This window comes from Sciurus vulgaris (genome assembly GCF_902686455.1).
Source record: "Sciurus vulgaris genome assembly, chromosome: 10".
Lineage (NCBI taxonomy): Eukaryota > Metazoa > Chordata > Mammalia > Rodentia > Sciuridae > Sciurus > Sciurus vulgaris.
Window position 1 is genome coordinate 128,083,167 of NC_136470.1, and position 137,175 is coordinate 128,220,341.

The 137,175-nt window shown below is 37.6% G+C and overlaps 1 protein-coding gene across 6 annotated transcripts; it reads left to right on the forward strand.

Moving 5' to 3' along the window:
* Positions 1–10,854: 10,854 nt before the first annotated feature.
* Positions 10,855–120,682, forward strand: RASA2 (RAS p21 protein activator 2; the record flags this gene model as incomplete). Of its 6 annotated transcripts, none has more annotated exons than XM_079100375.1 (24): positions 10,855–11,018; positions 31,140–31,257; positions 36,045–36,148; positions 45,885–45,979; positions 56,532–56,608; positions 67,075–67,158; positions 68,838–68,910; positions 72,267–72,343; positions 73,284–73,385; positions 80,464–80,620; positions 80,920–81,068; positions 81,703–81,817; positions 82,332–82,406; positions 83,277–83,400; positions 85,668–85,774; positions 90,175–90,258; positions 90,688–90,765; positions 94,079–94,152; positions 94,680–94,789; positions 108,691–108,773; positions 109,407–109,615; positions 110,956–111,059; positions 111,381–111,570; positions 120,377–120,682. In XM_079100375.1, the coding sequence occupies exons 1-24, from the start codon at positions 10,886–10,888 to the stop codon at positions 120,543–120,545; spliced, it is 2,691 nt and encodes an 896-aa protein (XP_078956501.1). In that variant the 5' UTR covers positions 10,855–10,885. The 6 variants fall into 6 exon arrangements, with proteins under 6 accessions (XP_078956501.1, XP_078956502.1, XP_078956503.1 ...); XM_079100376.1 differs by having other exon boundaries at positions 94,680–94,786; XM_079100377.1 differs by lacking the exon at positions 120,377–120,682 and adding an exon at positions 113,142–116,569.
* Positions 120,683–137,175: the final 16,493 nt, after the last annotated feature.

Genomic DNA, 137,175 nt, shown 5'->3' on the forward strand with positions numbered 1-137,175 from the left:
ACAAATTCCACAATGGAATATTTACACTTTGATGGCCATTGTGATTCAATTATTCAAAATAGGGCACCAGCTTCTCAGAATTTTGTGGCTCTATGTCTTCGTCTTTTCTCTGAAATTCAGTCCTATATTTATGAAATAAATATGAACATCATTAGGACTCGATCAGATTCAACTTGTTTTTAAAACTGTCCTTATGCATGCCATACAAGGTGAGGGGCTCATTTCCTCATTACATCCCTGATCACAATTGCTCTTAGACGGAAGGCAGGAGGTAGCAGCCTAGAAGAGGGCCACCCACAGCCCTGACCTGGGAGGTCCCTTCAGGAGCTCCCCTTCTTTGGGTCCTCAACTGTGAGGACCACGAGACCAGGCTGGGCTGTTCCAGACCTCTGCACCTCTCTGCAGGGACATACCAAGCACCCAAGGCAGGACACAATGCTGCAAGGAGACTGACAGCAGGCTTGGTCCCAGCACCAATGCCACCAAAGGTAACGAGCTTCAGGTGCCTCCGCCTGCCTTTGCTGTCTCTTTCCTCCAGAAACAGCAAATGGCAGGCAGGGCCACATGTGATGACTCAGGACCATTGTCCATCATGTGACTTACAAATGAACCACTTGGACTACAAGAGATGGGTTCATAGTATCAGCACGAAATGGGCAGAAATCCCACTTGGAACAGAGAGGTGCATGCTTTTGGCTTTCGTAACTGACAAATGGTGGCTTAAACAAATAAGCATTTGATTTTTTTCCCCCTCATAACAAAAAAAGCTAGAAGAAGGCAGTCCAAAACTGGGACAGAGGTTCAAATTTTCAAAGGCAGGAAGTCCTGGGTCTTTTTGTCATGATCCCAAGATGGCTGTTGAATTCACAGGCATTTGTCCATGTTCAATGAAGGAAGAAGGCAGGGGCCCCAGGACGAGGGTCTGGTGGCTGGCTCATCTGTCTCTTTTACCAGGAAAAGCTAAAATCTCTTGGAAGCACAATCTGGACTCCCTGTCAAGTCTCACTGAGCCATATAACCCAACCTAGGGGCCACAACCTGGGCGAACCAGCCTTCAGCTTGACTGACCTCTCTAGTGGAGGCACCTAGGGAAGAGGTTGGGGGTATCTGCTGATTTAACCATAATGTAAAAGTTTCCAGCCCGGAGGGTTAGAGTAGCTTAGACTTGATGGAGAAAGCACAAGCCGAGCTGATTTTTCTGAATCGGTGGAGTGCTGCTTTGAAACTAGAAACTACAAGATGACCTCTCTTGCCAGCTCTGCCGACACCTGGAAGCCCCGTGTGTTCTGAAGGGCGATGCTCTTGGCTTGGGCCTTGACCTTCTCACGGCAGACACCATAAGTTCTCTTCTCCCTCTGCACGCATGGACCAAGAGAAGGCCGTTAGAGGACACAGTGAGAAGAGAGCCATCGGCAAGCCAGGAAGACAGACCTCTTCTGAGGCCGAATCGACCAGCACCTTGATGGTGGACCTTCTGGGTTCATGATGTTAACAGGAGTTCACTGGGAGCCATAGGCTGATCTGGCTACTTGGAGATTCGATCATAATAACAAATATGAAAACATCTCACAACTTTGAAATCGATCGTTTTCCCAGTTTCCGTAACAACCCACAAGAAAACTGAAGATGTTTATCTAGGCCATTACCAAACGGCAGCACGCAACCCACGAGCTTCTGCTCTCCTTGGAGATCTCTGCCAAAAATGAGCTGCTTGGGACATAGGAGGCCCAGCCCGGAGTGAGGGCTACAAACCCCAGGCCTTGGTTCTTTCCCCTTCTCCTTCCTCCTCTGGCTTCTGAGACATTGCACCTACCCTTTCAGCAAAGCCCAGCCTCAGCCCAGCTGGCTGTGTGGTTTTCTCTAGTTTCCCTGTGGGGTTTTAAATTCAGAATTCTGGGCTCAGTTTTAGCTGCTTCTCTGAACAGGCCAGCTCGTGCCTCTGCTCATTCATTCACTCATCAGACATTTTGTATGTGCCTTCGAGTCTTCTGTTTTCTAGGGAGGCAAAGGCAAATAAAATGCAGTCTAGTCCGAAAATCACACACATGGGTAAACAAATAGGAACAATAAATGTGTTATGAGTACCACAGTGAATGTATGTATACATATGCACCACACTGGCCCAGATGAAAAGAGGCTAGTTCTATGGGGGGAATTCAGAAGGTGAACCTTGGGTGTTAAACATATTGAAATATGTTCAATTGAATTTCGGCAATATTATTGAAAAACAAGTAGACATGTTGGTGTGGAGGGCAGAATTTGCCTACTCCATGGATACTGATGCCCTTTCTTTCTCACAAGAGACACTGATTTGGTTGAGACTTCTGGTTGCCTCCTGGGTATCTCAGGAAAGAGGGTCCATCCTCAGACCCAAGGGTACTAATGTGGGTTAAACTGAGATAATTATACATTCATAAAGATTGTGCGTGGGACTTAAGGAGATGACAATACCTGCTCAGGTTGAGAGGAAGCAGGGTGGTGGTGACTTCCTAGAAATCTGTCCGGGAAAGGTTTTCCAACCTAAAAGAAAAAGACATTTTAGAAAAAAATACTCCTTCTTGCCATTGGATGTTGAGATTTGTGGTGCTACAGCAGCCATTTTGTGACAATAAGGCAAAAACCAAGAAAATTGCAAGGGGGCTAACCTTATAATTGTCAAGCCCATGAGTTCCCTGGGGAATTCTTTTTCTCCTTCCCACTGAGGACATTTTCAACATTTTAAAAATAGTGGTAAATAAAGATAAAATAAAACTTGTCATGTTAACTATATTGAAGTATAGAACTCAGTGATATTAAGTGCATTTATACTGTTATACAACATCACTGCTGTCCATATCCAAAACTCTTTCCATCTTGCAAAACTGGAATTCTGTACCCATCAAACAATAAGTCCCTGTTTCTCTCTCTCTCTTCAGTTCCTGGCAACCACCATTCTACTCCTGTCTCTATGATTTTGAATCAAACAGTTTTCGTCTTCTTGTAACTGGCTTATTTCACCTAACACAAAGTCCTTGAGACTATTCATGCTGTAGCATGTGTTAGAATTTCCTTCCTGTTTAAGGCTGAATAATATTCCATTGCTCGTCTATACCACACTTTGTTTTTCCATTCACCTGTCTATGGACACTTGGTTATTTCCACCTTTGGGCTACTAGGAATAATGGCTGCTGTGAACATGAGTGCACAAATATCTCTTTAGGACCCCGCTGTCCATGTTTGAGGGGTATCTACCCAGCAATGGACTTGTTGGGTCATATGATGATTCTATTTTTAGTAACAAATACTTTCTTATGAAGAAAATAAAGTGTAATTGTTTAAGCCCTTTTATGACAGTTTTTCTGCTACTTGCAACCTAAAGCCTTCTAACTGATACCGTGAGGGACTGGGGTGGGGATCTTGGACAGAGGGAGCAGCAGCAGCACAAGGTTATCTGCATCAACTCACCTGGCTCAGTTAGGGAACTACAACTGGCTCTGCAAGTTGGCACAGAGTGTGGACCCCCTTCCCACCCCACCACCAACTTAGTTTATGAACACATTGAGATATTGGGTATCGAAGAATCCCTTGGAGAGTCAAAAGAGTCAAGCTGGAAAGCTTTCCATCCAGGAACAATACCCAGGACACACATCTGGCCAACATGCACAGATGCCAACTTGCAATAGGACCCAGCAGCCCTGCCTCTGCCTCCCCTGCCTGACACCTCCAGTAGCAAGGTCTCCTTGCTCGTGGCTCAGCTACCCTAGTGGAAATGGAGTCATGTGTATGCTTCCCCTCTGCAAGGGCATCTTTGATCTTGAGAAGGTTATATTTGATGTCTTGAGCTTCATTCAAATTCAGTAGGAAAGAGCGTGGGGATTGATCGATTGGAAATGTCTGCCACGGGACTCAGAAAGGGTGTTAGTTAGGAGTACGTTATAGACCATCTATGTGTCTCCCCTGAATTCTCGTGTTGAAACTCTAACCTCCAGAGTAGCTGCATTTGAAGATGGGACCGTTATGACAGTAATTAAGTTTACATGAAGTTATAAGGTGGGGACTGACTTCATAGGATTAAGATCTTTATAAGAAGGGACACAAGAATGTTCCTGGTCTCTCTTCTTCCCTCTTCATGCATGGACCAAGAAAAGGCCATTAGAGGAAACAGTGAGAAGGTAGCCATCAGCAAGCCAGGAAGTCAGAACTTACCAGAGACCAAATCAGTCAGCACCTTGATCTTGGGCTTTGAGCCTCCAGAATTGTGACAAATAAATGTCTGTTGTGTGAACCACCCGGCTTGTGGTGTTTGTCACAGCAGCTCTGGCAGACTGATACAGACTTGTGGTCCATGGCTCACGTGATTTCCCTCATTGCCTGGAAACTTCCAGCTTACAAATTTACATGAAAGGTTTTTAAGTTAAAAGTTAATATAATCAGATTTGCATTTTTTGAAAGATAATTCTGGTAACAACGTGGGGATGGGTGAAGAGGGACAGAAAGGAAGTAGAGAGCCTACCAAAGTGAAGTCCCAGGAACTCAAGGGAGAGAGGACCAGAAGCAGAGCTAATCAGTGGCAGTGGGGATGAGGAAGAGGATTCGAATCACATTAAAGGGGAAGAAGCTACAGAATTGGGGACAGAGGAATGACTCCCTAGTTTCTGGCATAAGTAGATGGACAAGTGAAGGTGTAATTTACCCAAGCAGAGTACAAAAGTGTATGTGTTTAGGAAGGAAAAATAAACTCACTTTTACACAATCTGAAAGTATAGACCCACAGATTCCTATTAATTACCCCAGGGAACAAGCGACTTTACAGAGGACAAACCTGGTAGACCCTACCTTCATCAGGGATCAAAGCCAACTTCACTAGCAGTGGCAGAAACGTTCCCCACGTGCTCCCTGGTAAGATTCACGGGGGCAAACTCATGGAGCATCCCTGCTGAAAATACAGGACACAAATTGAGGGACATTCTGCAAAATAACTGGCTGGAATTCATCAGAAGTACATCAAGTTTGGGAAAAATCAAGGAAAAACCGAGGAACTGTTCCAGATTAGAGGAAAGTAAAAAACCACAACCACCGAATGCCAGTCAGACACCAGGATTTTCTTTTTTCCATAAAGATCATCATTGAGAAAGTTGATGAAATTAGAATAAAGCTTACAGATTAATTAACACATTGTATTGATTTCTTTATTTTGATAAGTGTACTGGATTATGTAAGAATCACTTTTAGGAAATGTACACTGAACTTCTTAGGGGTAGAGGGGCCTAAAACCTGCCTCTCCAATGGCTCTGGAAGGCAGAAGGGGTGGGGATGGCAAAACAAATATTGTTAAATGTTGACATTTGGAAGTTGGGTAAAGGGTATCTATCAAAAGAAATTATATCAAAAGAAACCTCTCCATGGTTGTCCCAGGATGCTGGAGAGGGGACTGGGAAGTGACCTGTGGGTCTCCACCCTCCCTTGAACCCTGGTGGTGCTGACTCCAGTGTGTGCAGCCAGGCTACATAACTGGCTCTTGGCCTCAAGAGACCGTGACTGTATCTTCGGAGCATGGAAATTATCTGAGCCATGGCCTGAGGTCTTCTGATCAGGACCTCACTAACTGAAGGGAGCACATCTCTGGGGTTCATGATGAATGAACAGATGGGCCCAAAGAAAGAAACTTCTCGAATACTGAATAGAAAAGGAAGCAAGTGCGTGGGTGCCCGATTTTCTAGTTTTCTTTCCTTTTTCTTTTCTTCATACTGGGGATTATTAAATCCAGGGGGTGCTCTACCACTAAACTACATCCCCAGCCCTTTTTATTTTTTATTTTGAGACAGGGCCTTGCTAAGTTGACCAGGCTAGCCTCGAACTTAAAATCCTCCTGCTTCAACCACGGGGGTCGCTGCTAGTTTTCTTTTAGCAGCCATTTTTTCAGCAGTCTAAAATGTCAGGAAGAGTGGAGTGGACATGCCATGATAGTTCAAAAGGAGGGGGTCTGAGACAGAACGGAAGTCCCACTGGCCTAAGGGCATCAGCTATTCCATGCTCCAATATTTGGGCCTATAATACCCTCCTCCAGGAGCTGAGCATATTTGAAAATGCTTTAAAATAGAAGAGATGGAGAGTTCTGGGTAAAAACTGGTCCACAGTTTTAGAAACATCTGTGCCAGGGCCTTGTATGATCTTGAGGTAAAATGTTAAGTTCTCTGCAAACATCAGATCTCTCACCATTTTCTACCACTCCTACTTTAACAGAAAGAAAAATGCTGATTGGATTTAGAGATTGTGTGCACAATCAATAACTGAATGCATAATGTTTAATGCACAGTACTCAGATGCAATGAATGGGGAAACTTAGTCATTAATCACCCAAGGAGGGCTGGAGTTGTGGCTTCGTGGTAGGTGCTTACTTAGCGTGTGTGAGGCACGGGGTTCAATCTTCAGCACCACATAAAAATAAATAAATTAAATAAAGGTATTGTGCCTACCTACAACTAAAAAAAACATTTAAAAAAAATTACCCAAGGAACTTGCCTCTCCACCAGTCCACTGGAAATAGTTCTGCCCATGTCTGCACAGACTTATGATGAGCTATATTTAAAAATATTAAAAAGTGACACTTTTTAAAATGTTTCCAATGCATCTTATTATTTTCAAATGATCTTCCTGTGGCCAAATAAGTAAACTTTGCAGGATAAGGTGGCACATGTAGAATATCACTGACCAACTCTTAAACAAAAATGAACTTGTTAATTGCAATAATATACCCTAGAACAACTTTCCATTGCTAGTAAATATTTTGCTTTTTACAGAAACCTGTTTAACTATAAAATCACTATTAAGCATCATAGTTCTATAACAATAACCCCTTCATATTAAAACATTTCAATCCAAGACTGGTTACTTTATTTTTTTAAATATTTTTATTAGTTGTTAATGAACCTTCATTTATTTATCTGTACACGGTGCTGAGAATCAAACCCAGTGCCTCACACATGCGAGGCAAGCGCTCTACCACTGAGCCACAACCCCAGTCCAAGGCTGGTTATTTTAAAAGTAAATGTAGATCATTTTTTTAAATGAGTCTAAAGAAAACTTTTAACATAAATACAGGTTGCTAAAACCCCGTGCTGAGGTTATACATGTCAAGGTATTTGAGAGGAATGATCATTTCATTTATTTGCTCACTAAAAAGCAAGGTACTTCTATTTCTCACCAGAGAAAAGATGAGAAGTAACTCAGACTCAGGAGATACCCCTCATCATGCCAAGTTATAAGCTGGTGGGTGACAATTCAGACATGTTGGAACTGACAAGTTCTGGAACTGGCTGCAAGACCATCTTTTTATTAAGAAACAATGTCATTTTCCTCATCATCCATAACAAAGCAAGTTAATTTATGGGTTAAAATGAATGAATGGGTTAAAAATTGGTGAAGAAAGAGGAAAAGACAAAGTAGTGAATGGTTGCTGGTCAGAATGGAGAAGGGTAAAGATAGGAGAGAGGACCTTGAAACGCATTCATAAAAATTTGAGGAAGGAAGTGAAGCGCAAGTTTGCGTATGAGGCAATATCGTTCCAGTTACTAAACACCATGAAGAAACGAGAGCAACTCCAGAGGAATCTAAAACTCGAGACTGGGGCAATAAAAGGGAATGAGATGTAAAAGCAGTCTTCTAATTGTACTGTAAGTTTTATTAGTCCACAAAATTTTACTTCCCAAATATTTTACATTAAGGAAACAATGACTTTACTAAAGATTTCTCCAGAATAGGCCCAGGATCAGGTTAAAAAAAAAATTCATGTCCTGAAGTGTTTATTTAGAAATGGAGGAGTTAAAAGTCAGATGAAGAAGAAATGGAGTTTGGGGGGTTTAAGTGAAATAATATGATAATTCTGAAACCTGCAACAGGAAGATTGCCTGGGAGGAAAAAAAGTAGAGTGTCACTTCATGTAAAATTGTTTTCAGATGTTTAATAACAATTAAGTAATAGAGTTATGTACTTGGGGTTTGGCTAATGAAAAAAAAAAGGGAAATTCGAAGAATGTAGTACAGTTATTGATATTTCAAACAAAGGAACAAACCTTTAAAAACTAGCCTTTAGTGTCAAATTCTGGATTTGGATGTTATCAAGGTTATCCTGCTGGTATGCTAATGAAAAATTAAGTTCTAATCAGAATTTTCAAAACAGGAAAACTTCAGGTCTGCAGAATAGAGGGAGTGAGCTATTTTGATTTCACCAACGCTTCAACATATTAAAGTAGTTAGAATATGGAGAAAGAGTGAGAAAACTGAATGTAGGATAAGAGATAAAAATACGTGCACAGGTTCATATAATGCTGAGTAGAAAGTGATCGAGGCCACACAGAAGTTCAGATGAGATTCACTGTGCAGGGGCTGGGGTTGTGGCTCTGTGGCAGAGCGCTTGCCTAGCATGTCTGGGGCACTGGGTTCAATTCTCAGCTCTGCACTTAATTTTAATAAAATAAAGGTCCATCGACAACTAATTATATGTGTGTGTGTGTGTGTGTGTGTATGAATATATACATATATATATATATATATATTTTTTTTTTTTAAATCCACTGTGCAGTAGAGAAAGTGTAGCAGGATGGGGCAGCCCTGACCCTGAAGGAGGAGGACCACACTTCACAGTCAGGCTGGTGGGAAACATGATTCAGTGTGACTGAGATAAGACTGCATCCAGCCTCAACCCTGAACACTTGGCTAAGGAATGTGAACTTTATTCTTGAGCCAGACTGTAGCATGCACTTACTTGCAGATTGATGAGATGAATGAAGGCACTGGTGTCTTTTTAAGCATGCAAATGACAAGCTCTAATTTTTGCTTTAGGAAGATTATTTTAAGTGCTGTATGGGAGGAATGAGAGGGATGGGAGACCTATTGTAAGAGTTTTAATCAAGAGCATGAAGTGACATTTACTGAGATAATCCCATTAGATGCTTCACACACATGCTTTGGATAAATATTGAATACTAATGACAACCCTTCAAAGAAGAGTCAGTAGAGCATTTTACTGTTAAAGAAACATGGTTCAGAAAGGTTGAGGAACTTGCGCCCAAATGTCACTTGACAAAAATGTAGAATTGGGCTTCATGCCTGAATCTAAAAAGGCATGCCTTAAAAGAAACAAAAATAAAGCTGAAACATCTGATCACTCCTTGAATGAGGATGATTTCAACAAGGGCAATGACAGTGAATGGAAAGGAGGGAGAGAGGAGATTTCGGTATGAAAAGGATGTGGCAATGAAAACAGTATGAGGACAAGGGACAAGAAAGAGTCAAAGTCTCTAGCTCAAATAATAGCACATACCTATAAATGCTGATCTGGAAAGGAAGCTAGGAAAATAAGTTGTTTTTGTTTGTTTAGGTACTGGGATCGAACCCAGGGGCCTGTAACTGCGGAACCACATTCCCAGCCCCCTTTTAATATTTTATTTAGAAATAGGTTCTCGCTGAGTTGCTTAGGGTCTTGTTAAGTTGCTGAGGCTGGCTTTGAACTCCCAATCCTCCTGCCTCAGCCTCCTGAGCCACTGGGATTACAGGTGTGTGCCACTGCCCCTGGCCGTAAATAAGTTTTGAAGTTTGAAATGACAACAAAACACCCACTGAAGAGCCACGATGTTCACTTTCTTTGAGGGGCAAAGAAGGGTCACCCACAGCACAGGCAGGACCAGAAGTGCTGCCCCTCAGTGCCAGCCACATCTCAGCCCAGGCCACTCTCTCAGGCTGTCCAACTTTTGCACAAGCAGTTTCCACCCCTTGGCACACTGCTGCTTCCTCTTGCTTGTCTTCAGTTCACCCTTCCCGGGAAGGGTGCATTCCCAGGAAGGGTCTCCCTGACTCCCCATTTTCCCCATCTTCCTTCTTAACTCGCAGTGCGTCTGCCCTTTGCTGCGTCTCCTACCAGGCTGAACTGCTGGAGTGCGACTCTCTTCCCCTGGACCTTTGTTAGTCTCTAAGGCTATCACTCTGACCCGCAAGAAGTATTTGTTGACAGTGACTGACGGATTCCTGTTGTTGCCCTGGTAAAGAACTACCCTGCCCTGTTAAGTCACAGTTTCTTCCTTCTTAGGGCAGCGCAGCTAACAACCTCAAGACCAGGAAATCATCTTCCTCATCACATACCAGGGTATTATTCATGCAGTTTACTCACTGTAAAGGGTTCCCTTGAGATAAAGCTAACAATTAGTTGAAGATTTACGAATTTCCTAGGACCAACCTCTTTCTGATTCCGACATAAACAAGTGGTAGTAAGTGCTTCAGAATTTCTCTATGGGAGGGTCTTGGGCGTTGCACTCAAGTGGAAATAGGAGTCTGGTCCTTTACGTAAACCGGCTTTTGCAGAGCAGCGTGAGGGTTTGTACATGTGGTGCTTGACCCAGCGAGGGGAGCATGTGGATATTTTGGGGAAGTCTTTACTACACCTCTTGCCTCCTTTTGCATAGGTTAGTTTTGATGCCTACCAAACTGCCAAATTCTATTTTCTTTCAACCGCGAATTACCCCGATTGGGAAGGGCCCGTCTTTTCCCGAGCGGTAGGAGACGTGGAAGTATGTTCGCAAGACGAGTCCAATTCCCAGAGGATTTGGGGATCACAGGAGGGTCAGGTTTTCTCCCTGTGGGGGTTTCGAGGCTACTCAGAGCCACACGACTAAGGTCCACGACTGGTCAGCGCCCAGAGACCAGACGCGGGTTCCAGCCCGCGCCGTCCGGGTCCGAGGGGGCGGGGCGACAAGTGTGAGGTCGGGTGGGGCGGGGCGGGGCGGGGCCCCGGCGGGCGGGGCGGGCCGACCAGGCCGGGGGCCGGGGGCCGGGGGCGGGGCCAGGCGCGCCGCTCGGCTCCGCCTCGCCGGGCTACGCAGGCGGCGGGGCTGCGGCACGGGCCGGGCGGCACCATGGCGGCGGCGGCGCCTGCTGCGGCGGCGGCTTCTTCCGAGACGCCGGCGGCGACTGCGACGGCAGAGCCTGAGGCGGGGGACGAGGACAGTCGCGAGGTCCGAGTGCTGCAGAGCCTGCGGGGCAAGATCTGTAAGCGGGGGTCTGGCTGAGGGGCTTCCCCGGCGGCGGCGGCTGCACGGCTGAGGGGGCAGCGGGCGCGCTGGGGTGGCGGCGCCGAGCCGTGCTGGATGGTGGGCTGAGAGGGGGCCGGGGCCCCGCGAGGCGCGGCGCGCCGGGCCCGGAGGGCGGGTGCGGGCGAGGCTGGAGGGGGTGTGTTGGGGGAGGTGTCGGCTGGACGGGGCGGCGTGGGCTGCGGCCGCCCCTCTGGGGAGGGAGTGGAGAGCGGGCAGTGCTGGGGGAGGTGGCCTGGGCGCGCGGGCGTGAGGGGCTCGGCGGCGCGGCGCGGCCAGGGGCGCGGGCCGGGGGCGTGAGGAGCTTCCGGCCGCCCTCCGACGCAGGCCTCCGGGCGGCGGCGGGCGCCGGGGAGCGGCCCCGAGGTGGGAGCCGAGCCGCAATTATGGGGAGGCGCGGTCGGAGGAGAGGAGGCGGCGTGGAAGTGGGGCTGGCCCGAGGGGAGGGGGCTGCCTGCTCCCCGGGCTCCCGAGCCCGGGAGAGCTTGAAAAAGGCGCCCTGAGCGGGAGCAGAGCGGCCGCCCGGGACCCGGCTGGGTGCCGCGCGGCGTGCTGGCGAGGGAGCGCGCGGGAGGGGCTCGCTGGACACCTGTACTCCGCCCCGCCGCGCGGCCGCGCGGCTTGAATCGAGAGCGGCGTGACTGACAGGGACTCGGGGCAGGATGTAGTGGCTTCCTGTGAGCAGGTCTCAAAACACAGTCATCCAATCCGCACTTAACCCACTTAATTCCTTTCCTTTTCAAGCATTTAATTGTTACTTTTGTGAGCGAGCCATTACTAGTTGGCTACATAGAAATTTTGCTCCGAGGCCTGAGCATTACTCAAAATATGCGAGTTCGAGTTCAGTCATTTGCATATTGGTTTTTTAAAATGCCCTTTTGGTATTAATTGCCATTTTCCTACAGTAGTTTATTTAGACAAAATACCTTTTTTTTTTTTTAATAGAGCTATAGAGCTTACTTTGCTTTTGTTGAAAGTTAAGTTTTCTTTATTCAATATTCTCAGATTGGAAACGCGCTAGTTATGTGGGGTCTTTTGTACGTTGTATGAAGAAAACTGAATTGCATTAAAATTACAGCACTCTTTCGTGGGCAGGCTATAAAATTTTCTTTTTGAGTAATGATGCTATTAATTGATTCTGGAGTCTCTTTTAAGGCTGCTTCCTTTTTCAAGGATTTGGGATTTTGTTTGTTTATTTGGTACTAGGAATGGAATCCTAGGGGCGCTTTACCTTTGAGCTACATCCCCAGCCCTCCTTTTTTTTTTTTTTTTTTTTTTTCCAGTTTTTGTTGTTCATTTGATTATTTGTTTTTATATGAAATCTTATGTGTGGAGGTTGTGCAATCTACACAAGCCCCTTCTTTGCATCAGCTGCCTGAAAGTGGGCGACTGTCCTGGATGGAGAATCTTCACTGAAGAATTAGTTTCACATCTTCCTACTTCCTATGAAATGCCTTTCTATGTCCTCACTTTACTCATTACTTCATCAGACATTCACTTGTGTCCTTTAGTTCTGGGTAGCTTTGTTTCCTTTTATCTTATTGTTCCTGATGTTATTATTGTCATCTTCAAATTTCTACTAGAATGTTGGTTGTATTTTCTGACCTACCAGTGAGGACCCCATTGGACCTATCTCACAGCATTCTTTGGAGGAGCAAATGCGATGCTGATATCAGTCACTTAGCCCAGCACTGGGTTCTTTCATACTCAGTATCATTATTACAGGAACTTCAGAAGGGATGCAGGAAATTTGGAAGAAGGTTTGCAGGCCTGTCTGCCTCCCTGTGTAGTGGCTAAGAGCTGGCTACTTCTGTGTAGAAGTCTCCTGGTCTGTCTGCCTGTCATCAGTCCTCAGGGAGCTGGGCTCCTTGGGGGTCTATGAGTGGAAACTGAGCTCTACACAGTGGCTGCAGGTTTGGGACAGTCCTGAACCCCATGCATTTGGACAGAGGGAGCATAGAAGCTGCAGCCACACCTCCTGAGCATCTCCTGGCTTCCAGGAGGTTTTTTACTTGCTCCCTCTCACACTTGTTCTTCAGGGAGCCATACTTCCCAGGCTCTTTGCCCTCTGGTTACCTCGTAGGTTGGGCCCCTGGGAGGCACTGGCCAGTAGAAGCCAAGGTATTTCCCTTTATCTTTGCTTCATGCAGCATCTTTTTTATTTTTAATGTTTTACTTTAAGCCAAAATCTCACTAAGTTACTTAGGGCCTCTCTAAATTGCTGAAGCTGTCCTCAGACTTGCTGTCCTCCCATCTCAGCATCCTGAGTCTCTGGGATTACAAGCATGCGCCACCACGCTGGGCTGAGGATTTGGGAATTTATTGAATCCCAGAAGCAAACTATTAAATTTTCTCACATTTTAATTCCCTGTTATACTTGTGGAACTCTTAAGAGATTCCAATTCTTAAAAACCAAAAAAATGACACCTGAGATGAAGATGTTTCCTGCGTCTAAGTTTCCAACATTAAAGATACTTTTAGGGAATATAGCCTTTTCAGAATTTAGGCTAAATATTTATTTAATGTATGCATATGCCTAATTTAATTGGGAAAACTAAATGGGCAGAGTTCCCCCCTTGATCTGGTTTTCCTAATTTTTACCACTTTACATTTTAGCATTATTGATATTAGATACTGTCTATTGGAGCCTCCACTGATGCATAACTGCAGGTTGTCCATGAAACAACATATGTGTGTGTGTGTTTGTGTGATGGATTTGAGTTGGGCTGTTTCCAGAAAGACTTGGTAATCTTACTTTCACCTGCTCCATGGCAATGACCATTGAGAATAGTTTTGTAAGAGGCATCACTGTAAGTGAAACTTGGGTCTACAAATAAAAGAAACAAAAAATGTTTGTTTCTATAGTTTAGACCAATGCTGGCAGAAAGACTTGGAAATTGGCCATTCAGTTAACTGGGAGTGATACTGCTTTAACCATAGTCAAAATATTACATCTGTTAGTCAGCTTCTTGCTTTTTGAATTGCTCAGTATAAAGCTCAAGTCATGGAGTGATCATTTCATAGGAAATATGTATTAGTATATTTATATACAGAATTCCTCATCTCACATTTCTTTTCTGTCTTTTTAACTAATGTAATCCGAAATTGGTTTAGCTTCAGAACTTGTGAAGAGGTGCTGTTCTCTGTTTCCCTGAAACTGATGTGTAGCTTTTGTAGGGAGAGGGCTGAAGGGTAGATGAGTCTTTAGGTACTGAAGTTACAGAAGTGGGATGATGGTGGTTCCCATGATGAAGCTATTAAACAGCTTGAGGAAGGGGGCATCTGTGCCTTCTTTCCTCTTCACTACACCGAGAAATCTTGGAAGAAACCTTAATGGTACCTACTGACCTAGACATAATGCTGGTAAATCCTAAACTCTAATTGGGAGTCCCTGATCTGGAGAGTTAGAGATGCATAGGACTGAAAGTGAGCCTGAAAAGAAGTGCTCTTATTCCTGGACTTGGGTGGGTCCCTTCAACTTCAAATCATTTCAGTAAAAAAGAGAGGATGGATTGATTTATACATCTTTAAGGTTCTAGATATAGATAATTGTTCACAACCTTCTTAAGGGACTTTATTCTTAAACTTATTAATTTCCCATATATATTTCACCAGGTGGAATTAGATTGACAGATTGAAAAACCATTTTATTGCTAGTTTCAAATTATCATTTGATGTTAGCAAATCTAACAATTTCACAATTTCCTGAAGTCATTTTAGTGCCCTAGGAAACCTTGACAGTTCTAGGGCTGTCTTGTGAACCTTTGATAAATGAAATTAGGGCTGTATTCCAGATTTCTTCCTTTAATTTTGAACTCTTGTGCAGTGGGTAGCAGGTATGCTAGCATATCTGAAGCACATTGCATGCCTTCTCTCCAGAAAACTCTACACTCAGGTGAAAAAAGGATTTGTGCTTTCTTTGTTATATATCTTAGGGCTTCATACTATTATTTTACGACTTTTTTGGTTGCCTCTTTTTGTTCTTGTGCAATTAAATCAGGTTGTAAAAATGTTACTGAAGGGGCCCACACCATATGGTGCATGGGTTTATCTACTCAAGGGGTACCATATTTGTAAGAGCCAAATGTTAAGATCTGTGTGAATTTTCATTTTTTATTTTATTTAAAAATATTTTTAGTTGTAGATGAACATAATACCTTTATTTGATTTATTCATTATGTGGTGCTGAGGATCAAACCCAGTGCCTCACATGTGATGGGCAAGTGCTCTACTACTAAGCTACAACCCTAGCTCCCGTATGAGTTTTTAGATGTGTGATCATTATATGTCCAAGAACTTATTTGATATGCCTGATGTTTTGAGGCCAAGAATGACTGGGTTGTTGGACAAAGTAGGGAGAATCTGTGGGATATGGTTAAGTACTCACTTAAAGGCCTAGTGAAGTTAGTCACCTGGGTTTGAATTTTCTTTCAATTTCCAACTTTTGTTAGCCTCTGTGTACCTCCGTATTCTCGTGTAAAATGGGCCTAGTAAAATATATATATCTCATAGGACTGCTCTGAGGATTAAATAAGCTTGTCCCCCACCCCATCCTCACCCACCAGGAGTTGGGTCAGCTGTGAACATCTCTTAGAAAGGAGTAGAATAAGAGATTAAAAACTCATCTTTAGTGGGGTGTGGTGATGCACACCTGTAATCCCAGCAGCTGGGGAGGCTGAGGCAGGAGGATCGAGAGTTCAAAGCCAACCTCAGCAAAAGTGAGGCTCTGTCTCTAAAATACAGTACAAAATAGGGTTGGGGGTTTGTCTCAGTGATTGAGTACCCCTGAGTTCATTCCCTGGTACCAAAAAAACAAAAAACTTCATCATTATTTGATGTTCTTGTCTAACATGTACTGGTATTTCCTGGGGTACAAAGTTGATTAAAGACAGTTCTGTATTCTGCTTTACACATTGTTAATATTCTTGTGATTTTAGACAACTCATTTACCTTTGAGCTTGTCTTCCTCATCTTTGCATGGATTGTCTTTCTCTTTTCCTTCTCCCCATAAGTTATGTGAAGGAACTGTTACACATCCTTTAAAAGCCTGCTCTTTGTCATCCTTTCCTTAAAACTCTCTTTGGGGCACACACCACCCCACCCTCCCTTCTCTGGTCAGAGGGTGTTAGACCTTCCTGCTGCTGGGAATCAAATTCCTTTTCTATTTTCTTGTTATAACACATTTCATAGACATCATTTGTATATTTCTCCTGTTATAATGTGAACTCTTCCAGGGTAGAATTCCTTCTTATTCATTCACCCCCGCCCCCCATTTCTCTCTTTCTGTCCTTCCTGTCTAACTAGAAGAGAGTAGGCCTTGCAGTGTTACCCTAGGATAGTTTGCAGTACTGGATATGAAAGTGTTTTGGTCACTATACAGTTGAATAAACTAGAAGCTGTTCCTATTATTTAAAGAAAACTGTATGAATCTGTCAGGAGGTTCATCTCTTTCAAAATCATGGTACTCTCTATGGGTAGATTTTAACTGATGCCAAAGTTGCTTCCTTAGGAAAAGGATTAAATTTTCCTAATTACTCTGATGCTTTATTAGTAGAGTATTTGAATATTGTTACCTGTTCATGAATATTATTACTAATTGGTTTTGGGATCTGGAAGAAACATCTCATAACCATACTTTACCCATTAGGTGTTTTTATTTGGCATGGTAGGTTTGAATTTTTTGATAATAAAGTACAAATCAAAACATTTTATTGACTACCCAATAGAGTTGAGAGGAAGAGATTAAAAGGGGGGTTTATTCATTATAAGAATTCATTAGTATCAAATATTTGAAATGAGAAGATGAGTTATTTAAGATGGAAGATGAATCCATCTTTGACATGAGTGGAAACAGGAGAGAAAAGGGTTCTTTGTAAAAGTTCAGAGAGCAGTCTGCTAATCATTTGCTCTGCGGAAGACAGGAGGTAAGCCTCAATGAGTTCATAGAGTTTTTTTTTTTTTTAAACTAAGAGTTCTTTGAATAGACTCCTTTATTTTCATTTTTTTGTTGGAGCTTAATGGTTATACATAGTAGTTGGGTCTTTGAATAGACTCATAAGTGACTGAAGCTGATGTGGCTAGAATAAAACCATATTGTTTTATCCTTTAATCATAGATGCTAATCCTATTTCCTTTTTAATGTGCTTTATGAAATTATTTAACAATTTTAGATTATGTGTTTTATGTACTGAGAAGTTCTATGCTCTTTGGGTGGAGCTGCTAACAAAGTTTTGTTATGTAGTCATATATTAGTATTAAGTTAAGAAACTTTTTAGATATATTAAGACGTTTTTGACATATCTTGGACTTTAGTCATCAAAAATCCCTAGTTAAGGGGCTGGGGAGATAGCTCAGTCGGTAGATTGCTTGCCTTGTAAGCACAAGGCCCTGGGTTCGATCCCCAGCACCCCCCAAAAAAAACAAAATCCCTAGTTAAAATGGCATATTTTCAGAATCTTTGATTCTGACGGTGCTGTTAATAACAGAATGACCTTAGATTCTTTAACCTTGAGGCACCCCAGCTTATAAAATGAGAGGGTCAAATGTGTTTTTTTAACATCCCTTCTACCACTTTAATTTTTTCTTTGTAGTATGAACCATTTGTTTTAGGACAATACATCAGATGCTTCTATTTTAGTATTTAAATGTGTTTAGTATACCTGTTTTGCATAAAATTTGCTGTTTTAAATATTTAAGGGTTATTAGATACAGTTGTTAGAATCCTAAAATATTTTTTATGACCATTAATTAATTTAGCAGTTCATAATACACATCTGAGTGTCCATTAGGGCACACCAGAATTTGGTTGAAAATAGGTCTAAACTGTAAAGGGATAAAAAATTCCCTTAATGTCTTATCCTAAAGTCTATATTAAGCAGTAGTTGTTTTTATTCATTGTATTCATAGAGAATTATTAAAATTTAGAGTTTATTCTTTCCCTCATTTTACACATGAAGATTCTGAAATTCAGGAATCTAAGTGTCACACAGTTAATGTCTCTTTGGGCACTGGTCCGCTACTTTCAAATTTCTTCCTAGAATGCTACATAGTATTAATGTGGTACATGTGCTCCATTTATTCTGTGAAGATCACCCTACTATCTAGTGGAGTGTACACAGTGGTAATAGATTTCCACTATGCTTTGTATATACTCTCATCTGTTCCTTCTTAAGAACTTTGTGAAGTGGTTAGCATTAGTGATGGAACTTGATTGTGACTTAGGTAGAGATTGAACTTGGGTGTTTACTTACTTATGTCAGAGTTAGATTTTAGCCGTCTTGACTGCCCATCAGTGTCACCTGTGAACTTCAAAAAATTCTGATGCCCAGACTTTACTCCTGATTTACTGAGTGATTTTTGGTGTCTACCTGGATACCTGAAGGTTTAAAAAATTCCTCAGGGTGTGATTTAAGCAGCTAGGATGGTTAACCTCTGTTTTTGCTGGCTGAACAGACTAGTCACAAACTGAATGGTAGCAACCTGTTGTGCATGACCACTTTAAGTTTTGGTGTGGTCACAGGGTTGTTTTGTTTGCTTATATTTTTTTAAAAGATGTATTCATTTGATTAGATAATGTAAACAACTGGTTCAAAAGTTAAACATTATGAAAGGGTATAGGTTGAAAAGCATTCCTTTCATTCCTTCTGAAGAGGTAATGCCCTAGCTATTACCTCTCCAGAAGCAAGCAGTACCGTTTTGTTTTGCATCCTTCCAGAGATTGTTTAAGCACTTACAAACATAAAATGTGTGTGTGTTAATGTCTTCTCTGTCAACAGAAAAACAATAGGAAAATATAACATTGTTCTGCGTCTTCCTTTTTTATGTCATATAGCTTGAAGATTTTTCATATCCACAGATATAGAAAGCTGCATTATTTTTTAAACAAGCACATAGTATTTCTTCATCTGGATATACTATAGTTTATTTAACCAGTTCCTTATAGATTGACATTTGTTTCCAGTCTTTGTGATTATACATATTATTGCAATGATGGACACATCATGTCTATGTGTTTATAGTAGGATAAATTTCTAGATGTTCAATCGACAAATCAAAGGGTATGTGCATTTTTATTTTGGAAAAACAATGCCAAATTGCCTTTTATAGAAGCTATAGCAATTTATGCAATTTATAATGTATAAATAAGTGTATGTTTTGTTTTTTTTTTCAATCCTGGGACTCAAACCCCAGTCCTCTTGCATTACTATGCAGGTGCTTTGCCACTGAGCCATACCCCCAGCCTAGAGTGCCTATTTCTTTACACCCACATATGTATATTTAAAACTTCTTGATCTTTACTAAGATCAAGAAGTGAAAGGTGAAAATGAACATTTAATTTTTTAAGTTTTTAAGATGCACTTTTTATTGAGGTTGATGATCTCTTCATATTTTAAAGAGCTATTTCCCCTTTTGGTGAACTTTTCTGTTTATTCTTTTGTTCTTTTTTCTACTGGGTTATCAGTCTTCTTATTGACTTGTGGGAACACTTTATGCTGTAGGGAAGTTAGCTTCTCTTTTTGTGGAAAGATTTTCAAAAATTATGTTTTGGCTGATGCTTGAATTCTTGAGAAATTTATTATGAGATCTAATTAGGGCAGTCAGTTGTTGATTTTACACATACTGTGTATGTAGGGTCCTGTATTAGAATAGAGATGGAAAAAGAACTGATTGAGGAAAGGTAAGTGCAGACTTAAAAACAAGGGTTAAAACATAATAGGTTATGGACTAAGATTGTGTCTCAGTGGTAGAGCATTTGCCTAGCGCACGTGAGGCACTGGGTTTTGATCCCCAGCACCATGTAAAACTAAATAAACAAAATAAAGGTATGTGTCCATCTGCAACTAAAAATATTTTCTTAAAAAAAACATAATAGGTTATTTGCAGCATATCCTTCATTCATAGAAAACATATGTGTAATACTGATTCCGTGTTAGACACTGTCTTAAAGCACTTTAAGACACTTTATGCATATTAACTAATCCCAAGTGTAACTCTTTACATGCTGTTATTATCCCCATTTTTATAGAGGATGAGGAAACAGAAAGAAAGTAGCTAAGCCAACTTGACCAAGGTCAGACTGTGAGTGATTGGTAGAGCTGTTATTCAAATTAGATAGACTGACCCAGGTCTGTCCTGCTTCTCTTAACCTTAACCGCTACTTATTTATTTAAAAAATATTTTTAGTTGTAGATGGACACAATGTCTTTTATTTTTATGTGGTGCTGAGGACCAAACCCAGTGCCTCTTATGTGAGACAACCACTCTATCACTGAGCTATAACATACCCAGCCCTATTTCTCTATTTGTTCATGTTCAGAGTAATATAATAATAATGTAAAGAATTCGTGCAAAATATGAGAGACCATTAGAAAAATAAAGTATATGAATAGGATTTTCATAGCCAAGGAAATATAAATGTCCAGTAAACATGGAAATACTGGCAAAGTTGAACAAAAAGTGATGAGGAAAATAAATATTTGAAAATATTGTCAATTTATGAAAAATGAAAAATTAGTTGTACAAACTTTGATTTCCTCAGTGGTGAACAAAGGAAATTGGCCTCGCCATAATGCTTTAATTTTCTGTACTGAGTGTATTTATATATTGGTTATGTTACTAAAAATGACTATTAATATAAATGAATTAAATATAGTATTAGTCTTAAGCTATTTGTCTCTCTTAAGCCTATCCTATCTGTAAAAACAAGGATAACCAAATGTTAAGTTTAGGAACATTTTGAGTGTGTGTATAAAGGTCAACTTTTCTGTTTTTTGGGTAACTTTTTATTTTACTTAAAATTAAAAAAAAGTGAATTCCCATCTGTTTTGTCTGTTTGGTCAATTCATATTTAAAAAGCCAACTTTTCAAAAAGTTAATACTTTGTTTCAGAGAAATGTGGTAAAAAGGTCCTGAATAATTTTGATTCTTTAAATGAATATATGTGTGAGTGGTACAGAACCTCTTAGTTTTGGATTTGAACAGTTTTATTTATATAAAATTTCTTCAGTAGGTCAGAGGACGTGAACTACTGTTTATTGAGTATTTACGGTTTCCAGATGCTGTTAGGATACTTGAAAATTGTTTCATTTAATCCATTTTCATAAAGAAGATTGGTATTCATATTTTAGAGAAGCAGAGAGGTTTTTTCCCCTTAGGAGTATTACGTAGCAAAGCCAGATTTTCAGAAGGTCTCTATTACCAAAGCCCATATCCCTTTTTCTGCCAAGTGACCTGTCCAGTAGTATATTGGAAGGAACTGATGAGTACATTTCTTTTGTGAAGAAGTTGATGATTACACCTAAATTGACTGTAGTCTAATTTGAGGGATAATAAAATTAGAATGTTTTAAGTGCAATAAAAATCACTGTTTTGGAGTTCACCAAAAACATTGTTTTTCTGACTCTGCTCATTGGGGGTTTCTCTGTATTTTTGAGCAGTTCTTTTAGAATGCACACTTGTGCATACACACATGGATTGTATGTCTTCACATCTAGGTTTTCTTTTTAGATTTTTTTCTTTTGAAAAGCACTGCATCAGAATAAGTCCCATTTTGTCTCCCTGGATGCCATTACTGGAAATATAACCCTATCCCATATTTGGATTGTCTGTATAGCCCTGAACTCTTATCTTTAGGCCTTTCTTTTACCGTATGGACTCTTCTGGTTGCCTCTGAGCCTGGTTAAGCTGCATGTAATTGAAGGAACCATTGGCCTAGCCTAGGAGAGATTCCCAGCATAAGCACTTCAGAGTTTGGTTTGCCACCTTGAGAAGGGGCCTGTCAAGACCTTAGAGACTAACACACATTCAAAACTGACCACAGTAAACAGGAAGATCCCCCTGCACTTGGTATGTACCTCTATAAGCATGGACACTTCCTGGCAATACCTTATGAAACTTGCCTTTTCGTGCACAGTAGTTTCCTAACTTCTTCTTCTAGACTAAGCTTCAGTCAGAGGTGATTAATATGATAGCAATATAAATAATTCTATGATGGTTATTATGATATATGACTTGTATACAGCAGCTGGTCGCTAATTATGTTTTATAGACTTTCCCACTGAGGAGTTGCAGTTTACATAATGGAATATTTTTTAAGAGTTGTGGTAGAATTTATGCCTTATTTTTGACCTTAATGCTTTGTCAAGAATGATATGTAGTTCAGAGTTTTAAAAATATTTTTTTAAAAATTGACACAATAATTGTACATAATTATGGGATACCATGTGATGTTTTGATACATCTATACATTGTATGATGTTCAAAGCAAAGTAAGAATCTCTATCTCCTTGAACATTTATCTTCGTTTTGTTCTATTTTGTAGTACTGGGGATCCAACCCAGGACCTTTCATATATGCTAGGCAAACACTCTACCACTGAGCTATATATGCAGCGTCATTTATCTTTGTGATGAAATAATTCAAAATCCTTTCTTCTAGTTTTTTTAAAATATACATTATCAGTATCTGTAGTCACCTTATTGTATAATAGGACACCAGAGCTTATTTCTCTTGTCTGTTACTTGGTATAGTTTGGATTTTCTAGCCAAAAAGAGCAATTTTTTGCTCAGCGAGTCTAACTGCTGGGTTCCAGGAGTCTGTGCCTACTCAAGTGCTTGCTCAGTGGTGCTGCCTTATTTTACTATAATGCCATGTTCTTAGGCAGAGTCAGATTTCTGACAGAAATTATTTAATGGTTGGTTCTTTTAAGATACCAATTGTGTGGGATAACAGAATCTTGTATTATATATTTTAGAGATATGTATCATTTACTGAGAGTGAGAAAAATCACCTAATAATTCAGTTATATGACCATGTTAATTTGTGCATTGGAAAAGCAACCTGCTAGTAGATATTCTGACAGTTACCATATGCCTGTTGGTACCATTTCTCATTCTCTTGCTGAATAATATCACAAATGTAGAACTTAGTTGTTTTCAAGACAATAACTAAGACGGGAAATTATCTACAAATCTTTTTTCACTCACCTTCTTTTGGTCTCCATATACCTATAGCAATGTGACATACTCTGAAGGCGGACTCTGAATATGAGACTTGTTGTAAGATCATGTGTGCTAAAGGCAATTCTTTTCCTTTCTCCATTGAGAACTTTTAAAGGTAAATGAACAATAGGGATCTTATCTTGTGTAAGATTTCTTTATCTTACACAAAATATTTATTATAACAGGTATGTAGAAGTTGATTGAATAATAAAGGATCTTGTAGTATGTTGAAAGCATGGTTTTCTGCTGCTTTTCTAGGAATCACTTAATCTCTGTGAACCTCAGCTTCTTTGTCTATAAATTGGGAAAAGTAGTTTCACTAATCTTATAGGGCAATTGTGAAAAGATTGAATGATGTGGTATACTGCCTGGCACATTGTATTCAGTTAATTGTTGACTGGGACATAAGCAGTAGATACTCAGTAAAGAGTATTTTCATACTCTTAATAATTTCTTAATAATTTACTTAATATATACTAAAATATTCATAAATACACCTTTTTGTGCATGTGAGTGGCACTGGGGATTGAACCCATGACACTGTATCACTGAACTACATCCCCAACCATTTTAATTTTTTATTTTAAGAGAGGATAAGTTATCGAGCTTGGCTTTGAACTGGATCCTCCTGCCTCAGCCTCCCCAGTAGCTAAGATTACAGATGTGTGCCACTGTGCCTGGCCAAAATATTTTTTATTTAATTATTTATTTTTTATTGTAAACAAATGGGATACATGTTGTTTCTGTTTGTGTTTGTACATGGAATAACAAAATATTTTATCTTAAAAAATTTTTTTTTTTTTTTTTTTTGGCAATGTTGGAAATCAGACCCAGGGACTTGCACATGCTAGGCAGGCGCTCTGCCACTGAAGTACACCCCAAGCCCTATATGCTGCAGTTCTTGTAGTATTTATCAGATTAAATGACAATAAGTAGCAATATCTAAAAGTGTTAGAAGTCAGTGTCGCCCTGTGCTGTTTTAATTTCAAGTGTTGCCTCTTAAAATTTTAGAGTAATGGGGAAACCTAGAAGATTAACTTATTAAGGATTTGTAAACTCAAATCTACGGAGACCAGGTTTAATGAAGTAAAGCCATCGCGGGATTATTACCATTTAGTGAGATGTGCCTTCTATAGTTTCTGCTCAGAACCATATTACCATAATTTTGATTTATTAAAGAGAAAACAGAAATATGTATTTGTTATTGTTAGTATTCTCAGTTTCTAGATGTTAATCACTTTTTTTTTTTTTTTTTTTTTTTTTTAATACTGGATATGCCAAAGAGAATAAATCTTGGGCTAGCCAACCTCCAGTTTGTGTTCTCCTTTTGGAGATGTGAAGCCTGAGGTATAGAAAGTTCAGATGTTTTTCCTAAAATAGAAATGAATGAATTCTGTAATAAAAAGCCTAATTAAAAAAAAAAAAAAAAACAACACTCTTCCCATGTATCTGGTTGTTGAATTACAGATTATCTTTCATTAGGACCCAATGGTTTGGGTGAAGGGAATTATGTACAGATGTCAGTTTTTTAGGATTTCTAGCCAAGGAAGAGCACTTAGGAGTAACTAAGTGCTTACTTCGTTTTAGGTGTTGTACCAAGTGCTTTACCTCAGTTTATGTTCAAAGGATCCTGAAGCTTCATAGTTGCCACTTTTTAAAACAGGGGATTAAGTCTAAGGATATACATATTGTTAAGTGAACATCTTGTATTAAATCTCAGGAGTTGGATATAGCTCAGTTGGTAGAATGCTTGCCTCGCAAGTACAAGGCTCTGGGTTCAATCCCCAGCACAACAAACAAACAAATGAACAAAAACTCAAGTGTCTGCCAAAATGTATTCATTTAACTTCTTATACTATACCAATACTGCTTATATTTTTAGAATTATTCTGTTGCAAAAATTGATATTAAACTTTAAAAGAAAATTTCTAAGACAATTTGATTATTACCATTAGATAGGATTGTCTTATTTATGTCTAATTAGATTGCACAATAGCATTTCAGTTTTACCCTATACTTGTCAGCACCACAGTCCATATTATATTTTAAGATGTGCATGTGATCGATTCTTTTTTACTATGTGTGGTAATGTTTGTATGTTTTGATATCTTTTTACCTCCTAAAGTTCTAATCATCTGTTAGGGTTGATATTTCTGTTATTAGGATATTATATCTGGAGTCCCTCAGGCCAGTTGATGCCAAATTCTGTGAATTATGTCTGCAGTATCTCTTCCATTTCTCCTACACTGACATTAACTTTTTTGTTTCCTTAGTTAGGCTCTTAACAGACATCAGAATAATTTTTCTGAGGTTATAGTTCTGACCACACAGAAACTTTTTAGTGACTTTTGTTGCCTACTGAATAAAGTTAAAACTCCCTTGCTTGACATTTTAGATTCCCTGTTCATCTCCAGACTTCTTTTATAATCTTATCTCTTTATTCCCCTTTCATCTCCTTTTATGCCTTCGCTGGTTTGTGCTATTTACTTCCTCCCTGAAGGTACCCCTCTTGTTCTCACCTCCAGACCTTGTTCACATTATGTCTTCCACCTGGAATGTTATCTTTTCACTCCTAACTTCTACATTTTGAAAATGTGTTGTCACTTGGAAGAGTTATTATGAAGATTGAATGAAATAGTATATGGAATCCCTATGTGTATGTCTGCTGCTGATGGGTATGCCAAAGTGATGACTAGTAAAGTGGAATTTTCTCCTTCATTAGAAACAAAGGGTTTCTAATAGAAAGCAACTCTAACCAGTTCAAGTAGAAGGAGACTGAGTAAAATGTATGTACCCATAATCCCACATACTCGGGGCTGAGGCAGGAAGATTGTTAGTTTGAGGCCTGTGATACCTTTCTGAAAAATTAAATAAAATAAGATAAAATGAAATAAATAAAATGGGCTGAAATGTAGCACAGTGGTAGAGTGCTTGCCTAGTATGCACAAGTGCCCTGGGTTCAGCCTCCAATACTGCAGGGAGAGAGGGAGGAGTTTAAGTGACTTATAGAATTTTTTAAAAGAACATAAAACAAGACAAAAAACAACCCAGACTCTAGGTGGAAGTTTTAGGAATGACATTAAAAGGCCATATTGCAGCTGAGTCATCATGAAATTTACTACCTCTTTTAGGATCAGAAAGGCTCCTGCACAATTGGGAAGCTATAATTTTTAGCTGCTTTTATCTTAGAACCTTGCCACCTCTGTCATGATTAGGAATGTGCTAGTATTAGGAAACAGCTGTTGGCAAGCAGCCACCTTCATCAGTAAGCTGTTGTCACTGCTGCTGGTTCAAGAGCCAATCCATCCCTACCTGTCACAGCCTGTACTTCAGAATGGATGCCTTATGTCTTCCTTCTTAATACATGTGAAACTTGTGACTGAATTCCTAAGACTTCTACAGATGCTGTTGTAGAACATGGACATCTCTATGACAGTGTTTTCTAGCGGAAGCAGCCTAAGCTCAACCACTTTTCTCTTCTGTTACCCCCATCCCCCCACACACACTAAGTGAATATGATTGGTGGGACTTAAATCACATCCACAATTCTAGCTGCAATAAAGGCTGGGAGATGTAGTTTTTATCTTTCCGTTCTCTGTAATATAGGAAGGTATATACCAAAGGAGATTGAAATGGCTGTTGAACACTAATCCTGTTTATCTACTGCAGTTATTGAACCTGATGCTTCTTAAGGTTAGATTAAGGATAGAGAGAAGCTGAGAAAATTGCAAATAATTCCACCAAAGAATGTTGAGAAATTGTTTGTTAGTATATATTTTTTTATATTGCTACTTTTAAAAAATAATTAAAATTGGTCCTCCACCTCCATCATAAGATAAGTGTTTTGTGCCAAAAGTTTCCTTATATTTAAGGTGTGCTTAGTGGGTAAAAAGCCTGAAAGAGGGAGTAGAAGAAACAATAGGTTACCTAAACTGAGGAAAGGTAAATATTATCAATGTCAAAGAGTGGTCAAATAAAGTGGGAACTGAAAAACAATCATTTGACTTGGTAGCACCTAATATTAGTGTTCTCAAAGGTTCTGGAAAAGAAGTGGGATCAGAAGCTAAATAGCAGGTTTAACGTAGGAGTAAAAGGCAGAGATCAGAGACAGAGAATGTGTTTTTAAGAAGTTTGGGTTTTCAGGGATAATAGATTTTGGGTTTTTTTCTTGTTCTTTTTTTGTTTTGTTTTGTTTTGTTTTGTTTTGTTTTTTGTCCAGTGCACTTGCTTCTATACCAGAATTGGCTAGAGCTAGTAAAGCCCTGTACAAATATCACATGTGAACTAGTACAATCTTTGGAAGTTCTTCTCTTTTGGTTTTTTGTATACTTGCATGGAATGTGTTCTCTTAACATATTAATTTGCTACTCAGAGCTATAATACATACAACATTACTTTTATTAATTTTCTAACCATTTGACCTCACTTTGAATTATTTTGTTTATAAAATGTCAGTTACTTGGGTCTGGGGTTGTGGCTCAGTAGAGTGCTCGCCAAGCACACGTGAGGCCCTGGGTTCGATTCTCAGCACCACATAAAAATGAAATAAAGGTGTTGTGTCCACCTACTACAAAAAAAAAAATTTAAAAAAAAGTTAATTACTCTTGTAGTTTGGAATTATGCTTTAAAATCCTGATAGCTGACTTAACATAGTCAGGATTGATTGGTGATCTGGGCATTGATTAGATGAATTAACTTTCAGCATATTTAATTTGAATTTAACCAGTGGTAGATTAAGCACAGATTATGACAACTGCTTTTACAGGAAGTGATGTTGGATGCATTTTTATATTATATAAAATATTATTCTAAGTAAATATCTGATAATGTCAAGTTCATTGGATTCTGGAGACCAAATAACTCCATTGTGTCCCTTTTAAAAGGGGGAGAAAGTGGCAGATGATATACACATTTATACAGTATTTTTTAAGCTGCATATAAGTGAATGAAATGAGAACATGTTCAGGGGCAGAAATTTAGTGTTCTAAAGTTCCATTGTTTATGGAGCATATTTATTATGATCTAATTTCAAATTCCTTTATAGTATAGGCCCTGTATGGTGGCCTACATGGACTTTTGACTTAAAAAAAATAAAAACCCCATTGGATTAATGCAGTGAGGAGATGTCAAAAGAAGAGAAATTGAGGGCTGGCTGAGGTTGTGACTCAGTGGTAGAGCACTTGCCTAGCACGTGTGAGGCACTGGGTTCGATCCTCAGCACCACTTAAAAATAAATAAAATAAAGATATTGTGTTCATCTACAACTAAAAAAAATTTTTTTTAAAGAGAAACTGAAAGAGAAGATTGAAAACAATGAAAATAGATTTCTTGAGTGTCCTGAGGGAATGATAGGAATGGGTAGAGAACACAGCTGGAAGGATGAGTTTCAGGTAAGAAGAGGAGGAATGGCTAGTCTTTTGAGGATGAGACCAATGGATACTGATTCAGATATGTATATTTTTCCTGGTAGGGAAATGTTTCATTTGTAAGGACTGAGCCTTTTTAGGCAATTTTGGGGTCATTTACAAGGTTAGATTCTTAGGTTCTGACTTGAATATAAATTTATTTATTCTGGATAAGTGGTAATTTAACATTTTTCTAATGTCTCAATAACAAATTTAATAACAGATGTTTACTGATACTTTTCCATTGGTTTTCTAGTTTTAATTTAAAAAATTTGTTCACAGATTTTTTTTTTTTAATAGATGCTTCTTAAGTTTCTAATTGACTTTAAAATATATTGGTCTTAATGACCTTTAGCTTTAAGGTTGATAAGCAAAAGAGATTAGAGTTTATCTAGTTTTCCTAACCTTATCAGGAAAACTGTATATCAGTGATTTTGTGAAATCATGCAACTACTTAGCAGGAGAGTTCAGATAGGAACATTGGTTTCATGATTCTTGGGATTAACGCTTTTTCCTTAAGCCAACTCCCTTACTTAGATTATTATAGTAGTGTATGATTTCAGCTCTTGTGCTTTTTGTTTGTCTTTTTGGTACATGAATATCTCACAAGAACTTTAAAACTAATCATATTATGTTCTTTAATATTCACTTCAACAAATATTTCTCAAGTGTTTGCTGTATGCCAGCCACTATTTTAGATCTTTAGGTTCAACAAATTCTCTGGCCTCAAGAACAGAGGACCTAGAAAATAAACTCATAATTAAAAATTAACAGGTTTAGATAATTATGAATGCTATCAGGGAGACAAAACAGAAATAGAATATAGTAGAAGGATTATCAACTTTAGATAGAATAAACAGGGAAGGTTTCTCTGAAGAAGTAACATTTGAGCTGAGATGTGAATAATAAGGAATTACCAGTGGAGTAGAGCTTTCCAGGCAGAGACCCCCAGGTTGAACAGGCTCAGTATGGCTAATGAGTGGAAAAAAGTGATCCTGGAGAGAGCAAGAGCAGAGCAGGTCAGAACAGACAGTTTTTATGACCATGAAGACGGTGGTAGAAAAGTGGGGTTTTACTCTAAGTGAAATGGTGTGGTATTGGAGCTGGGTGGTGACTGATTTGAATCATATGTTTAAAAGATCACAGACTGGATGAAGTGGCACATGCCTGTAATCCCAGTGGTTCTGGAGGCTGAGGAGGATGATTCCAAGTTTAAAACCAGCCTCAGCAACTCAGTGAGGCCCTAATCTATTTAGTGAGACCCTGTCTCTAAATAAAATATTAAAAAGAGCTGGGCTGTGACTCAATGGTTAAGTGACCTGCCCCTGCGCCCCCCCCCTCCCCCAAATCACAATGCTTAGTGAAGAATGGATTGTAGGAAGGGTAATAGTAGAAGCAGAAGCACTAGTTAGGAATCTGGTGTTGTCCAAATGAAAGATTATAGTGACTTGGATTTAGGATTTATTTTAGAGGTTGACTAGGTTTGCTAATAAACTAGATGTGTGGTGGTAGGGAGGGTAGTGGGAGGATGGTGATTAAGAGCAGGAGATGAGGGGAAGAACATGTTTTAGGGGAGGTAACCTCATGGTTTGCTGAAACTGGCTAAATTTGAGGTACCTACTGGATATCCAAGGAGACAAGTGAACGTTCACACGGAGGTCAGGCAGAACTGGCAGGTATCAGATTAACACCTTCTACTGCAGGAATTCACATACTGAAGGAAGGGAATGTCGTCCAGAACTGAGCCCTGAGGCATTTGCAACATTGAGAGGTGAAAAGTGTGAGCAGAGGACCAGCCATACAGGAGGGAAGTCAGAATGTTGTTTTGTGGAAGCCAAGAGAAGAGGACATTTTAAAGAGGAGAGGCATTTTTTTAAAATATTTTTTTAGTAATAGATGGACACCATATCTTTATTCTATTATTTTTTTTTTTTTGTGGTGTTGAGGATCGAATCCAGTGCCTCACACATCTGGCAAGTGCTCTACCACTGAGCCACAACCCCAGCCCGAGGAGAGCAAATTAAAGAGGAAAGAATGTTTAAGGTTGGATATGATAAGGACAGGGAAATGATCTTTATATTTAGCAGTTTGGAAGGTATTGTTGCCCTTGGCTGAAGCAGTTTCACTGTCATAATGGAATCCAGAGCTGACTGGAGAAGGTCAAAGAATGAATGAAAAGTAAGAAAGTGGAGGAGATATTGACTGGAGATGATGCTTTTGAGAAGTTTTGAGAATGGAGTCTGGAAATGGAATGATAATCAAGATGAATAAGGTAGAGTCATAGAAGATTTTTTTGTTTGTTTGCTTTTTTTAAAAAAATTGAGGAACTCCCATACTTGTTTATATGAGAGTGGGAGCAGTCTGGTAGAAGAGAAGTTTATACTGATTAAAGTCCTTGAGGTAGTGCTGGTGGGATAGCGTGGAGAGCACAAGTAGGGGAATTGCCTTTCACAGAGACAGGGATGCAGTCATGTAATATGACCTCACATGTCCCTTTACTCAGAGCCCCTTCCTTCAGTCTTAGCAGTCTCAATAGACCAAGTTGATCTTTCTCTAATCACTACTTCTTTTTTCCTGTTACACACATCCTTCTGTCAGATTGAATTCATTGTATAGAAGTCTTACCATGAAACAGCTGGTGATGTGTAATGCCAATTTTAATTTTTGTACCAACAGGTGAAGCAAAAAATTTATTGCCATATCTTGGACCCAACAAGATGAGAGATTGCTTCTGTACCATAAATTTGGACCAGGAAGAAGTTTATCGTACCCAGGTTGTTGAAAAATCTTTAAGGTTGGTAGAAAAATTAGAAATTATCATTCAGAAGATACATATTGATTATCAGTGTGTATGTTTTCCAGATTGTAATCATCAAGAAGACTTTCTTCATTTGAAACTTTTATATTTGCATTTGAAACTTTTCTTTTACATTATGAATTTATTTTTAGAGTTACAGAATCTAAGAATTTGAAAGAACCTGAATGTTCATTGAACTGGACTAACTGCCTGTGCTTATCATCTTCTTGACCATGATGACAAATGATCATGTGGCATTTGCTTAGTAATGTTGCAGTGACCAGGGAGTTCATTGCCTCCTAAGTAGCTCATTTGGTCTTTGAACTATTCTGAGTCTTAGAAAGATCTTATGTTTAGTTGGTTAATGATTAGTACAAGAACCAACTATATGCTAATAACTTGCTGGATTCTTTTTATTTATGTATTAATTCATGTGACTTTCATCACCTCAGAATGTATTTTTCTCTTAAATCGTACCTATTTCTATCCCTTGTATTAGTGGGAAGCAAATTTAGTGTGTCTTTCACCTAGGCAGTCTTTCAAGTTTTTGAGAAGAACTACCATATTTTAGTCTGTTCTCTAGGTTAAATTTTGCCCATTTATTTTAATTTATCTCAGAGTACATCATTATTTTGTTTCTCCAAAGAATAAATTAAATTACTTCTTAAAGTTCATATATGTTGCTTAAATTAGTAGTATGTTATCAAGGAATGGACTCTTCAGTAGATTTTTCATCTTTTAAAGTATAATTGCACTTTAAGATTATCATAGTAAATTCTAATTTATAAAATGAGAACATGCCATCTCTGCCCTTAGCACTATTTGTGGACGTGATTCTGGTGCAGAACTGTGCTGGAAAGATACAGTCTTATTCAGGGATAAGAATTAAAAGAAGGGTACAGGGAGTTGTTGAAATAAGCATGTGGTAGGTGAAATATTACATGCCATAAATTATGTGAATTTTATTTCAGATCAGTTGTATTTCAGAGATATCTTTTGATATTTTTTCATACCCTTTTTTCTTTATACTTGCCTTTTTTTCCCTCTGAAGTTTGCCTTTGTATCTTTATTTTCATTTTCTATAATTTTGAATATATACTGAGTTCTTCACAGAGGAGGTACTGTATAAAACTGAAAGTAACTTTAGTAGCCCCAAAAGATTTGCAGTAACATACTTCAAATCTTTAGTTACAAGTCAACTGTCCTTTGTGTTAGAATTTTGGTATTCTTTATATTTGTAAATATAAATTTATAAATATATTTTGTTTTATATTTATAAATAATGAAAATTGAGTCACTGAGACTGAGTAATCTTTCATATGTCATAGAACATTAGAAGCAAAGCTAATACCATTTAAAATTTAATTTGATACTTTAATGTACTTGGATTTCATGTTGCACAGTGATCAATAAGATACAAAAGTAGCTTGTAACTGTCCATAAATTGGATACCCTAGTAGATTCTAATATGTAGCCTTATAAATGAGTAACTAACTAAAATCAACCCACCTTTTTTTTTTTTTTTTATAACCCTTTCTGAATGTTTGTGTAGGGAAAATGAAATCAGTTTTTTTTTTTTTTTAAGATCCTTATTTTTCTAACTGCATAGCAGCTTAATATAATTTCAGGCTAGTAGTGCTTATCTTAGGCAATTAAGAATTTTTTTTTAGTTGTAGAAGGACACAATACCTTTATTTTATTTTATGTGGTGTTGAGGATTGAACTCAGTGCCTCACACTTGCTAGGCAAGCGCTTCACCACTGAGCCACAACCGCACCCCCAGCAATTTTGATGTAGTTAGATAAGATGCTTCTGGGATTCTGGGTATCCTCTAGCGTTTTTCATTGTGGAATAGGGCAAAAGAATTTGTAGTAAAAACCCTTGCTTGCCTTGTTTTCATTTCAGTATCCTAGTGCTTGTGGATATTGTGATAAGCTGTAAAGCTGAAAGTCAGTAGGTACCATTCAGATCTTTTATAGGTTCTGAATAGTATCGTTTTTGTATATAGGTAAAAGTTTGATACTTTTTTTCATATTTTTTTTCCATTATACTTGCCTTTTTTTCTGTGAAGTTTCCTTTTATGTCTTTTAGTTTTTATTATTTAAAATATCTGTTGAGTTCTTCATAGGAAAGGTATGTGAAACTGAAAATACTTTGCAGCCCAAAAGAATTTGTAATAAGAGATAAGCTAAACCTAGTACAAATCCTTTTAAGAAAGAGGTAGTATTTAAATATTAACAGCACGCTACTGGTGCTTCAACCTTGTTGAAAAGTCTTCTTCAAATACATTGATTAGTTAATTAATTATATAAAGATGTGGGCAATCAAATGTGGAGGTTAGGTTGTCGATATTTTCATGCCACAACAATACAGGTAATTTAGTAATTCTCCTATTCTTATTTGACTTTAGAATGTGCTCTAAAATAATATTTGAATGTAGATATGTACTATATAAAGGAAATTCTCTATTTTATAATTCTTTAAAGTAATACAGAGAGAAATATCTACATGTCATCTTTACCTAATAGTTGTTTTTGCTTTGATTTTTACGTTGAGACTAACTAGAAGACTCCAGTTATTTTAACAAACCAACTTTTGAAAGTAGTTTGCAGAAAGGGGAAATACTGGGGAGTTACATTGGCCAAGTTATGTTGTTATACTGTGTGTATGTATGAATGTGTAACAACAAATTGCACCATTATGAACAACTATTTCCATTTAAAATATGGAAAAAATATCGGTTATGTTTGAAGTGAAAATTGTGCAGAATTTAACTGAACTTTATAACAACTAAAAAACTGCATCAGCCATTTTCTGGGCAATGTCAGAATGATTTCTGTAGTAGTATTTTACTTTGCATTTCAGCTTTTTAAATTATGACTTCCTAATATTGCATTTCATGGTGATATTTTTAAACAATAGTTTTGTAATTTAAGCATTCTTGAGAAAGAAGTATTCATAAGAAAAGATATCTACTAGGATTTCAGAGATTTATGTCTTCAAAGAGGCATTTAAATATAACCAAATAACATTCTTAAAATGAACTTATAAAAAATAAACTGTTTAATAAGAGAAAACCCTGCAACTTTGGGGTAGGCAGAGTTTTCTTAGAATGCAAAAAGCACTGATGATAAAAGAAAAGAACTTAGGTTCCATTAAATTAGAGCCTTCTATTCAAAAGTCACTGTCAAAAAAATTAAATGATAAGTCACACCTGGGTGAAAATAGTCTGACAAAGGACTTAATCTGGAATTTATTTAAAAACAAAGCAAAAACTTAATTCAGTAAGAAGACAGTCATTGAAAATAGAAAAAACTTGCACATGTATTTCACAAAAGATCATATACAGATGACCAAGAAGCATGTTAAAAGATATTTAACATAATTATTCATCAAGAAAATGCAGTTTTAAACCATTTCTGTCACTGTAGGTTCTACAACATAATCTGTAGAGAGAGAACTTTGGCTGACAGTGACCAGTATGGCATGGGTGATAGCAGAAGGGTGCAAGAGAAATTTTGGGGGGAGAGAGAAATGTTTATATATTGATTAGGGTAGAGATTACACATGTGTATAAATGTGTAATGTCACATTCACTAGAATGGCTAAAATTAAAGACTGTCAGTTGATCTAAAGCAACTGGAATGCTCATGTGTTGCTAGTGAGGAGAGTAAAATTGTACAATTACCTTGGAAGATAGTTTGACAGTTTCTTACAGTTTACATTCACCTGCCCTTTAACTCAGGAATTTTACTGTGTTACTTATCCAAAAGAATTAAAGGTCTGTGTCTGGAAAATGTTTTATATAAAAATGTTCATAGCAGCTTTATTTTTAATAGCCCAAACTGGAAAGAACTCAAATGACATCACTAGGAGAATGGAGTGTGGAACACAATGGAATATTTCACAGCAGTTAAAGCAAATGAACTACTGTATATTAACAACATTGGAAAAAACCTCACAGACAAACCAAGGGAAAGAAGCAGAATACGACAGTACATACTGTATGAGTCCATTTATATGAAATTCTAGAATAGAGCTGCAGTGATAGAAATCAGATCTCTGGTTGCCTGTGGTAGGTGTGGTAGGGTAACTGCAGAAGGGGATAAGGGAGCTTTCTGGGGAGAATAGCAATATTCTATATTTTGATTGGGTAAGAGTCTACACAAGCTTATAAATATATCAAAGGTCACTAGCCTCGACTATAAATTGGAGTTTATTTTATGTAATTTATCCCTCAATAAAGTTGCTTTAAAAATAGCCTGTTTCAATTTTTAAAATATATTTTTAAAATAACACTTTATATAACATTACTTGCTTTAGTAATATGTATGTTTGTATTTTACATACATATTATTTAGGTGGTATGTATTATTGTGATTAATACAATTTTACATATTTAAATATTTTGAAGACTGCTGGTGGTGTGAGTGACGTGGTCCTCAACTCTCGTGTAAGTCCACTTTAGGTTATCATGCCCCCAGGTAATGACTGTCTTCTGTCCACAGGACTTCTAAAAAGCTCTTTGTTTAGAACTCATCCTGGCAACCAAGATCTCTTGAGTTCAACTTGGTTTGTAAAGGATTTAGTTGAAACTTAGCATTGAGAATTATTTTGAGGTTTTTAAAGGTCTTTTCAATGGAATTTTAGTATGTAATTTTTATTGATTTTATTGAAGACAATATCTTTTGAATATTAATAGTATTGTTAGTGGTAGTAATAAGTTATTTTTTAATTATTTGATATTATTTGAAGGAATATACTTTCTCCCCTTTTCTTTCTAGTCCATTTTTCAGTGAAGAATTTTACTTTGAGATTCCAAGAACTTTCCAGTATTTGTCTTTCTATGTTTATGATAAGAATGTTTTACAACGAGACCTTCGTATAGGTAGGTACTATTCATGATTATTTTTTGTTACAAAATTGGTGTTTATTTATATTCATTCTTCATGTGTAAAGTGTTAAAACTGTAAAATTATACTCAATTTTCTAATCCTGTTGTCTAGACTGTTTACTTCTGAATTTGACTTTTAATTTGTGTGTTTAGTTTATATGACACTTACCAAGAAAGCTTCGCTGGTCCCCTCGTCATGTATCCTGTTTCCAAACTACCCATGGTTGCCCTTGCATAATGCTCTGCTTATTCCTTAGTGTATCATTTAGGGTCTAGATTTTTTTTTTTAAATGTGGTACTTATGAGGGCAGGGATGGTCTTACAGAGTGCCTTACATTTAGTAAATGTTCAAAAAGTACTTGCTGAAAAGTTCAAATAATGTTTTTATTCAAATGATTTTATGCAATCAGTATTGACCATCTTAAAAACATGCCTTTGAGGTTTTTCTAATAGAGTAATAATTAACTTTAAATATATATTTTCTCCCTGGTTGTATTGGTAATCAGTCAATGTATTAAATAATTGACAGAAACTGGCTGCATTGTGCCACTGTCTGTGTGTTAATTATGGGTAGATGTCTAATTTACATGTATTATCCTCTTTCTTCTGAGTGCCCTGAATTTCGTTTTCTCTTGTCTCTTCCTTACTGATTGAAACATGTTCAAGTCTCCTACAGCTTAAAAAATTGTTCATCTGACTTTGTCTTCATAACTGACTTCTAGTGTCTCAGCTTTTGCTATTGAACTCTCTAACAAATGGTCTCTATCCTGTGCTTAGTACTTAATTTTTTTGAAAGCCCTCTCTTGTCTAGCTTCCAGATTTTTCTGACAAACCTTTTTTGAACTTTACCAAAGTTATTTTTAAGCAAATCAAGTCACTTTTAGAAACAATACATTTTTCTTACTTACAAAATTTTTAACATGTTTTTAGTGACTGATAGTGACTGCCCAAGAATAACTACAGATATTAGATTGGCATATTTTTCCCATTCTTTTTTTGTGCATTTATATTATTACATTGTTTATTCAGTTTTTTTTTCTTTTTCACTTAATACATCTAATGATCCTTTCCATGTGTCATATTTTACAAAAATATTTGCTATATAAAATAAATGTATTGTTTTAACCACTCTCTTTGTTGGTGAACGTTTTGTTTCCAAATTTTTGGCTTTTTAAGTGGTGTTACTATAAACAAATATTCTTCAGCATAAATTTTGGCATGTCTTTTTTTTTTCTTAGGGTAAATTCCAGAAACGAAATACTGGGTCAAAGGGTATGAATATTTTAAGATTTCCTCTATATATTTCTATATTTCTACATTGGACTTCAGAAATTTTGTACTAACGTATCTTTCCCCAAGCATGCCTTGGGGCCTAACCATTTTACCACACCCTGGACATTCTTGGATACTATCATTGGGAAAAAATGGTCAATATGATAGATGAAAATAATATTTTATATTTTAACTTGTGATTTTTCTGATTTTCAAGGAATTTGAGGTGTTTCTCAAATATTTATTGACTTTTTATATTTTTCTTCTGTGAATTGATTGTTCTTTTACCCATATTTCTTTTGGTTGGAGTTCTTTAATTCATTCTTAATTATTCTTATTTGTTAGAGAGTTTAGCTTTTGTTAGTTATGTATGTTCCAAATACTTTTTCTTTCTCAAGAATAAAAATTAAAAAAAGAAAGCATTGTCTTAGTTTTTGTCACTTTTGACTTTTGATTCCTTATTCAATTTCATGAGAGCCATGGAAAATATTTTTCATGGTGTTGTATTTTCTTAAATTTAAGTCTTTGTCCACCTGTACTTCTTGACTTACATACACTCTTCTGTTTCTAGCAACCCCTTATTTATGATTCACCCCTAAGGTGCCATCCTCAATTCAATTATATAAATTTTTACTAAGATACTTCTGTGCAGCATACAAAAGATGGGACTTTTAAGAAGAATAAGGCTGAGAGTGCCTGCATGCAATCAGGGACAGACTTTTACTCTAACATTAATATATAGGTTGTGTATCCTATATCTGGAATGCTTGGGACCAGAAGTGTTTCATATTTTGGAGTTTTGCATAGACTTTCCTGGTTGAGTATCTCTAATCTGATAGTCCAAATCTAAAATGCTTCATAATCTGAAACTTTTTGAATGTCATGTTGATGCTCAAAATATTTCAGCTTTTCACACTGTATTATAATAGAGTCTGTGCTGGAAGTATGAACAAAGCATTAGGGAACATAGAGGGAGAATAGGTTGTTTGGTGGAGGATTAAGAGACTACTTGGGTAGGAAAAGAACAGTTACCAAGTGATAGGAATTGGCAGAAGTGGAGGGGGAAGGTGAACCTTATATTTGTGGCGTATCCCGATTGAGTATATAACTTGCATAGGTAGGTGATAGAAAGTAAAGCTGGGAGTGTAAACTGGGGCCAAACTGTGATGGACCCTAAAACATGTTCCACATATCAGATACTAAGGAGATTAGACTTTATCGTGAAGACAATGATTTTGAATTTCTTAAGAATATATGCCACTGTATATGACAGTGTGTATGTGTAGGTATACACACACATATCTATTACACTTTTTGTAATCTTCATTTGTTGAATTTCTAGTTTGGAAGTTGTAGGCAATAGAAATTTGTTGATTTAGAATAAGAGAGATTAGGACCTGGAGAGCAACGAGGAGACTGTTATCAAATGAAATTAAATAGGGCAGTGTTAGTGGAAATGTGAATGAGAGAATGTACTTGAAAGGTTTCACATAAGACTTAAGGACCAAGGGGTTAAAGATGATGTGAGAAAGGGAAGAGTTACAAATAATGTTGTTTCTATGGCTATCATTAACTGAGATAGGGAACACAAGGAGATCATTCAGTTTGGGGAGATGGTAAAACGGAGAGAAGAGATTTTGGTTTTAAACAAGTTAAACTTGTATTATCTGGGGAATTTCTTGTTGGACATGTTAGTTGACAGCTGGAAATACAGATTTGAAGCTTACAGAAAAGAGCTGGAGCTGCAGATATGAGAGCCATCAGCATTAAGTGATACTTGAAGACTGTGCTGGAATGAGTGAAATTACCTAGGAGCATACAAGAAGGGTTTCAAGGATACAGAGGCTTCAGTGAACACTGATAAAGCCTTATCAGAAAAGTAGGAAAGAGAGAGAGAGAGGAGATTGCTACCACAGGAGGCAAGGAGGTCTTTTAAAAATGTCAGCAACCAGAGAGCAAGAGGGGGCAAGGATTGGATAGAGGCTGTTAGTAGTTATTAGTACCCTTGAGGAGAGTATGTAACTTTGACCATCATGGTATCTCTTTAAGAAAGTTTAGTGATTTCTCTTGTCCCTTTACATATAATCTATGTATATATTTTAGGAAAGTCCTTTAGGTGAAGTTTATAATTAGGATTTCTGAAAGTTGACTTTTTTATTTATTTATTTATTTGTTGGTTGGTTTGTTATAGATGGACACAATGTCTTTATTTTTAAATTTATTTTTATGAGGTGGTGAGGATTGAACCCAGTGCTTCACACTTGCAAGGCAAGCACTCTACTACTGAGCTACAACCCCAACCCTAGTATTTATTTTTGAAGTGAAAATCAATCTTAAGTAAAAATTAATTCTTTATTAAGTGGTGTCAAAAATCCATAACTGTGGACCTGAAGATTTTTCTTCTTAAATGTTATTTCTTATTAAAATAGGGAAAGATAAAATATCTACATTTAGTGGGATGTTTATTTTTTCATATAGAAATTAATATTAAAAGTAAACATAGTACATCCCCATTTTGAAAATGGTCTTTGAGGGCTGGGGGTTGTGGCTTAGTGATAGAGTGCTCACTTAGCACGTGTGAGACCCTAGGTTCAACCCTTTGTACCACATAAAAATAAAATAAAGGTATTGTGTCTACCTTTAACACTCTCTCTCTCTCTCTCTCTCTCTCTCTCTCTCTCTCTCTCTATATATATATATATATATATATACATATATATATATATATATATTTTAACATTTTTCTAGTTTAACATACTTTCTGTTATTAGCTCATAAAGTTGTTTTGTTTTTATTTTGAGCTATTAGAAATTATTCTTGTAAAATGTTTTTTTAATTAGGACATTAGAAATAATGCTGAATTACTTTGAGGTATTTTGTTTTTTTTCCTGCAGTGCTGGGGATCAAACTCAGGGTCTCACACATGCAAGGCAAGGCAAGCTCTTACCACTGAGCTCTACCCACAACCTTTAATTACTTTTTTTTTTTTTTTTTTTTTTGCGGTACTGGGGATTGAACCCAGGGCTTTGTGTTTGACCGGCAAGCTTTCTATGAACTGAGCTGTATCCCCAGCCCTCTTAATTACTTTTGAGTACTGTCCTCTTGCAGTCCCCTTCCCTGAAGTAATAATTATCAATACAGGGCATAATTTCTCATATTGGGCATCTTGATTTGCCAGGAATAGCTGGTGCAAAAAATAGATTGTGGATTAATTGAAAACTTGAGGTGTATGATACGTGCTACAAAAGGTAATTGTAAAGTTTAAGTCCTCTTTTACAGTGACATATTTTCCTAATATATAGTAACGTCTTTTCATGAAAGGAGTAAAATGGATAAAAATACTTAAAGAATGTATTTTTATTTCTAATGAGTTATTTTAATATTGAAATTAGAATGTAAAATATTTGCCTCCTAATGTTCTAGTTCTTTTATTTTTAAGGGAATTTTTCAAGGAAATTATTGTTCAAGAAAATTCAAGTAAATTGTGGCTATCTTAGTAGATGTTGGCAGCTTCCCCCACTTCCCCTTGGCTCTGAATTGTAAAAAGAGTATTTCACTAGGATGTAGGAGACCTGAATTCCAATCATAACTCTGTCACTGACTCTGTAACCTTTTAACAAGTCACTTTTGTATGCCTGGTTCATCTATAAAATAAGGCTGGGTTTTAAATAGTTAGGTCTTTTCCAACTCTTTGAATAGTAATTTCTGCTGGCATTTAGCTCTTAAGTCAGATCTACTGTTTAGAATTTGCTTGTGGCAACACTTTGTATCTGTATAGGTACTATGCCAGTCATCTGTTACTACAGACAAATCAGCTGATATTTAATGGCTTAATACAGTAACCATATATACGATCTTCTGGGTTCTTAATTTGGACTTCACTCAGCTGAATAGTTCGGCTGATCTCACTTGGAGTTGCTAATGTAAAGTTATCTGGGAGATGGGTGCTGAATGCTCTGGTGGTCTGATTGTCTGTGCTAGTTATTAGCTGGTTCTTACTCTCCATGTGGTTTCTGGATTCCAAGAGTTCAAGTGCTACTGCACAGGTGCTTATTAAGCCTTTTCTTGCATTATGTTTGCTGATGTTCCATTGGCCAAAGCAAGTCACATAACCAGTCCCAGAGTCAGTGCTGGAGGGGAATACACAATGGCCTACATACCTGAAAGCATGATTTATTGGAAGACACTAACATACCAGTTTACCACAGAGACCAAAATGCATCCACCTAAACCCTGTATACTAAGGCTTCTAAGTGCTGCCTTTGGCTCTGAATTGCTCTTGTTGATTATCTGCAGAATTCATTCAGTCTTTTGGTCTTATATAGGCAGTCCCACTCATCACTACCTTTATCTACTCTTTCAGCCATTTCTCCCAAGTGCCCAAGTAGGAGCAGGATCTGTATCAGTTTGAAATTCTAAGACCATATCATGACTAAAAATGGGCCCCAAGGATAAACTAGTTTTTACTGATGGCAAGAAAATATTGCTTGAAAGTTGTATTGGAAAGCTGAGAATACTTTTTTAATTTAGACACAAAGGTGGTTCCTTCACTTCTTTTTGTTTCTTGTCCGTGTCTATTTAAGAAACTATTGTAGTATCTAGTTTTGTTTGTTTGGTTTTAAGCTCTGTCTGTCAGGACAGTGGGGAAATGAAATAATACCTTTAAATGATTTGTTGGGAAGTTTGTTCCTGGATAATTGTTCTTTTTCTTTCTCTTTTCTTTCCTTTTTTTTTTTTTTTTTTAAGTTGGTAATTTCATGGCTAGTGAAATAATGAGTTGATTTATTAAAAAATAGTAAACCCTAAACGAAAACAACCTTTGGGACCGGTAGAGGCAAGAATAGTTTTTAAGATCATTAGAGCTGAAAGTCATTTCTCATGCAGAGGAGGCAAATCAGATGTAAAGAGTTCAAATAATTAACTCATGGTTACACAGCTAATAAGTAACAGAATTGACACTAGTCTACAGAATTAGTACCTGTACCAGAAGGAACATCAGTAGGTACAGATTGGCTCCAAAATCTGGCTTCATCACTTGTTAGTAGGCATTTCTAAATATTGTTCATCTTTTATTATTTGTAAAGTGGTGATGTTAGGCTCTACCTGTTAAGGAGATTGCTGGCTTTTGAGTTCAGTGCTCTTTCTTCCATATTACACTGCTTTGTCTTTTACAGTTATGCATGCCAGTTTAATGATAAGAACAATAAATCAGAATAGTGATTTTTTTTGTCTTGTGTTTCAGAAACTTAACGTCTTATTTCCCTCCCTACGTCATACTTCCTTCTCATTTACCCTTCTACCTTTTTCTGTCTTTCATTCTTCTGTTCTCCACTCCCCTTCACCTGTTTTATTCTCATGACATGCATTTCTTTTTCAGATGTCATATTGCTTAATAAAATGCTGAACCTGTTGTAGGTTTCCTGCTACCTAATGAGTTAAAATATTTCTCTTTATTTTCGTCTAGAATTTTTATATAATAATTTCTGGCTTCTTGAGATTATGTGCTCTTTCTTCCCTGGTTCTTCAGGCCAACTAGCCTCATGCAACTAAATCTTTATATATTAGAAACTGACATCTTAGGAACTTAAGAATAAGATTTGGCAATAACACTTCAAGTTCTTTTTAGCTTACAAATGGCTTATTTATGCAGCTGGTCAGAGAAGAGTTTCCCTCTCATAGGACAAGAACCATTCAACTCTTCAGTGACAATGAGTATCATGCTATATGAGGTACTGAGTAAGAGGAAGAGGGTATTTGTTTCTGGAGTTTTGGACTTGTGAGGATTCACTTTTGAAACAAAAGAGAATAGAGAATATGTGATAGAGAATGACCTGAGTTGTGAGTCATAAATAGGACAAGTGGATTCCTACAGTTTTTAGAAACATTGTTGGTTAGACAGGTTGAGGGAACGTGGAAATCAAATCATCACTTAAACATATTGTCGGTGTGGCTGTATGTAGAATGAGGGAATGAATTGGCCAAACCTATAAACTTCTGAATAAAATTTGTTTTAGAACCCTCTTTTAAAAGTTGGTACTTGCTTTATATCATATGTACACATAATACATCTACATCAACATTCAAAAATTACATATAAAACTAGACATCAAGGGAATTGTAGATCAGAGGTTCTTATCAGCACTCTACCAGTCAGTTTCTGGATGGTAGGTAAATGCTCTTAAAATTGTATGCCAGAGCTCAGTGGTAGAGCACTTGCTTAGCTTGTGCTAGTCCCTGGGTTTGATTCCCAGCACCAAAAAAAAATTGCCAGATATTATCTGTTCCTTTTTGTGGAGAAAGGACACCAAAGATAACATAACTACAAAGATTCTTAAGAGCAGGGGGAATAGTTTCCAAAAGGTAAGAACTTCAGCTGCAGGATATATAGAGCTATTTCTGTGTATACATGTATTATTTTTTCAAAGTATCAAACTCATGCATTACCTTTAAATTTAATTATCCAATGTGGAATCAGTGATGATTGAAACTAAGATAATCAATCATTTGTGGCATACAATATTGAATACTTTGTCATAATTTTATATCCCAACTTTTCCTGGTATTTTATTAATTTGCTAGAAATTCTATATAACCCATAAATAAAAAGTACCAAAAGTTGTATGATTTAGTTCTTAATATAAATTCATTTAATAGTATAAGGAATATGTGGATGTTTCAGTTTCGTACTTGGCTCTTAATTCAGTAGTAGGAAAATTTTGTTTTTCCATTATTTCTATCTAAACTTTTACCACAGAGAAACAAGGTATATCTTCCTAGTGCCATTTGCTACAATATTTGAATGAATTATAAATGTTGTGTATTCACATAAGGATTTTAATCATCGCTTGAGATTTCTTCCAAAATATTATTTTAAAGTTTGGGGAAATTTATTCTGTTAGGCGCCTTTATTAATTTTAAAATATTACATTTTTTAACTTTCATGTGTTAACAGATATAGTTCATGAATTTTTCAATAGATATATATCCTCTGGGTTGTACTATTCATACAGTTGCCACTATAACAAATCTTAATTGTGTATTTTAATCTTTTTGTTAAAATTACACATAAGTAGGCGGTCTTTATAGCTTGAGTTGCAACTCATAAATGGGAAGATAATCTTATCAAAAACTATAATATGATTAAAAAATTTTAAATAATGGCTTTATTAAGGTGTAATTTACATGCCTTAAAATTTACCCTTTTAAAGTATGTATTACATTTACAACGTGTTTTTCAGTGGTTTAGAAAAGGAATCATATATAGCAGAAGGAAAGGGGGAGAGAAACATGGTAAAATACTAATGTTTAGGGAATCTGGGTAAAGAATATGGAAATTTTTGTACTGTTCTTGCAACTTTTTCTCCCACGTTTGTAATTATTTAAAAATATTGTAAAATGAAAATAAAAGTATACAGTGCAGTGGGTTTTATTATAAAATTGTATAGTCACCACTATTTGCTTTCAGAAGAGTATTTTAAGCATACTTTTCTGTTTATTTTTGTCCTTTTCACTTAATATACAAAAGTTGATGTATCTTGACATCAAAAATTTCTTACCATTATCTTAAAGTTTTCAAATGTTAAACTTATGTCATAAGTGAAAAGATGAAGTATAATTAGGAGACATAAAGTGAAAATCTTTATTTGAAAAAATGAAAGAAAGTGAAAGCTTTTAACTTTGGTTTATGTCCTTCATTAAAGCTTTTGAGTAGACTCTTGGAATAAATTGTTAGTCATATGCAAAACTGTTTCTACTTCTTAAAACTTGAATTGAGGAAGGAAATGCTCTATACCACCATGGCAAATACTTCATTATAATAAGAACATTTCTGTTTCTTCCTCTCATATTACTTTGTTCATTGTGCTGGGTCTTTCCCTGGGAGGTAGAAACTCTTTAGGGAACTGCCTTGGTTTTTGTATGTAGTGAAGCAGTGGAGTCAGTGTATTGTTTTGATAGGATGAATTTTTAATACTAGTATAGTTTTCAGTTAGTAATGTATGATATGGTTTTTCCTTTTTACTTAATTGGTACTTATAACCTATTACTAAATGCAACTATATCTGCTCAAAATTAATCTGAACATATGGTTCATTCATAGTGTTGAATAGGTGGGAAGATTAGTTTTCACTGCCATTTCACATTGCTTTTTATACTGTATATACAATGGGTAAGAGAGTGAATCTGAGTAGCTACTACAAAGTGCAATTGCATGCAAATGCAACTGAGTTTTTGTCCAATCTCCTGATTCAGAATGACCCAGAGAAGGGTCTCACAGGGGACAAGGAGGAGACACTTCTTCATTCTTTAGACATAGGAAGCTTTATAGAAACATACTTTTTTATATCATAGGTGCAAAGAACTTTAAAATATTTTCTATAAAGTATTTTATATGACAGTGCTGATGAGTCTTATTATCATGCAACATGTTTTCTCAAATTGTTTTACTTATTTTTTATAGGAAAAGTAGCCATCAAAAAAGAAGACTTGTGTAATCATAGTGGCAAAGAAACTTGGTTTTCACTGCAGCCCATTGATTCCAATTCAGAGGTTCAGGTAAATATTAAGTCTTAAGTAATGCGAGAGATCATCACATACAGAAAATGAGTGAAAATGAAATGTTTATGCTGGGTTACTTAGCTAGAGTTTGTGATACTTTATTTTAAATTTTAATATCAGATTATGGACCTTTGAGTAATATAGAACTGTAGATAATACAGTGCTAAAAGGAAATGGCTATGGTGTATTTATTAAAAAATAATGTATGTGTGTATGCAAATGTGAGTTCAAGGAGATTACATTAGGGAGCAGATTTTTTTCCTACCTTAGTTCTGCTGTTTGAATAAACAGAAGCAAAGTATTAATTTTTTTAGAGAAGAGAAAAGGCATGTTTTATTAACAGTGACCTTAGAAGTCTGTGATTTATTCATTTTCATCGGATACTCTGCTCACTCTCCAATAAGCTAGACTTGGGAATATGTTACTTATTCAAACCATGCCTGAGCCCACCGTGCAGAGCTTCATTCCCATACCCACCCTTCCTGTTGTTCACCTCTATTTTTATTTGAAAGGGTATCATTACTCCTTTTAATCTCTTCTTTCCTTTTGTCAAAATAAGAGGCCTTTTGCAGATTCTATACGAGTAGAGATTTATCTTTTAACCACATAGCTGAAGTTTCTATTTCCTTCTGGAAAGTTTGAGTTGCTCTGTCTTAAAAATTGTTATTTCTATCTAAAGGGAAACATTTTTTTTGTAACCCTATTTATTTATAAAATATGGTAAGGATTGTGAAACGATTTCCCGAGGGCATAACTGCAAACAGGATTCTTCTCTAAAAGAAGTTATAATTTGTGCTGTGACTCAAACAGAAGTTTAAGACAAAAAAAGTGCCATATGCACACCCACAGATAATTTGCAAATAAAGTGCCTGTTTCTCTATTTCCTCATAACCTCTCAAGCATTCTTTGTGATGAGATTCTCAAAAAACTGAGCTTTGTGTACTAAAACCCTTGCTTAAATACAAAATACAACCAACTCTTCCTGTTTTATCTATTCTACCCCATTTTAATACTCTTCTTTCCATTTGATTATAAGTATCATTAAGATACAATTAGACAGTGTTGTTAATGATACAGGTGAGAAGCAATATGAGGAAGTGGAAAAGGCTTAAGTTAGAAGTCAGAAAATTTAGGTCCTAGTGTTTTTATGTGGTTACTTTAATGACCTTGAATTTCATTTCTATAAAACCGGAAAAGTCATCTTTGACGCATATGATTATTAAGAATTAAGTGGAATATATTTAAGAGTACTTTAAAAACCGTTCATTGCTGTACAAATATAAAACATTTTACCAACAATCTGGTGGCTATCATATGTTAAATAATATGCCTTTACAGAAGGCATACTTGAAAATTTTACATTAAAACACCTGCTTTTCTTTTTATTTTATTTTTAGTATTTGGTACCTGATTTAACACCTTTTCCACAGACCATGAGAAACTTTTGGTATAATATTAATTTTTCTAATAGTGTTAAGAGAAGACTAGAAATAGTTTTGAACATTTTGTCTGAAATGAAATTTGAGGATTATTATAAGATTTAGCTTAATAAGTGTTCTTCTGACCAGTATAAATTTGCTAAAGGATTTAAGGACTCCAGTTCCGAAAAAGTAGAAATCTATATAGTATAACTCTTATTAGAGATTAATACTGAAACAGTTATATATATATATATATAAAACATCTCTGAAACAAGAAAATTGTGGAAGCACCATATACCTATTAGATATCATATTGACATTTTTAAATTTTCTACAGGTTATTTTCATGACTGTGTTGCTAACCTTTGCTGTCTTCTGTCTTAAGTGATAATTAACTAGTAAGAGTTACTCACTATTTAAATAGATTTTAGAAGGAAACGTACCTTAGGAGGTGGGAGGGATGAATAATACTTTTCAAATAAATAAGGTACCATTGGGAATATTATTATGTTCCCCCAAAATGGATCAGGTAGTACTAAGTTAATTTTGTGAGTCTAGAAAAGATAGAAAAGTGGCCCATGATTAGTATAGATCCCAATTATTTAAAAAAGTATTTGTTTACCTTTGTAAATTTTACAAAAAAAATATTGTGAAAAAGTAAGAACAGTTGATGAGGGCAGTAGGAGAAAGCTATGAGACTAAGTTCAGCAAGAATTCTAATTACTTTTATATAATCATGTCAGTATATATTAAACAGTACTAAATAATATATGTTATCTCATTTAATCTTCATAATAGCCTATGAGGTAAGTAATATTACCTCCATTTTACAGACAGGGTAAATGGGATTCACAGAGATTAAATGACTTCCCCACAGTCACAGCACTACTAAATGATGAAGCACTGATTCCAGCAACAATCTAAGACTCCTAACCACAGTGCTTTCTGACCTTTTAATACTCTGTACTGTTAGTCATCAAAAGTCTTTAGCAGATCAGGAAAGTTACTTAGGTAGCATCTAAATATACAGGAATAGAAGCCTACTCAAATTAGCTCAGAAAAGCAGTGTACAGTGGTGCATTCTGGTAATCACAGCTCCTTGGGAGGCTAAGGCAGGAAGATTACAACCTTGAGGCCAGCCGTGGGCAATAGTGAGTCTCTGTTTTAAAATAAAATTTTTAAAAGAGATGGGGATCTAGCTCAGTGGTTGGTTGGTTGGCTTGATTGGCTTAGTCCCCCAGTACTTTAAAAAAAAAAAAAATCAGCTCAAAGAAAAAGAGAAGGGGCATTGGAAAGTTCCTAGGGAGGTTTTTTTTTTTTTTAATATGTAGGTGGGGGTAGGGGGGTGGGGCTGTTGTTCATTTGTTTGTTTTGCCATGGTCTGAATCCAGTTCTTTCTTTTTTTTAACTTGTTCTTTTTAGATATACATGACAATAGAAAGTATTTTGACATATTATACATACATGGAGTATAACTAGCCATTCTTGTGATTGAACATGATGTGGAGTTACCCTGGTCTTGTATTCATATATGAACATAGGAAAGTTAAGTCCCATTCATTCTACTATCTTTCCTATTCCCGTCCACCTCTTTGTTCCCCTTTGTCTAATCCAGTGGAACCTCTGTGCCACCCTGCTTATTGTGTTAGCATCTGCATATTTGAGAGAACATTTGGCCTTCGGTTTTTTTGGAATTGGCTTATTTCACTTAGCATGATAGTATCTAGTTCCATCCATTTACATTCTTCTTTATGGCTGAGTAATATTCCATGTGTGCATATACCACATTTTCTTTATCCATTCATCTGTTGAAGGGCACCTAGGTTGGTTTCATAGCATAGTTATTGTGAATTGAGGTGCTATATAAACATTGATGTAGCTGTCACTATATGCTGATTTTAAGTCCTTTGGGTATATGCTGAGGAGTGAGATAACTGGGTCAAATGGTGGTTCCATTCCAAGTTTTCTGAGGAATCTCCTAGGGAGCTTCTTGAAATGTAATTATAGGAATGTCCCTTTGAGTAAGAGAGGTATCAAGTATTTGCAGAGAAGTTGCATCTTAATTGGAGGTTAGGTTATGACAATAGCAGACCTGAAAAAATTGATATAAATTAAAATTATTTTTGAAAAGAACTTTAATTTCTCATAAAGCATACTAAAGCCATTTGTTTTTTGTTGACCACCACATAAAATAGTTGGCTTATGTGTGGGGCCATGGTGAATGAAAAATGTGTTCTACATTGTTAACTATAGAAATTCACTTAGGGAAGTAATAGACACAGCAGGAGGCATGTGGGAACTGAGACTCATTGATTGATTTCTTCCTACTCATACCCATTGTGCTCATTGAGTACAGGTATTCACTGTTGAAGTAGTGTTTTTTTTCTTTCCCTTTGATTTTGAAGAGTGAATAGTGAGTGTTTTTGCTTTCAAAGGAAAAAACATCATTTAAAGATAAGATTCTATTATATTCTTTTTGTATATCTGATGAGACTGCATCTCTTCCTGGCTTGTCTGTAAATCCACTCTTCTTGGTACCAAAAAAAAAAAATGCCCTGCGAGCCTTTGAGTCCTGTGACCATGCGGCCTCTTAACCCTTGAAGAGAAGTAAGACTTAACAATTCAAAGAATTGGACAGACTCGGGTCACATGTCTGCTGAAGTCTAATTTGATATGGTTGTTGGAAAACCACTGGAGGGCAATACATTCTGGGGCTTTGGGTGGTCGTGCTCCTTTAAGAAAGGGGTTTGGGCCAGGTGTGGTGGCTTACACCTGTATTCCCTATGAATTAGAAGACCGAGGCATATGGATCACTAGATTTAGGTCAGCCACAGCAATTTAGTGAGACCCTGAGCAACTTAGTGAGACCCTGTCTCAAAAAATGAAGGGCTGGAGATGTAGCATCCCTGGGTTCAGATCCCCAGTACCCCCAAAAAAGGGGGTTTGGGTGGAGGAAATGATTGGCATTTCTACCTCAGAAGGGGCAGATGTTTGATTTCCTAGCTTAACCACTCATTGACATTTGTACGCAAAATACTTGCTAACTTATTGTTGCTTGAGGATTATATTTGAAATGAGAACTTCAGTATAAAAGGTTAGTTGTAAAGTACTAGGGAAGTAATATGCATACACATAATTTAACCTTCAAATGAAAATATCCTCATAGTAAAGTAAGGTGGAGTCTTATTACAAAACAGTTGAAAAATTAAGAATTATAACTTCTTACTTTGAATTTGACTCATGCTTTATTACTATAATGTTAATAATTATTTTCCATTTTCTTTTCAAATGAATAGTAATGTTTCTTAAGTGCATTTTTCTGCTTAAACTTTTTTTTTCTTGACTTCATTCTTCTACCTTTTACAGTTTTCTCCTGTGGGTTGAACCATTCTCTTCGTGCCAATCTGTTTTGTCTTCAGATTCCACGGTGATCAGACGGAGAGTACAAATGGCTCTCATCACCCATGACATCATATCACTTACGTCTAGTGGTCATTATTCAGTCTTCTTATTTGATCTTTAGCAGAGTTGATTCTGGGCAACCACTTCCTTAATTTTGAAGCATTCTTTCCCTTTGTTTCTGGTCCTGGTCACCAGTCTACTTCACATGGTATTCTTTTTCCATATCGATTGCCACATAGGTGATGTTAGTGTGCATTGTGTGGTGCTTTCTGTAAATTCTCTTTTGCTTCAGTGATCTATAGCCATGCTCTTAGCTATTAGGACTTGGAACTCACAAAAACTTCTACATATTTTTCCATTCCTTATTTCATGCTTTACATTAGACTGATTAAGCCATATCTTCCATATTGAGAGATCACTGCAGGTCACTGCTCTTATTAAGGGTGTTTGTTTCACACAACTTGTACAAGCAGAATCTAGATGTAATGTCAGTCATATCCTTTCAATGCAATTACTTAAGTTGATAAGTCTTTTCCAACAAGCTTAATTTGAATTTCTGGATCATGCCACAAGTTATTGATTATTTTATTGTTTTTTTACCATAGCCTCTGCTTTATCTGTTTAAACAAGTATTTAAAACAAAATGCAGTGATTATATCTAGTAATTCATATACCAGTTTTTTAAAACATGCTCAGTTAAGACCTAACAAATACAAAAAAAGCATAGTTCATTATTGTAGGTTGTTTTGTTTTAAAATTTTGTTTATAAATTTGTGTATGTAAAATAACAAAGGAATTAACCATCCTGGATCATATTAAATACTTAAGGAGAAAACAAGTCTTACCATAAAGAACTACCACTAATATAAGAAATAAGTAAAACCTTTATTTTGCTTTTTATATTACAGGAATTGTGTTTAAAATGATTTACAGAGGTTATATATATATATATATAATGATTATCCTCTTAACCAGGTGTGGTGGCACTTGCCTGTAATGCCTATAATCCCAGCTACTTGGGAAAGCGAGGCAGGAGAATCACTTGAGACAATGAGTTTTGAAACCAGCCTGGACAACATTGTAAGACCCTGTCTCAAAAAAAAAATTTTTTTTTTCATCAGAAGTCCAGAAGCTTTGATTCTCCTCTCCTATAATTTTTTACATATTTTGGTATAACTGTATTTTGTTTATTTATTTTTTTATGTGGTGCTGAGGATTGAATTCAGTGCCTCACACATGCTAGGCAAGCGCTGTACCACTGAGCCATGATCCCAGCCCCTCATAATGTTTTTTGACCAGTTGAAGCTTAGTTCTTTTATGTGAAAATGTTTGTTGAAATTTATTGATTTGTGACTTTAAAAATGTTTAGACTTGAGATAATTTTAAATTCTTACATTGTACTTTGCCCAAATACCTCTATTCATCTGAGTTTCCCCAAACTGTGTGCAGAGTTTAACATGTATTTTTATATGGTACACAGAATATACATTAAAGTTCAAATGATCATAGGTATTTCTCTGTGAAATTTTTGTAAAATTAATTGAAATAAATTTAGCATGTAAAAATACTAAACCTTCAGATAGTATCAGAGTAATGTGAATTCCCCAAAATGCTCCTTAATACAAAGGAATATAATTTTAAATTGTATACATCAGCCTGACATAATTAATGTTATGAAATTCACATTGAATAATACCTTCTAAGAATTTATTTTAAATTAGAAGTATACAATATAATGTATTTAACCTTCCAACATTTCCTGACACATGTGAAAAGTTTGCTCTCATTGAGCATCCCTTCCCTCAGGAGATTAAATAATAAAAAAGCAATTGAGGACTAAATCACCATTGCATGTTCATCATCAAACATGCTGTGGTACCATGTCACACACAATCTTACTGTTGTTTCTTTGTAGGTAATGTCTCTGTTTTCTGTAGTTGCATTTAGGACTTTCTTTTTTTTTTGTTGCAGGAATTGAACTCAGGGGTACTTAACCACTGAACCACATCCTCAGCCCTTTTTTTGTATTTTATTTAGAGACAGGATCTCACTAAGTTGCTGAGACTGGCTTTGAACTCGCTATCCTCCTGCCTTAACCTCCTGAGCTGTTGGGGTCACAGGTGTGAGTCATTGTGCCCATCTAGGACTTCTGTTAGTCCTTAACTGTCTTATTGTGCTGTGTCTAGTTGTAGTTTTCTTTATATTTATCCTATTGTGTGATCCTAGGAGTTCTTGAAACTATGACTTGAATGCCTTTCATTAGTTTTGGGCAATTCCAGGCAATTATATTTTTATCTACATTTTTTCTAGCCTATTCTTTCTCTGTTGGAATTCCAGTTACATTAATAGTAGACTGTTTTAACTGTGTTTCATATGTCTCTTATGCTTTATTCTTTTCTATGTTTTATTGTGAATTTTTTCTACTGACTGACCCATCTCCATTTCCCAATCATTTTTTCAACTGGTTAATCTAAATATGTCTTCACTTTGTTAATTGGTTCTAAATTTTTCATTTGATTCATTTTATAATTCCCAGTTATCTGCTGAATTGGAACACTTTGCTTTCTATCTTTAAAAAATGTTAAATTAATTTTTTGGAGGTTTTTTTTTTTGGCAACAGGAATTGAACTCAGGGGCACTCAACTACTGAACCACACCCCCAGCCTTATTTTGTATTTTATTTAGAAACAGGTCTCACTGAGTTGCTTAGGGTCTCACTTATGCTGAGGCTGCTTTGAACTTTCATGATCCTCTTGCCTTAGCCTCCCGAGCTGCTGGGATTACAGGCTGTGCCACCACACCCGGCAAAATAATTATTTTAAATTCTCATTTAATCTCTTGTAAATCTGTTGCTTTTGTCATTTTATTTTTCTTTATGGTTCTGGTGTTATCTTCTGGCATGTTTGTTCATTTTTAATGGAATAGTGGAATTTTAAATAGATTGGAAATAATCTGAGGCTTTTCTTCCTAAGAAGATTCGTGATAGCCCACCACAACTGCTCTTTCTATTTCATTGGCCAGAACTGCATCATATGTCTATTCTTAGCCACTGTTCTTGGCCTCAAGGGTAGAGAATATCATATTTTTCTGAACTCAGCTGTCCCCTCAAAAAAATAAAGACTTGATTTGCTGTAATTCAAATCTATAAAATGTTGACAGATACAAGTAAAACTGAAATTTTACATGAAATAGCCAAGAAGACTAAATTTTCTAAAATGTTCATAGATTTTATTTTTCTAACAACTGAAAAGCAGCCTCAAATAATTCGACACCTTTGTTCATTTTTCTTTACTAAAAGCAGCACAGTAGTACACTTGTAGAAGCTTTGAATATCTAGATTGATAGTAAAGCTCTGAAATTCTAAAGCAAAACAAGCTAAGCCAAAATCCAAATTGCTTACTAAAGATAATGTCTGTCAATTTTTGGTGAATATATATGTCTGTGTGTGTGTGTTGAGTTTTTTTTACAAATTAACATTATACACCTTATTCTGTAATTTGCTTCTGTACTAAGTATCATTTACATGTTTCCATATTTATGTGTACAATGAGGTGTTTTGTAGTTTATAAATTATACTTTTCCTTAATTCATAAAGCTTTTTTGTCGTTGTTTTCTTTTTTTGTTTTTTGTTTGTTTGTTTGTTTTGCGTGCTGGGGATTTGAACCTAGGGCCTTAGGCTTGCGAGGCAAGCACTCTACCAACTGAGCTGTATCCCCAACCCCATAAAGCTTTTTAATTTTAATGTTCTACCCTAATAAGTAGGTGGTTTGTATCTGCCTATTCTGTCCCTACTGTTTTCTTGACTAGGTTATACACAATTGTGTCATTACTGACTAATACCAAAGGAATGTTCTGCTTACCAGGCAGTGGGAGTAAGGAACACACTAGGTAGGCTCTGACTCAGTGGAAATAATAGAATTCCATTAAATAGCTCTTTATTTCTACCCTTAACAGTACTGATTTTAATTATGAATAAAATGATCATACTCTTTTTTACTTTCTATTTTAATGGTGTTTATGTAGGTCCTAGACATTTCCTATTAGATGGTTGGGAGTGCTTTGTTAGCATACAGTTTCTATTATAAAATACTACATTTTAAAATAGCAAAACTACTTTCAGATGCAGGTGTTTGTTCAGATGGCTAAGATCCCTTGTTGGCTAAGTAACACACATGCTGGCATTACAGAAAACGTGACTTAAAATTCTAGTTGAATAATAGTATAAGTGATTAATTACATTGTGAACCTTCAAGGTCACTCTCGAATAGTAGAGCTTGTTAATATTAAAGACAGGAATAACAGAAGACCCTGCTTTGTAAATTATATATGATTTCATGAATATTCGTGCCTAGAATTTTAGTGAATGATTTGTTTCATTTGGTTCCAGCTCCACCTAACTGCCAATTTTACTACCGTTTATGCTTATTTTGCTTTAGAGCTTAACTTTCTCATGCAGTCTTTTGTATTAAGACCCATCAGTATTTATTGCTTATCATTTACTCTTCATCTAACCCTGAATTTTATAGCTATTGGACCCCTCAGATTCATTATTGAGAGATGGGTCCCCATAAAATAGGTTGATTCAGGTTAGATGCTTTGAAAGAATGTCTAAAAGGGGTTGTTAAGAAGAGCAGTGATAGATAATAAACTTCCCTGCCTCTGGTGAAATCACAACATCATCAGCCCATGGATAACACTCCCCTGTAATCTCCACTTTTTATCTTGCCAGTTTGTCGTGTCAGCTGAGTGGAGGTAATCTAGCACTGATTCTATTCATAACCAGTGTAGAATTGTTCATCACCATTGAAAGAAAGACAAACCAAGCTCTAGATTACATTGTTCCTAAGCCTTTGATTTTTAAAGAAAGTGACAGTTCATATTCCTTTAAACTTCCTAGACTTTTTTTTTGTTTTGCAATTCAATCTCTTAGTGGCTATTCAAAAAAGTACTCCTTTATTTTACTGTTATCTTTCCATCAGTGTTCTTGGCCATATGTTGTAGTCTTTTGTTTGTTGTCTCCCTAACTAGATATGTACCTTTTTTTTTTTTTTTTTTTTTCCTTCCTTTTGGTTCTGGGAATCAAGCTCAGGACCTTGCACATGGTAGGCAAATATTCTACCACTGAGCTACATCCCCAGCCCTGTAAGCTTCTTGTAAATAGTAAGTGTGTCTTAGACATCTGAAGATTCCTACTTGCTCATACAGTGCCTCCCAAAACATAGTAAGTATCCCATTCTTCTTGATTAGTTGATAAAATTATTAACAAATTGAGTCTTACACTAGTTTTAACTTGTTAGAGTTTTATTGTTTTGGAATTGTAAGTTTGTTTTTTTTTTTTCTTTTAATGATATTGCTTCAGTTCTTATTGCTGGTTTATCTTCTCTGAAAAAAGCAGCCTACATTTTATAATTTCATTTAAAATTTCCTAAAACATAAGTATTATCTTTATTTTTGGTCTATGATAACTGAGATATATAACTTTTTATTGAACAAGACATAAAATTCTTAAATTCGAATACCATGTTTGATACAAACATTTGACTGTTTTTATATCTTTAAGAACTTTACATTGATAGTCATTTAACAAATACTTTTGTCAAAGCTATGTGCTACTGATAAGTCAATGTATAATTAAATATGGGTAACATTTGAAAAAGTACATACTTTTAGTTACTATTTTCTCAGTAAAACAGACTACTCAGTTTGTAATTTTTTTGTCTTTATAGGGTAAAGTTCACCTTGAATTAAAGCTGAATGAACTGATAACAGAGAATGGGACTGTGTGCCAGCAGCTTGTTGTACAGTAAGCATATTTCTTTTACCAAAATCAGCTAGAAATAATTCTCCATTTTGTGTTCTTAAGCTAACTTATTTTAAATATTTTAAAAACTCATTTCAAAGAATGAAACTCTGGGCCAAGGGTGTAGCTACAGTGTTAGAGTGTTTGCCTTGAAACTTTTAGGCCCCAGATTCAATTGCCAGATTTATTTACCACAATAAAAAGAAAAAAGAGCTGGGCATGATGGCGTACTCCTGAAGTATCAGCAGCTTGGGAGGCTGAGATAGGACAATTGTAAGTTCAAAGCCAGCCTCAGCAAAAGTGAGGTTCTAAGCAACTCAGTGAGACCCTATCTCTAGACAAAATACAAACCAGGGCTGGGGATGTGGCTCAGTGGTCAAGTACCTCTGTGTTCAAACCCTGATACCCAAAAATGAAAAAGAAACCCTGATATGTCTTTTTTTTTACTCAGTTGATAATCAGTTTATTTTCCTCATGTCTAATCTGCTCAGGTTAAAGTGAGTCATTAATTCATTCAACCAATTTTTATTTAGTTGGATTAAATGGTATGTAGATACTTTAGAGAATGACAGGATCACAGATAAGGGTAGCTGCCTACCTGGCAGTGCAGACTTGGAAAGGCTTTATAGAAGAGGTCCTCTAGAAACATAACCAAGCAGAGCTTTGAAGACTGTGAGGCTAGAATTTAAGTCTGCTCTGAGATTACTGCATTGATTTCCACATACTTTGGATTTCTTTTTACTCTTTTTACCCTTAGGTCATTTTTTATCACCCAGACTCTTATCTGCTGGCTCTAGTCCCTTGTGCTAGCCCAACCTCCTCCTACTTCCTTCCCCTCCACATCCTCATTCTGGGTTACCAACTGATGACTGATAACCTTCATTCTGGATGCTTTCTCCATCTTTCCTCATTTAATATCTGAATATCTCAAAGGTTCTGAGGCACTTCTACATCCTTCTCTATCTGAGGCCTTGTTTTTCTGGCATACCCACATACCTTAAGGCAAGGCTGCAGAAGAGATAATGTGTTCCTATTGCTGCTCCAGACTGTAACTTAATTGTGAAAATTCCAGCTGCTTTGAGGTGTTTTCTTTATATATTAATGTATGCATATCTAATACTATTTATGATCTTATTTAGTTAATTTTTCCTGAAAAGTTTGAAAAAAGGTTGCATACATAAGTTCCTTTATCTCTTAATGTATCAGTGTGTATTTCCTAAGAATAAGGGTAAATCCTAAGTGATTCCAGTTTAGTTACCAAATTCAGGAAGTTTAAGGTTGTCACAGTATTTTAAACTATAGTAATAGTATAGTATAGTAATAGTTCAAATTTGTTTGCTCTTTTCCCCTGTAGACTGAGAGTATTTGGTGAGAGTCCTAGAATTAGGCCTCCTTCTGCTACTCTCGCTCCTGTTTCTATTTGTTTATGATAGTCATTTGAAATGCAGTCATTTGAGTTGATTTGGTTTGTTTGCATTCCATTTTAGGCTCCTCCACATCTCTGTTAGTTTAATTTTATTTTTCATATGTAGAATATTACCATGATTTCAACATTAGAAATTATACCAAAAAACCTTACTCAGAGATGTAATTCAATCCCACCCAACTCTAGGCAACCACAGTCTGATTTCTATACCTGTAGTTTTTGCCTTTTCCAGAATGTCATACGAAGAGAATCATATGATATGTATCTTTTGTGTCTTGTTTAGTTTCTTTTAGTGAAATGCTTTAAAAAAAAAAAAAAAATGTTTTAGTTGTCAGTGGACCTTTATTTTACTTACTTGTATATGGTGCCGAGAATTGCACCCAATGCATCACACGTGCTAGGCAAGCGCTCTACCACTGAGGAGCAACCCCAGCCCTCAAGAAATGCTTTTTTTAAAAAAAGTTGAGTATCATTAGCCAAACATGGTGGCATATACCTGTAATCCCAGTGACTCAGGAGACTGAGACTGGAGTATTGCAGGTTTGAAGCCAGCCTTGGCAACTTCAAAAAAAAAAGGAAAAAGGGGCTTGGGCTGTAGCTTACTGGTAGAGCACCTCTGGGTTAAATCCCCAGTACTGCAAAAATTTTTGTTGTTGCATAATTTCTTTGTGGCACATTTGTGTATGTTCATAATTAATTTCATCAATTTAATTCCCTAGAGTCTCTTTCCATTCCCATCCTTCTTCCCTCTGCTCCTCTTCCTCTGTTCTGCTGGTTGCCCTTCTATTTTCATGAGATTTTCCCCTCCCACCCCCACAGTAAAGAATAATTTTCACCAGTCTGTCTTCTATTTGGTGGATTTTTCTCAATTGTATTTAATGTAATTATTGAGATGTTAGGCTTAAATCTGCCTTTTTTGTTATTTTCAATATATACATTTTTCCCATGTGTTAATTGAGCATTCTATAGAATTCCACTTTTATTTATAGTTTATTCTCTCTGTTGTATCTCTCTCTCTCTTTTTTTTTTTTGGCAGAGGGTACCGAGGATTAAATTCAGGAGCACTCGACCACTGAGCCACATCCCCAGCCCTAATTTGTATTTTATTTAGAGACAAGAGTCTCATGAATTGCGTAGTGCCTAGATAATGCTGAGGCTAACTTTGAACTCGAGATCCTCCTGCCTCACCCTCCTGAGCCACTGGGATTACAAGTGTGAGCCACCGTGCCCAACTATATATCTCTTTGTGTAGATCTTTTTAGTGGTTGATTTAGGTATTACATTGTACGTGCATAACTTATAGCCTACTGATAATAATATTTTACCAGTTAGGATGATGTATAGAAATTTTATCTTTTTTTAAAGCCTGTTACCTTCCCCCATTTGTAATATATTTTGTCTTAAATATTTCCTCTGTATACACTGAGAAGCACATTAAATAATGCAACGATTTTTGCTCCAGCCATCTAACTTCAGAACTGTTAAGAGGATAAAGTGCCCATATTTTTGCTCTTTTCAGGTTCTTTTTTCCTTTCTGATATTTTGAGAGTCCTTTTATTATTTTTAAGTTTAGGGAATTTTCTCACATTCTTATAGGGTTTGTAGGTTTGCTAGTGACACATTCTCTTATCTCTGGCTGCTTCCAAGATTTTTTTCCCCTTGTTTTTAGTTTTCTATGCATTTTAGTTTTGACTATGATGTATCTGAAAATAGATTTCCTTGGGTTTGACCTGTTTGGGGTTAATTCAACTTCTTGGATATGTATATTTATATCTTTTGCCAAATGTGGAGAATTGTCAGCCATTAGTTCTTCTAGTACTTTATCAGTCCTGTTGTCACCTTTTGGAACTCCAGTGGCACAAATGTTAGATCTTTTTTTATAGTTGCACACACACCCTACCCCTACCCCAGTTTATTTCCCTCTATTGTTCATATTGGGTAATTTCTGTTTTCTGTTTTCAAGATCACTGATTCTTGCCTCTGTTCTCTCATTTTCTGTTGAGTCTATCTATTGAATTTTTAATTTTGGTTACTTTGAAATTCTAAAATTTATACTTGATTCATCTTTATGTCTTCTTTTTGTTGGGTCTGTTATTTTGATGAGACTTTGTATTTTTCATTTGTTTCAAGCAAACATGAATATTCTCACTGAATCAATTCAATTGTTCATTCAGTCTTTTTTAGGGGGGACTGCTTTTGAATTCTTGTCATAATCCAACATCCATGTCATCTTTGTGTTGGCATCCATTGATTGTCCTTCTAATTTAGGTTGATATTTCTCTGGTTCTTGGTATAATGAAAGATTTTTCAATTACTGATAATACCTAACTTACAGTTTTGCCTCAGTGTTGTTTTTTTTTTTTTTTTTTTTTTTTTTTTTTTAGCTAATGATGCTAAAGTGATATGCATTCAGTAGAAACTATACTTTGAATTTTGCTTTTCCTTGGCTAGTGATGATATGCAGTACAGTACCTTCTCATGATGTCAGCCACACAAATACAAGGGTAAACAACCAGTCCTGTATAGCATACTGTGTTGCTAAGTTGTGCTATTCAGTAGGTTAGGTGTATCCAGTATGTTTTCAGCTTAGGATATGTTCAACTTAACAATCTCTGTGTCCTGGAAATTTGGGATATTATGAGACTTTGCATCTTATTTAAATATTGTTATACTAGCTTTCCCTGATCTCAGCTGGTAGGAGAAAGGGAAGGAGTGCCCAAACACTTACTGTCAAATAGAGGTAGAAGTCCAGGTTCCTAACTCAACATACTTTGACATTCCTGGGAGAAGGTTGAGAAGGGTTTCTTGTTACTGCGAACTGGGTGCTCAGGCGCTCTACTAGTCCTTTCTTTAGGTCACACTGGCATGGGGAGGGCTGCCTCATTCCTAGTCCCTGTATGGTCACATTGACACTATGGTAGGAGGGCTTGATACACTCATAAGGTGGTAAAAGTTCTGGCTTCCCACTCAGCTTTTTTTTTTTATGCCATCCTGACACTAAGAGGGAGGAGTACCTCATTTTTGCTGGGAGACCGGAAGCTCAGGCTCCCCAGGTGTTCTCTACTAAAACCAGGAGGAAAGGACCTCACTTGTTACTCTCTGTCAATGGTGAACATAATTCCAGAGACTCAGGAGTCTGAGGCAGTAGGATCCCAAATTTGAAGCCAGTCTTGGCAAACCCTGTCTCAGAATAATAAACAAGAAGGGCCAGGGGCATAGCTCAGTGATAAATCACCCCTGGTTCAGTTGCCAGTACCCCAACAACAGTGATGAGAAGATGAAAGTCTTGTTCTACTCCCCTCCTGAACCTTGGTCTTTGTTAATGGAAGTGGGGTAGAGCCACACTTTGACTCATAATGGGATTTTAGTTGTTGCTTATTCTTGGAATAGGTGTATATTGGTTAAAAAAAGGTTTCTCTCTTGCCCGGCTACCCATTTCTTGATTCTTGGATAGAGAGAGCTGAGTTCTTTTCTTAGGACTTTTTAAAATAATCTGTGCCCACTGGTTTCCAAGTTGCTAACTTCTCTAGCACCTAGTCTGGAATGTATAACGTAAGAAAGAAAGCCCTGCCAATGTATTGCTGTGTCTCCTTAAATCTGAAGGTCTGTAATTGGTTAGCTTTCATCTTCACCTTTCAGAGTTTTTTTTTTTTTTTTCCTTGGTTTTATATATAACATCCAAGGTTTTTAGCTATTCTTAGGGAATAAGGAGACATGCTGTTCTAATACTTTAAACCAGTATATTTCTTTTTGCTCATAGATAGTATTCCATTATATAGAATTTGTTCATCCATTCACCAATTGATAGCTATTTGGAGCTGTTATAAAGAAATGTTCACAGACAAGTCTTTATCTGAGCATTTGTATTCTTTTCAACAGTTTCTTAAGCCTGTACTGTTCATATTCTTCTGACTTGTAGCAGCAAAGCTCCAGTGGTAGCTTTGTGGAATTTATTGTTGATATCTCAACTTTACAGGCATTTAAAAGTTTCTTATAGGCTCTGTTCCTTAATAATGCTGATGGCATGGTTTCATCTGTGGTTTTCATTGTGCTTCTTGTGAACTTTTGGTTTGCAGGGATAGTTTGTGAACAGATTCATATCTTAGTAGTTGTTATTGTCCTATGTAGACCTTAGAAGATCCTTGCTGCATTATTTTTTTTAACCGTATTAAGATTCCCACCCCCCCATTCATTCATTTTCACCCTGTTTTTACCCACTCCTATCTTCACATCCCTCTACTTCTTTTTCCATCATCTGTCACTGTAATTATTTTCTTGCAAATTTCCTAAACTCCTCTCTTCTCTTCATCCCACTTATTTATCTGGAAAATCCCTAATACAAATGCCTCCACTCTGTACCTAGATGTTTCTGGGAAAAATAATAGACTGCTTTCACTTTAAATTAAGCATTACATGGGCACTTATATTTGCCCTGGAGTTTTACTTTGCTTCCCTAGTATATTTGCAAGATTCCGTCTTTAGACTCGAAATTGATTTTACTTTCCTAAATCTAAATATGCAAACCTATATTTGCATCCATTTCATTTACTTTATGTTATAGCATAACAGGTGCCCCTTCTCTTGTTGAGAATGAATTCTTACATATAAGCTTGAGCTACTCAAGGAGTAGCTCCTTCAGTTATGCTTTCTTTCTCCAGTTTTATCAGCTTTACCTTCTCCCCTAGGGGTTCTGATGTCCACTGTCCTAAAAGGCATACCTGCCATACCTGCATACCTCATCTCTCTTACCTCACCCACCTCCAGCTACACTGTCTCCATTTCTCTGCTCTTCTTTGAAGGAAAACTTCTCAAAGAAAAATTACTGAATAGATGTAGGGGTGTGTGTGTGTGAGAGGGAGAGAGAGAGGGAGAGAGAGAGAATACTAGCTGTGTTCACTGAGAAGTCCTAGAAGCAATTTCGTCATTCCATTAGCAATGAGCATATGTAGTACCTACATCTTGGTTTCTAAATACCATTCTCTGTTCTCATCAGTAGATCTTTCTATGATGAAGAAAATGTTTTATGTCTTCATTGTCCAATATAATAGCCACTAGCTATGTACGAATTTTGAAAACTTAAATTATGGTGAATGTGACTAGAGAACTGCATTTAAAAATTTTGTTTAATTTTAATTCATTTAAATAGCCATATGTGGTTAATGACTGTATATTAGATGGTATGACTCCAATAAAAAGAATCTGTACTTACTTTTAGCAGTGGCTAATTTCAGGACTAGAGTAGGGAATATATAAGATAAGGCTGGAATATCTTGTGAAGTGAGAGAGTAAGGAAGTACTCAAATTTAAAAGTTGATCTCAAAGAAGTAGGGAACAGAATAGTGGTTACCAGGGTATGGGGAGGGAGTGATGGAAAGAAGATGGTCAGTGGGTGAGACCAGAATATGGTCAGCAGGTATAGTGGGTTAGGAGGAATAATTTCTATTCTGTAGTATAGTAGGATAACTATGATTGACAGCAGTTAATTGAATGTTTAAGCATAGCTATTAGAGAAGATTTTGAATGTTACTAACACAAAGAAATGATGAGAATCTGACTTGATAGGGATGCCATTTACCCTGATATGATCATTACACATTGTAGACATATATTGAAATGGTACACTGTACCCATACATATATATATATGTGTGTGTGTGTGTGTGTGTGTGTGTTAATTACTGTGTATCAATTAAAATACATTTTGAAAAGTAATTGGATACAGGGACAAGTCATCTGTGGGTATTAATTAAGTAATTATAAGTCTAGTGACAAACAGCATATTTATATGGTCTCAAAGAATCTCCCTGTAAGGTACCTAATAGCTACCACCTGAACCAAGTGATCAAAGGTAATATTACCAATAACTAGATATTCAGCACCTGCTGAAATGATTGAGAGGACACCAGTATACACAGTTCTAACATAATCCTGAGCAAACATTAGACAAACTCAGATTAGAAAACAGGCTACAAAATAACTAGCCAAAACCATAACTAAGGAACTGTCTCAGGATGGAAGAGACTAAGAAGACATGACAACTAAGTAGAATGTGGGATCCCATATTGCCTCCTGGATCAGAGAAGACCTTTGGTAGAATTTAAGTAAAGTCTGTAGATTAGTAATAATATTTTTAGTCAGCAATATATTAATGTTAGTTTCCTGATTTCAGTAACTCCACTATAGTTACACAAAAGGTTAATGTTGGACATTAGGTCTATAGAAACTATTACTTTTACAACTTTTCTGAAAGTTTGAAATTGTTTCCAAACAAAATGTTTAAAAATTGTCTATACCTTTGTGCATTCCATCCAGGTTTGTCTTCTGAGTTCCAAACTTAATATGGTCCACTTGATGTTTCACAACATTGCAAACTTAACTCATTTAAAACTGAATTTTTGATTCTCCTGTCTATACATCTCCTTCCCACAATCTTAGCAAATGTTTGATTTCACTCAGTGTGTTTTCAAGTTAAACTGTCATCTCTAGACCATCAATTTTATATTTTATCTGTGTCTCCATAGAATATATGAAATATAGTTAAAATAATTTTTAAAATGTCATTTTCTGCCAATTCTGTTTGTCATTTCTGGTTCTGTTTCGATTTTTTTTTTTTTAATTTTAGGTCATATTTTCTTGGTTTTTTTGGTATTCCAGGTTGTTTTCTCTTGAACACCAGACATTATGAAATTGCTGTATATTTTTGTATTCCCATAAATATTAGGTATCAGTTAAGTTACTTGGAAACAGTTTGATCCATTTATGATTTGCTTTCAAGCTTTTTTAGACAGATAAGAGCAGCCTGTATGCTAGGGCTTATATTTTTCCCAACCCTGAGGCAGCTCACTTGAGTTACCATGTTTTCTACTGTAGGTGCTGCAACCTCTAGCTAGCCATATGTGGGCTGAGGAATTATTCCCTTTACTCTTTTCAAATGATTCTTTCCCTCTCTTCCTGTAGTTTCCTCACATAAATATGATTATCAACACTCAGCAGAAGACTCAGGGAGAATTTTTGTAGCTTTCTGGAGGTTTTTCTTCCTCTGTACTTCAGTACTCTGCCCTGGAACTCTAGCCACTTTGACCTCCCCAGCTTTTGTCTATTTTTTTGGTTGTTACCATTGGAGGGTAAATCTAGTCCCTGTTACTCCATCTTGGTTGGATGTAGAAGTTAACCTTTGTCTTTCAGTTTTAAAAACATCCAATGAAAAGATTTAGATTAATCGGTATTATAAACAAGTTTGGACTAGCACAGTAATACAAAACTTTATATGTCAATATAAACAACAAAAAATGATAATTCGGGATACTGAGGTCATTTTCAACATTTGGTTTCTGCCTGTCCATGTTTATGATGTATTTAATTTATAGATTAGAACAACAGTGACATCCTAGGTAACTACGAAAATAATACTTTAGGATATAAGTAGCAAATAAAATAACCTGTATTTACTAATATTACTTAAGTTTGGCAGGAAACCCAATTTTTACCTTGTCTTCCTTTTGAAAATTAAGAATACTTGTGATTTTTTTTTTTTTTTAGACTTATGCTTTTCTTTATGGGCATCCATTGGTTTGGTTTGTGTATGTTTGTAAACTCCACTGCATTTTTCTCATTTTTATACCTTATCAAGATTATAGCAAATTACATTTTTATAATTGAGATTTTTCTCATAATTAGTGTAATATGAGATAAATTTGGTAGTGCAGGGAGAATAATAATGATATTATCAGGCACAGTGGTGATGTAGAAGGACTCTAGACTAAGGTAAGAGTGAGTGAAGAAAGTATAAGTTGAGTCTTGGCTAGTTTCTTATAACTTGTAGTACTTCTTTGAGTCTTACTTTCTTCTTTAAAATGACATAATACTTTTCTCAAAGGTAGTTGCGAGAATTAAGTGCATTTTGTGAAAGTGCATAGTAAACTACAAATGCTATATAATAATCAGGTGACATTTTGAAGCTTAGCCTTAGAAGTATAAATTTCAGGTAGTAAGTACAGTGGGAAAATTTGTACCCAAACCTAACATTAATAACTAGAATTATTATCTTGGCCTGTGTTTTCTTTAGTTTCAGAAATTTTTCAATTTGAGTTTTGATGCCCAGTTTAATAGAAATGAGTCACATTATCCTTCCTCTCTTTACTTGACCGTACACCATTTGCTCTTCACCCACATGTGTGATCCATGGGTTATGGAGAGAAATAAGGATATTGATGAATAACTTTAGACAAAGAATACTTTTCAACAACACTTGTGAGTTTCTGTTAGGCCTTAGGAAGTGAAGACTCATAAACATTAAACTAATTAACTCATTAATAATTAGTGAGAAAACTTGAGGAACAAATCATTAAATCAGATTCTGTGTTCTCTGTAAATACCAATGATTGTAATTCATGAAGTGGATTAGATTACCTGGGTTTTCATAGTCTAAAACATTCTCTACAGAATGGTGCAGAAACTGTTACTGAGAATCAGAAAAAAAGGCTACAGAATTATGTGAGGCTTATCCTGTATTTATGAATCAGATTTTAAGTGGAAACCACAATTGTTTCCTTGTATGTCATTCATGCTTTAGCAGAGGATATGATGCCATAGAACTGGCTTGTTTTGTAGCTTCTCATTTAAGGTTGCACTGCTTTCTTTTCTTTTCTGGAAGCCACAGCAGTTTTTGATGTATTATCAAACCACAAAATGTACCTTCTTGGTTATGTAGTAGGAGGAAATGTGTTAATATTGTTTGATAGTACTGATTGTGGCATTCCATTTAGCCTTTTTTTGAAAATACAGCATAAATAAATGTATGCATACATATATTGGGGGTAGCTAGTATCTAGGCAGGCATGTGGAAAACAGTTTTGAACTCTTTGAATATATTAGGTTCTGTTTAAAATAGTATTTTAGATCTGGGAATGTTGCTCAGTGGTTGAGCTCTTGCCTGGCATACACAAAGCCTCATGCAATCCCAGCAGCACACATACAAAAAAAGATAATGTGTTATATTGTTTAACTTGACTCTAATAGGTTTAATCTCTTTCATTCCATTTTAGCATCAAGGCGTGCCATGGGTTGCCTCTCATAAATGGACAAAGCTGTGATCCTTATGCAACAGTTTCTCTAGTGGGGCCTTCTAGGTAATGTGCATTGAATGGTTAGTGGGTTTTTAAGTTTAAAGTTGGCTTTAAGAATTGGAAAATTAATGTTCTTAGAGCAAATGCTAAGTAACTATGACACAAAATAATCCTTTGAAAGAAGAATCTTTGGTGAGTTCATTACACACATGTAAGCAATCAGGTTTCTGTTTTTACAGAAAGATATTGAGTGCCATTTTAAATCTTCCATATGCTTAGTCTATAAGGAAAACCTCAGTCTCATACTATTAAAATGTGCTTTAAAACGTAAACTTGGCCTTCTTCACTCATCAGTATTCCTTCTTTCAAATGACCTAAATTTTACACAGGTAAAATTCTGTCTTAATAAATACCAATCCCACTTGCCTACCATCCACAAAGCCCTAGGTTTGATCCCCAGCACTACAGAAACAAAACAAAAAATGCCAACTCAGAATAATGAGGCAGTTTCCATATTGTTATCTGGAAAGCATCTTGGGATTGCCTTTCCTACTCATGAGATCTGTGTTCTTCAAAGAGAATTCGAAGCTGTAGACAAACTACTGAAGTACTAGAGCATGATGAAGTGTAGGTACCATATCATTGGTTTAACTGATTTGTGATAATTTATGAGAAAAAACTATAGTAGTTTGTGAAGTTTTGTGTTGTATTGCTTCTTCTGGTTCATCTAAGGAACTGACTAGTCTGAAATTTTTCTACAACTTGAGGATTTAGAATCAGGAAATAAAAAGCACAAGATTTCCTCTACACACACACACCCCTTGTCTCCATTCCCGAGAGCTCTAGTTATTCTGATTAAAAAGAAAAAACCTGCTAATAAGTCACTTTGAAAACTGTATTCACATATGTATATAAAGTACCTAATACCATACTGTGCCTGAACCATGGGTGCTTAGAAATGGCATGCTACTATTAGTTTGTTGGTTTTAAAAGCAAATAATCATATAACATTTAGTGCTATCAGAGTGGTTTATTTTTGCACGTTAAAAATGTTCAACTTTGTGGAGCTGGTTTTTTTTTTTTTTTTTTTTTTTTTTTTTGGCTTAATGATCTGTACCTGACATACAAATTGTTTAGTGTAATTGTTTAGTAACATATAATTAGAAACTGTTTAGCATATGAATTTGTTTTTAAAAAAGTCGCTGTTGGTTTTGCTATTGTACCATACAGTGTAAGATTTTCACATTGGGGGAGGCTGGGTACAGCTACAGGACTTGGCTGTACATTTCTTTATAACCTCTGAATACTTATTTCAAAGTAAAAAAAGAAATGTTTCAGTCACTGTTACAGCTGAAGCTCAAGAAATCAAGTGAGTTAAGAATGCTTTTCATGGTCCTCGGGTGTTTTTCAACGTAGGCAAAGGCACTTAAATCTTGTAACCTGCCTTCTCACTATTCTGATTGGCTTATGTAATAGAATGTGTTTTAAAACCTCTGAAGAGAGCTTGGTAGTCAGTCTGGTATAGGCATAGAGAGACTAATACACTCTTGGCATATATGGAATTTTTTGTTTGTTTGTGGGGATACTTGGTGCCCTGCCCCCCCAAGTATATTTAAAACTGCAGTCTTCCCTGAGTCATCTTAACATTTAAACAGAGGCCAGTCTCCCTGGTTGGAAATAGCATGTTTTATAATTGTGTACTATTAAGTTCTACAAGGTAAAACTCTACCACATTGGAACAGGAATGACCAAAAGAAGACAAAAGTAAAGAAGAAAACAAGCAATCCGCAGTTTAATGAAATCTTTTATTTTGAGGTAATTTCTTGTTTTATATAAATGTTAACAGTGAATATTTAAGATTGAGTTCTAGTTGATTTCTTTTCTTAAACTACAGCCATTGTAATTATTTTATCAACTAATGCAACCAAGCATTTCTATCCAGAAAGCAGTAGAACCATGTACTGCACGTAAAAGAGAGAACAGTGAGCTCTGACGGGTCTGGTAGTAGGGAAGGTAGGGCCGTCCCCCTCCCACTCCAGCCATCCTCACCGTCACACCTTCCTCTACGCCCTCCCCATCTGACACATAATGGCCACAAGACTCTTCTACAGCATGCTGTTTGAAAACCACCAGTGAAATAAGTATGGTTATCATTTAGCAGATCTGAGATCTAGTCCCAGTTGATTTTGAATGAGTCACTCAATGTGAGACTCAAGTTAAAAAGCTTTTTGAAAGGGTAATATCATAAGGGAAGATATTAGCAGCCCTACCTAACTCAGGAGTGTTACATGCCCAGAGCATGTAAGAACCCTTTGAGAGTATAGAATACTTTGTGTCTAAAACCTTATTATTGGGACTGGGAGTATTGCTCAGTGATAGAGCACTTACCCAGCATGAGCAAATCCCTGGGTTTGATCTCCAGTACACAGAAGGGAAGGGTGTTATTAAGTTCTTTTTAATCTAATTTCCGCATAGACACATGCTTGTTTATTTTCATGGAGATCTTCAGCTGCCTCAAAATTGTCCCAAACACGGTGCTTTGGAGTTCTTTACTTGAGAGCATCCAGTAAAGAAATCCTTTTTTATATTACTTAAAGACTACAGGAAAAAATATATCAAACTCTGAAAGATTGTGTAATAGTAGAACATGTTGCAGTTGATATTAATTTGTGACAAAGGTTTGCTAAAAGGAGTTGAACTTTGTGCTTTTTCTTCTTTTTTGTATTTTTTTATTCTCCTTCGGAGTGGAAAGAGAGTGCTATGGTATCTCTAGTCATTCCTGATTATTGTACTGTAATAAAAGAGCACAGGCCAAAAAAAAAAAAAAAAAAAAATGAAATAGAAGACTGGGGGTAGAAGGAAGGGAGAAGATGTACCAGTGTGACTTTCCCACTTCCTAAGGACTTGTTACAGTCATTATACATTTATTAATGGTTCTGCATTTGTAGTCTGCATTTATTAATGGTTGTTACATATAAACTGGAGAAAACTGAAAGGGCCAAAAAGGGGCTACTGACTGAAGGCCCTCACCCTCCCCATAAGTCCACATACCTTGAGCCACAGATGGGATGGAATCTACTAGCATTATAGAGCCTTGCAGCAAGCAGAGGGCTTTTTGAAAGTCAAGACCTGACCTGTTTGGTGTACCAGAGGACCTGTTAGGCCTTGAAACATTTATCCAGTGGCCCTTTTGGAGTTGGTTATAAAGATGGAAAAAGTTCAGTCTCTGTCCTCTGGCTAGAGTAGAAGACAGTACACATATACATGCATCTACACAGCAGGCAAATGCAGTAGACACTGTTTACCTGTGGTGGTCAGGAGAGGCTTGAGAGGGCAGGAAAGACTAAATTTTCTTAATGAGGAAAAAGAGCATTTTGAGCACAGAGACAGACAGCTAGAAAGTTATGTCCAAAGAATAGCAAGTAATGATTAAACTGGGTTTGTTTAAGAAAATAATGGCAACCGAGATTAGAATGGTAGAACAGGACCAGCTAATGAAACCCTCCTGTTTCTTGGGTAGGGTGCTTTTATTTTAGCTGTTGAGTATTTTTGAGTCTGAAAATGGTAAGCAGTGTTTTAAAAAGAATTAACCATGATCTGTGAACCAGGTGACTGAGGTGTTTAAAAAAAAAAAAACAAAACAACTAGGGAAGGGTCTGGTTCTAGAGAATAGTGTAAGAGGCAGATAAGAAAGATACTGCAAAGGGCAAGCTGACAGATTGGTTATAGAGGAAAAAGGAAAGAAAAGAGTGAAAGTTGCCCCATGGTTTCAAGTCTGGAAAAATAGGAAGAAGAAAATAGGTGACTTAGTTTGAGACAAAGAAATCTGACATGTAAAATGCTCCAGTGCTCCAGTTCATGACTGAAACATAAGATAAGTGATGGTTGTAGATCAAGATAAATATTTGTTTACAAGGAATCAAAAAAGTTCTGGGAGTAGAGGTGTACAATAAAGGAGAAAAAGTGAAGAGGCTTGGTTCAGCTGCTTATTCAGTATTCAGCTTTGAGCATGTCATTTAATTTTTGTACTTTTGCTTCCTCATTTTCAAGATGAGGATAATAAATCTAGCCCTGCCTGCCTCAGAGCAACGTTCTGATGAATAAAGGAGATAATGCATGTGAAAGCATTTTATAAACTGTAAGCACCATGTAGCATCAGGTTGTTTTTAGGGCAAAGTAAAAGCTAAAACCGTGGAAAGTACCCATGTCCATAGGATCAGAGGGAAAAAACAGCAGAGAAGGTTGCTAGAATAGTGCCCAGGTAACTCAAAGCCAAGGGTGTTCTGGGAGAGGAGCTGTGGTTGTATGCTCACTCGTCAAAGAGAGAGAGGTCAAGGACAGTGATAATAAGAACTGGTCATCAGAATTGGTGGTGCAGAGAAAGATTGTAGGAGGGTGATCTGTGAGGAGGCCAGATAGGAGTTGTGAGTGGGTGCTGAGGAAGCACAGGCTGAAGGATGAATTATAGTTTTCAGATACTTATCTGAGAAAAGAAAGAAAGACCTTAATTTAAGTGGAGAATTTTTCTCCAATATGAGTGAGATGAACAAACTAGTAAAGAAAGTTGCAATTAAAGCAGATTGAATGCTTACTGCATGCTTATTACATACTATATGTGGGTGGAATAATCTTAGAAAAGAGGAGAGTCATCTCATCCCCTTGTTGAGAAGAGGATGAGAAAACTCACCAAGTGAAGACACCTGTGTGGCAGTTTACCTGTTCAGGTGGATGGTAGTTGAGGCAGTTCCTGCCACTGACTTTGATGTTTTTACCAAAAAGGGAGAAAGAAATGTGAGTAAAATTGGTATCTTGAAAAATGTGAGAATGTCTTTAAATAGTTTTAAGCAAGTACAGCTTCATTGAATTAAGACTTTTTTTTACTCTTCAAGCCACTAGGCGACAACCCATGAGCCAGAGCTTAATGTTCCTATGTATTGAGTTGATAGGAACAGCATGGAGGCAAGGATTTTTATTTTCCCCCACTACCTATTGTTACCTTCCTGCTACTTCCATAGCTTACTTTCCATACTTTTAGGTAAAATATTACCTCATTGTTTTCTTCTGTTTGTATCTGTATTTGAATATTTTGGGAATGATCATTTTTAAGTTCATTTAGGAAAAAAATACTTAATTTTTTTTTTTTTTTTTTACTAAACTGTTTTTGTTTACAGGTAACCAGATCCAGTAGTTATACGAAAAAGTCCCAATTCCAGGTAGAAGAGGAGGACATTGAAAAGCTAGAAATTAGGTATGTACCTTGGGGTTTTACATAATTGTTTTGTTTATGTGTGTGCCAAAAGAAAATCCTAAATTTAACTGAAAAGGGAGAACCAACATTACTAGAATTCACCACAGCAAGTTGATTGATGAAACTTAGAGGATGATGCATCTAACTTAAATCATCTTTTCAAAACCTGATTTATTTGCAAACTATCTTGATTTTTGTAAACATAGACTACCTAATTTTCACCTGTTTTATTTTAAATTTTTTCCTTAATTTAATTGTTCCTTAAATATCTGGATCATAGCATAATGGATGGAAAAGCAATTACATCTACACCAATTTAGAAATAATTTTTTTATTCTTCTTAACATATCTGCTGACTATCAGAAATTTCAGTGAGGTAAGAAGATAATTCAACAGGTGCATGCGTTTGCAGTTTGTGATATTTCCTAGGTCTTAAATATCTATGCTGTTTTGGAAAGAGAAGTTTGGCAAATGCATGTGTAGGTGTGGTGTTAACAGTGTGTTTATCTAAAGGGCATATTAATCATGAGTTTGAAGTGATCAGGTAATATATTTTTCTAAATCATCAATCTTTACATATTGGTTATAATTGAAAAAGAAACTGTAGTCTTCTATTGGTTTCTTTTCCTGAATTAAATGAAGTAACTTTGTTATCCTTATTGCTACAGGTTAAAATAAAGTGTAGATTTTCAAACTAAGAATCTTATGTGACTTCTTTTAGACTATTTAGAATTGACACTTTTTGTGTTTTTAAATAAGAACTGCTATACTATTTTGCTTTCTAGTCTGGATAGTGAGGTATATGGCAATGCTAACATCTCTTACTTGTAAGCATGTAAAATTAATGCTATAATACAGATCAGAGTTATTTGAAACTATTTGATGGTGTGCATTTACTTAAACATTACTTGGCAAACATAAAGCCAGTTTTCAATTTCAGGATCGACTTGTGGAATAATGGAAACCTGGTCCAGGATGTTTTCCTGGGTGAGATTAAGGTTCCTGTGAATGTGTTAAGAAACGATACCTCTTATCAAGCCTGGTAAGAAAGACAGATGCTCTAGTGAACTCTGTAACTTAATCCTCTATAAGGTATATATTACAAACAAAAATGCTCACTATAAACATTTTAAATTTGCTGTGGAATAAGCAAAAAGTCATTGACATTAATTGATTTGATTATGAATTCTTGATCGTAGAAATGTAAGTACATCAGTGGTTTTATGATTTGACCTGTGCTTCTTAGATAAAATAACTGAATTTTCCAGAATTACTTCTCTGTTCAATAATGAAATTTTAGAAACTCTGAGAAAGTAGAGAACATAAAACATGACAAGTTGCCTATCTGAGAAGATACTTGCTCACAAGTGAACATCTGCAGCTCAAAAGCTTTATCATCAGTTATTGGAACCGTGGATATTTGAAAGCAAAGGGCTTATTTGGGAGTGTCAGTTGTTCGTGAAAACTAACCAGTGATTTTCCCTCACCACACTATGTTGAAATGCACTGTACCTGATGTTATTTCCTAAATTTCTAGGGTCTTGATGTTGTTGAGCTGATTTAAGTAATACACTTTGCTGGAGTTCTAGGGGCTCAATAATGGCTACAGTATTATTTTACAATTTTGTGACTTATGTGACATTAAATTGATGCTGATTTCCTTTGGCCAAATCAGTATGAAACTATGGTTTTCTCTGTCTCCAGCACTTGAAAAAACATGTGTGTCTTGTCCCTTCCAGTAGGCTGCCAACATCCCTCAGGCTAGACTTGAATTTCAGCTGAATGTAAATGAACATGCCTTTTCTCATTTGCCTTTTAGAGACTACTTTTTTAAAAATGGTGTACTTTTATTCATTTGCAGAGTACACTATTTTAATTCAATACATGATACAATGTATAATGATCAAATTGGAGAGAAATTAGTGTTTCTCGTTAAATATCATTTCTCTGTATTAGAAAACTTGAAACTCTTCACTAATTGTGGCGAAATTTATAATTGTTATAGATAGTAGCTACCCTATTGTGCTTTTTCACATTAAAACTATTCCCCCAACAACTTCATTTTTGTACCCATTATCTACTTTCTCTCTAAACTCCTCCTCCTTCCTGTCCTCTTGTGACATGTGTTCCATTTCTACTGGCGTGTGGTCAACTATTTAACTTCCATAAATGAGGGAGAATGTACAGCATTGGCTTTTTTCATGCCCGTGTTGCATGAACAACAGAATTTCATTCTTTTTCTGATAGAATGTCCATCAATGGATGAATGGATTTTTAAAACGTGGCATATATACCATGGAATATTATTTAACCACTTTATAAGAGCCACTTTTTAGAACTAAGTTTCTTCTGTCTGAAAGAGGTTGACACTGAATGTTTAGATGTTTCTCTTGGTCATGCCTTCCCTGACTAGACTCTGTTGTCTTCTAACACTTGCAGATTGATTTTTAGACTTAAACTTTTTAATTTTTACCTCTACCTAATGAAGATATAAGATTATTGGTCTTAATGGCATTTTATATGATTTCTAAAATGCATCCACAGAGGAAAAATAATTTAACTTAGTCACAGTGAAAAATTGATGAACATTTGGGATTCTTCACCCTCCCTTCGCATTATATCTTTTTCTGCCTTCCATAAAATAGCATACATTTTTAAATGAAAATTTCTGAGTTACATACAATTTTGTTTATGCTAATGTCGATGTAAGGAAATACAAAAATGTGAATGTTGTTTCCTTTTAGGTCAGAAACAAAACTCTTGAATTGTAGAACTGTAGCATCCCCTTGTGGGGTTGATGCTAACTGCATGAAAACTCTAGAAAAGCTTTGTTTACCTTCAGGATTTCAGGCATGCTCTTTGTAATTTCCATATTAGCAAAGGGCTAGAATAACTGTCAGTAGTATACTTCTGTTGTTTAAAAAGTCTCAGTTCACTTTCTTTTTTCAAGTAATTTCTATTAGTATTTGTCTATTTCAGGTTCTCCTAAAATTGATTTTTAATCATTCTAATTTGATTTTATTCTCAAATTTTAACATGATGCCTCAGTCACCCTTCCCTTTCTTGGCTGTTCAGTTCCTTAGTAGTATTGTGTTCTTAATGCTGATATTTTGATCAGATGTTAGGATTATCCTAGTAGTTTTACTATATTGTTGGTTAGGTTAGTTTTTACTTTTCCCTAGGTGGATAATAGAATTGTTTTATTTTTATTTTTTTAATAGGTAATATACTCACTTGGTTCCCAGGTCAAGTAAAAATCTGTCCTTCTCCTTCCCCTCAGCTACTCAGTTTCCCACTTCTGAGGTGACCATTGTTCCAAAGTTTCTGAAAATGTTTTGTTTATATACAAACAAATACATATTTTTCCCTTTCTTTACACACGTAAGTACACACTGTATAAAGCAAGTCACCTTGCTTTTTTTACTTAACCATATAACATCAATATAACAATAGAACATCAGTAAGTCTTTTGTTGACTATTGATGGTGGTTAAGAGTATAGACTCTGGAACCAAATTGCCTTGGTTCAGTTCCACTTCTGCTGTTAACTACTTTTATAACCTTGAACTCAATCTGTTTGCCTTTAATTTCTTTATAAAATGGGTTGATACTTTCTAAAGTTGTTAGGAGGATGAAATGAGTTAACATAAAGTAAGTGGCAAGGACTTTGTTGATGGGTATAAATCATGCTCTCATAGTTATATATTACTGCTTTACTATCATCACCAGTATTCCAAATCAACACATATAGAATTTCTGCTTTTTTTTTACATAATATCCCATTGTTTGGAATGTTATAAATAAAGACAACCTTAGGAATAATCTAGTTCAATTCATTTCATTAGTTATCTCAGTATAAGAGAATTTAATATTTGCATAATTTTTGTGTATAAATTGATATAGTAATTACCCCTAGGTGATCCAAAATATAAGTGGACATTTAAAAAATAGAGGTAAATATCTTTTCATGTTGTAATTTTTGTTTTGAAAATAACGTTCAAATAGTAGATAAAATAAATGATTGGGTTTTTACAAAATAAGCACTTTATACATAATTTAAAGCTAGATTAATGTTTCACTTTAAATTATTTGTCTGGTTTGCCAATTTTGGAACATTTTGTCCTCACTTTTTTTGTCTTGCCTTGTTTTTTGACATATCTTTTTACTACTTGAATTTGGAAGATGCAAAATATCTTCTATCCTTAGTAAAGATCCCCTGATGGTGACTATTATGGAATCAGAAATAACACTCAAATATTAATAGAGCTACCTCTGAACAGTTATTTTCCAGCTTATGGATTATGTACAAATAATTGTAATTTTGGTTTGCTTTCTCAGTTTTAACTTTATGGTTACAATTTTTCAAATGCTGATTTTTTTTTTTGTATTAAGGAACTATCAAACCTGTTAACTTTTGAGAGCATGGAATTGCTTTTATGCCTCTGTAATTGTGATTGGAAAAGATAGCAATGGCATGCTACCTTCAGTTAATAATTTTTCTTTATTTACTCTTTCTCATTCTTTGAAACCAAAATATTTCATTCAGAATCTAAAGAAAATATACTTCAGGGTTTTTTGCTTTTTTTTCCCCTTGTTTGTTCTTTCCTAGATCTAAGGCCTATTAGATATCTCCCGTTTAACAAATCTTGAAGCGTTTTTCTTTAGCTCTAATTAATACATGATTGCATGATTCATAAGGATCCTTCAGGCAATTTACTAAATTGAGCCTTTATAATATTTTCAAATAATAATCACATATAGTTATACAAATAACTATGTCATTCAAATATGAAAGTTATTCATACGTGTTAGTGGGAATAGTTATTATATGTGTAGCATTTACATAGTGTTAACTGTGTGCCTGGCACAATTCTAAGTGCTTTGCTTACTTTTTTGGGGCTATTATAAGGTTTAAGTGAGTAGGGTACTATTAATTAATACCCTTTATTTAACAGAAGAGGAGACTCAGAGATTAAGTGACTTGCCCAAAGTTACATAGCAGGGATTTGAACCAAACTGACTCCAATGTTCATGCTATTAACCAATGGACTATAATAAATTTATTCTTTGGCATATTTTTTAATACATTTAAAACTCAAAATGTTTTGTTTTTTTTTAAGCTATTAGCAAAGATTTGAATCACCCTTATAAAATATAACTTAAAATGTTTCAAGGGATGGGCAAAACAGTGATGTTTTGAAGGTTTTGTTTGGTTTTGTTTTGTTTTGTTTTTTCCAGGTAGACACAGAGGCATTTTTTTTATAGAGATTTCCTATCTGCCAAAAGAAAAACCCAAGAGGGCAAGTATTAAAAGTGGCGGGAGTGAGCCCTTCTGGAATTCCTGAGCATCCTGATATAACTCCCCAAGTAATTGGGAGATAGGGAAATAAATTTGCCCCAAGTAAAATTTCTGTAGAACAAACCAAAGCAAAATTTGTTTTGACTGTGGAGTGTGAAGTGGAATGTGGAGACATTTTTTAAGATGAATAGGTGCAGTCCCAGAGAGGCAGAACCAGTTGTAACTCAGAATGCGGTAATACAAGTGATGTTATTCTACTGTGTATGGAAAACACTAGTTATAAAATAGAATAATAAAAAAAGACTCGAACCAAAGAAGCAGATATGGGCATACAGTAGAGGAGGAAGCTACCCCTACTTGGCCTAGAAGCATCGCTATTTCTTTGGCAAGACTTGTTTAAGAGATTCTTAAGAGTATTTAACTTTCCTTGTTGTGTCTCTGTACTTAACACACCACCTTTTGATAATTTGCTTTTCTAAATAGTTTACCTACAGGTAAAAAAGACATATATATTAGTTAAAATAAGAGATATAGACGAAAACACTATGATACATGGTGATACTTGTTAAAGCCAAGGGGTGAGTGCCTGGGAGGAACTGGGGCAAGTGGGGGGAATGTCCATTATTACTGTTAGCAGTCTTCTCTTTACTTCTGTGAATGAACAGTTCCATAATAAGTTGTATTGGTTGCCAAATAATGCAGGTACCTATGCCACTGGGCTGTTGTATTTCTTTTCATAAATTTATCAATCTTCTTCAAGTATATCAGGCTTTGCAGTCCCATCTTTGCAGTTCATGTTCACTTTTAGATATGCTGATAAAGCTAGGTGCTGGAATTTGCAAGGCTGCAGAGACTTAACCTGGATTGCGGGAAACTGACCAAAGTTATGTTCTTGTCAGGATGTTTGGTGATCAGTCAGCTGGACTTAGAGGTATTTCTGAGTCACCTTTGCTAGCAGGCTTGTTTCCAGTTATTTCATTAGCTGTATCTTTACATCAGTGTTTCTCAAATCAGAAAGCAGAAGTTCTGAAGGTTGATCTTTCAAGATAGGAATTCCTCTGTTGAGGGTAGTGACACACTTTCCATAATTTCTTCTCCCTGTTTTATCTCTTTGTCTTTTATATTTTGCTTGGTTAATCCTCAGGTTCTCTTTTCTGTCTTTGTGATAGCTTTCTCACAACTAATAAACATTCTATGAAGTCCTCCTCACTTCTGTCTTTAAACAAGTCAGTCTAGTGGGGGAAGCTGTAGTTGATAAATTTAAAAATACCAAAACTACTAAGATTCCTTTATAAAAAGCTTTTCAACTAATAAGTGAAAAGGAATGTTAGAAATATAAAATTACAGTGATGATTAATTTTGGTGGTTAATGACTCTAGACAGTGATCATCAATGGCCCCTAAAATCACAAAAGAGAAACAGACATTAGTGCCTCTTGGTGGACTACACAACACTATCAATGAAGCATTCTTCCCCAAACAGCAAGCCTCTATATCTAACTACCAATATATAGGAAATACAGAGAGGACTAAAGAACATCCCAAATGTGGAGAACTCTTCAGATCAGAACAAACTACATGATTCTTGTGAGGAGTAGAGGAATCTATAAATTAAAAGAAACATAAAAATACTATGAACCAGTTATCTCTATGTATCTTATTTGGATTTGAACAAACTGTACAAAACTATTTATGATAAATTTGTAAGAATTTGAATACCAACTGAATAATGATGATTTTTAAAGTAATGCATGAAGCTGTAAGATTCCTGGAAATCATTTTAGAATAATAAAGCAGGACTGAAACGGTACTAAAACAAGATTAATCTTGAACTGGTAACTATTGAAGCCAGGTGATAAATACATGGAGTTCAGTGTACTACTTCCTTTGCTTTTATATGCATTTAAAATTTCCATGACAAAAAGTTGTTTTGTTTTGTTTTTAATTTAGATTTCTGGTTTTGATCCTACGGTTTTTGTCTCTTGACTTGTAAACATTTCTTTCCTGAAGTATTTAGAGCTGTGTATTTTTTTGCATATGTGTATTTTTTGCATTTTATTTACCTGATAAAAACTATGTCAATATGATTTCTGGAAATAAAAACATTTTCAGTATAATTATATTGTTACTCTTTTAATAATATAAAAAGCTATTTATAAACTTTAATCAAACTTTTTATAAAATAAGTCAAAGTTTTTACATACAGAATTTATTTTAAAACTAGGTCACAGGGCTGGGAGTGTAGCTCAGTGGGGAGCACGCAAAGCCATAAGTTCAGTCCCCAGCACCAAAAAATAAAAAGCAAAAACAAGGTCACACTCTATTTTACCTATTTCAACTAAATGCTTCTTCCTTAAATTTAGTTTCTCAAATTTCAAAATTTTATTTTTGACAGATACATTGAATTTTAAGTAAGTTTTACCTTTTCTTCCTAAAACAGCAAGCTAATAAACTCTTATTTAATCCCTTTGAGATCTTAATTTTTTATTATCTTAATTTTTTATTATCTGCTTTTATTTTCTGCATAAAAATCTGCTTAGTTTTCTAGTTCAATATGTAATCAGTATCAAGCTGATCAGTAGCCTGATACTTAGAAGTACCGTAGTTTTAACTGCTAGGTTGACTTTTCAGTTTGTTTATTTAATTTGTTTTATTTGGGTACTGTAGATTGAACCCAGTGCTTCATGCACACTAAGCACATACTCCACCGCTGAGCTGTACCTCTACCCTAGTTTGTTTGGTTGTTTAAGCTTAGCCATTATTTACCTAACTGGCTTGGATGCTCATTACCAACACATGGAATTGATTATATTTTTACTTTAGGTACTTGCTACAGCCACGAGATAATGGAAACAAGTCGTCCAAAACTGATGACCTGGGATCTCTTCGATTAAATATATGTTATACAGAAGACTATGTGCTTCCTTCAGAGTACTATGGTCCTTTGAAAACTTTGCTGCTAAAATCACCAGATGTTCAGGTACTTTAAAAATCTCAAGTATATGATTTAATATAACAAAAGCCAAGTTAATTTTGTAAATGATAAAAAAAAAGATGTCAGGGTATCAACTCTTTTGAAACAGTGTGTGTGTGTCGATTTAGTTTATCTGAACCAGAGTATTGATTGCAGTGTATGCACATTTAATCTCTGATAGAAATTCAGGAAATTAAATATTCTGTATACAGATATATGAAAATTTGAATTGTTTACAAGTTAGTGATTGAACATAATTATGTTTTCTTGATTTTGTGCTTTTTTTCTACCTTTCTGTATTCCAGCCAATATCTGCCTCAGCTGCTTACATTTTGGGTGAAATATGTCGAGATAAAAATGATGCAGTTTTGCCTCTTGTACGACTGCTGCTGCACCATGATAAACTTGTTCCTTTTGTCACAGCAGTGGCGGAATTAGACTTGAAGGATACCCAGTAAGAATTGTATCTTATTAAATGTTAACTATGTTGGCAAAATTGGACCTTAGTTTGCTGAATTGTTTCTGTAGTCTTGAGTTCTTTTGTATTAACCAACCTTACTGTATAATTGCCTGAAAGAACTACATAGTAAATGGCAAAAGCCATTCCTTTAGGTTACAGACAATATCCACAACAGTAAAAACTAACAACTGATGAAGGAATGTTTTTCAGGCAATGAAGTTTTTTGTTACTTATTTATCTGTAATGATTCACATGTCACAAATAAATACGAGGACAGAAATTGTTTTGCCCCTTTTCCATTATGTGGAACCCCTGTATGCATACATGACTTTATAAAAAGCAGGATCCCAGTCCCTTCAGTCTTACAACACTTGTTTTATGGCATGTAAACACACACAGACATATACATTATACATTTTTGGTTCATGAACATAATTTTTTCTCTTTTTGTTAACTGATTTTTCACGTATTTCTGGAAAGTAATTTTTCAATGTTTGAAAAACCTAGTAGCAGCAAGTTTTTAAGTAGATGGTAAAAATTATATGACTGAAGTCAAATATGTCATATTGATTTCACTGCCTTTTTTTTTTTTTTACACTTGTTTCACCTATTTCTGTTTCTGTTTCAGAGATGCAAACACAATTTTTAGAGGAAACTCCCTGGCTACCCGATGTCTGGATGAGATGATGAAAATAGTGGGAGGGCACTACCTGAAAGTAACCTTAAAATCTACTCTAGATGAGGTAGAGTATGCCTCCTGCAGTGATAGCCCCCGGCCTTGTTATAGTGTGTTATAGTGGTCGGTGGATAGGAAGCTTCTGTCCATGTGTGAGTCATTGAAAGAGTAAGACTAGGTAGGGATGTAGCTCAGTAGGTAGAGTGGCTGCCTTGCAAGCATAAGGCCCTGGGTTCAATTCTCAGCACCACAAAAAAAAAAAAAAGAATAAGGCTAAACACTTCAGAAGTGAATTATTTACCTTTCTTTCAATAGATTTTTACTCAAAAGGCACATTAGAGTGTAATCTACATAAAGATTTGTTTTTGTATTTCCGTTTTAGCTAGAGTTTCATGGATCTGAGAAATACTTTTTGATATAGTTCTTTAGAAAAACTGTAATCCTTGTATATGTAATCTCTGAATGGATGCTTTCAACTTTGTTATAGTTTTAATTTTTATCATTAATTTATCAGAGAAATAATTATTTTCATTTTGTCAAATTATTTAGGAAAGAACACTAACTGAGAAATTATTTTCCAGATATGTGAATCCTCAAAGTCCTGTGAAATTGATCCTATTAAATTGAAAGAGGGAGATAATGTAGAAAACAATAAGGTAAGTCCTTATCATGCCTGCATTAAAATTGTTCTTAATGGTGCACCAGTCTTCCACTTACGTCTCATTAAAGCTCCATGGAAGGAAGCAATGCTGTTTATGTTTGCATTAGCCTTTACTATTCATAGTTTCTCCTAAGAATAGCTTTTGTTTGTTTGTTTGTTTTGTGGTACTGGAGCTTGAACTCAGGGGTACTTTACCACTGAGGTGCAACTTATTTAATTTTGACACAGGGTCTCACTAAGGTGCCCAGACTGGCCTTGAACTTGTGACCCTTCTCAGTCTCTGGGGTTACAGCATTCACCACTGTGCCAGGCCTAGGACTAGTTTTTAAGAATTTTATTTCCTCAGTTGGTTTCACTTTATTTTTGTTTCTGATTATCTCTTTCTGGCTGTAGTAACAGTTGTGGATCTAGGCTATATCTGGTTGCAGCCTGTATTCCTTGCAGGTTGGACTGATCAGGCTTAGTAGCATAGTGACTTGGTCAATTAGTACTTAGAGTTGCCTCTGGGAAACCTACAATTAATTACATATTAGGGAACACAAGTTTTCATTGCTGTGAATAACAGTGTCACAGTGTCCTGTTGCCTGCATATCTGAGTTAGTTCCCTGATTTCCCTTTCTATCATTTTATTTTCTCTTTCTTCTTATGAAGTTTATTCATATGTCCACCTCTTATGTCTAAAAAGTCTAAATTTGATTGATTAAATTAGGTCAGAATGTTAGAGTTTGGAGAAGAGAAACAGGGTTTTAGAATACTAAATAGTGACTGTTCAGTAAGTCTCATTTTCAGTGTATTTTTTTTCCCATAAAGGTTGTTGAAGATGTGTGGAAGTCAAAATCTTAACGTTTCCTTTTAAATCTTGCAGGAAAATCTGCGTTACTATGTGGACAAGTTATTTAGTACAATTGTAAAATCAAGTATGAGCTGCCCCACTGTAATGTGTGATATCTTTTATTCTCTAAGGCAAATGGCTACCCAGAGATTTCCTAGTAAGTGCCTTATTTTACTAACCATAGCATTTCATTTTCTACACTTTTGGTAGAAATTGTGTGTTTGGTTTGTGTGAAATGTTTAAGATTATAGGTACAACCTTCTTCAGTTTTTGAAAATAATTCCTGCTTTTTCCTGAGGCATCTGGTTTCTTTTTCTTGTAATCTCAAAACACATAGTCCATTTATTTCAACATAACAGCAACTTCATTATATAAAGAGCAATTCAAAATTGAGAAACAAAAATTTTGAACTATAAGTACATCTACCATATGCTTATGAGTTCATTAAATATGATAAACACAAATATCTTTGTTATTTGAAACATCTTTTCTGGATGCATGCATTTAAATAGTGATAATCTTTAGTTCCATATAGTTGACTGGATTTGATAAGTTTGAGAATGCTGAGGTTTTGGTAATGAGATGTTTTCACAGAAATGGTTTTCATTAGAAACTTTTCAGCTGTGGGTTAGGGATGTAGCTCAGTGGTAGAGTGCTTGCCTACTACGTGTGAGTCCATGGGTTGAATCCCCAGCACTGCAAAAGAAAAAAGCAAGAAAAGAAACACACAGAGAATTTTGAAGTACATATATCAGTAACTGGCAACTTTAATTTTGCAAAAGTAGTATGTTAATGTTTTGCTTGGAAACATTTCATAAAATTATGAGTTTCTCTCTCCTGTTGTCAGTACTTGGAAGAACCCTTATTTGCAGTACATCTGCAATATTTAAATATAGTGGCTATAGCTAGCTGTCTTTCCAGATCTGTATATAATGGAAGTGAGGGTGCTACTTAAATTATCAGTCTTTCCCAGCTATGTGAAACTTTATTTTTGTAGCCATTTGAAGAGATTTTGCTATTTTATTGTTTTAAATGTTTATGTTTATTTGCATCATGCTTAATTCACTCAGTACTAGTGTGGTGTGGCTAAGTTGTCTAACTTACAAGTTAAGATCTAGATATCTTGACTAATTATAATGAAGACATAAGCATTACCTTTATCTAGTCTTTGTAATCAAATAAAGGGTATGGAGACATTAACATATGGAAAGATGAAATGCTGATTTGGTTATATTTTTAAAATAGTGAATTAGATCATGATAACCACTGTAACTATTTAATGAGTATATAGGCCCAGTGCTAGCACAGATGATTCTCTCAACACTACTTGAGATGGTTGTCACTCCCATTAGTTAAATAATGAACCCAAGGTGAAGAGAGACCTTGAGTAACTTTATCAAGGTCCATGACATGACCAGCAGGCAAGCAGGGTCTTGACTGGGCCTTGCCTACTCCAAAGGACAGTTGCTAATCACCATACTCTTAACGGCCAGTGTCTTGGCTTTAAATCTGTTTCATTTATATATATCTTATTTATATAAATGATCTAAAACACACCTTATCATTTCTTTATAATTTCAACTGTATATCTTTAACTTATCTTTTCATTGGTATCACTATTATTATGTCTTCATGTTGTCAGTCGACCCCACTATTGATAGTTTTATTGCTATGAAATAGTTTCATATTTTCTCATTTGTTCTTATTACTCCCCTGGGAATATGGATGGAGGGTGGACAGGCAGCAGGGGGGAAGCAAGTATTATTAAAGAACGGTAAATTAAACAACTTGGTGGTGGTTATCTGTTGAGTGATTTATAAAGAGTTAAATTTATAGAGTTAAAATTTGAATCATACCCAAAGATTCTGTCCCTCACCATCTGCTTCTCTACCATCTGAATGTCATGTTTCATCTGAGAAAAATGCTGTAGATGAATGATAAAGTCTTAAGTAGTCTTCATCAACATTTTAATACGAAATGTTGATAGCTTTTAAAAGTAAAGATGTTTGCCTAATTGTTTTTATTTATTCAAGATTTTTAGGAAGGAATTAACAATATCCTAAACTGAAAGGGATTGTGTGTTACCACTAGGCAGTGCTAGATGGTACTATTATTTTTGTTGTAGTTTCAAAAGTTACTTCTGGTAGATGAGAAAGGAGGTATTTTTCAAATTAGAATCTTTCTAAAAGCTTAGAAACTTTGCCTTTCATTTTCTTGATTATTATTTCTTTCAGTTTTTTTAGTCATGTAGTGTTCTTTTAATTTAGTCATAATCATTACTATCATTTCATTAATTCAGTCCTTACTAGACAAATTGTATGGATCTCCTACTTAGTTTACATGTTTTTTATGCTTTTTACTTTATCATCTTTGTTTTTTAATTCAGTGTTTTGTGCATGACATTTCACCGTTTTTTTCCTGCAGATGACCCTCATGTTCAGTACTCTGCAGTGAGCAGCTTTGTATTTCTTCGTTTCTTTGCTGTAGCCGTAGTATCACCTCATACTTTTCATTTGCGACCTCATCATCCAGTAAGTGTTCTTCTCAAAGCTTTATTCCATTTTTATTTATTTTTAGTAAAATGAAGAAAAGATAAAATAAGCCAATTTCACTTGGCTATGTTTTCTTATAACTGAAATTAAATTTACATGACATTTTTCTTGACCATTTCAGTCTTTCAGATAAGACTAAAAATTCTATTGTTAAGAGATTTTTTTACAGGAATAATAAAATGGTGAAAATTGTTGAAGTCTGGTGATGAGCACAAAATGGATTCATTATATTTTTCCCTCTACTATTATGTATGTTTATAAATTTTCATAGTACAGGGTTTTTTTTTGTTTTTTTTTTTGTGTGTGTGTGTTAAACCTCATTATTTATGGATTTCATTTTGGAGGTGGTGGTGGTGGTTTTGAGAGGTTGTTAACAGAAATTGCTTTCCCGGTTTATTGAAATAGTTTAATCTTGTGGATATTTAAAAATCTCACAGAAATTTAAACAGCCTCATTTTTGAAAGACATAGGAACTTTTATTGGAACATAATTTGGTAGCTCCGTATTTTTATTTACCTGAGGTCATATTGTAAATATAGGAGATTTAAATTTTTTAAAGCTTATAATCTTTTTGTTCTGAGGTCTTACTCAGTTACCTAAATCTAAATCTTCACTGTGTAAATTTGTATGTTTATTTCTTGGTATTTCAAAATTCTTTATTATATGTGCTTTGTTTGTTTCCTTCTTATGTGTGTTTTTGCTGATTTTTTAACCTTTTTTGTTCCAGATATTTTATAGTCTTGTCTTACTGCTTTTGGTTGCTGATTTGTATAACATATAATATGTAGCATTATTTAGTGCTTGCTGTCTGCTCTGCCTGTTCTAACCGCTTTAGTTCTCCTAGTAACCCTAGGATAAATTCTTTTATCATACCCAGGTACAAGTAAGGAAATCACAATACAGTAATTTCTTCAGGATCACACAATTAATAACTGATTGGATCTTACTCAATTTGAACTGAAATAAATAGGATTCTAACTCAATCTTCAGTCTGAGTTTTTAACCCTATTTCTTCCAACCTCTAAAGCAGACAGATTTAAGTACTCATGCTGTATTAAACACTGTACTCAGCACTGGCAATACCCTTAGGAATTTCACAGTCCAGAAGAATTGCTTATTAAGTAATACAATGTAGGGAAGACATGTAAGTTTTAGAGTTGAGTAATCATTCTTTCTGGGCAGCTTCACGACCTCGGCCATTCATTTAACCTTGTGAGAAGTGAGTAGAACCACATTGCAGTGGCAGCAGCACAGCCTTTCTTGCCAGAGGACAAGTGTTCTGTGTAGTAATAACAGAGAGTGGACCTTTGTTCACAGGGCTGTCCTCTCTGTTCCTCTGTTACTTAAGTTGTGTAGACCTCTGGGACTGTGAAACTTGGTAGCAGCATTTTGTTCATAAACAGAACTCCCACCTCTGTACTTGTGACTCTGCCTTGTACTTAGACTTGGAATTCCTGACTCCTATAACATATGTTGAAATTAAATCCTTTTAATCATAGACTGTGTTTTAGATCACCGTTTTCCATTCAGTATGCCAGAGAGTCTGCTTCAAAACTGTTGTATGATTTTATTATTTGCTTAATCTCTAATTTTATTCCAACTTTTTTCTTTTTTTCTTTCTTTAGTCATTTCTGGTGAGGCTAGGATGACCTTCTTGCTTTTTAAGAACCTTTGAGTTAATTGTCCAAATAGGACAATGCATAAGATACATAATCTAAAGCTTCATACATAAATTTAAAGCTAGCACCTGATTAGTACCAAGTAAGGAGTTTAGATCAGTTGATTCTGCTATAGAAACTTGGGAGCAGGCAATGAATGATCTCAGTGACCTGGGGGTGATACATTTTCAAGACCAGTATTGAAGGGTACTGAATAGTTAGGAGAACTGATGAAAAGTTGGTGGATTTTTCTTAGAAATTCTTTGAATTGTGAGAAAGTAGTTTTAATAGAAAAGAAAAGCAAATCAAATTGCAGAAGATGAAAGAATAAGTAGATAGATACAGTTTATCCTAGGAAATATATCAAAAGTGAGCTTCCCCTGCTGCTAAAAGACAGATTCAGGAATGTGCATGTGTGTGTGTGCATGTGTGTGTGTACATATAGATAAATATGATCTTTTAAAATTTATGAGTGATATTAACTTTGACATGGTGGATCACTTTTGAGAAGTTTAATGGCAAAAAGAAGAAAAGAACTTGACTGGTCCCTCCATCTCATTCTTTCCTTCTCTACTCCCGTTCTCTCATTCATAGCTCCTTTTTAAGACCCAACCAAGGCAGACTCCTTCAACTTGCTAATTTGGTTATGTGCCTGTCTTGTGCCAATAGCATCCTGTGGCATCCCTAGTCATGACATTTTTCATGCTGTTATATGAACATCTGTGTATAATCTCCACATGTGGACTGTTAATCAGGAAGAGCAGAGCTGGGTCTTTTTCAGACTTCTGTGTCTTAAACACATGGCACAGTGTCTAGACAAGTAAATGCTCAATGAGTAAATGATAAATGAAAGATTGCAGGAGCTTGTCAAATGATGAGTGTGGTTTAAATAAAGGGGAAGAGACCATCAAAAGGGAGAGATTGAAGAAGAGAGAAGGGGTCTACTACCAGATCACTGTCCCATAGGATTCAGAAAGAGTGTCTTTAAAAGAAAAGGCAATAAAGTTAACCTTGGAGAAAAGATTGAAAGATTATGGTGAACCATATGAAAATGTTTTTGTAGACCAGAAATAGACACATAATAGCACTTTCATATGCTTTAACCTAATACAAGGAAAAAAGATAGGAGAATGGTTGCTAGGTAAGTTTGAGGTGAGAAATTCAACATTTTAATTTAATAAATGTTATGTAGCATCTACTGAGTGCCAGTGCCAGGGTGTGGACTAGGTGCCAGATGAGTAGGTAGATCCTGATCATCCATGACTAGTCTATGAAAAATTATATGAAGGGAAAATTTTAGTACATCTTATACAGAGAGTACACCAGGAATCAACAGCAGTGGAATGACATAATCGTCTAATAGTATGGAAGATCATGTTGATGTAAACAAGCTTCTGCTGTCCTGAAATGGAAAAAAATATGTTTTGTTCCCTTTCACTAATTCAAGGACGAAGTAATCTAGATCACTGAATTTAAAACCAAATTTGGCTGGAGAAGTCTTAGTGACATTCAATTCAAATTCAATTTACCAGGACAAATGAAGAATATTACTTTATTAAAAGGCAGAAAATTGTAGGGACCTTTCATAGATATAATGGAATCCTGGGTGTTCCAACTAAAGTATTTTGTGATTAACCTTAATCCACGTCTGTAACTGTTTTGTAAGTATCTTATAGTGGTCATTTCCCAGATATTCCTTCTTTTCCAGATTGCCTCACATCTTGGTTCTTTCTTCTCCTTCATATTCACTGCCTGTTTTCATTGTGGGGATAGTAAAAAATTAAGGAATGTCAACTAAAAATTAAACTTTGTCTAAATTTTTCTGGATTTTCTTTTGATGGAAGGTATTGTTTATTTTGAATCCTAAAACAAAGAAAAACGGTCTGTGTCCTGGTGGTGTGTGTAGTTGGTTACACTGCTGTGTGGATTGGTGAAAACTCAGGAGGCTATATATCTAAGACCTTCACTTCACTATTTGTGAATCATACCTCAGTTTATAAAAATAAACAATGGCTTATGAGAAGAGGCTCAGTGGTAGAGCCCTTGCCTAGCAAGTGTGAGGCCCCAGCTCCACAAAAAACAAAACTCATGATAGAATACCATTCAATCCATTTTATTTACATTTACTTTTTTCAGGGAGATTAGGTCTATAAAAACACCCTGGATAATAGATGCAGATAGTTACCTCTAGTAAGATCCTAAGTGAAAGGAGTGACTACTCACTTTCTAGTCCAGCTTTATGTCTTCGCTTTCATGGTGAAGAGTTGATTGCAGAAGCCATGTAAATTATTGAAAATGCTAAGTGGATTGAGCTCAGAAAATTTGGAAACTACTCTTTTAAGTTATAAGGTAGAAAAAGGTAGATAAATCCAGCATTCCAAAAGCGAATATGATTTATCAGGTAGATACTTTCCACTCTGTACAAAGTAATTTATATATAGTATTGGTTGAATCATGGCTTTCCGAAGTAACACATCAATCATTAAATACGATTAATTCCAGAGGAGTTTTCAGTTACACGTGACTTCTTTAGTCTCCTAATTCCTTAGTCCAGTGAGTTGTGTGCAGCCTTGACCAGGTTCTATCCATGCTGGTGATTTGAATGAACATTTTTGAGTCACTGTTTTAGAGACAAATAGCCCATTCTCTCTACTCTACTACTTATATAAATTGTGTTTCTTGAAAACTTAACAAGAATTTTGGTCTTTTTGAATTCTCTAGGATGCACAAACAATTAGGACATTAACTCTCATCTCAAAAACTATTCAAACTTTGGGAAGCTGGGGGAGCCTTTCCAAAAGCAAGGTAAGTCTTTAGATATTTTATTTTCACACTTCTAAATATCGTTGTATCCTATAATTCCTTCTTCACCTACCTTCTTCCATATTAAAAACAAAACCAGGGAGGGGAAAAAAACAAACATATACAGATAGGTGCACTAGTTATCTTTTAGGTAGATATCGCATTTTAGTCACATTAAAAAGGACAGTTTTACTCATCCAGACACACCTGAGCAGGGAGATGTTCAGTAAGAAACTGGAGAAGCAATCTGATTATCTGTCCATCTATGCCATAATTACCTTCAACCTTTAAAATAAGTCCTCAGCTTCTATCCCAATTACTCTGAAAATATATAATCAATCCTTTCAACCTTTGATCCTCAGCTTAAAAATAAAGTATTATTTTCTTAGTTCTCTACTTAACATACATAAATTCTCTTGTGTTTTTTCTTAGTCAAGTTTCAAAGAGACATTCATGTGTGAATTTTTCAAAATGTTTCAAGAAGAAGGATACATTGTAGCAGTTAAAAAGGTATGTTTTTTAAATTCTGAGAATATTAGTATTTCATATTGTTTCTAGGAGTCAACCTCCAACTTAAAAAAGAATGTTTAAACTGTCCATCAAAAAGACGATCCCCTCCTTTCTTCATAGAAAGCTATGGGTTTTGCTGGGGGGTGGAGTGGCTTAGTGAGTGGTAGCACATCTAACATGCAGAAGGCCCTGGGTTTAATTCCCAGTATTGCAAAAAAAGAAGAAAAAGAAAAAAAAAAAAGCTATGGGTTTATAGCTAAAAAAGTGTCTAAAAATGTTCTCGGAACAGCTACTATTGCCACAAAATATAAAATTTCTCTAGTTAAGGTTTCTTGATAGTAACATTATTTGGAGCCAGATAATTCTTGATTGTATAGGACTGACCTATTCATTATAGGATATTTAGCAACATGCCTGAATTAGATGTCAGTAGTATATCCCTGGTTTTGACAACCAGAAATGCTCCAGATATTTCCAAGTGTCTCTGAAGAATAAAATTGCCTCCAGTTGGGAATCCATGGTCTAGAGTTAAAGGCCTAATGTGCCTATTGGGGCATATTTAATTACAATAAGAAAAAAAAGAATTATTGGACATTTAATGAGTAACAGATTTGTGGCAGTAATTAGATTGATGTTACAAAAAAATTAAAATATTCAGACAACTATAGTATATACTATCCTAATATGAGGGCTAAAACGTAAAAAAACTATGTGCTTCAAAGTTGAGAATGTTTTGAAAGGGTCTTTAGTTTCTTGAGTTTTTTATGCAAGTATGTATGCATTGTTTATTTACTCTTTTTAGATATACTTGACAGTAGAGTGTATTTTGACATACATGGAATATAACTTATTCTAATTAGGATTCTATTCTTGTGATTGTACATCATATGAAGTTACACTGGTTGTGTATTCATATATGAGCATAGGAAAGTTATGTCTGATTCACTCTACTCTTTCTTATTCCCTTCCCTCCTCCCTTTCCTTCATTCCCCTTTGTCTAATACAATGAACTTCTATTCTTCCCCTCCCCATCCTTGCTTGTTGTGGTTAGCATCCACGTATCAGAGAGAACATTTGGCCTTTGGTTTTTTAAAACTGACTTATTTCACTTAGTATAGTATTCTCCAGTTTCAGCCATTTACTGTCAGATATCTTTGTTCTTTATGGCTGAGTAATACTCCTTTGTGTGTATAAATATCATACTTTTTTTATCCATCCATTTGTTGAATGGCACCTAAGTCAGTTCCATAGCTTAGCTATTGTGAATGGAACTGCTCTAGTATGCTGATTTTAAGTCCTTTGTGTATAAAGCAAGGAGTTGGGTAACTGGATCAAATGGTGGGTCCATTCCAAGTTTTCTGAGGAATCTCCATACTGCTTTCCAGAGTGGTTGCACCAATCTGCAGACCCACCAGCAATGTATGAGTGCACCTTTTCCCCTACATCCTCACCAACATTTATTGTTGCTTGTATTGGTGATAATTGCCATTCTGACTGGAGTGAGGTGAAATCTCAGTGTAGTTTTAATTTGCATTTTTCTGATTGCTAGAGATGTTGAGTATTTTTTCATACATTTGTTGACCATTTATTTGTATTTCTTCTGTGAAGTGTCTGTGCAGTTCCTTTGCCCATTTGTTGATTGGGTTATTTGGTGTTCTCTTGGTGTTAAGTGTTTTCAGTTCTTTCTGTATCCTGCAAATTAATGCTCTGTCTGAGGTACAGGTGGTTAAGATTTTCTCCTATTCTGTAGGTTCTCTCCTCACACTCTTGTTTCCCTTGCTGTGAAGAAGCTTTTTCATTTGATGCCATCCCATTTATTGATTATTGATTTTACTTCTTGTGCTTTAGAGGTCTTATTGAGGAAGTCAGTTCCTGTGCTCCTATGATGTAGAATTGGGCCTACCTTTTCTCCTAGTATGAGCAGGGTTTCTGGTTTAATACCTAAGTCCTTGATCCACTTTGAGCTGAGTTTGAGGCGGGATGAGAGATAGAGGTTTGATGTAATTTTGCTACACATGGATTTCCAGTTTTCCCAGTACCATTTGTTGAAAATGCTCAGTTCTCCAATGTATGTTGTTGGCCCTTTTTTTCTGGTATGAGGTAACTGTATTTTTGTGGGTTTGTCTCTGTTTCTTTTATTCTGTTGCATTGGTCTACTTGCTTGTTTTGATGCCATTTTTGTTACTATAGCTTTATAGTCTAATTTTAGGTATTGTGATGCCTTCTGCTTTGCTTTTCTTGCTAAGGATTGCTTTGGCTACTATGGGCCTTTTGTTTTTCCTGATGAATTTCATGAGTGCTTTTTTCTGTTTTCATGCAGAAAGTCATTGGAATTTTGATGGGAATTTCATTGAATCTGTATAGCACTTTTGGTAGTATGGCCATTTTGACTATTAATTCTGGCTATTCAAGAACCTGGAAAGTCTTTCTATCTTCTAAGATGTCCCTCAATTTCTTTCTTTAGTGTTCTGTAACTTTCATTGTAGAGGTCTTTCATTGCTTTTGTTCCCAGGGTTTTGTGGGGTTTGTGGACTTTTTGAGGCTATTGTGAATGGAATGGTTTTCCTAATTTCTCTTTCAGCTGATTCATCCTTGGAGTATAGGAACACAATTGATTTATAAGTTTTAATTTTGTATCCTGCTACTTAATTTGTTTATGAGTTCTAGAATTTTTCTGATGAAATATTTTGAGTCTGCTAAATATAGGATACTGTCATTGGCAAACAGAGCTAGTTTTAGCTCTTCTTTTCCTATTCGTATCCCTTTTATTTTATTCTTTAACCGAATTGCTCTGGCTAGAGATTTGAGGACTATGTTGAATGGAAGTGGTGAAAGTGGGTATCCCTGTCTTGCTCCTGTTTTTAGAAGTAATGTTTTCAGTTTCCTCCATTTAGAATGATGTCAGCCTTGGATTTGTCATATATAACTTTTACAATGTTGAGGTATAATCCTTTTATTCCTATTTTTTCTTGTGTTTTAATCACAAATGGGTGCTATATTTTGTCAAATGTTTTTTCTGCATCTGTTGAGATAATCATGTGATTCTTGTCTTTAAGTCTATTGATGTGATGAATTACACTTATTGATTTCTGGATATTTAACCAACCTTGCATCTGTGGGATGAAAACTTGGGGAGTTCTGTGTATACAATAACCATATAATTTGGTGTCTGTACCAGGACACTTTTGAGAGTAAAAGAATATAAGCCCATTAAGTCCCAAGTTTCCAATATAATCAATGGCATGGAAATCAAACTGAAATTTTTTTATATACCTTATTGCACAGTGTAATATTTGCCCATTTCTCTGTTTAGTTCTTAGATGAAATTTCATCTACTGAAACTAAAGAGTCCAGTGGTACAAGTGAGCCTGTGCACCTGAAAGAAGGGTAATTGAATGAAACTAGATGTGAAAGTCATGTTTCAGTATAAACATTAAGTACAAAGAGCATGGGTCTGGGAATGAGGAAATCTGAGTTTTTGTTCTATGCTAGGACTGCCTAGGTCACATCAGTCAGGTAAGTCACCCTCACTGTCCTTCAAATCGTCAGAGGGACACAACTTCCTGTCCATAACAGTCCTGTGTTGTTGCAGTTAGATGGGTATTAGAGTCCTGTGTTGTTACAGGTATTCAGTTTTAAGTAGGCTAGTCATTATTGGAATTTAAGGGGAGGGGGGTTTCCTTATTTGGCCCTTTTTTTTATTCTGTATAGCATAATTTTAAATACTATGTTAATTAAAGACTTTATTCCCTTAGTACAACCAAAACAAATATAGGAATCATAAATAGCAAAGATAGTGTCATATATTTGTTGTATTTTTACACAACTAGTTATGTCTTTTAAAGATTATTCTTTGTTATATATGGACTATATTAATTTTTATAGCTAAATTTTTACATCTGTTGTTCCGACAGTGAAATGTACAAAAGAGCTCAGGGTAGAACTCGGATTGGAAAAAAGAATTTCAAGAAACGGTGGTTCTGCTTAACCAGCAGGGAGCTCACCTACCACAAGCAGCCAGGTAGTTGTGTTTATGCTTTATTCTGGGTTTTTTTCCTTCGATTCTCAGTGAAGCTTTCCTTTTTGTTTCTTAATGTGACTGACTAGTGAATTTGTTCACAGTTGTAATTGTGTATAGTTTCTCCTGGTGATATAAAGAATAAAATACATACTTGACAAGTGACACCATGTAAATTTTGTTTTTTGCACACATTGGATTACTTGTGTCACTAAGAATGACATTTTTTCAATGTGTTCTGTTTTCTAAAATATCTGGTAAATCCCTGTTGTTGCAGTCAGTATAGAAGGAACAACAATCCTTAGGACTTGGAAATTCCTTTGACTTTCAGAGCCAAATCAGTAGGATTCACTATCTAATTAGCAAGACTTTTTCTGCAACTATTTTAGAAGACACCAGCTAAAATTTACTGCAGTCTTACCATAGATTGTGACCCTGAACAATTGTCAGATTCATTGTAGGCTATTGACCAGCCTAACACAAGATGGAAGATTTAATAGTTTGCCTCGTAAAAAGGCTGTTGTCACAAATGGGCTATTAGGGTTAAGAAAGCTGTCTTTCTACAGTGTGATTTGAGAGCTATAGAGAGGCAGTTTGTCCCTCAGTGGGCAAAGCGTTGTCTACAATTAAAGCATTATGTACATGTATGCCATTAGTTACTGATATTTTAGCAATAAGAATTTAGTGTCAAGGGCCTAGATCACAAAGAGTTAGAATCTCATTTATCCAAAGTGATCAGTATCCAGAGATATTCACTTAACTAAGAAGGTGAGTAAATCATTAAAAAAAAATATATATATATATATATATATATGCATACATATCCTTAGTATTTATAAAATTTGAGGGTTTTGTTTGGTTTTGGTTTTCTGTGTGGTATGTATGTGTGTGTGTGTGTGTGTGTGTGTGTGTTGCTGGGGATTGGATCCAGGACCTCAACCTATATATTTGTTTACCAATCTTTTGATAAAGAACCCAGGTCTTTTCTTTGAATATGGTGGTATAGATTATATTTCCTCTTTTGTCTTTTTTGTGTAATTATACTACTAATGCTTCAATTTTCAAGTTGTTTTTTTTTTTTTCCAAAGTGAATCTAAATCTTAGGTATCTAAAAGATAATTCGAATACAAAATCCTTTTAGATTTTCCAGATAGTCACCCTAAACTTCCTGCCTTCTTTCTCACCCCTACATAGATAAGCTTTATTTCTATAGGTTTGGGTCTTCTTTTGTGAAGGCTTTTCAAAAAAGTCTTTTCCCGATTTTCAAATAAATGATAAACTTATTAGTAGAGACACTTATTTTGTTACTTTATGTAATATGTAAGTAAATTACATTTACAATATGGAGAACTGGTGTAGTTTTGGAAACAGATCCAGTGGACTCGATTGGTAGGCAGAACAGCCTAACCAATGGAAGCAGAAAGGTGTACGCATAACAGAATAGCCTATCAATCACAAACATTGAGCATCTCATGAGCCATCTCTCAGGAGTTTTTACAGAGGAAGTGAAGAATCATAGTTAATCCATTGAATCTCTTAAAGATCTGTTAACAGAGCTTCCACTATAAATTCTAGAATGATAACAAACATCTTTTGAAGAGACTGTAGGCACAGTTAAGTAGACTGCTTCACCAGAGATTCTTGAATAGAAGAATAAGAAGAAAAAAATAAAAGAAACCGAGTCTTGCTGTGTTTCCCAGGCTGATCCCAAACTCCTGGGTTCAAATGATGCTCCTCCCTCAGCCTCCAAAGTAGCTGGGTCTACAGGCATGTGCTAAGAAAAAAAATTTTGTTCCATAATTCTTTAGGAACAACTTAGCCAGAATTATATGTCCAATTGTATTAGTAAAAAAAAAAAATGCATTGTATTTTTAGACGCCCTATTTCTTATAGCATATACATAGTAAGTAGGACCATTAAAGATCAGTAGGATACATAGTTGCCATTTCAGATAGGATATTTCAAATGTTTTAGAAATTACAGCTTATATTGATTATGTTCTCACCTGTAACTAGCATAGGTGCCAATTATGTAAATGAGTTACTTTTTCCTCACTTAAAGCATTTTCTAATCTAAACCAATATTCTAAAGTCTTTTTTATAATCTCCTTTAAGAATTGGATGATAGCTATGGGCCCTGTCTTCTAGAAAACTGAATGTACAACATAGACACAAAATTTTGCATAGAGTTTCATGGAGTTCATAGGCCCAAAGTCTATCCATAGTTCTTAGGTTTAAATCACTGTTCTATCCAGTGGTTAAGAGGATAAAATTTTATAGGATTAGACCACTGTTGGTATAAAGTAGACACATTGGGGCTGCACTGTTTTCGTGTTGGAGGAATGAGACATAAGAGGTTTGGAGATTATTTCCCAAAGCCTACAGTTAAGCATCCGTGCATTCGTTTTAACTATTTTGATGAATTTTTTTTCAAACTGTATTATGTTCTTTCCTACCTTCTAAAAAAGAATTCATTGAACGTAAGTTTACTTTTTCTAGTTGATTTGGGGCTGTCATTGATAATATTATTATGTGGTATTCTGATTTAGTGATAGTTTCAAGGCTTCTTAGGGGTGTGTATAGCTGTTTAATCCATCTAAATGCCTTTACTCCCCAGCTAAATGACTTGGACTGCTCTGCTTTTGCAGTGAACCATTATATAGCATCTTACTCCCATCCTCATCATTAGTCTTCACAAGCTGCTAAGTTTCTATAAATGAGGGTGCCTGAACTATGTTTGTTAAAATTATGCAAAAGATCACAAGACTTCCAGTGAAGCCAGTAGGACTTTCCTCTATGAATAAAGTGCATGGGCTTTGCATTTCCTGGTTGTTCAGCAGATGTTTTGCTTACTTCCTGTTTCCTTGCTTTTATCTAGATAGCTCATGTGCCAGTTAATCTCTTGCTACATTTACTGTGAAACTTGGGTGTCTGAGAATGCTTCCCAAGTTTTTTATAACATAGTTCTAAATCATTGAATGTTTTACTCAGTCTCCTGCTAAACAATATTATTCTGAATCAATATTTCTACCTCAAAGAATCAAATAACGTGGTCTCTTTCCAGTTTGCTTGAAAATGAATTAATAGAATTTTCTCGTTAAGGATTTTTATCCAATAAACTATTAAATTTTTGATGTCCACTTACACAGTTACTAATAAGCAATAGTAAGCAAATTATCTTCAGGACAGTTAGATTAATGTGTGGCAAATAAGTGTTAATCAAACAATCTGATTACTTGACAGCTTTTTGTTGATTAGTTGCTTATGCTTATGATTATGGTTTTATATTAGTATAATGTAGTCATATTCTACAAGGAAAAATTCTCCCAGTTGTATGCTGAGATTGAGTTATTTTTATTCTAGTGTCTTTGTGAATTATCCATTCTCATTTTTTGCATTTTTCATATGTGACTACACCAAACTGACTCTTATACTTCCTTTAGTTGGGTTTTTTACATTCATGCTTCTGCATGTACTCTATCTAGAAGTCCCTTTTTTTCCTTCTTCCCTTGTGTAATCTGATGTCCTTTAAACCTCAGATTGTCAGCTCTTTATAGATGTTGTTTTAAACCTATAGCCACCTCAGTGTAGCTATTCCTTTATTATACTTTCTTAGCCGCCTTAGCAATAACATCTGGCTCAGGATAGTCATTACTTTTGTTGGTCTCTTCCCCTAGTCTTTTAGCATCCTCAGTGGTAAGGACCATAGTACTGGGGGCATAAAGGCATTTAGTAAATGTTCTTCAGAGAACAACACGTCTTTCAGATGTGCTATCATCTGAATTACTTTGAAAACCACACCTCTAAATTTCTGAAGTTTTTACTAAGCATACTAATAATAGATTATTAACAAATTTATCTTTGAAATTCCTTTCTATATAATTTGATCAGATATCTACTTTTGGAAAACCTGTTACTAGTACAATAATACAGGGGAGAGAATATAATAGCTTGAACCAGTTGGTTGTAGTGGAAGTGGTAAAATGAGTCCCATTTCCAGTCTCTTTAAAAGTAGTCCTCACAAGATTTGATGGAGGACTAGATGCTAGGAGCGAGAGAGGCGAGTCAAGGATAACCTCAAGGATTTGGACATCAAGAACTAGAGGGATGATGTTGTCTTTTTTAAAATCAATACATGAAACTGAGCATGGGTTGTGCACACCCTTCCCCACACCCACAAAATCACTTCCAGCCTACGTAGTCACTGTGTTCCCATGTCAGCAAAATCACTTCTAGCCCTTGCAGTGTGGAGTGGCTAAAATTCAAGCAGAAACCTGCAGTTTTATTGGTTTGAGTATCAGAGGATGGAGTTCAGGGCTGGCAGACAGCCTGGAAATGGAGGAGAGGAGGGGAGGAGCCATTCAATCTGCATCAGAAATCCTCAGCTGACATGTAGTTTGCTCATGCAAAGGGAAACACCAGAGAGGCTATAACTGAAAAATTTAAAAAGATGAGCACAGATTTCAGCTTTTGTCCTCCTCAGGGGAGATAGACTTTGGAATTTTACTTAGAAAATTTAGTAAACACCCCAGGATTTTCATGGAAATCTTAAAATGGTGGTGATTTAGGAGTAAAGACTCTCCCAGGATTAATAACCAAGTATTGTCAGGCATGATGGCCTGTAATCCCAGCTACTCAGTTTATTTAATTTCCAAATATCTGAAGGATTTTCTAGATACTATAAACTTATTAACTGTTGTGGTCAGAAAACTTATTTTGCATAATATCCACCTTTTGATGTTTACTAGACTTATGACTCAGTATGTGGTCTAGCTTGATGTATGTACAGGAAAAGGACGTGTTCTTTATTTATTTGATGTAATGTTACATAAATGTAAATTAGATCAAGTTGATTCAGCATATTGTTTTAAATTTATTTAAGTAGATTTTCCTAGCCTATTCTGTCAATTACTGAAAGAAAAAATATCAAAATATTCAACTCTGTGGATTTGCCTATTTCAATTCTGTATCTCTCCTCCAACTGCACTGAATTTATTATTAGGTACACAAACATTTTGGATCATTATGCCTTCCTCAGAAGTGCTCTTTTTGTTATGAACTTTACTTTTACTTTTCTGGTAAAAGTTGTCTTGAAGACTACTTTTTCTAGGATTAGTGCTAAGTTTACATCATGTCTTTTCCCATCCAGTTACTTTCATCTTACCTATACTTTTATATTTAAAGTCATACATTATAGAAAGTATACTATTGGATCTTGCTTTTTAAAAAATCTAGTCAGTTTTTAATTATCAAATACAGTTCATTATTAATAATTATTGATAAAGTTGGGTTTAAGCCATTATTGTGCTGTTTGTTTTATATACTATTGGATCTTGCTTTTTAAAAAATCTAGTCAGTTTTTAATTATCAAATACAGTTCATTATTGATAATTATTGATAAAGTTGGGTTTAAGCCATTATTGTACTATTTGTTTTCTATTTTCCCCTTCTGATTTTTGGTCCTTTATTCTTTCTTTCTTGCCATTTTTATTATTTTGGGGGTGGGAAGAAAGGACTGGTTAGTTATATGCAGTTTTTTTTCCTCTTAAGTGTCTGTTATTTAATATACAGCCTTAACTCATCAGTCTTCTTAAAATTATATTTGTGACCCTTCATAAATATAAGACCCTTAAAATAATTTACTTCATCCCCTTCATTTGTGCTACTATTGTCATACATTTTATATTGAGATATGCTATAAAACCTACAACTCAGCATTATAAATTTTACATTAAAAAGTTGTTTTTGAAGAACTGAGAAAAGAGAAAGTAATTCTTGCATTTATCGACATATTTACTGTTTCTCGTGTTCTTCATTGCTTCTTATAGACCTAAGTTTCCATTTGGTATTATTTCCCTTCAGCATGAAGAATCTCCTTTAGCATTTCCTATCATGATACCTGTTGACAATGAAGTCTCTCAGTCTCTCTTATATAACTAAAGGATGTTTTCATATTTGAAGAAAGTTTTCATTAGGATAATTCTAGGTTGAGAACTTTTTTCCTTCAAAATTTTAAAGTTTGGTGACTTCCTATGTGAAGTTAGCTGTCAACTGTACTGTCGTTCCCCTACATGTAACCTGTCTTTTGTTCCTGCACTTAGAAGATTTTTCCTTATTATTACAGATCCTAATGACATTAAAAAACTAATAACTGTTTTGAGCAACTTTCTATCAATAAATTTGCCAATTCCCATGGATAGACCAATTCCTAGAAAAACATAGCTTATCAGAACTGAAACAAGCAAAAGTAGGACATCTGAAAAGCCCTCTGTGTTTGAAGTAATTTGTGATTTAAAAAATAACTCCAGTTGAGATAGCTTTACTGGCAAAGTTGGCCAGTTACTTAAAGAAGAAATAATTTCAACCTCAAACACAAAACTCTTAGAAAATAGAAGGAAAAGCTGAGCATGGCACACATCTGTAATCCCAGGCACTTGGGAGGCTGAGGCAGGATCACAGGTTCAAGGCCAGCTCAGCAACTTTAGCATGAGCAACTAAGCAAGACCCTGTCTCTAATTAAATATTAAAAAGGAATGGGATGTGGCTCAGTGGTTAAGCACCCCTGGGTTCAATCCCTAGTACCAAAAGGAAAAAAATACTTATGAACTCATCTTTTGAAGACTGCGTAATTCTGATACTAAAACCAAAGATTTTATGAGAAAAAATACATAGGATGAATCAAATCCAGATAATACATCATAACCAAGTAGAGTTTGTCCTAAGAATGCAAAGTTAAATATCTGAAAACCAGTTCATATAATTCATATTAACGTACTGAAAGAAATAAACCATGTAATTATCTCTGTTCATAAAAAGTTCTTTGACAATATTTAACCTGTTTATGATTTAAAATAAAAAACTCAATAACGTCTAGAAGATAACCCTTAATCTGATCAAAGGTGTATGTAATCTGGACTTAACAAAGCAAGGATTATCCACCTTGTTAAAGTCTGTTCAACATTTTACTGGAGATTTCAGCCAAGAAAAGGCAGTTACTTGCAAAATCTTAAAGAATCCACAGAACAGCTTCTTGGACTAAAAAATAAATTTTGTAAAACTTTGAGATTCAAAATTACACAAATCAATTGTATTTTTATTAACTAGCAGCAGAGAGCAAAATTTTTTAATTATATTCTTTTCAATAGCAGTTCCAAAACACTCTAAAACACTTAGAAAAACTAACAGAAAAAACAATGTCAAAAAGGTGGAACAAAGGTCTAGGACTAATTTCCAAACTCATAATCAGGGCTGTCATGAAGACTGTGGTACCTTTGTAGCTTTAGCATAACAGGGAGATCAGTAAACTGACAGGAGTGTCCAGAAAAAAAACATTATCAATTCAGTTTTGACAATGTTTCAACAAAGGTATGGAAGCAATTCAGTAGAATTTGCAGCCATGGGATGTGCAAGAATTTCTTAAGGAGGGTATTGAAAGTACTGATGTTTTTTCCTAAAAAATTTAAGTTGGATTTCATTGAAAATAAAAACTCTCCTGGACTTTCTCTCTTCCTGATATTATCACTTTTTCTTTTTCTTCTTTCCTTCCTTTTTGTTGATGATGATGGTGGTATTGGTGGTTAATATGATGGGCATAAAATATGGTGGTTCTAATTTGTCAAAAATTGGGGGGTTTTGTTTGTTTTTGAACACGAAGCTAATTTTCACCAAATTTGGGGAGTTTTTTGCTTATTTCCTCAAATAATTTTTTTCTTCCCCTTTTCTCTCCTTCTAGAGCAACAATTATGTTTATGCTGATTTTCTTAATATTGTCTCACAGACTTGAAACTCAATTCATTTTTCTCTTTTTTAAGTTCATGTAAATGTTTCATTTATTATACTTTTCAGCTCTACAGTTTAAATTTTTTTAAATACAGTTTACATTTTTCCATTGAGAGTTTATATGTGTTCAGTCATTATTAGCATATTTTCCCTGAATTACTTGAACATGTTTTTAGAGTAGCTGCTTTGAAGTCTTTGCCTGTTAAATTTAACATCTATGTCAGAGTTGTTTCAGTTGGCTGCTTTCTTCCCCAGGTTATGGGTCACATTTTCCTGTTTCTTTCCATGTCTTTTTTTTTTTAGGTAAAAAGTGGACATTATAGATAATATATTCCAGTATGTCCCAATTCTGTTCATGAGTTTGAAGGCTTGCCTACACTGAAACTGTAAGGTCTTCCCTGTGTGTGGCTACTGGTGTGTCTGCTTAAACTTCCCCCACCCAACCCTGGCCTGGCCAGCTCCCAGGGCTCTCACCTGAACTTGCACAGTTTAGAGACCAACAAATGATTTGAGCAGAAAGCTTATATACCTCAAAGGTTCACACCCTGTCACCTTAGGTTTGTCTGAGCTGTAGAAAATATTCAAAGTCAACACATTCACAAGTCCCTCCAGATTTTCAATTTTGTCAGATTACCTAGGGTACTTTACGTACATACATACTTGAGTCATAAGTCAGACATCTGGACAGTTTTTTATCATCTCAGCCTTCCAGAGCTCTCTTGCTCCCAGGATTTCATCCTGAATCTGTGCCTCCGGACAGTAAAACTTTTTTTTTCACTGCCAGAGCTGGGGATAGGAAAACACCCCGGGACCAAAAGACCAAGAACTCTTACGCTGTGCAGTTTTTCATGAGTAAGCACGTCTCAGATTGTTGTCTGCCCTTGGTCGTTTTCAGTGATTTGCCCAGTTTTGTACTTGCTGCTGTGGTTTGAATAAATGTCCTCCAAAAGTCCATGTGTTAAGACATTGGTCCCCTGGGTGGTCCTCTTGGGAGGTGTTAGAGCCATAGGAGTTAGAACCCTGTGGGAGGTCTTTGGGTCACTGTAGGCATACCCTTGAAGGGCCCTGGTCTCCCTCTAGTCCCTGGCCATGAAGTGAGCAGTGTTGCTCCACCACACTCCTGCCATGATGCCTGTGTCAGATTTTTCACATCTGTGACTAAATGACCCAACCAGCACAACTGTAGAAAGGAAAGATTTATTCAAGGACTCACGGTTTCAGAGGTCTTAGTCCAAAGAAGGCTGGCTCCATTCCTCGGGACTCCAAGTGAGGCAGAACATCATGGTGATGTTCTGGCATCATGAACATCATGGCAGAGGAAAGCAGCTTGCATCATCAGGAAGCAGGGAGAGAGGAAGAGAGAGAGAAAGAGAGGGAGAGAAAGAGAGGGGGGGAGGGGAGGGAGAGAGAGAGAGAGAGAGAGAGACTCTCCAGATACAAAATATATACCCCAAAGCCACACCCCAGTTCCAGTCTCCTCCAGCCACACCTTACCTCTTCAATTAATCCAGCCACACCCTACCACTTCCATTAATCCTGTGAGGGATTAATTTGATGATTGGGTTAAGACTCTTATAACCCAGTCATTTTTCCTCTGAACCTTCCTGCATTGTCTCACATCCAAACCATCACACCCTGCCTCACCACGGGCCCAAAGCAGTGGAGCCCTTTGATTATGGACTGAAACCTTCAAAGCTGTGAGCCAAAGTAAACCTTTTCTTTTTGTAAATTAACTATCTCAAATATTTTGTTACAATAATGTGCAGCTGGTTAATATATGCCTTTTGTGAAACCAGAATCACCCAACTTTCTTACACTATTATCAAAAATAGAATCATGATTATTTTGTTTTTGTTGTGTCCCTTGGGGCCAGTATTGTATTGGTAATAATTTTTTTTGAGAAATAGTTCACATATAAAATTCACTCTTTTAAAAATATAAAATGTATTGGTTTTCGTCTTATAGTCAGCCCTCTGTATACCCAGGTTCCACATCCAGTGATTTAGCCAACCACAAATCAGACTTGTAGTTAGACCTATGATGCTACATCTGTGCTGAACATGTACAGACTTTTTTTTCCTTGTTACTATTCCCTAAATGATGCAATGTAACAGTTACTTTGATTACTTTTGAATAGTATTAGGTATTACAAATAGAAATGACAATGTACATGGGAGGATGTATTAAGGTTATATGCAAATACCATGCCATATTATATAAGGAACTTGAGCATCCAAGGATTTGGGAATTCATGGGGGTAGAGGTGGGGGACCCTGGAATCAAGCCCCCATGGATACTGAGCAATAACTGTATTCATAAAGTTGTACAGTCACCACTAATTCCAGAACATTTCATCATCCAAGAAAGAAATCCTGTACTTACCAATAAGTCCTCCCTACTCCTCTCTTCTCCCATCCCCTGGCAATCACTAATATACTCTCCGTCTCCAGAGATTTGCCTATTCTAGTCATTTTATGTAAATGAAATCATACAATACGCAGCCTTTTGTAACAAATTCTTTTTCTTAACATAGTGTTTTAGTACTAAATTATTCCTTTCATGGCTGAATAATAATCTAGTGAATAGATATATAACATATTGGGTTTATTGATTTATCAGTTGATGGACACTTAGGTTAAAATATGAATGATGCTGCTGTGAACATTCATTTACAGGCTTTTGCATAGATATATATGTCTTCAGCTCTCTTAGGTACGTGCATAGAAGTGGGATCAGTGCAGTATGTGGTAATTCTTTTTGAAGAGATGACAATTTTAACTGAAACCTGATTTTAGTCATTTTGTAGGACATTTACTGGCATTTTTATTGTGATTACTAATTTTGTAATTTTATTTTAGGCGTTTTCTGTTTATTGGGTTTTTTTTTTTTTTTCTTTTCTTCCTTTTTATTGGAATAATTAAGCATGTGCTTATGCACACATGTGCTCCTCCTCCTCCCCAGGAGGGAATATGGACATTCTATTTTGAATTGTAGAGAAATTTAAACTTAGGTGATTATATTAATGTCTACATCAATCCGTGTCTGTTCAAGCTGGGAGAGAATATTATCATGCTGATATCTTTTCCTGATATCTCTGTAATGAAGTCATCTGGAATTGTTATACTTGGGTCTTTGTTTCTTTTACCTTTTTACATTATTTTCATGACTTTTCTGTTCTCATCTATCAGTTTTCCTATTCCTTTGCCCAACACTGCTTATTATATACTATATCTGTCTTTTTCCTGGACTCAATTATTTGACAGGAGTATTTACTCAAGGGATTTTTTCACATAGACTTTGATAAATTTTCCAAGTCCTTGCATGTATAAAAATGTCTCTATTTTACCCTCTTGAATGATAGACTGGATTTAAAAATAATTTTTCTCTTAGAACTTTGAAGGTATGGCCCCATTGTTTTACTAGCTTCCATTTTAACTGATGAGAATTTTTATGTCAATGCGATTCTCAGTCTTTGAATTCTTCTCTCTAGAAACTCCTAGGAATATTCTTTTGCCTTTAAGTTCAGGTATTGTGCTGCCCAGAATTTAACTGTCTCTTTCCTTTTATCCTGCTTAGTACTTGATAGATGCTTCCCATCAGAAGATTTCTGCCTTTTTCATGGTAGAAATTTCCTGTAATTTTCTGCTAAACAATTTCTATTCTGTTTCTTGAATTATTAGTCATATAATGAAACTTTGAAATCCATTCACTATGACCCCAACTTTTCTCTTTTACCTTCTTTGTCCTTTTGTTCTGTATTTTTGAAGCTTCCTCAGTAAAATCTTCATCTTACTAATTCACATTGGACTCACTTCTGTTAGCACTACTAACTGAGGTTAGCCCTGACAGGACTTGCGTGTGTTTGGGAGCATCACACTTCCTCCATATGCAGTATTGTAACTTGTCCAGAAATGACAAAAATACAACAGTGAAAGGGTATGTGTCTATATTGTGTATTCAGCAAATCCAAAGATCAAGTCCACATGCAAATTTTTTAAATTCTCTGGCTAGAATCTCTGTGGTGTCCTGTCAGTACCCAGAGATGTGTGTCTCCTCTGCCTGTACCCCAAGTGTTTTATACTCCTGATTTCCTCAGTTGTTATCCTCTTAATTGCATGCATTTCATCTTCAGAGTAATGTTTTTCCTCATCTATTTGTTTATGGTCCTGGTAATTTGCTCATCTTTGTGTTTTACAATCCATTCAACTACTTGAGTGTCCTCGTGGTTTTGAGGAATGGGCAGGAGTGCTGCTGCTTGTCTCCTCAGGGTCACCTGCTGCCTCTGAGATCACACTCTGCAGCCCACTGTGCACCTTTGCTGCTTCAGCTTGTGGACACTTGACCCAGCTATTCCAGATGCAGCTCATCTGATAATCATCCTGATATGTAACTGAGTCCCTCCCACTCCATCTGTCTGTGTCCACTAATGGGCTTAAAACTCTGCCTAACCACTCCTGCTTTTACAGACATTTTATCCCACATTTGACTCAGGCTGTGGCTTCCTGCAGTTATTCTCTCCTTCACCTTCATGTTATCTTTTCTGCTTCCAGGACATTTACTGATAGTATTTCCTATTTTTCCCATGCATTTATGGTTGGTATTTATCTAATGTAAATGCCATTTCCTCAGAGAAGTTTTCCCTAACCACCCAATTTAAAGTAACTTCACAATTACAGTCTGTCGCATCATTGTAGCATTTATCTCTAGTTAATATTTATTTGTCCTCTATCAGTCTTTCCAGATTTAAACATAAGCTCCATTGGGGACCTTGTGTGTTCTGTTTACTGTTCTATCATGAGCAGTTAGAATAGTGCTTGGTATATAGTATATCTTTTTTAAATACACATACACACCCACAACTTCTTTAATGGCCCAAATTTTAGATTTTATAACAGGAAAACTGGCTTAGCATATATTCTATATTAACCTCTCATTTTGAGACAAAAAGCTCTTTATTAGCCAAATAATTTTCTTTGCCAAAAAACTATACTAATCCATTGAATAATATAAAATGTAAAGTTCTTAACCTCCAACATTTTGACCCACAAGTTTTAAAACAAAACTTGAGGGAGATGTAAAAGCAAAAGTTTTTATATTCTAAGAACAGCATTATACAGTGACCAGCAAGCAGAATTATATTTGCCTGTAGTTTCTATGACTGTATGAGATGTATTTTATTCTCAAGTAAATTGGAAATCACAGTGCTTCATATTTTATGCCATAGTATAATGGAGTTCCTTCACCTCAAACTTCTGTGCCTGAATTTTTAAACCCTTAAATTAGTTGAAGGATTTATTCCACCAGATAAAATTTTTGCTTTTGTCCCTGTACCTCCTAGAGTAAATTTTGTGGCTTTAGGCTTTAGTCAGCTGACCAATCAATATGTGATGGTCATGAACACAGTTTTTTAGTTCAGAAACATTGTTTTGAGGGTTCATTTTTTTATTTTCTTTTTGGTACCGGGGATTGAACCCATGGATACTCTTTCACTGAGCTACATCCCCAACACTGTTTTATTTTTTATTTTGAAACATAGTCTTAACCAAGGTGCTTAGGACCTTGCTAAGTTGCTGAGGCTATTCTTGAACTTGCAGTCTTCCTGCCTCAACTTCCCCAGTCACTGGGATTACAGGCACAGTGCTATCATGCCCAATTACTCTTAATTAAATTACTCTTAATTAAATATTAGACTGGAAAAATAGAAAAAAAATCTGCTTAGGTAGTCATATTTAGTACTTATGTAGTAACTCCCATGAAAGAAAATTCCATGTCTCAGCCTCTATTTAAATAGGTTTCTCTTGCTTAGTATTTAGTCATTTGTTTCCATAGAATTTAATGTTACTAAATTGGTAGCATTCTTCTTTTCTACATTATGATCAGATTTATTCCCACATTTTTCCTTGACAGTGTTTTAATTTATATTGAAAAAAGTAAGAAGGAAATTAATTTATAGAAAATAATCAAAATTAATCTGTTTCATAAAACAAAAAATACCTACCATCTAGAAGTCTACTGTAGGTTATATGTATTTCTACCATCAAGAGGAAGAACTTAAACTCTACAGACTGTTAATTTCTTACCTTTGTAATTCTGATGGGAAATTATTTTTAATTTTGTCTTATTATTTAGGCAAAGATGCAATTTACACAATTCCAGTAAAAAACATTCTTGCTGTGGAAAAACTGGAAGAGAGCTCTTTCAATAAGAAAAATGTAAGTTATATAAATATTTAAAGCATTTTAAACTATATGTGTATTATTTAATATTTTTAAGATGTTATTTTATTATTTACCAAAATTAATGATTTATAACTTGCTACCTCATACTCAGTCTTAAAATTGTCCATTATTGATGCCTCGTCTAGTCTGCCTACTTTATTAAGTTAAAGGAACTTTTCTCAGTACTTCCCTATTACACTTTTCTGTATGACATTCAAGTCTCTAAGTGATATCATCCCAACCTGTTTGTCTTGTTTTATCTTCTGCTGCTACTCAACACACATGATCCACTCAAGCTAGCAAGATGATGTCCTCATTCCTCAGTATTTCCCCACTGCTTTCCCTTCTACTTTTCTCTCCATCTGAAATTTACTCCCTTTATTCTTATTTACATGAAAATCCATTCCTCTCAACATGTGTGGCTCCTGGAAATTACAATGTGTTATATTACTGCTTAGTACTATCTAACTCAGATTGTCTTTGAGACTAACTTGCTTAAAAAGCAACAATTCATAAGATATCTTGGCATCAGGTATCTAGCCAAGGATTTCTGTTACACACTTTTTTCTGTTATGTGTACTGTGTTGTTTTTTGAAGACTAACTTTTTATCTTAATTGCCTATGAAGATGTTCCAGGTAATACATACAGAGAAACCACTCTATGTCCAGGCAAATAATTGTGTGGAAGCTAATGAATGGATAGACATACTCTGCAGGGTGAGCCGATGCAATCAAAATAGGCTCAGTTCTTTCCATCCCTCAGCATATCTAAATGGAAACTGGCTCTGCTGTCAAGAGACTAGTGAAAACACTCCAGGATGCAGGCCATGTACTGCGTAAGTTTCTTTCCGATTAAAAAAGTTATGTTTTAGGCAGGAGTTGTGACTTGGTGGTAGAGCACTTGCCTAGCACGTGATGCACTGGGTTTGATCCTCAGCACCACATAAAAATAAATAAAGGTATTGTGTCCATCTATAACTAAGAAAAAAATTTTTTAATAAATTTAAAAAATAAAAAAGTGATGTTTCAAATTGTGGTGTATCCATACAATGGAATATTATTGACGATAAAAAACAATGAAGTACAGATACATGCTGCAATGTAGATGAACCTTGAAAATATTATGCTAAGTGAAAGAAACCAGACATAAAGACCACATATTGTTAAGAAAACATTTGTATAAAAAGTATCCAGATGGGGACTGGCGTTGTGGCTCGGTGGTGGAGAGCTCACCTAGCATGTGTGAGGCACTGGTTCGATCCTCAGTGTCACATAAAAGTAAAGTGAAGGTGATGTGTCCATCTACAATTTTAAAAAAAATTTTTTAAAGTGTCCAGAATAGATAAATTTAATAGAGAAAGAAAGTAAATTAGTGGTGACCAGGGATGAAGGGATGAAGGAATGGGGGTTGCTAACGAATATAGGATTTTTTAAAGGGTGATGAAAATGTTAGAAATAAGCTGGGTGTGGTGGCACACACCTGTAATCTCAGCCACTCAAGAGGCTGAGACAGAAGGATAACAAGTTCAAGGCCAGCCTTGGCAACTTATTGAGACCCTGTCTCAAAATAAAAAGGGCTGGGAAATATGACTCTGTGGTAGAACACCATGGATTCAGTCCCCAGTACTAAAATTAATTCTGAAATTAATAATGGTTGTACAAGTAAAAGGCAAAGAAAGAAAGGCAATGTTTAAATAGAAGCATAAACTCAAAGGACTGGGGGTGTGACTCCAGAATGCAATACTTGCCTAGCATGTGAGAGACCCTGGGTTCAGTTTCCAGTATCCACAATCCCCCTGCCCCCCACTCACTACCACCATAAAAGAAGCTTGAACAAGATATCAAGGAAGAGCATTTAACATTCTCTTTATTTATTTATATGGAATAGCCATAGTCCTATAGACTTACGTAATAATGTATTGCTTTTGTGATAGAGTATAGGTTATGAAAATGAGTTTGTTAAAACTCTCTCCTTATATGTAGTCAAATAATTACCAAATCTCTCTTGATTCCATTTTCTTTAACTATCAGTGAAACTAAACTTCTAAAGTTCCTTTTACAAAACTCTTGATTCTAGTTTTTGTCCCAATCGAAAGTCTTTGATATTAACAAAAGTCTTTGCTTTGTTAACAAAATAAAACTTTTTCAGTGTCTTTTAATTTCATTTTTACCACAGAGGTGTTCCTGCAGACATCCAAATAGATATTGATGAAGACAGAGAAACAGAACGAATTTATTCCCTTTTTACCCTCAGTTTACTTAAGCTGCAGAAAATGGAAGGTAAATACACAACTAATCTGTTTTTATAAAACTGTGAGCTTTTATTCCCAATTCCTGAAATATTGCTTTGGCATTATTAAAAAGTTGAAAGTGTTCCTAAATTTACCAAAGCTCACAAACCCCTAAATGGGATATTTTTCATAGGTATTCATGCATAAACCTGATGATCCTAATAATACAATTGATAAACTTTAGCCCTCTATGCACTTCAAAGGAAATCTCCCCAGAGACAGTTAAGACAGTTGAAAAGTGTCTATTTATACTGTAAGTTGCATTTATGGAATTTAGTTTTGTGATCAGAGATTTCACTGCTCCTTGTAGAGGCTTGTGGAACTATAGCTGTCTATCAAGGACCACAGAAAGAGCCCGATGACTATTCTAACTTTGTAATTGAGGATTCTGTAACAACCTTTAAGACAATTCAGCAAATAAAAAGCATCCTAGAGAAACTGGACGAACCTCATGAGAAGTATAGAGAGAAAAGATCAAGCAGTGCAAAATATGGGAGCAAGTGAGTATTTTTAAACTACTGTAAACATGTTTTTAAACAGTCTGAGACTCTCTCCCACCTTATCTTCACAACCAGCTGCAGGCCTGCTTACCCTTGACTGTCAGAGCCTTTCTCTGGTGCGTATCTCCCTGCCACTTAGAATCAAGGTGCTCATTGTTTTCTTCAGTCCAGCTGTCATTTTATCATGTTGCTGGTATACTTTATCCCTGTTCAGTCCTTCTCTATATTACCCATAATGCTTCATATGTAGTGAGTAGTTTAAAGAAAAAAACTTAGCCGTGGAATGTTAACAAGTACTTAGAGTTGATTTTGTGGATTCATCACAGATACAGAAGATACTAATAGTGGACGACAGCAAGAGCTAATGCGTAAAAGAGCTTACTCCAGCCCTGGGGCACCATACCTACTACTTCACCTCATATCACTTAGATCGCTTTTAGCAATAAGTTAGGAGGTTCCTGATTGAAGTGACAAGAATTTTTTTAGTCTCCAAAATTAAGTCCAAACTTCTTCTGGTTTGGTCAATTCAGCAGCTCAATACTGTCATAAGATCTGCCTGCCATTCAACCATCCTCAGTGAGATGGTTTCTGTGTTCCTCAAATTTATCCCCCCATTGATACAGATGAGCTACAGTGGTTCAGAGGCCTGCATTTTTATAGTCCAAAGTCAGTAAAATCTGCGTTCCTACTCACTAAAAGAACCTTGTCTGGAGTACCCTCATTCTCTCTTGAAAACAGAGGGCTTCCCAGTACTGAACCAGAATCAGGGTCCTGTTTATAACCAAATGGATAGGGAGGGTTTGGTTCTAGGCCAGCAGTTAACAGTATTTGCCATAGTATCTACTCGCTCTCTCATTGATCCTCACATCAGTCCAACATGACTAACACAGCTGAGACTCAGGGAAGTTAAGTGCCTCACCCAAAGTCACACAGCTGATTAGTGGGAGGGCTTTGCATCCTGGCCCCACTGTTTTAAATATTCTTTGAAAATTTTGTGTGCTAATATATTTTTTTTTACTTATGAACAACATAAGTCAGTTTGACAGGTGTAAATATTTGTTTTTCCTGGATAGAAAGCTTCTTAAATTAGAAAGGTTTTATTGTAAACAACTGTCTTTATATATTGGTATAATTGATTCTCTTTTTAACAATACTAATACAGTTTTCTTGGAGCCCTGGAAAGTTTCTACATGAAGTCTTAGCCAGTCCTTGCCCATCCTCCTTATATAGCACCACCACCATAACTATATACACTGCACTACTACACCATTTTTATTTTTCTTTATTTAAAAAAAAAAAAAAAAAACCTGTCTTGTACTAAATATTTATTTTTCCTATACCAAAATGTAAGATCCATGATAACAAGGGTTTCATCTGTTTTGTTCACTGTAATATCCTTACCTTCTAGAATAGTAATAAGTGGTCAGTAAATACTTGTTGAATTAATGAAACAAAAGACTTGGGATGAGAAATTATCAGAAGAATATGCTTAATGGATTCTGTATTTGTCATTTTTTAAATTTGTATATTTTTTAACTTTTGAAAAATGGTTTTCTTTTACTGTTTTCTAGGGAAAATCCAATTGTTGGGAAAACATCTTAGAGTTTGACCAGTTGGTTCAGGAGAACTGGAAAATATTCTTCTTGGAGTTTTCCAATTCACCATATATTTTGTTCATAATATTTAAGAATGAGCATTGGCTTCAATGTCACCTGCATTCACATTGTATTTAATATTTAATGATTGAAGTTAACTGAAAATTCTGGTATTGCTGTTACTAGAGAATTTGAAACCCAAGATTTCCTTCATATCTTTGTGTGTCAAAGTCCATGTTTCTGCAACTTCTTTTTAGTAGAATCTTCCTAAAGAAGGTTCCTAAAGAAGCTTTGAAACAAAGGGAACACTTCTCCATTGCAGGAAACCATCTCTTGTTGTAACTCTCTGCTCTGTGGACTTGTGTTCACTACCATTAGTGCCTGCTCTATACTGCCAACGTTGGGTTCTACTAGAAAACTTCAATCCATGTCAATTCAGAGCTTTCCATTTAGTTCATCTGGACCCTCCTTCTTTTAAGAAAAGAAAAAGTTTTTTCCTTTGGTCCTTTAGTCATTACAAGTTATGATAGAGACAGTGACAGAAACTTCAGAAAACTGCCAGAGCATCCCTGAAAATTGTTAGATCCTTTTGCCTATTTAAAGATGTAAACAGAACTCAGGAGGAATCAGGGAATATGTGCTATTGTGTGCATCATGTTTACATTTGGGATGAGTGATGGCAGATGAAATAAAATGAGACCACTGAATTTTTTTTTTTTTTTTTTAAATATCAGGTACTCATTTTCTTGATTTGAGAGTTTAGATTAACGTGACTTCTAAGGACATCTCTTCTAAACCAGAAGAGAAAGTAAACAGTGAAAGAAGGTGATGGGAAAATCACTTGACATCACCTGCTGTTTCATGCTATAGTAAGGGCACTGTAAGGACGCCCTCTTCATAGTGTTAGATGGTGATCTAACGCAAGAACAGTCACTTGGCGCACTTTAATAATCTGGCCTGTCCCAGATTATACCTTAGATACTCTGTGGTATCTATCTATATGATCAGTTGAATGATCAGTGTTTAAGTGTAGAAATAGTGCTTTCCTGAAAATGTTTATATTTCATTGCTGTTTCCTTATTGCCTACTAGCAAAATGGAATTTGAGTCAGCAATTATTTGAATCCTGTTTTTCCATAGTAATTTACTTCTGTCCTAAAAACCATAACTGTACATTAGCAGTCGAAGCAAGTTGCCACCTTGAAGTTAAGAGGAGGGATACACTTTGCTTCATCAGTATTAAAAACCATGGTACTCTTTATTTTGTCTTTTTAAATTCAAAACATTTTCTAAATGTGGTACTTTGAACCTTGGAGTATTTACATATGTTCCTGTTTAAAACTGTGACTTATTTATGTAAGTCTAGCTAGTAGTACTTTTTTTTGTTTCCCTGAGCATAAGCTATATTTGAAAATATATTTGCCAATTATGTTATTGGTGGGTAATTGAATTGTTATTAAGTAATTATTTTTAAAAGCCATTGGCAATCAGAGTCATTCCATAAGTGACTGGGTTTCTCTAAACAACTTATAAAAATCAGTTACATCTGACTTAGCACTTGTCTGCATTATGATAAGTTATTACCTCTGATCCATACTAAAATCTGGAAGTCCTTTAAATTTTATGAATTTATAGATTCCATAAATCACACTGATTTATAAATGTGAATTTAGCCATTTAATAAATTTATTATGAATTTCATTCATATTAAAATTCCTCTTAGGATTCTCTAAAAAATGTCCACCTGCATTACCAGGTACCACTTGTTACTCCTTAGTGGCTTTTCTTTTCTTTTTTTACAGGCAAAAAAGTATATATATATAGATATATAGAGAGAGATACATATCTATATCTATATATATCTATATATATATCTATATATAGATATATATATTCTTCTAACATTTCTAATCCAAATCCCCAATTACAGTTATTTTTAAAGATCACAGGGCAATCAGAAGGACTTAGGCTGTGGGCATCTGTACCTTTGGATTTGAAGGAAGAGTTCAGTCATCTCACTATTTTCTTCACATTGACACTTTCAAACAACTATTTTGACTGGAAGTAAACAGCTTGGTACAGTCTAAAAAAGAAATGTGGGATTAATTTTCTTTTTGAGTTTTTGCATTAAGAAACCATATGGGTAGGGCCCTAAAACAACCAAGGGCCTTGCTTTCCTGGGGCCTCTTTACTCATGAACACTGGGTTTTAATACCCAATCTGCCTTCTTTGCCTTTTCTTGAAAGCATTTGAAAAAATACATGGCAGCTCACTTCTCCCTAAAAGCCTGAAAATCCCAGGAAGGACAGAAAAGGGTGATGGGGGGAAATTCTTGCTCTAAATGCCTACTCTGATTTTTGGTTTAACCATTTCCATCAATTGAAATTATGGCAATCTGTTGCTTGTTTTGTTTTGTTGTTTAGCTTTGTTTTGTTTTGGGTTTTTTTTATATTCATTTAATAAGATAATGGGCAATAACAAAGGTTTTTACTCCCAGGAATATAATTTATCAAATTGAACTATTTTATTTGCCAAAGAAATACGTTTTGTTAATCACGGGTAATGAATGAATGAAGTGTCAAAACCAGGCTTTTTTGATTTTACAAAAAAGATGATAATGTGGCTTTTGTTTCTGTTTCTGAAGCCTGATTTCATTCATTTACAGGAAAAGCTCATTCATGCCAGGTTTTGAAAAACTTTTTTTTTTCTTTTTTTTCTTTTTTAGTGAAAGTACCTTTAATTTGTTCTAACGGTACATCCTGTAAAGACAGAATTCTGCATAGCCTTTTAGGTGTCCTTACAGTATGTGAAAAATCTGAGACTCATTCTAGAGTTAAATTACCAATCTTGATTGATAGTATCCACTTTCATTTTTAACTTGGAAATTAATATGTTGCTAGTAAATATTGGTTTTTACAGTGTCCAGTTTGAAAATGTAAGTTATCAAAACTTAATATAGTGATTTTGTGTAACCATGTTGTATTGTTGAGAATGTATTTTTATTTAAATTTTATTTTCTTATCAAGAGTATTATAAAAATTAAAAACTTTTGTAACTGTCGCTTGGAAATAACCCAAATAAATTACAAAAAGCCTGTCTGTTCCTGTTCTTTGTGATAGCTTACTTACTGACTTAGGAATTTCTTATTTAAAATCACTGCACCTTGACTATTAGTAAGAAGTCTTAAAAAACAAAGCAGAACAAACTCTCTGGAATGGTCCAGTACTCTTTTCTGCCATTTAATGAGAGCAAGCTTTAATGGGCTGCGTTTGTGTTTGCTCATCCATTCACAGCCTTGTTTTGAGGACCTGTAGTGTTCAGGCACCAGTCTCCTATTCGTCCCCCAGGGGCTCACACATCTTGTGTGAGGTCTGGGTGAACAGTTTTAGAGCCAAGCCCGAATTTGACGTTTTAAAGAATCCCACTCTCTGCTCGTCTCAAAGAAGTCAGCATCTGACCACTCAGGTCCTGCATGGACACCTGCAGGTTAAGCTGCCCTGTACTTGACCTTCAGTGCATCTTCTAGTCCGAATTCCTTGCTGTGCCCTGTTGATGAGGTATCTAAAGAATATAAAGTAACAGCACCAAAGATTAGGTTAGTAGGTAAGTAAATGATGCCCCCAACGTGAAAAGCTGAGATCTTTACCCACAGTAGCCCCAGTAGCCCCTTTGGCATCCTTAAACAAACCTCTCACAAAACACTGCAGCCCAAGACTCCAGAAGAATTTAAGGTTAACAAAGAGTTAGGATTCCGATTCTGTATATTGAAACACCACAATCCCTCTTGTGCTAGCCCAAGTGTAAAAAAGAACTTGTAAGAACTATCAGGCTTAGGGTTCTGTTCTGAGATTAAAGAAAGATGGCTTAGGGTTCTGTTCTGAGATTAAAGAAAGATAGTTCTTTAAGGGAGAAGGGGTCATACTTGGAGGCTTTGGGTTTTGTTTTTTTGTTGTTGTTTTCCCCAAATTACATGATGCCAAAGTGAGAAATAGCTGAGATGAAGCTGAGTCCCTTCATCACACAAGAATACGGAAAAAGTCATAGCTTCATGCCGCTGGTCTAGGACTTCTGCTATACCTCAGTGGCAGGCGCTCGACTCCTCTTCAGACCCTTCAGAGGATAACCTGTTCTAGATAGACTCAGCATGGTCAAATAAGCTGACCAACACAGAGGCCTCTGGTCTTCATTCTTCATGTGCATCCTTACCTGAGGTTTGGTCTTTTGTGGCCAAAAAGTTCATTCTTTAGCATGTCGTTTTGCTATTTGATACCTTAGTTTGGATATAGTATTTACCACCATATTTCAAGCTTACGCCTGTGTTTTTATATTGACATCAGAAAAACAGACTTAATTAAGGTTCTATTAAGATGCATTTTGTTTTCTGCCTTACATTTCAAATCTTTGTTTTGTACTCTCTGCTTTTTACTGATCTGCTTTTTTGAGATGGAGTTCAGTCAGGTAAATAAATTTCACTTAACACAGAAGAATTCTTTGCTCTGGAACAGACACACAAGATTGTCTTCCAGACTTAACATATTTCCCAACTCCATCCAGAACCAAGCAGACTGCACTGCCTCTAGAGTTAAAGAAGCATCCGTGACTTTAGATGGATCCTCGGTACAGAATGGGGTAGATAAGCCCTAGAGAGGCAGATCAGAATCTCCCCGAGAAAATGCAGGAACCAAGAGAGGAAAGGGATATTGTTTGAAAAGGTACAGTTGATATTATAATTTTACATTGGGAAATAATCAACCTACCTTTGTAATATAAACTATCAAAAGTAGAGAGCAACAAAATCTTGCCTGCTACTTAGATGAGACCATGACTCTCACCTTTGGAGTCTGAGATTTTGGGGTTAATATGGAGCATTCGGTGTTTTGGTTTGTTTGTTTTGGTTTGTTTGTTTTTTCCCCTAGTGCTAGGGATTGAACCCAAGGTAATATGCATGTGAAGCAGGCATTCTACCCACTGAGCTATATCCCCTGCCCAGAGCATTTGTTTTTAAAGTTTGGGAAACCCTGACCACGAGTTAAATTTCAAAGCTTGACCCTGAGTCTTAGTCCTAAACCATACACCAAAAATTCCGTCAGAAGGGTAAGAATACAGCCAAAATCACTGCCTCCTTGAAGCTTGCATTGCATTGCATTGTGGGAGGAGAACAACAAAATGTGTCACGTGTTGATAGACACAGAGCAGAGTGACATGAGGAAGGGAGTCTGCAGATGGGATGAGCCGAGGATGCAGTTTAAGATGAGGTCTTGCCAAGGAAGGAGAGATTTGGAGCAGATTTGGAGACGGTGTTAAGGGAGACTTGTAGATGTGTGTGGGAAGATCCTCCTGGGCAGGAGACATAAAATGCATGGTACCCTCGAGAACACCAAGGGGATTCAAGTGGCAGGATGAGCGAGGGAAAGACACAAGCAGGAGCCCCTGTGGATGGCACCACGGAGTGACATGGTCCACCTACCTTTGAATTCCTCCTACCACTGTTAAGAAAAGTTCAAGGAAGCCAAAGGAGGAAGCAGGAGGACAGATAGGCTAGTACACCCACCAGGTGAGGGGGGCCGGTTTCTGCTTACGTTTGATGATAGAACCAGCAGGGTTTGTTGGCAGGTAGAACGTGGGAGACAGAAGAGTCTAGAAAGATCCAGTAGCCTAAGTAACTGGGAGAAGGAGGGGTGGTTTACTAAAATGGGGAGGACTATAGAAAGAGTAAGTTTTTATGTGTCTCACCTGTGTCCACGTTAGTGGTTCTGGAAGCCAGCCCCGTTGAAGTCACTAAGTACCAGCACTTATTCTATCCAGTTTTATAGATACAACTTCCTCACTAGATGGTAAATGAATCCAGGGGTAAGGAGGGCCTTTAAAGCACCCACGGCCCTTTACCCTGAGCTGAAGAAGGCTTGGAAATACTCTGCAGGAATGACACTGTTCCTCATGGTACAATAGCAGCAAGGGCTTGGTTAACCATCGTGGCTCAGCTGGAAGCTACCTTTGTGATCTTGGTCTTTGGGTTTTGGTTTCCCTAGATGCTTAAGATTTTAATATTTGATCTTCAGGAAAAAGGTATTGGGCTCCTGCTGTGAACAAAGCTGGCTGCTAAGCCCGGGAGCCTAAGCTGCTACCCTCAGTTTGCTCCTAATCAAGCTAGGGCCTGGAGCAGGGGAACCTGAGGATTTCTCACACGTTCAGTACCCCTCCCACCCTACCCAAGTGTGTATGTGGATGATTTGATTTCTTCCGTGAACCCCTCCTAACAGGATGTTTCCACGTCATAACACTGACATGCTTAGACCCCACACCATGGATTATCATCCTTTGATGAAAGAAGGAGTCCTGGTCATTCATGAAATAACCAACTTAAAAATGAAGCAGCTTGGTGGTGTCCTTCATCCCACAGGGCTGACTCGACAAGACACTGGAGGGTCTAGTAGTGCATTCTGAATGTTGCAGAGGACGTACTGGGTGATAGTCTGTCCTTCCTGTGCAGTTTGGATCCAGGTGTCTTCCCTCCTCTTGTCTGGCTTTGTCTTTGTAGCTAGCCACACTCCTACCCTTGTTTACAGGGAACATGGAGGAAATTAAAGCCTGTGGCCAGTAATCGTGCCATGATCATTTGGGGGTTCAAGTGGAGTTTTTTGGTGTTGGCTTAAAAGAAAACTAAAAATGCTAAATACCAAAAACATTCACAGGGCTGGGGTTGTGGCTCAGTGGTACAGCACTTGGCTGGCACGTGTGAGGCACTGGGTTCAATCCTCAGCACCACATAGAAATGAATAAAATAAAGGTATTGTGTTCATCTAAAATAGTAAAAAAAATTTACAGCCAGAAAACAAAGCAAATTACTATCTCAAACTAATTTTTATGATTAAATACCCTATTATCTTGTATCTTAGAAATTTTCAACACATTGTATTATTCTTAAATGCTTAAGGAAATTTAGTTATGAAATTCAAATGTCTAAATCCAATCACTTCATTTGAAAATATAACATCTATATACTGAGGGATCTATGAAGACTTTTATAAACAGACCACAAGAAATGTAGTAGGGAGGCAAACCATATAACCTGTGCACCTTCAGAAAGTGCCCAAGTCCAATTCATCTTTTTGTTTTGCAGCCATCCCAGCAAAGGGCACAGTTTCTAATTATAGTTCGGGATTTGTTTTCTCACATCTAGACCAGTTTTCCTGTAATTTTCTGCAATTTCAGTTCAACCAGCCCCAGAGCTTCTTTCTCTCAGATGAATCGACATGGGGAATTTAGGCTGGATGGACATGTCTCTGAGCTTGGAAACTGGACTCAGGGATCCTGGAATCTGTTCCAGCCACCCTGTACCTTAGGCAAGTCCCCACTGACTCCGGTCTCCATTCCTTTGTAAATTGGAGACAAAGGCCCCTGTTTCCCTTGTGCGGTTGTGTGGGGTCAAAACTAAGTGATCCACAACGAAGGGCCATACCTGTTAGGGAGGGGTGGTCACTATTCTCTGGGTCCCTAAATCTAAGTCTATGCTAAAGACCACCTGCCTGGCCATCTGTTCTTTCCCACTGTAAAACGTATCTCAGCTGAGGAAGAGAAGAGGTCATCTTTGTGGGAAGCGCAGCATTCGTTACCTCCAAGTAAGAGAAATGGCGCTCTCAATTTGTTCCACTCCTAAAGTCTTCGCTACCCTCTGAATCACATTCTAAGGATCAGCATTTTAAGAGTAACAGCTGGCCTTTTTCAAATTCCCGCCATCACCTGAACTTTCATGCCCTGGAGGTAGAGAGCTCAGGCCACCCTTCCCTCTCAGTCCCTCTCAGCTTGCATCCCAAGGTCCAGATCTCCAGTTTCAGGACAAAGTTCAGGTGTTGGACACTGAGAGCCGAGAGGATCCCAGCTCAAGAAGCAGTCTGGGGGCTGAAGGTGGGGGCACTGCTGTGCAGTCTGTGAGCGCTCTCTACATCACCCTCACGAGAGTCCAACACCGAGGAAGAACCTGCAGCCAGTGAAACTGACCTTCCGGAGGAGAAGGCTGTGACCCCAGAACTGTCCAAGTCAACAGGCCATGGCGGAAGCCTGAGTGCAAGGCTCCAGAGACCTAGAAAGCAGGCTCGAAAGTGCCTCTGAGGCTCAGCGGGAGGGAGAGAAGCAAGGGGCAGAGTCACAACATGCAGTTGGGCCCACTGACCAGCCCCAGGAGAGGCGCCCGGCAGGGGTCGCAGAGCGCCAGAAATAGGCAAGCTGGATGCAGACAGAGCAAGCGCCGTGGGAGGGAGGTGACTGCAGAGGTCTGACCTGTAGCCCAGCTCAGTGTCTGAGGTCCAAACAGGAAGTGCTGAGGACAGTTAGGGTAAGACATCGATAGCCAGGGCCCAGGGAGACAGGTGCACCATGGAGCTGCTACAGGACAGGGGCACAGGCTTGGGCCACACCCCTGTCCTGCCAAGCTCAGAAGCCATCTCCACCCCCATTTCCCCACACCCTGCTCAGCTTCTTCTCTGTAGCTGCCTGGCATGCCTGCTTGCCCCCAGCCCCCAGGCCCATGGACTCCTGGGACATGGTACTTGTTCCCAATGCTTCATTCCCTAAAAGAGCATCCTGCCCAGTGGTGAGGTTCTGCCTGGCCTGTGATGCCCTCTCAGGCAGCCTGGACAGAGAAGACACCCAAGCTCAGACTTCACGTACTCCCTCCCTCAAGCTGAGCTCCAAGGACTCGGCTCAGATACCCCAAACTTAAAGGACTTCCTCCTGACACAGCACGCAAGTTCAGACACCCCCAGAGAATCCAGGATAAACTTCCCCAAGCAGACTTGTTCCAGGGAACAGCCACAGCGGGCTGTTTCCAGGAACTTGTCAAGTACCAGGTGGACGTGACACCTTGAGACATCCCACCTACACCCAATGTCTGGGAACCAGCCAGAGTGGCCTTTTTACCCCTCTTCTTAATTCCCCTGTTTAAGTGCAAATCCCAGGGGTGAGGGGATGTCACTTCTCAGGCCTCTGTAAATCCTTTTCCCAGCGGTGACTTAATATTCTAGGGAGCTTCGGAAAGAAACACTGGACTAGCAGTTCTCGATGGGAGGCCCCTGAACTGGCTGCATCTGCAAACTTGATAGAGATACAGAGGTTCAGCCCCGAACCCCTGAGTCACATCTCTGGGGGCGGGGCCCAGAGACCCTCCAGGGCATTCAGACAGCCCTTCCAGTTGAAGAACCTCTGCTTGAGTCTGAGCTGGTCTGGAAAAACTACCAGGTGCTGCAGATGGGCCACCAGTGTCCCATCCAGCAGACCCCTGCGGACCAGGGGAACCAGCCTCCATCGCCAGGGGCAGGAGAGGCAATTCCTGGAAGCACCAGGTCACCCTCCGAGGCTTCTCTGACATACCGTAGGTGTTAGCACCGGCAGAGGGAAGCCCGAAGCTGAATTCGAGGCATGGATCCATCCAAGATTTAAAAAAAAAAATTAAGTTCCAAAATATTATTGTTGGGAGGACTTAGGAAGGCTCTAGAGTGGTGCCTTCTACACAAATATTGTGACTCACAATAACTCTGTTTATCTTCTTTTTCCTTCAACAAATAAGGAAACATCTGTGGGGGTGCTGATGTTTGTTATTTTTGAATGAGCGTCCTAATGGTGGAAACATTTTGTAAGTGATTATAGACTCCTAGGGCCGAGCACTGCCCTGAGGAGTTAACTGGTAAGTGATGTAAACAGTCCCTTCTAATTAAAAAGACTTCAGTGCCTTGTTTTTAACTGACATCACCCCAGGCATCTTGCTTCTCAATAAAATGCAAGGTCAGGCCGGTGGGGAAGGATGGTAGGCCTGGCAGAGGGTGCCTGGCCCAACCATGGCAAATTATACTGTCGCTTCTGTGCCTCGGTTTCCCCTTATTTCTCAAGAAGGAGCTGAGAAGCCAGGTGAGGCCATGGACTTGGGCCACCAGTCTTTTCTGGAAAGCTCAGCCCCTCAGAAAGAATTCCTAAGTACAGCTCTCTACAGGGGCTGCATAAACCCCTTGCCTGAAAATTATGCTGCTCTGCACAATTTGTGAGTTTAATTCGAGAGAGAAGGGGGCTCCGTGTACTGCGATCATGGAGCCCAGGAAAGAGGAACGGCCATGTTAAAGCCCCACTAGCCAGAGGCTGACCCCAAAGCAGGAGGTGCCCCCTGCACCTCCGTTCTTAAGAGTGGTGTTGGGGATCACAGGCATTCAGAGAGCGTGCTGGTGTTAAGCCTGGGTTGGGAGAAAAGTCTCTGTCTACACAGACACTTGTAAACAAGGGTTTCTAGCAGCTTAGTTTGTCCTAGGGTGGGAAGAGAGCACGCTTCACCTGCCCAGCTCCCTCTGTGCTCAGGCCTTGAACCTCTCACCTCGTCGCCTCCGCTGCTCCTGTGCCACCCAAGTGGCTCCTACAGACACGGAGACTGCCGTGCGCCCTCTCCTCACAGGAGAGGTGCTGCTGCTGACACCCAGTGGGCCTGCCAAATGTGCCAAGGTTGCGTCTGCAAACAGGCGTCACCCAGGAGCACCTGCGGCTGCTCACCTCAGGACATCCCTGGTCCCCGATAGTTCCCCAGTAGTGTGACATCGAAGTACACATCTGGATTTTTTTTTTTTTTTTTTTCACGCAATCCTAACCCATTTGCTACTTGCCTTTTTCTATTAAATATGTGAATGATAATAAAAGCTGCTGCTGATGTTCTGGGACATTAACAGCTGGACAGATACACAGCAGTGTCCAAACAACAAAAACAACAGAATGTGACATAAGGAATGGACAAGACACACACACACAGAGGTGAACCTCAGGGTCATGCTGAGCGAAATAAGCAGAGTACCTGCTGAATGATCCAGAGAGTGCAAACTAATCTAGAGTGGCAGAGGGCAGAGCTGTGGTTGTCTGGGGGACAGGGGCAGGGCCTGCTGTGAGGGGTTCCTAGCTGCACCAGGAAATCTGGGAGTGATGGACAGGTTCACTGTCTTAATGGCGGTGATGGTTTTAAGGGAGGGGTCAAGACAGCACTGGTTTATTTAATAGTTTAAGCTAAAGGACTTTGGGAAAACTACAGAATGGGGAGACCTTCATGAGAGAGGCCCTCCCTACACCCAGGGGAAGGGAACATCCCATCTCTGAAGACCTGGGTCACAGAAGAATCTGAACAAACAGGTCTTGCTCAATCCCCCCGGTTATTACCATTAGGTCCGACACGGTCCAACTGTATTTCTTCATGACTGTCCACTCTTCATCAAATTAGCATAAAAATGCACAAGTTTAACTGGTTCCTTGGGTCTTCTTTTCCTTTAAGGCTTCTGTGTCAGGTAAAACTTACATTAAATTAATCTGTATGTTTTCATCTTGTTAATCTGTCTTTTGTCTTAAGGGCCTCAGGCATGACTCTGTCTGCCAGATGGAGCATTTTACAAATACCATTTTAGTTAACGCTTACACAACCTTTCAGCAGACCCATTTTACAGAGGGAGAAACTAAGTCTCAGAGAGATTAGGCAACTTCTTAAGGAGTGGGAGGCAGACCAGGATTTGAAATGAGTCTGTAAATATTAATTAGGCCATTTCTGGCTAATGGAATTATAAATGAATTTTATATTGTTTAACTGTTTATTTCTAAAACTTTCTACAATGAGCATGCTCTATTACTAGCCAGAAATACCCATTTCTTAAAAAATGCTATAATCGTTTTGTGGAAATACTTCAAAAATCCTTCTCCCCTAAAGATAATCCATACTGCTTATGGAGCCTGTAAATGCCACATAATCTCTCATTTCAATCTGCAAATTAAGAACGGGAAACTGAGGCTCAAAGCAGGTGAATTACCGTCTCAAAATGGCAAAGCCAAGGAATGAGAGGCAGGATTCGAATCCAGAGCTCCCCGTCTCTGGAATCACACATATCCTTTGCACATTCAAATCCAACCAAATGCCTCAGAGCCGTTCAACCGCCCTGAAGTCCTCCAGCCCCAGTTAGCCTGGCCCAGATCACTGGTCCATCTCCCATTGTCCTCTTTCTCTCCTCTTCAGACTCTTTGAGGACTATTTTCCATTTGAAGATTTTCCGCATCTCATTAGTTCTTTACAGAGCGGTGCGGTATCTCATGCCAGCGATGATATATTATTCAGTCACTTTTCTCCAGTGGGTCTGCAAGGAGCTTTTTATAGAAAACAATGCTATTTGTAAAGGAGCCAAAAAGCGCCAGTTAACTTATGATCCTTTCCAAAAATAACAGAGAGAACCAGTGGGGACGAATGTGCCCTTATGATTAGAGGCTGTTAGTTACGCGCTCGCCAAAGCTTGCTGAGGCAGCTCAGCAAAATAGCGCTTCATCCTCAAGAGGAGGCAGCACGGCCTAGAGGAGCTCACAGGGCGCCTCCCGACCGTGCCGCGCATTTGCCCCTCCGCCCTCCAGACACCAGCACGTTCTTCTGTTCCTCACTATGAAACCGCGATGACCCATCTACCCTCCTTCCAGGGGCCCGGTTTACCTGTCGGCTCGCCACGTGGACTCTGGCCATCTGTGCATTAGGGAGGACTGCGTGCTGATACAGGACAGGCTGGGGTCACCCAGGACAGGGGCCAGCAAACTACAGCCCAAGGATCAACTGTGTTCTTGTACAGTCCACAATCTAATGAACATCTTATATTTTTAAAAAATTATTGGAAAATACACATAACATTTGCCATTTTAAGTGTAGAGTTCAGTAGTGTTAAGTCCACATTGTTACTCATCTTGTCAAGCAACCAATTTCTAGAACTTTATCATCTTCCAAAATGATCTCCATACCTGTTTGACAACTTCCGTTTCTCCCTCCTCCCAGGCCCTGGAATCACCATTCTAACTCTCTGTCTGGATAAATTTGACTCCTTTTGGTACTTTGATTCTACTTAGTAGAATCAAATAACATTTGTCTTTTTGTGATTGGTTCATTTTGCTTAGCATATGTCAAAATTTTCTTCCTTTTTAGGGTTGAGTACTATTTCATTGTATGTCTGCACCACATACAATTGTTTATCGATTCATCTGTCATTGGATTGTTTACACCTTTTGGCTAGCATGAATCATGTCACCATGAACATGGCCCATTTGCTTTGGGCCCGTTGTCCAGTCATCATGTTAGGAGCACATAGCAGAGGAAGCTTACTCATCTTATAATGTTCAGAAAGCAGAGAGAGAGAGAAGGGACCAGGGTTCCAATATCCCCTTCAAGGGTGCAACACCAATGACCTTACTTCCTTCCACTAGGCCCCACCTCCTAGAGATTCCACCACCTCCCCATAGTGCCACAAGCTGTCAACTAAGTGTTTAACACATGGGTCTCTGGGGACGTTCCAGATCCAAACCATAGCAGGCCTTTAATGAAGGAGTCATCCAGGGGAAATATCTACTCCACAAAGGGAGGTAGCAAGAAAACTTGCCAGCCATGTCCTTGACTCGAGGAAAAGGGAACTTACGACCTTTGAGAAGCCATGACTCTTCAGTTCATTTTATGAAGTTAATATGACCTTGATACCCACAGTGCACCAAGGATGACATACACGCAAAATCTATTTTTTTTTTTTTTTTTTTTTTTGGTACCAGAAAATGAACCCAGGGGTGCTTAACCACTGAGCCACATCCCCATTCCTTTTTAATATTTTATATATGTATATTTAGAGACAGAGTCAGCTAACTTGCTGAGGCTGGCTTTGAACTTACGATCCTCCTGCCTCAGTCTCCTGAGCCGCTGAGATTATAAGCGTGCTCCACTGCACCAGGCATACATGCAAAAATCTTAAATAAAATGTCAACAAACCAAATCTAGCATTGAATGCAAAAGATAATACAATATGACCCAGATTGCTCTGATATTAGAAAATTTATTAATGCAATTGATCACAGGGATGGATTTCTTAAAAAAAAAACTAGAATGATGTTTTCATATGCATGAGTGGGAAAAGATAAAGGCCACTGAGGCCAACAGGTGAGGTGGAAGGGAGCACCCATCAATGGCAGTGGACAGCCCAGCCATGTCCCAGGCTAGAGAAAACGGCCCAGAGCCTGGATCGGCCCTGCTAGCCAGGGGGTCAAACTGGAGATCCAAGACGCTCTCTTCTGTCCACAGTGGAGTGTCTCCAATCCGGCATAATTTGACTGGGCTCTGGACTTGGGCCTGGGGCCAGGGATGGGCAGACCAAACCCAAATTTCCTCCATTCATAGGAACCACAGGTCCCAAGAACACCAGAGGGCTGGGAGAGGGGTTGGCAAACAGTGAGGTTCTGTCCCCAGAGCCGGGCGTCCTGGTGGCAAGCCCAAAGCCAGAGCTGTGGCTGTGCCAACGTGCACAGCAGCGGGGTTCTTGCCAAGGGTGAACTGGGAGCTGAGTGGCACACCACATGTGGACCCATGCGATGTCACGCCTGCTCAGTGGTTGCCTGTGGGAAAAACCAAAGCCATAACCAGGGCTGGCGTTCCTCAGAGGGGAGTCATCAAGTTCCCGGCCCTAAATGTGGGCGGGTGGCTCCTGTGTTCCCAGCACGGTGAGCGTTGCAGTCGGTCCCTGCGCTGACCAGCTGCTGGAGATTTGGGCAGAGGCAACGCTGCCCGTTGGGTGCTAGGTCCCCAGAACCAAGGAACACCCTACAACACGGGCTGTGGTTGTCCTTGGAGATAAGAGGTGACTGGAAGATGACAGGCTTGGGGGAGGGCTGGTCACCACAGCACCGGTGACCTTAGCCGCTCCGGAGGATGACGTCGCAGAGGCCCTGCCTGCTGGGATGGAGGCAGGTGCCCCGGTCACGGGAGGAAGGACGGTGAGAAGAGGGTCACTGGGAGGCGCTCCCTGCTGTGGCCCATGGCGCGTCCCAGAGGTGGGCTGAGGGGTTTCTGGGACAGAGGGATGGTTAAAGTTGGGGGCAGAGCAGTCGATCCGAGGTGCAGGTGGGCAAGGAGAGACCAGTCCCTTTGCTGGGGGCCGTGCTGCCTCATGGACGTCGGGGAACGTGCAAGAACTCACGCTGGAGCCTGGGGGCCAGCCGAAAATAACAGGCTTAGAAGGAGTGTGTCCCTGTCGGTGACCGGGATCCACAGCTGGCTGCCAGCTCTGCTGTGCAGACGCACTGGACGTCAAGACCGGGAAGACAGCGGGCAGCGCGGGTCTGCCAGTGCTACCGGGGCAGGACTTCAAGGGAGGAAGAGGGCCAGCAGGCCGAGGCGGAGGAGAGTTCAGAATTGCGTGTTAGTCCCTCGTCCCTATTTGGTGTTGGGGAAGACAGAGGGACAGACAGGACCAGGGGCCCAGCAGCGGGTCTGCTAAGTCCGTGGTGGCAGAATAGCTGGGCTCCAATAAGTGGGCAGCTCAAAGTCCAGTCCCTGCAGCCGGTGGGGGAAAGAAGAGGCAAGCTGAATGGCAGAGCCCGTTTTGCCCTCCACGACCTCCGTCTTATCCTCCGAGCGCTTCTTCTTTGGATCCTGAACGTTCTTCTCCAAGTTGCCTAAATCTGCCTCGTACAAACACAAGGAAGCTTGGGAAGCGGGGGCAGCTCACCTGGATGCCACAGGACTGGGGTGGCAGTGGTGTCGGCCTCTTTGTCTTGTGGAGCCCCTGGCTAGCAGCTGGGGTGGAGGACGCCTCCTGAGGGGCCAGACGCAGCTGCTGCTCCCTCCACCTTGTCTGACCCCTGCGAGCCTGGCGAGCTGGCCCGGTGACTTCCTCCAGCCATTCTCTGGGAGCAGGGGTCAGGGAGCATTGCTGCATCTGCATTCCACTGTCCCAGAGTCAGGCACCTCCAGCAGGGCTGTGGGAGCCACCAGAGCATGGCCGCCAGCGGGGGGTCACCGGACTGTCTCATCCAAGGTGTCTTTTAAGTCCCTGGAATGGAGACTTCGCTCCTGAGGCCCAGTGAGGTCTCCCTTGGTCTCCAAAGGCCAGGATGGTGCTGTGTCCTCGTCGCATGGCTGGGGACCCCTTTCCTGATGGTGCTGCCTTTCTTGAGGTCTCTGCATGACCTACTTCCTCCTCTTTTACCGTCTCGTCCTTAGGCTCCTCTTGGGCCCTTGCCTCTGTTTCCCTTGGTCAGGGACGAGTGAGGTGCTGGACGGGGTGGGTTCCACAGCCTGGTCTACCTGCTCAGGTGGCCAGGACAGAAGAATGGATCTGCGCCGGGAGGAACGTCCTATCGGTTCTGAAGGGTCTGAACACCCATTGACACCCGGGCTTTTTCCAGGAGTTTCCCCAGGGTGTCCCAGAGTGGGGTGTGTGGCCTCCTGACCAGGGGCTCTGGAGGAGCCAGCTGGTAAGGGCACAGGATGGGGATCGTGGTGGGAGAGCTGCCGGCAGGGTGGAGGGCACATGCTGGAACAGCGGGTGATCCCACCCAGGAGCCAGCAGGAGGCTGCATCCTCCATGGGGGCAGGCGGCAGGGCCTGTTGAGAGCACGTGGTGCAGGTCCGATCTGGAGAAGGCAGAGGAAACCCAGAGAGCGCGCCTTCCATGCCAACTCCTCTGGAGGCCAAGCGCGCTGGGTTCAGGTCCTGTGCGTCTCACGGCAACACGTGGGGGGAAAGGGCGCCAGGGAGCTCGCCAAGCCCAGGTCGTCCAGAAAAGGTGCCTCAGGGCAAAGGGCAAGGCTTACTGTCCTCTGGGTTGACCTAGCTCTATTGCCTGTGTGTCGCCCTCTGTCTCATGGGGACATGGAGGTGGTGGTGGGCCAGTGCAGGTCGTGCTGAAAGCCCAGGGCCAGGGCCATTCAGATCCTGCCAGGCTCCTCCTGGGACCTCTCCAGTGCCTCTAGGCCACGCTGAGTCCATGGCCACCCTGGCCTTACCAGCTGCACCCCAGCTTCTGAGGAAAGGGAGCCGTGCCCTGAGCTGAGTAGGTGCTGCGACCATGGCAGCCCTTCCTGGTAGGCAGGTTCTTCTTAGGCACCTGGTAAGAACATGCTGAAGCCCAGCACCCTCTTGAGGTCACTCACAGCAGACTTTGAACCCAGGTTGTGTGACTCCAGAGTTCATGCTTTGCTCCTTGGTGTCTCCTTATCGAATCAGGTATTGTCATTTTCTTTTCTATAGTCCTCATCCCTGAGCATCATGTCATGTCAACAACAAGCAAATGCTCTGCCAGGTCAGCTGATAAGTTGACCAAGGCCCACACTGTGCTCTAGTCTCCTCTGAAGATTAGGGCTCATCCCTCCATCTCTCTTCCAGTTGAGCTCTGTGGCCCAGATCTCTTTTTGGGTTGGTTTGAAGAATCCAAATGTATAAAGGTTGTATTCTAGATCAACTTGAGTTTATGTTGAAAGAAATTTAGCAGTGTATTATTCCATACAGATGAGAAGCCAGTTCACGCAGCCTTCCTGGAATATGCCAAAGTCGGTGCCTCCTGGTCCCATCTGGGTTGCCTTCCCAGGAGAAGGAGTGTTTCTAAGGAAAGGTCCTTAGAGTTCTCAAAGAGACAGGGGAACTCGACTCAGGACCAGTGGGGTCCTTGTCTTACATGACAGCATGCATCGGTTAGAGGCATGGACGGAGATTTATTTAGGAAAGAGGATACACCTTCAAGGAAGAATGAAGGGAATCTCAAGAACGAGGCAGGTTTTGGGGTAAAGCAAGAAATACACAATCCAGGGAGAATATAGCCCATCTCCAGGGGGAGAAACAGTTGACCACATGAACAGATTAAAAGAGAAAAATCATAGCTCAGTAGGTTCAGGAAAAGCATTGGGTAACCATTACAACAGACCTTAGAACTTCTGGGGAGGCTGCTTGGTGGGAGGGCTTGCCCAGCATGCACGAGGCCCTGGGTTTTATCCTCAACCCCTCAAAACACAGGCAAAGACATTACAAAACTGGGACCCAGATAAAGGATATCCCTAAATGCTCTCAATGTCGTTCTGAATGGTGAAACCTCAAAAGCTGAAAAAAGGGGACAATGTAAGACTGCCTGCTAGCAGAGCCTGTCACTGTTCTATAGGTCCCAGCGACTACAAGCAGGAAGAATAAAGGAAATAAGAAAAAAAAAATTTGGAAAAGAAAAACCCAGACTGATGATGAATGAGTTGATACACTACATAGAAAACTCCGAAGAACCTACAGCCAAATTAACCGAATCAAGACCAAGAGGGTTTGGACACAATATCATACACAAATATTGTTTCTTTATACCAACAATAGCAAAAAAAAAAAAAAAAAAAAAAAAAAAAAAGAATTTTTTTTTTCTTTTACAAAATATTATACAACAGCAATAAAAGCATTATTACCTAGAAAGAAATCTAACAAAAGAGTTTTTAAAAATTGTGAAGTATAATTGAAAGATATTGTACTTGTTAGTGAAAATTAGTTTTTCTAGCAAACTCCAAGGCCTTGGTGGGGAAGCACAGCAGAAGTTCTTGTTCCTCCAACCCAGCAGTTCAGTGTGGGTACTGAGTGGGAAGACTTCCACACAGTGTTTGGGAGACCCAGGTCCTTCCATCTTTTGGCTTCTTCATTTCTTGGGGTCACAGAATCCTCTTGATCCTCTGAGACACAGCAAGCAGGGTCACACAGGAGTGGCAGGCAGGGGAGTACAGCACAGCCCTAACTCTGTCCCAAGTGGAGGCCTGGACTCATAGTGGCCACACCTCACCTCTAGGGAATCTGGGAAATGTGATTTGGCCATGAGCAGAAAGAAAGGGAAGTGGGCTTGGCGAAGGACTACAGAGTTTCTGCCACAGACGAAAGGTAAGACCTAAGGAAATGTTTACTGACAAGAAGACTGAGTGTCACAGAAGTGTTATGTTCGAGTTGAATTTGAGATTCAATGCAATGCCAATCAAAATTGTAACAGAGCTTTTCACAAAATGTGAACAACTGATTTTAACGTCCTTGACATTGACCCAAGGACAGAAAGATACACCAAAGGACCAGAAATGAAAGTCCCTAGACAGAGCCCCACACACATGAGTGACACACAGCCAAACTCCAAGTGAGCACCAGATGTGGAAGGAAAGGACAGACTCTCCAGTGAATGTGCTGGAACCAACCAGGTACCAGGACATCCTTAGCACTGCTATCCAAATTCTCCCTCTCAACAAATAAGGGTGAAAGGTAAAAACAGTCACACTTTTGAAAGAAAATTCAGGGGAATATATTTAAGACCATCGGAGGAAAGGATTTCTTAAACAAGGTATGAAAATGTCCTACAGAAAAGGAAATGATTGACTAGTCAAAACCACACTAAGACCAGGAAGTTCCTCATCTAAGGAAGCCATGAAGAAAAGGAAAAAACAAGCCACAGTTTGGGAGAAAATGTTCACAATTCCTATTACTCACATACACAAAAAATTGAATCCAGGCTATTTAAAGAATTCAGGATGGGGGTTACCAAAGCAGGGTAGGCACAGGGAGGGCTTCCCAGTCTCTGTGCGGAAGGCACAGAGATGGCTGGTCACCCAGACGTCTGTGTTAGCCGTATTATTTTGCATGCCATATATGTATATATTCTATTGTTTTCAGATGTCTGTCCTATTATATACTAAATATTCCATGATTTTTAAGTTAGGCCAATAAAAATGGGATAAAGACCTAGCTTGACTCTGGAAAGACTTGAAATAGGATCAAGGAAACAGAAAACCGAGTTCTCCCAATATAACGTGGGTAGGGATAAGGTGCTAAGAGGAGACCTAAGAGGAGCAGGAGTCTCCTGTCCTGGGAAGGAAGGGAAACTTCCAGCGGGTCTTGAGGAAAGAATGAGTTTTCCAGGTAAAGAGACATCCCACATCATCAGGGCTCCATTTTCAACGCCAGAAGGTTATAATTTGATTGACCCATTGATTGAAGTGCTAGGGATTGAACTCAAGGCCTTGTGCCTGCCAGGCAAGTGTCCTATTACTTACTACATCCTCCAGTCCCAGACTGATTTTAGCTGTTAGACTGAAAGCAAAATGTTTCTTCTTCTTTTTTTTTTTTTTTTTTTCCCAAGCCACCCCACCAGTGTGAGTACCTACTCTGAAAACTGATCTCTCAAATAAATGAGATTGTGGTGTAAGCACCAAATGGTGCCGTAACCATGACCACCAGGGCAGATTCATCCATTCCCAAGGTGGTCCAGCTGGTCAGACTGCTGGATAAGTCTTTGTACAAATACAGTCAGCTTGGGAAGTTATTTGTAAAGCCCAAGAAAAATGTTGCGGTTATTCTGAGAAAACTTGAGCACAGATTTGAGGGAAGAATAAATTTTGAGATCTGTCTGAATTTTAGATACTTGACATCTTACCCACACTACCATTACCAAATTTTTTTTAAAGTGGTAATTTTCCTTTCCCATCAAATCTTTATCCCACCCTGTTAATTAATAAAATGACTACTTGGAAATCAAGCTTTCCTCTACATCTTCTCTTGTTTTTCTGACAGAAAAACTAAAAGACCAGGGAGTGAGGGGACAGAGCTCTCTGGGGATACATTTCTAGAATTTAGGTGACCTAAGAATGGAACTGGCCAGTATGATTGGCATCCTTCACAGTCCATCCATCCACATATAACTGAATTACAGCAACTTCAGGACACACAGACTGAGCCAAAGACCTGCAACGAGAATTCCTTTCATTTTAAAAACCATCGTCCATTATTTTCAGAAGATCATGTTACCATTATCCAAATTCTCCAATAATAGTTTTTCATTAATCAGTCTTTTTCTTATATCCTAGGTTCAGTTGAAGGGTTTCAGTGTTTAAATATGATATGACCGTTGACCCAGTAAAGCAGGCAGAGTCCATGGAAACGTAAACTGACATTGTTTTAACTTTTAGCTGTTTTGGTCTCTTAGCAGTTATCAGGCACAGAATCTCAGAAAAGTCAGCCAATCTCTCAGAAATCACAACTGAGGGCTGGCAATGTGGCTCAGTGACAGAGCCCATGCACGAGGCCCTGGGGTTCCAACACCATGAATAAAAAGGGACAACTGGGATAAGGATATCAGTTATCTCTCCATGAACCCTGGTCCTCAGAGAGTGCGGATATGGCGGTACATTCACTGTTCTAAGGGACCCAAGTTTTGAAGGGCTTTCTGTTGCATCTACATCTATTGTTAATGTTTTTATAAAATCCAAGGAAGGAGTAGCCACTAAGAGTGTGGGTTTGGAGTCAGACCGACCTGGTAGGAAGCCAGATTCTACTCCTTTTAGTTTTACAAGTTCTCGTCCAAATAAATGTACCATAATTTCTTAACCACATAGTTTCCATTTCTTTTTATTTATGAATAGCACTACATCAAATGCTTTGCATGGAAATCGTGGTTCCCTATGGCAGAGGCTGTCGGCCATTCACCCAAAAGCCTCCTTCCTTTTGAATAATTCCTGGTGCCATCTGGGCAGCCATGGGCCCGAGGAGCCACAGTGGCCTGGTAATCATGCCAGCCTCGCTCCCTTTGTCAGTGATGCCTCTAGGGGTGCACAGGTGTCCCCATTTTTATTCTTTTTGGGATGTGGTCTCACCATGTAGCCCTGGATGGTCTTGAACTTGGTGAGATCAAATGATCCTCCCACCTCAGCCTCCCAAGTAGCTGGGACTACAGGCGGGCACCGTCCTGTGTCCCCATTTTAAATAATGAAATAAGAAGGAAGTGCTTCCCGAAGGCTTCTGGGAAAGGCTTTTCTCAGAGGAGGTCCCTTTCTTCCTCACTGGCCATTGTCAGAAGAGGACAGGATGCCGTGAGCTTCAGTGGCTGAGGGTTCCACCACAAGCGGGGTCAACACCCTCCACCCTTGGGCACAATGGGACAAGAAAGTTCCAGGTCCTTCACTGTACAGTTCTAAATTCGTCATTTTTCACTATGGTTTCTTTTTTGACAATGAATACCTGATTACTGAAATCACGTGAATTTCTGTCACTTGCAGATGAAACTGTTCTAACTCCTACGCTTCATTTCCTAGGGCAGGATCCCCAATACGTGCACCAAAACTTCGAGTCTCCTTAGCCAGGCTATGCCTCTCTTGTGGGTGCTTCCCACAAGAGCTTAAAGACCAGATTTGATGAGATCCCAAACACAGAAAAAAATAAGGCCCAAATGATCTGACATCTGCTCCTCTAAACTGCTTTGTCAAATTTTCAATAGCGATAAAGTTAAACACGAGGATGAAGTCTCCTTACGTCGAAACTCAATAACATCCCTTAAATTTATTTTGTATCTGTTAAGATTTATTCAGAAGGACTGACAGAAAAGCACTCCAGGTATTTCAAACAGAGGGAATTTAATTCAGGGAATTCTTACCAACAGGAAGTCTGGAAGAGCAAAAGAAAGGAAGGGTGCTGGAGAAACAAAAAGAAACGTTGATTTGAATTAAATGATTTGAATGTGACTATTCTCATTGACTTGAGTTCATCTGAATAAGCCGCCCACTCTGTCCTCTTGGACTGTGACTTCCTGACCGGTCATCTCTGCTCCCCAAGCGCCAGCTCTGGGAGCCAGTGCCAGAGGAAGATGCAGAAAGGTGCCCTCTCACCTTTCCCGGGACCTGTCCTTCCTCACAGCCCTTCTCTGCTCTTACCTGAGGAAGGCTGAGCTGGCAAAGTAGAAAACAGGGACCCCTTGAGAAGACCTATCCTCCCCCTCAACCTTCCTCACCTCTCCACTTTACCAGTTGCCCAAAATTCGTCCAGTAGAGCCATCAGGATTCAAACATACACTTGGAAAGCTAATGCCAGTCCTGCAAGAATTAAGGGCCTCGTCCATCTGCAGCTTAATGTCCGCTTCATGCAGTGTTCGATTCAATTGAGATACTACATGCCAAGGACGGAGGCCCTAAGTCCCACCCTGGTGTCACAAGACTAAAATCAAGGTGTGGGTAGACTGTGTTCCTTTATGGGGGGTCTAAGGGGGATCGATGTCCAGACTTCCAGCTTGGATGCTGCCCACATTCCATGGCTCAGCCCTCTTCCTCCATCTTTAAAGCTGACCCCATTCTCTAGGTTTTCTTCTCATGTCTTATCATCACTCAGCTCTCCCTGAGCACAGCCTGGACGGTTCTGCTCGTGTTCTCAGACTCACGAGATTAGATTGGGCCACCAGAGGGGGACCCTACTGGCCCCACTTCAAGGTCTGGACCTTTAATCATCTGCAAAGTCGCCTTTGCGCTGTGAGGCTGACCTTCAGGTCCGGGGTGAGGGCCTGTGGTGACGGCCTTCACTCCGCCTGTTACTTTCTCCCCATTCCTCCCACCCCAGAGTCACTGCCCGCAGCAAGAGGTCCCAGCACGCTTCTCCCAAAAGCTTCAGCCGTTCTGCATCTTCCTCCTTATGTTTCTGGAAAACCTTTCCCGGGTCCAACGCCTTTACTCTGGTCCCTCTTTCTCTTGGGAAAGGGCAGAGAAACAACCGGCCACCGAGTGAAGCCGGTCTGGAGCGCAGGACGGGGCCCGGGGGACCGCGAACGTGGCCCTGGCGCCGGCCTCCGCGGGCGGAGGCGGGAGGATCCGCGCCGGGTAACCCGGTTCCTCGGGGCAACCGAGCTCGGGGCTCCGGGTGACCCTGCGGCGGGAACCTTGGAGGCCTTTGTCTCCGCCGGTGCCCTGTGACTTTCGGGGACACGGGTCCTGCTTCCCAGCCGGTGTCCCCCGCCAGGCCGCGTCCCTCGCAGCTCCGTGGGCCAGGATTTCCCGGTGTCGCGCCGGGGGTCCTCTGCCGCCCCCGCCCTGCTCCCCACGTGCGGTTCCTCGGCTGTCCCCGTCCTGCAGCCTCCGCCCTCGCCGTGGCCGGCGCCCGCTGTGACCGCCCCCTGGCTGCGGTCTCCATGGCGCGGGGCGACGCTGGGAGCCAGGGTCGCTCGGCGCCCGAACCGGGTGGCCCGGCTAAACGCTCGGCGGCGCTGGGTCTGCAGTCCCCCGAGGGCGCGCGCCGGCGCCCCTCATCCGCCCGGAGCCCCGCTGTCCCCATACGAACGTCCCAGGCCAGGGGACGTGCAGCGCCAGGGCGCTTTGTGGCCTAAGGTGGGTAGCCAGGGTTTCCTCGGAATGCGCTGGAGTTGTCGCGTGCCGTGGAGAAGACGGCAGAAGGAGCCCCTCCTCTG